Source organism: Leopardus geoffroyi, chromosome B3 (assembly GCF_018350155.1).
Source record: "Leopardus geoffroyi isolate Oge1 chromosome B3, O.geoffroyi_Oge1_pat1.0, whole genome shotgun sequence".
In the NCBI taxonomy this organism is placed as follows: Eukaryota; Metazoa; Chordata; class Mammalia; order Carnivora; family Felidae; genus Leopardus; species Leopardus geoffroyi.
The window spans coordinates 80,283,137-80,401,593 of record NC_059337.1 but is presented as its reverse complement, the minus strand read 5'-3'; the positions used below and the strand labels follow the sequence as shown (position 1 = coordinate 80,401,593).

The window sequence follows — 118,457 nt, the reverse complement described above, 5'->3', positions numbered from 1 at the left end:
GAGTGAGGTCAGAGTAGAGGGTCAACTGACAGCAAAGGAGAAACAGTGTTTTATCTGTGACTGGATAATGCTATTTAGTAGGAGAAATGCATAAAATATTCCCATTAAAAAAATAGAGAAACTGAGAAACTAAGAAGTAATGTGAAATAAAGAAGAAGATACAGTCAAATACCCAGATGACGCGCCAAAATTCTATCAGCCATTTGATGTTTTTGAATATCTTGGTATCTAGCATTGTGTAGGTAAAATATCCAGCTGCTTGTCTAAATTTCTCATTTTTCATCCAGATGTTTCCATTTCTTACTGTACGTGGATATATTTAATAATATTTATAGTTTAATTAGGCACTTATGAAAGCAATTATGAAGTTTGATTGGATATTCATAGTTTTGAAACTATAAAGAATGGCATAAAATGTTTGTACTGCTATAATAAAATTCTATTTTTATTTTGCAAAGATGTACTTGATTTTTCAATAGAAGAAAGAACTTAAAAAATTCAGTGTAATAACAAATTTGACACATCTGTTCCCTGTACAGAATCTTAGAACTGTGGGGCTGGAATGCACTTTCGGTCACAGACTGGCTATGACTGAGGACCACCTCTGTGAGATGAGAGTTTGGGCAGGGGAAATCTGAGATTTGTATGGAGCTGACAGCTAGCTTCCTGAAGCTTTTGTCAATTAATCTTCTTTCAGAATCCATCTTCATCCTTTTCCCTCAGGCCAATCCTATAATATTTAAAGTCAACTTTCCTGTTCTCTTACCTTCTCCTTTGCTTAGACAATATATCTTTTTTCCTGCTATCATTCTTCACATGATCTGATATTGAAATGATGTTCTACCCTAATCACAATCTTCTGTACATACATTTCTGTATTTCAATTTCCTCTGAAAACTGTAACACAGTAATACATATAATACTTTCCCTGGAGTGTGACCAAAACAGAATAAGGGAACTATTACTTTTCTTATTTTGAACTCGTTGGATATGCATGCAGTCCACCTATTCACCATTGTTTCTGAAGTTACATTTCAATGTTGATTTCTATTATTTGATGTTAATCAATACAGCTAGATTCTTTTCATGTGAGTGGGTTTTCCTTTCTATTCCCCATCTTATTTGGGGGCTTTGGTTGTACACCACCATTGAGAATGTGGTATGACTTTTCTTCCTACTACATTTTATCTTGTAAGCTTCTGTGCATCATTCAGCCTGTTCAGAAGTTTGAGTTACCATCACTGTGTCAGCTGAAATGTCAAAAAATAGGGTTTCTATGTCTTTTATTTTTTTAAAATAATTTTATTATTTTATTTTTTTAATGTAATTTATTGTCAAGTTGGCTAACATACAATGTATACAGTGTGCTCTTGGTTTTGGGCGTAGATTCCCATGATTCATCACTTACATACAACACCCAGTGCTCATCCCAACAAGTGCCCTCCTTAATGCCCATCACCTATTTTCCTCTTCTGCCCTGCACCACCCCCCGATCAATCCGCAGTTTGTTCTCCGTATTTAAGAGTCTCTCATGGTTTGCCTCTCTCTGTTTGAAACTATTTTTTCCCCTTCCCTTCCCTTCCCCCATGGTCTTCTGTTAAGTTTCTCAAGTTCCACATATGAGTGAAAACATATGATATCTATTTTTTTTACAAGGCATTTGTTTAAAATTTGAATAAAAAACAAGCTAGACCTATAGTATATCCTTGGAGATGTCTCTTTTGGCTGATATCAGTGAGGATAGTCTTGGAACCATTCTTTGGTTGTAATCTCTGGAGGAGATTGTATTTATTCAGAGTCTGAGAAAAACTTTGGAAATAAATAGATTTTGCTGTGGAGCTTACTTGCTGTTAAGCACCTTCAGGGTTTCATTTATTGCTAAGAATTAACATCTAATTAATTTGTTAAAATGTTTCAACAACAGCAAACAAAGTAGGTAAAGAAAAAAGCAAAAAAAAAAAAAAGCAAAAAAAAAAAAAAAAAGATTGGTTGTTGCCACGTGCAAGAAGTGAAGTTGAATTGTGCCCTGATTAATTGATTAAGGATGGTTCCTGTGGTGAATAATTAAGTTCAATAACTGTCAATATAATTTGCAATCAATTATCACTTATAAAGCCAGCCTATAGCAATCTCAGTTTTACATGCATCCTAATGCAATTGCCACATTAGGAAGCACTACTTTCCACTTCTTTCATAATGTCCTTTATTCAATGAATCATATTTGAAACCTTTCACTTTATTTTTTTTAATTTTTTAAAATGTTTTTATTTATTTTTGAGACAGAGAGAGACAGAGCATGAACAGGGGAGGGGCAGAGACAGAGGGAGACACAGAATCTGAAGCAGGCTCCAGGGTCTGAGCTGTCAGCACAGAGCCCAATGCACCGCTTGAACTCACGGACTGTGAGATCATGACCTGAGCTGAAGTCAGACGCTTAACTGACTGAGCCACCCAGGTGCCCCAAAACCTCTCACTTTCTATTACACAAGGTACCTTTCTTTCACCTTCAGAAATTGCCTTAAAGTTTTTTCTTTTTTCTAGAAAGTGCACTGTGATTAGTGGCTGTAGTCAGAGGTCATCCAGCCTTTGGTAGATTGAATTTCTCACAATTTATTCACTCTCCTGTAGAGGTATTACGCATCCACATCTTTGCCATGACCTTATGGTAGGTTAAGGATATTTTCCTGCCCTCTGATGTTGGGACTTTGTCATGTGACTTTTTTTGACCAATGGAGTGTTAGCAGACATTCCATAAGCAGAGGCTTGAAATGTGCTCATGTTAGATGGTCTTGCCCTCTTGTGCATCATCATAAGAGCTTGCCCAGGTTGCTCCTGCCCTTTTAGTCTGGATCCTAGAATGAACACTATGGAACAGAATTTAGCCCAACCTGCATCAGGGCTCAGTCCAGTGAGACCCACATCTGGAAGTGAAGTCATCTGATGAGCCCATTTTAGATTATCTGAATCCTAGGTGACTTGAGAACTCATGAGCAGGAGAATAAATGTTTACTGTTACATGCATAAGCTTTGGGGCTGATATAAAAAAATGCAGCAATAGATAACAGCACAGCTTTTCCTATCAAGTACTATTTCTTAATTTAAGTGGGATACTCATTGTCTACCCTATCACCTAAGTTTTGTTAACAGTTTATCTAGTCAGAATTTAGCTACCAGAAATCTCACTTATCTGTAATGGCAGCCAAGAACTAGAAGAGATAAAAAGGTTCTCTGAGTGGCCAAAGTAGATAAAATGTCCACACACTAACATTCATACATTTATTCAGAGGAGAATTCTTCAGACACTCACTCAGGTATATTTATTCAAATTTTTACATTCAATATAAAATCTTTGTTAAAATCATGTCCTAATCATGACAGTGTGTAAGAAGCAGTGTACAAGTGAGACAAAGGCTGTTACATCAGGCATAGGACAGGAAATACAGAGACAGCTTATGGCTTGATAGTAAGTGGGGAAACATGACAAGTATAGTAGTTGGGGATTTTCAGTGTGGGGCCAGAAAACCCACCTACCTTTATAGGCCCTGAGAGTATCATGACTTTCCAGCCTGGCCTCCAAACTGAGGTTCATAAAGATGAATACTTTGGGGCATAAGGTAGCATGCGAAGGGTAGAAGAAACATTGGACTCATTTGAAACATCTTTCTGGAACTTTTTTTTTTAACTTTATGGTAAATTAAAGTAGTAGGACTACAATGATATAAAGCAAAATACATTATTCTAAAAGTGAAAGAAAATACAATCAAGATATCCAAATAATGACAAAATATACTCACAAAACCATTCAAGTGAGAGAAAAATGGACTCCAGAGGAAAAGCTGAAGTGCCAGCATAAATAACAGACCTGCTTCCAGATCCTTTGGGTAAATGGAAGATAAGCTTACTCTTTGGAAAGCAAATAGCACAAAGAAGTCCAAGTGTTACACACAGCAAGGACTCAGAAATCAGCTAGAAATATCATTCAGATCTTTATGGGAGAGTTTTAGGGGCAAACTAGGAAAAGTCTGAAGATTTAAAAAGTTCTTGATATATATTCTTGGATTGACTCTCCAGACTAGTTTTATTACTTTATACTACTCAAACTCATCAAAATATTATGAGAATGCTAGCTCCCCCAAAGTCACTAACTGGGAATTAGTTTAAAGATCTAATCAGTTTAAAGATCTAATAATCAGTTTAAGGATCTTTGCCAGCTTCAGGCCTTTAAACAAAAACTCAGTTGGAGGAGGTATAGTCTTCCTCATCAACCTATGCTCTGAATTGTTGCCCACCACCATGGGAACCTGGAGTTTTACAGAGCATGATCTAGAGAAATTGGCCTAATTTGTGCCATCTTGGGGAAGTCTACAGTCAGTCCATTGGAAAAGAGATTTCCAGAGAGGATAGGTTCATTTGAATGAACATTATAGTGATGTATGGTGGTGGAATAATCTGACATAATTTGAACTTTTGAATAACCAACCACAGTACAATGTTTGAAAAGCTGTAAAAAAGACTTCCTCACAATTCGCAATTGAAGATGGAGACTTTTATAATTCTGCCCCAAAGTGTTCCATTTTAAACATCTTATAGGTAAATAGAAGGAAATAGCATGTATTTAAATTGGATTTGTTCTCAAACCTGTTTCAACTTGAGCAATTGCTGCAATAAAATTTCATTTAATATCTTTATTTAACTGCCATTGGTAAAAACCCTACATCTGAAGCTATTTCTAAAATTGAAGATTGAACATAATTGATATTAAGTACCATTAAGCTCATTATTGGTCTTGTAAAGATATTTCTATATTCTCTGGAATGGATATCATCTCAGGGAAAAGAAAGTTCATCTCTTATGTGTTTCTTCAATTCTATTCATCAGTCTATGCCATGTAATATGCTACCTGCTGAGTACTAGAAAAATGATGAACAAATCCAGTACCTGTCCAGAGGTGAGTGGCATATGTACACATACACAAATAATAATGCATTGTGTAGTGTTATAATAGACACACATGTCATATAAAGTGCTTTGGGAACACAAATGTTAATAATTTTGCAGTTATAGTAGGGGGAATGGAGTAAGAAACACTAGGGAAACTAATAAGAGTGGCATCTCATCTGGCCCTTATCGATGAATAGAGGTTTGTCAGATAAATAAGGAGGTGAGGAGTTTCCAGGTAATGGGAAGTGTCTGTCCAAAGGGATGGAGGTCAGAAAATTCAGGGAACAGTACGAAATTTAGTGTGCTTACAGATAGGGTGACATGAATGGGAAAAGCCTGGACAGGAGTCTAGAAATACCAAAGCTGTGGTCAGGCTGTGAATTGCATGTTTGTCTACTGAATATTGAGTTAGAATGTACTCCTCATTCAGGGTGCTTGGGTGGCTCAGTCAGTTGAGCGTCTGACTTCGGCCCAGGTCATGATCTCATGGTTTGTGAGTTGGAGCCCCGTGTCAAGCTCTGTGCTGACAGCTTGGAGCCTGCTTCAGATTCTGTGTCTCCCTCTCTCTCTGCCCCTTCCCTGCTTGTGCTCTGTCTCTTTATAATAAAAAATAAATAAACATTAAAAAAATTAAAAAAAAGAATGTGCTCCTCATCAAAATCCTAGAGTTGTAGGATAAGCTCTTACTTCATTGCGCCTGTAAAGGGTTGCATTTCCTTTCTTCTAATATGTATATAAAAAATATATATGTATTTAATATACATATATATGTACTAATACTCAGTATGAAGGTAGCATTTCAATTTGCTAGATTTTTCTTCTTTTACTAAAGTTATGATTTTGAAAATAAATTTGAATACGTTTCTTTCCACCAATATTTATTTGTATCTGATTTCTAAAAGAAACATTCAGTGTATGGATCTATAGAAATGTGTGTGATTTTACTGAAATATATATTTCTACAGAACCATAATCATTTCTTTCAGATCTTTCCTATTCCACAATAAAAAATCCTTAAAATGAATGACAAGCCAATGGTGTAGTATTATCTCTACTAGGGATTCTTAGATATTGTTTGTCAGTGTTTGAATAGTGCATTTTTACATGGGAACAAGCAAACTGTGGGCTCTTAACAAAGAGCATCTCAGAGAATCCTTTGGATGATGATGAATTTTATCTTTGTATATAAGGTTATGCTGGGTGATTTCTAATGCATCTTTCTCTTTCTGCCTCTTTCTGTCCTCCTTCTCCTTACTCTCTTTACTTCTCTATTTATCTGCAGGGTGGCCATAATGTCTGATAGCATACTAACTATATTTTATTATGTATTACAATATCAATAAGACCTTTTATTAACCTATGTCTCCAGACCTGCTAGCTAGTCAGAGCTTGACTGCCCTGGCCACATTCTCTCAAAGTATTTCAGCTATATGTCTAAGGGTAGGTGCTATATATTTCTATTGGCTGTTCTTCTGGCAGTGAACTAGAATACTCTGCATAGTGTATGTGTAGCTTCTCTCAGTGTCCTAGGTATAGCTGTGACCCAAAAAGGAGTTGCCAAGGGTGCACTCCCCTCCTTATGAATATTCTCCAGGTGAGGCTACCACTAGCTCATATGGCACCTTTGTAATATTTGAAAAAAGTGCCCCTTCTTCTAGATGAACATAATTCAGGGGCATGGATTGGGATGGAATACAAATTAGGTTTGGAGTACCTTGTGCTGAAAACAGACTACATGATTTAACATGATGACCCTGCTTCCATTACCTAGTGCCAGGTATCCTCGGGGCCCTAATACTTAAGAGAAAAATCCCATTGCCCACTTTTGGATGAATACCTATTACTTATACAAGTATAAAAGTTATTAACACACGTACTAATATGTATATTTAATATACATATATATATGTACTAATAGTATGAAGGTAGCATTCAATTTGCTAGATTTTTCTTCTTTTACTAAAGTTATGACAAAACTTTGAAAAATTTCACCCCATCTGTTTCTAATATTGATTATTCTAAACCAGAAAAGAGAGTGTGAATTCATGAAATATCTTGGTCAGTAAAGCAGATGGTCTTAAGAATCTATAGAAATTCAGTTAGCATCCAAAAGTCCAGAGGATGAAGACTTATGCTGCCTGGCTAAAATGAGAGGGAGAAAATGTGCTCAGAAAGTCATATAACAATACTAATTTCAGGTTTACTTCTGTTTTACATTTTCCCCTCTCTTTGTGATAGGCAGAATAATGGGACCCCAAAGATCTCTAACCTCTGGAACCTGTGAATGTGTTAACTTTCATGGCAAAAGGAATTTTGCAGATGTGATTAAGGTTAAGGACTTTGATTTGGGGAGATTATCCTGGATTATCTAAGTGGGCCCAACCTAATTAAATGGATCCTTAAAAGAACCTTTCCTGACTGAGTTGAGAGTCAGAAGGAAACATGGCTTTGAAAGAATGGTTAGAGGGCAATACAGTGTTGCTAGCTTTGAAAATGGAAGAAGGGAAAATGAGCCAAGGAATGTGGCTGAACTCTAGGAGCCAGAAAAAGCAAGGAAATGTATTCTTCTCTAGACCCTCTAGAAGGGATGCAGCCTTTCTGACATCTTAATTTAATTTAATTTAATTTAATTTTTAAAGTGTATTTTTTTTTTAAATTTTTTTAACGTTTATTTATTTTTGAGACAGAGAGAGACAGAGCATGAACGGGGGAGGGTCAGAGAGAGGGAGACACAGAATCCGAAACAGGCTCCAGGCTCTGAGCTGTCAGCACAGAGCCCGATGCGGGGCTCAAACTCACGGACCGTGAGATCATGACCTGAGCCGAAGTCGGCCGCTTAACCGACTGAGCCACCCAGGTGCCCCAAAGTGTATTTATTTTGAGAGAGAGAGAAAGGCGGGGGGAGGGGGGCAGTTCGAGAGAGAGAGAGAGAGAAAACCCAAAGCAGGCTCTGAGCAAACAGTGCAGAGCCCAATGTGGGGCTCAATTCCATGAACCATGAGATCATGACCTGAGCCCAAATCAAGAGTTAGTGGCTTAACTGACTGAGCTACTCAGGAGCCCTGTGGCATCTTGATTTTAGCTTTGTAAGATCCATTTCAGAACTCTGACCTATAGAACTATAAGATAATAAAGTTATATTGTTTTAAGCAATTAAGTTAATAGTAATTTGTTACAACAGCAGTAGAAAACTAACATTTTATGTGCACGGTACTAAATTACATATTGCAGGTTTATATTTATTTTGAGATACATCTTTCAAAGATTTTATGGCACTAAAAATCGAGATTCTTTGAATTTCAGCACATCAAAGGACACTATCAACAGAGTGAAAAGGCACCCCACAGAATGAGACAAAAGTATCTGATAAGGGGTTGACATTCAGAATATATGAAGAATCCCTATAATTCAACAAAAATAACAAAAACAAACAAACCCCATTAAAAAATGGGCAAAGGACTTGAACAGACATTGCTCAAAAGAAGATATGCACATTACGAGTGAGCACAGAGAAGGATGTTCAACACCATTTATGATTAAGGAAATGCAAGACAAAAATCACGAGATAGCACTTCACACAGTCAAGATGTCTATTAACAAAAAACCCCCCAGAAAACAGCAAGTGTTGGTAAAGATGTGGAGAATTGGAATGCTTGTATATTGTTGGTAGAAATACAAAATGGTATAGCTGCTATGGAAAACTGTATGATGCTTCCTCAAAAAATTAAACACAGAATTACCATGTGATCCAGAAATTCAATTTCTGAGTATATACCCAAAATAACTCAAAGCAATGACTTGAACAGACATTTATACACCTGTTCGTAGAAGCATTATTCACAATAGCCAAACTGTCTATTGATAGATGAATGGATAAATAACATGTGACATATACTTACAATGGAATGTTATTTGGACTTGAAAAGGAAGGAAATTCTGCAACATGGTTGAACCTGAAGACATTATGCTAAGTGAAATAAGCCAGACATAAAAAGACAAAAATTCTATGATTCTTCTATGAGATAGAGTAAACTTCTATGAGATAGAAAAAACTTCTGTGAGATAGAAAAAACTTCTATGAGATAGAGTAGTCAAATTTAGAGTCAGAAAGTAGAATGGTTATTGCCAGGTGTTGGGGGGGGAGGAAAGAATGGAAAGTTATTGTTTAATGAATACAGAATTTCTGTCCGGGAAGATGAAAAAGTTATGGAGATGGCTGATGGTGAATTCACAGCAATGTGAATATTCATAAAGCCACTGGACTATATACTTAAAATCGTCAATTTAACATATATCTTACCATAATAAAAATTAATATACTTTGAGTAAAAGATACAAAATGAAATTAGTCCAGGCATGTTTGAGAAATGGTAAAAAAAAAACATAGCAAGAGAAGGGGTCTTTGTAGAGCATTGGTTCTCAACTAGGGGAGATTTTTATCCCCAGTGGACATTTGACAATATCTGGAGACATTTTTGGTCTTCAGAACAGAAGTGTTGCAACTAGCATCTAGTGGGGAGAGGACTGGGATGCTGATAAACATCCTACTATGTACAGGACAGCCTCCCACAACAAAGAATTACCCAGCTCAAAATGTCTGCAGTGCCAAGGGAATCTTTTCGCTAAATATTTAAGCAACTAAGTTTATGGTAATTTGTTACAGCAGCAATAGAAAACTAATACACATTTTATGTGCACAGTACTAAATTACATATTGTAGGTTTATGTTTATTTTGAGATATGTCTTTCAAAGATTTTATGGCACTAAAAATCAAGATTCTTTGAATTTGCATCAAAGGACACTATCAACAGAGTGAAAAGTGAAATATCACTAGTGAAATATCACTAAAGATATTGGGTAATGTGGTTGGACAGAGTTGGAGGGAACTGATGATAAATGTCTTAAATGCTAAGCCAAGAAGCTTAGACTTTGTGCAATAGGTAATATATTCTATAAGGTGGGAGAAAGGGGACTTAATGGTAATTGAGAAAGATTAATCATGGGAGAATGAGTTAGATGCAAGGAAGCATTAAAGGCAGGAGACTAGGCAGTTGTGGTAATGTAGTACAATGTGGCAAAATCTATAATGCTCCATGTTGTTGCATGTGCCAGGCACTGTTCTTAAGGGCTTTACATGGATTAACTCATGGAGCCCTCATAAAACCGCATTTCACAGAAGAGGAAATGAACAGAGTTAAGTGTGCGCAAGGCTGGTAAGGAATGGAGCTGGGCTTTGAGCCCAGGGAGTCTGTGCTACCTCCTTTTCTGTGTTGCACTTTTTTTTTTAATGCCTAGCTACATCTTTTTTTCTGTCAACTTGGTTGCAAAATTGGGTTTTCAGTTAAGTAGGGTGAGGGGATCATTTAGACTTCACTACCTCCTTTCTAAGTAGATTGAGCCTGAGGAAGACTGAGAAAGCTGATAAGACTGAGTTTTAGAAAATTGCTGGGAGGGAAGATTAGAATTAAGAGTGGGTGAATTAAAAATATAGGTTGGAGGAGGTGAATAATCAGTAAGAGATCGCAATTTCTCACCCACTAGCTCTCAAATTCTGACTCTCCAAAAGCTTCAGCAGGCTGTAGATGCCATTCCACTGACATGCATCAAACTTGAAAAACAGAATCTAGGCCAGGATTGTCACTCCACCTCCCACTCCCCAGTAACATTCAGTCATCCCGAACACTTCCCACTCAGTAATCTTTTCCCATGAAAAGAAGAAAAAGATAGCCATGCCCTGCTGTGATGGCCTTGTGTGAGCTTGTTTAGGGAGTGGAGGGGTCTGTGTTACTGAAGAAGGAGACAGGAGAGGGAAGGGCTCTTTGTTTCAATGAGAACAGGTCACATTCACTGTTTGCTGGCTCTTTGCAATCAGTATTGCAGTTTGCCATAGCTCTGAAGATCTGGAAAAGACTGAAAAGCTGCTGGCCCAATTAGTATTTATCCCTGAAGAGGTTTAAGACCAGGAATACAGCTGTTTTAGTCTTGATTCTATCTCTAATAAATTCTGTGATCTTGGGCAACATTACCATATTCATCATTATTTTCCTGGCTGCTTTTCCATGTAACATCTTCTTTCTTTTGATATTCGTAATAGGCTGCTGGAGTAGGTAAAGCAGATATTACCATTTTTTTCTGATAAGAAAAATTGAAGTTTCAAAAGGGTAAGTGATCTACTTAGGGTCATCCAGCTATCAGGTGACAAAACTGGGACATGAGTGTGGTTCAGTTCGACTCACTTCAAATCCATTTACTTCTCCAACTTTATGTGCATAAGTAGTATCTGGAGACTTTATTAGAACACAGATTCCTGGGACCTACTCCAAAGTATGATATGTGTAATACTATAGAATAGTACTGATGGTATCTATTGCTGTAATAGCTCTATTATCTATAGTAATTTAGTAGGCCTCGGGTGAGATCTGAGAATCTGCGGTTCTAACAACCATCCAGGTGATATTAATGGAGCTGCATTATGGACCATTTTAAAAGTAGAACTGCTTTATACTATACCGATGAACCTCTTCATACCTCAGTTTCCTGATCTGTAAAAAAGGGATGGCAATAACTGGCTTTCTTTATCTCTCAGAATTGTTACTGGGATTATGGTGAATTAAAAATGGCTAAAACCACTTTGCAGGTGTTACTATAAAGAGAAACTGTCTATCTCCTTACCTGCTGGATCGGGGCTGGCTTGATGACTTGCTCCAACAAATAAGATATGGTGAAAAGTGACATGTGACTTTCAAGCAAGACCATAAGTGGCTTGGCGGTTTCTACTCCTGTTTTCATGGAACCCTGAAGCCACCATGTGAAGAAGCCCAGGCTAAACCTGGTGGTGACAGAGCCCCAGCTGATGACCCATACATGAGTGAGGCTATCCAGTATCATCCTGTCAGCTAAATGAAGCCACGTAAGGGAGCCCAAGAGAGATTAGCAGAACTGCCTCATTCACCTACAGGATTATAAGAAATGATAAATTGTTGTGCTTGAGATGCTTTGTTATGCAGCAACAGAGAACTCAAATGGGGATAAAATGGATAATGATTATGAAAATATTTTGAAATTACAGTAATGCCTCTGCAAATTCTCTAAGAATAAAGCTTTTTCATAATAAATAATAAAACAAGCTGTACTAAAAATTAACAAAGCAGATAAAAGATTTAAAATCAAGCAACTAGAATAAACATTGAATAAAAATGAAGACATACTAATAAAATTAGATAAATGAGCAAATGAATAGGAGAGAAGAGGATTTTTCCATCCACCAGTTAGTGTAGAGGGAGTAGTAGAGTTGGAAAATAAGTATTTTGCAACTACATGGTGAAGACTGATTATAGCAAGAGTCATCAGTGGATGCTAAATCTAGGGAGACAGTTTGATAAAGATGATGTTATTCATGCAATAACATAATAATGATTGTTATTCATTGAAAAAGGAAAATCCTTAATCACACAGTAGGAATATCATACAATACCATGACTGGGGAACCAAAATTAAAATCGCCAATTGGTGTTGATGATATTATGTACTTCTGGATGTGATAACATGAGTAGGACACATCTCATGGGATGTATAACTTCCAACTCATGAGGAAGCATTAGAAAAACTCAAATTGGGGGATAGTCTATAAAATAACAAGCTTATGTTTTTGAAAAATTAAAATGTCATGAAAGACACAGAAAGATTGCAAAATTGCTTCAGGTTAAAGGAGACTAAAGATACATGACAGCTAAATGTGGTACATGATTCTTGATTCTATCCTGTGCTTGAGGAGGAAAATGCTTTAAGGGACATTATTGAAACATTTGAAAAGATTGGTATATAGATTGCAGATTAGATAAAAATCTTGTATTGATGTTAAATTCCCTGAACTCCATTATTGTACCGTGGCTGTAGGAATATTCCTGGCAGTAGGAAGTGAACATGATGTATACATTCTACTTTCAAATAATTTAGAAAAAATACATCACACACATGCACATACATGAGACAGCGAGTGAGTGAGCATGCAAGAGAGAGATGATAAAGCAAAATAGCAAATGTGGCAGAATGTTAAAAATGTATGAATTTTGATAAAGTGTCTATGAGAACTCTTTAAGTTATTCTTGCAACTTTCCTGTGTATTTGAAGTTATTTTGAAACAAAAAGTTATAAAAAAACATATAGGTGATATGCATATATATTTTTTAGGTGAATATATTTTTCATTTCCAAGTGAAGGGGAACTTTGTGAGCTCATACAGGGAAGAAAAAATAAATTATTGATGGATTTGACCACATTAAAAAAAAAGCTGTACAATCAGCAGTATTAAATGACAAGATACAGACTAGGGAAATATTTGCAATAGAAATGATATAAATCTATTTAAAGTTGTAAATATGAAGAGCTTATACAAATCGCAGTAGATAAATAAAGAATATAGATGCACGCATGGGAAGGGATATAATATGCCCTGAGACCCAGTAGCCTCAGATCATGGTGCTCTTTTTGTGATGATGGAGGAGCTGTGGTGGGAAGGGCACATTTCCTCAGATATCCCTTGCACTGGTGCTGAAACTACCTGCCTTCTGAGCCCACTTTCCACTCCTGAAGAGCTACAGGTTCTCTGCAGACATCTTGACTCTGCTAACACCTGGCAATCTATCTGGCCATCTACCTGTTGGACCATTCTTGGATTGCCACCTCCAAGCAGCATACACCATGGTGGTCTCCTGCCTCCTGTTTACAAAGGTTGCAACAAGGGATCCAGTACCCATGATGTTCACACCTGTCAGCACTGGAGGCCATAAGTGCTCACTCTGCTTTTCCTACAGCTGGTAGCCCCATCAGGCCTGGTTCAGGGCAATACCTGATGAGGAAGCACAGGCCTGAGAAGTAGAGATTTGTCCCAGAGCACATAGCTGGTAAGTGGCTGAGCCCCCGTAGAACCCAGGATGGTCGTCTTCAGAATGTGCACTCAGTCCCACTGTGCTGCATCATGAAATAAAACATCCTTTCAAAGGGTGCTGCACTCTTCCTAGTCATTTCCTGGCTTCTCCATCAGATTGTCATCAGATTGTCAAAATCCATCCACCTTGGTTCTCATCTGGTAGATGCCTTGGATCACACACTCCCCTTTGTCTCCCTCTCTGTGGGAGAAATCACCAGCGAAAGGGTCAGAATTCGAGGTCACAGTGTGGGGAAAGAAGGTAGAGCCACTCTAGTGGCCAGCTGCCTGTCCAGGGCAGTCAGGTGAGGGTGGAGGAGCCTTTTGTTGGATGTATTTCTACATCCTTTGCAGAACATGAAAGAAAACAGCTTGCAGCAGTGCTACCATTTATGGAGTTCTTCCTACATGCTAGATTCTATGCCAGTCACTTCACATGTGCTGTCTTATCTTCTTGAGCCCTCTCTACCATCCTGTGAGGTGTGGCTTTCCAAGTCCCAAGTTTTAACAGAGGGGTGAGGATGAGAAACTGGTACCTGAGCCAGAACTTGAGGGCATTCTTGCCTGTTTCCAGTTGGGATCTCCCCAGAATCCTGGCTCTTCTAGGTCATGGGATCTGAGGCCTTCATCAATTATCCTTATGACAAGCTGTAAATAAAATGGCAAATAAAGCTAGAGGACCCCGTCTCTCCTGGTGGCCACTCCTCTTCCCTCTGAAGGAAGAATCTGAGCTAAAAATAATTAGCATCAGAAAGGTCTCCATTGAGCCGGGTCCTGCCTGGAAACTAATGGGCCTGGTGCTTTCACTCCTAGGACACTGACCTTCCTCTCCTCTCCTGGGTACTGGGAAAAAGCACTTTCAACCAGAGCTTTTTCTTTCCTCTTGGGTCCTGCCATCTCTACTGCCTAGCATTTTCCACAATCAATTAGAAAGATGTCAGGTCCCACCTGGAAGGCAAGGCAAGGCCAGGAAGCTACTGGGGTGGCTTTTTATCTCTCTGACTTGCCTCTTTCCTCTTTGCTTTATCATCAGCACCATAAAAGGTAGGCAGGGGTGGCTAGAGGGGTATGGAGTAGCCATAGGGTCTCAAAATTTTTTCATTCTCAGATGAAAAGAGGGGGAAAAGACTAAAATAGGAGTGCCATTCTTGGGAAAGAGTAGCTTTGCTTGTTTTTAAAGGCATTGCATTTCTTTAGGGAAGAAGAGTAGCCAGCTATTGCTTTAAAACTGGTTCTTATAGGGGTGCCTGGGTGGCTCAGTCAGTTAAGTGTCCGACTTCAGTTCAAGTCATGATCTCACAGCTCGTGAGCTCAAGCCCTGCATGGGGATCTTTGCTGTCAGTGCAGAGCCTGCTTCAGATCTTCTGTGCCCCTCTCTGTCTGCCCCTCCCCCCCTGCCAGCTCCCTCTGAAAAATAAATAAACATTAAAACAACAACAACAATAACAACAAAAACTGGTTCTTATAGAGGAGGCTGGGTGGCTCAGTTGTTTGATTGTTCAACTCTTGATTTTGGCTCAGGTCACATTCCCAGAATCCTGGGATTGAGCCCCATGTCGGGCTCTTCACTGAGCTTAAGCCTACTTGAGATTCTCTCTCTCCCTCTGCCCCTTCTCCCCCACTCACTCTCTTCTCTCTCTCTCTCTCTCATAAAATAAAAACCAACCAACCAACCAACCAACCAAACCAAAACTGACTCTTATCAGCCAGGAAACTTCAGCCTCATCTCTGAGCTGAGGTTTAGCTCCTGAATGGGTAGCTAGTGACCCTGAGTAAGTTGTAAATGAACATCTTGCTGGGAATGAAGGACTAGGGGAGGATTAAGTGGGAGCAGTATGTAAAGTAGCCAGTCTAGTGGAGAGTGAGAAGCACTGGGGCCTGGGTGTCAGAAATGGGGCAACACTGGCTTTTTAGAGAACCCTGTTCTGTGCTGGTTTTGTTTAAGAATTTTTCCAAAGGCAGTGTAAGTGTTGATGATTGTCAGAGCTGGATAATGCATCCATTAGGGTTCATTAGAACATATTTTCTAATTAAAAAATATATTTAAAGTTTTTCAGAATATTGTTTTAAGCAATTAAAAAATAAATATACAAACAAGACTATTCAAAAAAAAATAAAGGAGTGGTGCCTGGGTGGCTCAGTCGGGTAAGCACTGGTCTCTTGACTTTGGCACTGGTCATGATCTCACAGTTCATGAGTTCAAGCCCTGCATTGGGCTCTGCACTGACTGTGTGGAGCCTGCTAGGGATTCTCTCTCTCCCTCTCTTTCTACCCCTCCTCTGCTTGTGTGCTCAGTTTCTCTCTCTCTCAAAATAAATAATTTCAAAAAAATAAAAGGAAAAATACTAACCAATGTTAAAAAATTTCCCCTTATAAGTAATACAAAAATGCAAATGGAAAAAAAGATGCCTTTTCACTTACGAGATTAGTAAAGATGTAAAATGATAATATTCAATGCTGTCAGGGATGTAGCATGTTGAGCACTATGCTGATAATTATGACAATCTGTACAATGTGGAAAGCACATATAAAAAATTTCAGGGGTGCCTGGGTGGCTCAGTTGGTTAAGCATCTGATTTTAGCTCAGGTCATGATCTCACGGTTCATGAATTTCAGCCCCACATCAGGATCTGCACTGATAGTGCGGAGGCTGCTTGGGATTCTCTTTCTCTCCCTGTCTCTCTCTGCCCCTCTCCCACTTGTATGTGCTCTCTCTCTCTCAAATAAACTTAAAAAAAAATTTTTTTTTAAATGTGTTCTTACTCTTGATGCAGTAATCATATCCTGTGAATTCATCCCATGGAAAGAATCAGAAATCCAATGATTTATATCCAAAGATGTTCTTTGTAACATTGTTTATGTTATTGAAAATCTGGATAGTCCAACAAAAAGTTAAGTAAATTAGGTCACACATGATTTTTGCAAAATGTTTTCAATAACATGGGAAAATTATTATAATACATTAAGCAAAATAAAAGCATACACTTAAAAGACTAAATGGAAATAAAACAAAATATTAACTGTGATCCACAAGTAACAGTCCCAGGAGGACACAGATGGCACACCCAATAGGGTTTAGCTGAAGAAAGTTTAAAGGGATGATTTATAGAGGTGTGGGAGGGTTAAGAAACCATCCAGGGACTTAGCAACAGAGGGTGGTGTGACCAGCCTTAGTCCCAGGCAGGCAAAAGCAGGGAACAGTAACCAGAGCTGAAGCTGGGGAAGATCCTAACCTCGCTCTTTTCCTATCCTGTGATCTGATATCCCACTAGGCACAGCATATGTGAAACCTGGTAATGCTGTCCTTAGAGATCAGCCTTCTGAAGAGAGCAGGGCAGAAAATTACGGAGAGTGGATCTAGAGGTCCAAACAGAAATTAACCAGCACAAATATTATCTCTAGTTGGAGGATTGTGGGTGTTTATTATTTTCTTTGTATCTGCTAGTTTATGAAACTCCTCACCCTGGGGTGAACACCCACTGCCCACAGAAGGAGTTTGGAAACAAAAGGCATGCAGTTTACATACTATGTTTTCTTACACAAGCTATCATGTTAAAACAATTTAAAATGTAAAATTTGTGTTAAGAGGCATATGCTTATATTTTTTTAAGTTACTTGTTATAACGTTCTTCAGTAATTAATCTCTCTCCCTCCCCATAACTCCTCTTTTCTAATTTTCTGTATTGTTCTGCTTTTTCATACATGATTTGTGTATTTATTAAGTAAACTTTTTACAACAAAAAAATCTCAAGGACTGTCTGCTTTATGAATAGCTATGACGGCATAAAGCACGGTACTGTCATAGCAGCACGGAACTAACAGCTTTGATTTGGTCAAGGTCAAGTAGGAGAAAGGCAGGTCACTTCCTTGTCAACTTCATAGTTGGGGAAATACAGTTCTCAGAATGTCCATGGTTATTTTAGAGGTAGAGAAAGATTCAATGTTGGTGGGCCACTGCTTTCCTTTATCTATCTATCTATCTATCTATCTATCTATCTATTATTTATTTAAAATGTTTCTTTATTTGTTTTGAGAAAGAGAGCATGTGTGAGCAAGAGCAGGGCAGAGAAAGAGGGAGAGAGAGAATCCCAAGCAGGCTCTGCACTGTCAGCACAGAGGAGGGCTCAATCTCACAAACCGAGAGATCATGACCTGAGCTGAAATCAAGAGTTGGTTGTGCTTCACTGACTGAGCCACCCAGCTGCTCCTGCTTTCCTATTTTTAGAACCACTGTGACTATAATGCTTGTTTTGTCTAGAGCCGCCCTTCAAACTGGTCAAATGTTCATGCCCTATAATTTGGGAGAACAACTATAAGATAAAACATTCAAATTCATTTCAGCTGAGTTTAAGAACATATTATTGGAATACTTTTATTTGAAATGTGTTGATTTTATATAAAGTAACTGGTATGAAGCAGTGAGTATATTTCAAAATATGTCTTTTATTGAAAAAATGTTCTTCACAAGCCCTAGTATTAATTTAATCAGGTAAATCTGATTTTTATTGTAGACATTTTGTGTTTGAAAAGCAGTCATATTTGAGGTGTGTAACGATATATCATTTTGGCCTTGACAAGCTAATATGAAAAAAAGATTTTAAAAGAAAAAAGGTATTTTATTCACTTAGAATTTTGAATAACTTTTTAAAATATAATTTGAAATGATTAAAATAACTCATTACTTGCTAAAAGGCTTGGGTCATGTGTATTTTGACTTAAATTATTTTGCACATTGACGTTAATTTTGATCATTTGCTCACTATCGAGGCTTCTCTGTGAATATTATGCAGCAAAGCCATTAACAACACAGATTCCAATTCAGAATGTTAAAATTCATTGAAACATTGTATGTGCATTTGGTGCATTGAGAAGTTCAGTCACGATCAACCTGTCATGGCTTATCTCTTTGGAGAAACACTAATTTTCTCAAATGGTTTGGCCTGTTTGTGTCAGGAACCTGGATTCCAAACTCCCTTTGAATGCATCTTTCTAAGTTTTAGTTCTACTTAATCAGGCATCGTTTTGAAAATATTGTTTTGGAATAAATTAGATAAAAGAGATGCTGATTTCCTCCCTTTTCATTTTTTCATGTTATCACATGTATTAGTTCTGACCTTATCATTCATTCATCTAGCTCTAATCAATAACTTAAATAAATGTGCTGACATAGTGTTTATCAATTAGCTCAACCGATAAAATACTTTTTTAAAGACACAGCATGTGGGGGCGCCTGGGTGGCGCAGTCGGTTAAGCGTCCGACTTCAGCCAGGTCACGATCTCGCGGTCCGTGAGTTCGAGCCCCGCGTCGGGCTCTGGGCTGTTGGCTCAGAGCCTGGAGCCTGTTTCCGATTCTGTGTCTCCCTCTCTCTCTGCCCCTCCCCCGTTCATGCTCTGTCTCTCTCTGTCCCAAAAATAAATAAACGTTGAAAAAAAAAAAAAAAGACACAGCATGTAATTAATAGCCATAACTTATGTATTATCTGATAAACATGCACACAAAATCAGAATAAATCAAACATCTCATCTGACTTCCACAAAAACCATGTAAAATTGCTTAGTTATCAACATATTAAAAAGGTAAAAATTTAGCATTTAATTTTATAAATAGATCAAAATAGAGACCTCTAATAAAAATTAATATACTGAATTTGGACACTGGCTAATTGAGTTAAGGATAAACCCAATGAAGAATGAGCCCAGTTATATATGTATATGTGTGTGTGTGTACAATATATGTGTATATATGATATAATATGATACGATATAATATAACATAAATATATGATGTGATATGATATAAGATAACATAAATCACTGCCATTTTGCCTTTACTGAATACTTACTTAAGAACACTAGACTTCAACACTTGCAAAAAAGACCAATGTTGGAGCCTATACTTGAGAGTGCCCATATATCACAAACATGTACAAAATACATTTAGTAAGGAATACATCATGGAAAACTGCCACTAGGGTCCAGTGCTTAATAATAGCATAGCAAATTACATTAAGTTTTAAGTCCTGAAAATAGTCATCTATAGCTTCATGTTCCACGTCTGGGTTCAAGCATGCCTCCTGAATCCATGGCTTTACCCTTGGATCAATTCTTCCTTAATTTCCTTCCAGTGATGTCTGTTTAATCCAAGTTGGTAGTGTTTCTGCTGATATAACATTCTCAAAAACCTTGTTGGTCTTTTGTGTACTTCATAGGGATCCAAGATATCACACAAGAGGGTCTTCTACAAATCTTTCTTGGATAACCCATCTTCATTCTGGACTTCTGTTGAGATGGTTGCTTAGATCCATGAGTTAGTTGTATGTCTAATCTCTTTACCAAAAGTTTGTTTAGCCACACCATTGGTGTTCTCTCCAGAAGACCCTTTCTCATCTTTTGCTCTATGGGTAGTTTGAAAATATTCCAAATCATCAAGTGCTGGTAATTTATGTTTAAAATTTCCTTCTTCAATATATCTTTTCCCTCTTGCATTTCACAACAAGCAGTAAGGAGAAATTAGCCTGAAGTTTTCACACTTTGCTTGGAAATCTTAGGTAAGTATCCAAATTCGTTGCTTTTAAGTACTACTTTCTACCCAACACTAGAACAAAAATCAGCCAAGTTTTCGACACTTTATAACATGGGTCGTCAGTTCTCAAGTGTCCAAAAACATATTCCTCATTTCCTCTTATGACTTCATCAAATCACCTTCAATGTCGATCTTTCTACTAACCATTTCTCCCCACAGCGATCTAAGCTTTTTCTATCATGCATCTCAAAATTCTTCTAGCCTCTATCCATTACCCAGTTCCAAAGCCACTTCTACATTTTTAGGTATTTATTATACCTGAGCGCCCACTTCCTCAGTACCATGTGTGCATTAGCTTCTGAGGGTTCTGTAACAAAGTACTATAAACTGGCTAGCTTAAAACAACAGAAATTTATTCTGTCACAGTAATGGAGGCTAGACGTCCAAAATCGAGGTATTAGCAGGGCTGTGCTCCCTCTGAAGGAAATCCTTCCTTGCCTCTTCCTTAGCTTTTGGTGTTCCCTGGCAACCTCTGGCATTCCTTCCTTATAGCTACATCACTCAATCTCTGCTTTTGTCATTATATGGCTTTCTTCCTTATGTGTCTTCACATGGCCTTCTTATAAGGACACTAGTCTTTGGATTTAGGACCCACCCTAATCTAGTATGATCATTTTAACTAATTACATCTGTAAAGACTATTTCCAAATAAGATCATGTTCTGAGATTCTGGATGGACACGAATTTTGAGGGGGCACTCTTCAACCAGAGACTCTCAAACATGTTAAACAGCCTAACAACGCACAAAATCAAAACTGTTCATTGTAGTGTAATTAGTAGTAAAGTGAATTAACAGTTGTTGAGTGTCATAGATGCTTATGAGAGAAATTAATTCAATGTTCCTGGAAAAATAAATTTTACATGTGTCGTTCAGTTTACTTCACCTTTAGCATTGTATTTTTAACCTCCTAGTTGGGCTCATTTTCTTAATCTATTGTAGAAAGACTCAAGCTGGAAAAAAAAGTTGGAGGGGAAAGGTATTTTTAAACATTTTTTAAATGTTTGTTTATTTATTTATTAAATTTTTTTTAACATTTATTCATTTTTGAGAGAGCATGAGTGGGGAAGGGGCAGAGAGAGAGGGAAACACAGAATCCGAAGTAGGCTCCAGGCTCTGAGTTGGCAGCACAGCACGTGATGTGGGACTTGAACTCAGGGACCATGAGATCATGACCTGAGCTGAAGTCGGAAGCCTGATTGCGCCACCCAGGTGTCCCTATGTTTATTTATTTTTGAGAGAGAAAGAGAGGTAGAGAGCACGTGCACAAGTGGGGGGGGGGGGGGTGGAGAGAGAAGGAGACAGAATCCCTGAAGCAGGCTTCAGGCTCTGAGCTGTCAGCACAGAGCCCAACACTGGGCTCAAACCCATGAACCATGAGATCATGACCTAAGCAGAAGTGAAACGCTCAACTGACTGAGCCACCCAGGTGCCCTGGCAAAGGTATTTTTTTATTTTTGTTTGTTTTGATTTATTTCTTTGACTCTCCCTTTATTGTTCGCTGCCCATCTCTCCTCTCTTGAAGTGATTGTCATATTTATGATTCTCCATCTCCTTTTAGGTAGTTTTATTTCGTATTTGGGAAAATTCTTAACTTATAAGTTCTGCCCACCTAAATTAGAATTCCTAGGTCCCTTGCCAATTTCCTTTAACCCTGAACCAGAAATTCTAGTCAGGCAAGGAAAAAAAAAAAGGTATGTAAACTGGAAAAGGAAGAGTAAAACTATCTGTATTCACAGATGACATGACAATCTATGTTGAAAATACTATGGAATTGACAAAAAAGTTACTAGAACTAATAAGTAAGTTTAGAATAGTTGCAGAATACAAGGTCAATATACAAAAACCAATTGTATTTCTATATACTAGTAGTAAACAATTAAATTAAAATAATTTAAATTAAATTAAATTAAAATTAAAATTAAAATTAAAATTAAAATAGTACCATTAGGGTGCCTGGATGCCTCAGTCAGTTAAGTGTCCAACTTTGGCTCAAGTCGTGATCTTGCAGCTCGTGAGTTCGAGCCCCCAGTTGGGCTCTGTACTGACAGCTTGGAGCCTGGAGCCTGCTTCAGCTTCCGTGTCTCCCTCTCTCTCTGCCCCTCTCCTGCTCTCACTCTGTCCTACTCTCACTCTCAAAAAATAAAACATTAAAAAAACCCCAAAACATTCATCATAGCATCAAAGATATGAAATGCTTAGGGATAAATTTGCCAAAATTTGTATAAGACATGTACAGTGAAAACTACAAAACACTGTTGAGAGAAACTAAAGAAAGCCTAAATCAATAGATAGGTTTACTGTATTCATGGATCATAAGACTCAACATTATTAAGATGTCATCTATTCCCAAGTTGATCCATATATTCAATGGAATCAGAATTAAAATCTCAGCATTCTTTTGACAAGCTGATTCTAAAATTTTATAGAAATGCAAAGAACCTAAATTAATCACAAATACACACACATGCACACACACCATGAAAAAGAAAGTTTGACTACTAACATCATCTGATTTCAAGATTTGTTATTATAAAGCTACAATAATCAAGACAGGATGGTATAGGTACAAAGATATACATATAATTCAATGGAATAGAATAGAGATTCCATAGATAGACCTAAATAGGTTTGGTCAAATAATTTTTGACAAATATACTAAGAAAATTCACTGGAGAAAGGATGATATTCTCAACAAATGGTGCTAGAACAGGATAGCTTATGCAAAACAGTGAACCTCTACCATGATCTCATTCTATATACACAAGTTAACTCAAAATGGGTCATAGATCTAAGATATAAGAGCTAAAATTATAAAATTCCTAGATGAAAACATTGGAAAAAATGTTAGTTAACTTGGATTTGGCAAAGATTTCATAAACACTACACAAAAACCACAAACTACAAAAGAAAAACAAACTACAACTTTTACTCTTTGAATGACTATGCTAGGAAAATGAAAATCCAAGCCACAGAATGGGAGAAAATATTTGCAAAACATTTATCTGCCAAAGAACTTATATTAAGAATATACAAAGAAAAGTTACAACTTAATTATATTAAGACAAATAGCTCAATTAAAAATGGCAAAATATTTGAACAGACACTTCATCAAAGAAGATATAGAAATGGCAGTTAAACACACAAATATATGCTCAACATCACTAATCAATTTGGAAATGTAAATTTAAACTATAATAAGCACCCAGTTAAATGGCTTAAATTAATAATACTGACCATGTCAGCTGTTAATGAGAATCTGGAGTTACTGGAACTCTTATAGACTGCTTATGCTAACGTAAACTTGTGTAGTGATTATGGAAAACAATTTGGCAACTTATTAAAAAGTAGGATATACATATATTACTTACCCAGACATTCTACTTCTATGTATTTACCCACAAGAAATGAAAGCGTACATCTGCACAATGACTTGCACATGAATATCCATAGGAGCTTTATTTGTAAAGGCCCAAATTGGAAACAACCCAAATATACATCAACAATGACTGGATAAATGTAATATGCTATATCCATACAATGGAATACTATTGAGAAATAAAAAGGAATGAACTATTGATACATAAAATCCCATGGATTAATCTCAAAATTACTATGTTGAGTGAAAGAATCCAGATAAAAAAGAATAACTATAATTCCATTTGTATAAAATTCTGGAAAATGAAAACTAAAGCAAAAGAAAATAGATTCATGATTGCCTGGCACAGGGAAATATGAGGGAGGCGGAATGAATTACACAGGGTATAGAGAAAGTTTTAGGGGCTAGAGATATGTTCATGATCTTTTTATGGTAATGGTTTTATAGGTGTATACATATGTCAAAATGTATCAAATTATATACCTCTACTATATGCAGTTTACTGCACTATCGATTTACAACTTACTAAAGCTGAAAAAATTACAAAAACCAAGGAAAAAATAAAGAAATTTTAAAAGAAGAATAATTCAACTTTTTATTAAAGATGAGAGCTGAGATGATGTTTGCATTCATGATTTCATACTTGTAAAGCACTGGGAACAGCCTAACTTAAAAAGCATTTAATACACATGCTTACCATTCTTACTATTAAAAAAAATCCTCAGGCACTTTAATTTAGAAACGAACAACAAAATAGAATAGCTTCCATTTTGTTCGCTTGTGTCAAAGTTGTCCTGCTTTAGGGGACATCAGTGGTTGTCAGGGTAAACTCCTGACAAAGAAGTGGCAGGGTGATGGTGCAATGGCAATCTTTTTAACTTTAGACCATTTAGCCTCAAGTCTGTTTTTCTAGTCTTCCCTGGTAAGTAACCTAATGTCTTTTAATATATTAATTACTGGCTTAACATAGCGAGAGTGGATTCTAATAACTGCAGCCAAACACCCCCATTAAAACCCCTCAGAAAAAAAATTGCAAAAATGAGACATCTTTTTTTTTTTTTTTTTTTTAGAAACATTGGAATTTGCTTTTACTCTTTTGTTTTAGGGAGAGAGGGAATCTTTTTTGGGGGGAGGGGGAGGGGGAAGAGAGGGAGTCTTTACTTAGCTAAACATTTAATCAACAGGCTTAAAGACATTTATATAGTCTATACCTCCCCCTACTTAATTTTTTTTTCATTGTTACTTTACATAGAAATCTATATTTGGATTAAAATAGAGGCATGTGGGTCGGGTATTCACTGGATTTTTCATGAAAAAATTTTGGGTTCTCAAAGTGTAGTGATTTTGGGAGTAGTGGAGAGGTGGTAGGGATGGATGAAGTTAAATGTAAATGATATTAATGAGAACATAAATAACATAAATTATGACACATCTTGATTTTATTGTTTGTTTAAGATAATGTCAGATGTGACTGGTCTATTGAACATCACATACCAATTTTAGGCAAATGAGTTTTCACTTGATTGGGACGTTTTGCTTAAAGAGGTAACCTGATTTTCATACTCAATTTTCATTTTAAGGATGATGCCTTTGGGCAACAGAGATACCCTTAGTGGAGGCTAGAGCTATGTGTACTGACACAGAATAGTATTTGTGACAAGTCTTTAAAGCAAAGGAGTAAGACAGAGTAATGTGGATAGTATAACGCCACCTGTATGTTATTTGTATATATATATATGATATTACATTATTTATTTATTAGAGAAATTGAATCAGAGAGCGTTTGGACTTTGGCACACTAAGCACAGTGGAATGCTGGGGTGAGATACTCACTGAAAGCACAGAGTCTGAATAAAAGTTTTTATAATAGAAAGGGAGAAGACCTACTCAGCCTCTTCTGTTGCTAAGCTCCAGTAATATTGGCTGCCAGGTGTATATATGCCTGGCAGAAGATAAGAGACCAGTTCCTAAGAAAAGATCTATGAATATTGATATTTGGGAGTCTCCTCAAGAAAAGTCTGGATTTCTGAATAATCACTCTGAGTTAGCTTTTTATTGTTTCACTCTAAAATATCTCTAGACATGTTGCTGTCCAGTTTTCTCAACACTTGAAGAGACTGTCCTTTTCTCATTGGATATTATTTCATGCTTTGTCAAAGATTAACTCATCATATAGTTGTGGGTTTATTTCTGTATTTTCTATTCTGTTCCATAGGCCTCTGTGCCTATTTTTGTGCCAGTCCCATCATTACAGCTTTGTGGTATAACTTGAAGTCCAGAATTGTGATGCCGCCAGCTTTGCTTTTCTTTTTCAAGGTTGCTTTGGCTATTCAGGGTCTTTTGTGGTTTCATACAAATTTTAGGATTGTTTCTTCTAGCTCTGTAAAAAATGCTATTCGTAGTTTAATAGGGATTGCATTAAATGTGTAGATTGCTTTGAGTAGTATAGACATTTTAACAATATTTGTTGTTCTAATCCATGAGCATGGAATGTCTTTCCATTTCTTTGTGTCCTCTTCATTTTCTTTCATCAGTGTTTTATAGTTTCAAAGTACAGGTCTTTCACTTCTTTGGTTAGGTTTATTCCTAGGTATTTTTATGGTTTTGGTGCAAATATAAATGGGATTAATTCCTTGGTTTCTCTTTCTGCTGCTTCATTATTGGTGTATAGAAATGCAACAGATTTCTGTACATAAACAGACATTTCTCCAAAGAAGACGTACAGATGGCCAACAGACACATGAAAAGATGCTCATCATCCCTTACCATCAGGGAAATGCAAATCAAAACTACAATGAGATATCATCTCACATCTGCCAGAATTGCTAAAATCAACAACACAGGTATTGGTGAGGATGTGGAAAAGAAGGAACACTCATGCACTACTGCTGGAATGCAAATTGGCACAGCCACTCTGGAAAACAGCATGGAGGTTCCTCAAAAAGTTAAAAATAGAACCATCCTATGATCCAGTAATTGCAGTAGTAGGTATTGACCTAAAGAATACAAAAACGCTAATTCAAAGGGATGCATGTACCCCTATGTTTATAGCAGCATTATTTATAATAGCCAAGATATGAAAGCAGACCAAGTGTCCATCAACTGATGAATGGATAAAGAATATGTGGTATCTACATCATCTATATCTATATATCTATCTATATATCTATCTACATCTGTATCATCTATATCTATTTATACATACAATGGAATATTATTCAGCCATAAAAAGAATGAAATCTTGCCATTTGCAATAACATGGGTGGATCTGGAGTGTATAATGATATGTGAAATAAGCCAGCCAGAGAAAGACAAATGCCATATGATTCCACTCATATGTGGAATTTAAGAAACAAAACAAATGAAGAACAACAAAGAGAGAGAGAGAGAAATAAAAAAACCCAGACTGTTAACTATAGAGAACAAGCAGATGGTTAGCAGAGGAGACCTGGGTAGCGGAATGGTAAAATGGGTGAATGGGATTAAAGTACACTTATCTTGATGAGCACTGAGTAATATATGGAGCTGTTGAATCACTATATTGTACACCTGAAGCTAACATATAACACTGTATGTTAACTACACTGGAATTAAAATTAAATTAAAAAAAATTAAATAAAAAAAGTATGATAAATATTCCTCCTTAATGATAAGAAAGACAATCATCTTGAGACCATGAGGTCTCAAACAAGTTTGAGAAAAAAGCCAACATACAGAGGATGGAGTAACAGAGAGAAGGAAAAAACCTGAAAAATCATTGACAATGCTGGTCTGTGAACCAAACCAAGAATTGCCCCCTACCCCCGAATCTCCTCTTATATGAGATCATTAAAGCTTTTCATTATGGAGGCTATGTTTTGGGTTTTCTTTCTTTCTTTCTTTCTTTCTTTCTTTCTTTCTTTCTTTCTTTCTTTCTTTCTTTCTTTCCTTCTTTCCTTCTTTCCTTCTTTCTTTTTCTTTTCCAGTAGAAAGCATCAGGACTAATACACTAGGATTTGGAGTTTCAAAGACCTAACCCCTGAAATACTCAGGGCATAAAGTTTATGCTAACAGATTTAGAAGCAAAGGTCAAAGCCAGCTTGATAACAGCTGTTTCTGGGAGGCAGATTGAGAGAGAGAGAGAGAGGGAGAGAGTGAGAGAGAAAGTAAGAAAAAGCTAAGAAATTGGTATTTCCTGGGATGAGGTCCTACTCAGTGCTCAACCCCTGTCCTAATCTCAGGATGGAAAAGGAACAAGAGAAATTCCTGTTACATGTCTCCTGAGAGAAGAAAGTAGTTGAGAGAAATCAGGTCGGTTTGTTGTCTGGATCAGGAAGGTGCAGACATTTGAATGTACATTAAATGGAGACCAGGCAGGAATGGGGGATCACAGAGATGCAGCCTGGGCAACTTGGGACCAGACATGTCATGCCCTACCTCCACCAGCATCAGTACTTTATAACCTGCCTGGAATCTATACGCAACTCTTTAGGGAGTAGGGGAATGGGTAAAAAACCTGATTGATTAACTTTAGTTTCTGACAAAATGAGAGCTAAAAATAGAAACTTTATAAAAATAATAGTGTCCAGACCTGAGATTATGTTTTGACATATATACTCATTACTTAATTAACTTCTGATAATAATGATATAATACCTATTTTCACACTTAAGAAGCTCACAGTCTAATAAGCAAGACAAGCAAATAAATAGTTAACTCTGATATATGAAGTGTTTGATAGGTAAATATTGAAGATGATATAATAGCACAGAGCTGGAGTGGGGAGTACAGCTTGAGCTCTGTTTTGAAGGACAAAAAACAGTTAACTACAGGTGCTATGGGGAAATGGTGAGTTCTGTTTTGGCCTTGTTTCATCTGAGGGATGACTTTCGTTTGTTTCAGATCAAGGAAACTTGGACGTGTCTGTATGTTAAGAGGAATGAGGCAGCAGAGAAGTAGAGAATGAGGAGAATGGCTACAAATGATGGTCTGAGAGCCCTGGGGAGGGAGAAAAGAGACATAGATCACAGGCCCAGAACTTTGCTTTTGCCAGAAATAAGGAAGGTGAGAAGGAGGCAAAGATAGGAATAGTGAAAATACATATGCACACAGGAAGAGGTGAATAAAGTTAAGAGTGTTCATGCTTGGGGCACCTGGTTGGCTCAGTCAGTTAAGCATCTGACTTTGGCTAAGGTCATGATCTCGCATTGGAGCCCAGTGTCGGGCTCCCTGCTGTCAGCATGGGGTCTGCTTCAGATCCTCTGCCTCCCTCTCTCTCTGCCTCTCCCCTACTGACACTGTCTTTCAAAAAACTAAATAAACATAAAAAAAAGAGTGTTCATGGTTGATGCCTTTTATTTTATGTGAGAAGTAGAAGTTAAGGGTCATTTTTTTGAGGGCAAGAGAGACAGATCAAGGATTTAAGGAGGGGAGTTACATGACCAGATTTGTATTTTAAAACACTCTGGTAGAGATTCAAAGAATGAATTAAAGAGAGAAGGTCAGAAAACACTGAAGCTGAGAGATCCATTAAGAGATTATTAGAATCATTTAGGGGAAAAAAATCATGAAGATCTGAATTAAGACTGACAAAAGGGAATAAAAGGAATGGTCTCCATAGATATTTATAGGCCAAGTTATTCTTTTTTTTATTTAAAAATTTTTTTTAATGTTTTATTTATTTTTGAGACAGGGAGAGACAGAGCATGAACAGGGGAGGGTCAGAGAGAGGGAGACACAGAATCTGAAACAGGCTCCAGGCTCTGAGCTGTCAGCCCAGAGCCCGACATGGGGCTCAAGCTCATGGACCGTGAGATCATGACCTGAGCCGAAGTTGGCCGCTTAACCAACTGAGCCACCCAGGCGCCCCTAGGCCAAGTTATTCTAAGAAGTGCCTGTTTATACACAAGCAGTGAAGGAGAGAGAGGAAAGGAGGGTGATACCCAGGTCTAAACATTTGGGTTATTTGAAACCTCAGCAGGAAGGAGAGGTTTATGGGAGAAGATAATGAGCTTAACTTTGAACACTGGAATAAAAAGATATTGATAAAGTTGTGGATTTAGACAGAAATTGATGTAGATATAGAAGGCAGTTGGATCTGTGGATCTGTACTTTAAGAGGGATGGTCTGACCCAGAAAGAGAAAGTGAGGAGAAATGTGTTCCATTAGAGTGGTGGTTAAAACAATAGGTGAAAATGAGATCAACTTGTATGAGTATGTGAAGAAGAGATTTTATGTCTTTTGTTTTTAGTCCATTCCTGTAGTTCACCAATTTGATAATCCTACACTGTCTTCAGTGATTCCTAAATGTGTATCCTACATTTGCACTTTGAGTTAACATTATTTTCTCTCATTTAGTGTTCACAGTAGTCAGGGAAGCCCTGAAAAGCCCACACAGGCCATGGAACTAAGATCTACTATAAACATGACATGGTTTATTATTATGAATTCATTAGTGATAGTTGTACAGTGAAGGCTTTAAGACTACCAAATAAGTACCTATCTCTTTAGTAGCAGAAGCCTACTATGTTAAGAATGAACATCCCCTTTTGTCAATTCTGACACTAGTTATAGCATAGTGGACAAACTTATGCAATTCCTTGTTACCAATTTTAATACTCTCATTATGAATAGAGTACAACGTTTTAGTTTGTGCTTTAAAATCATCTTACATACGGAGATACATATACATGTGAAATTACCAAAAATGCCTTTAACCCATTTTAATGCATATATTACAGTGCACAAAATGAATGTATTTCCATTTTTCTCTACAGAAAGGCAAACAGTCTTTTTCTTGTAGTATCTCATAAATGACCTTAGTACTGACCCAAATATAACCTACTAATTACCCTCTGTGTACCTTCCAGGCCCTGATTAGTTGTATTTAGCATTTGTGTGAGACTGTGATTCTACTCTGGAAATCTTCCTTATAGCTTGTAATTCCCGGTGGAAAAAAAAATTGCTGTGACCTATACAGTTGGAGAAAAGAAAACACAGCTACACTCTTCCAAAAGCAGAACAAAGCAATGAAATAACATACCTTTCACAAGGGACTTGGTGTTATCTGAAACCCTATAATCCACATCCCATTCTGCTTCTTCAATAGGTTGGATGATTTCAGTGGGCGGGTTGGAGAACTAATCAATTTTGAAACAGCATCTGCAAAAATAGATAATGTTCATCTAAAGGGCAACCTAGTCATAAAGCCCCACTGGGATGAGTAAATAAACACACGTCTTTGTAGAAGGGGGATCCCCCAGATGGAACTGCAATGCAGTATTGGCAATGTGGTATTCCATCAACACCATCAAAGGAATTTTTCAAGTACCAACATTAGGATGAACTATGTGATTAAACTGACATGGTTCCTGAACTCCTAGACTTTATAATGTATTCTAACTTCTGCACCCATAATGGAACACTTAAAAACCTAGATCTCACTGGGTCCTAATCTTTTCTCCCCAATTTCTTTTCTCCTATGTGTCCTATGCTAGTGAAGGAATCCAAGGCATCCAAGATTCCTCTCTGTCACTTCCTGTAGCCAATTCATCTTTAAGGCTTATTGGTTCAACCTCCTAATTATGTTTTGAACCATTCATTTCCCCTTTCCTTTATCTCTATAGCCATTGGCCTCTTTACTATAACTACTGCAATATCAGTTGTCCTGAATCCTCTTCTCCCATCTATTCCCACACTGCCACTGGAGTGATCCAACTTTCAAATCTTGGTATATCACTCATCTGTTCAAAACTCCACAAATGTCTCTAATAATTTACCATCTACTTTCTTGATATTCCTACTATTTTAAGTCTCAATTCAAATATGACTTTTAAAGGATTCTCAGAGTTAGTCACTATTCATTTAGTCAATATTTATTAAGCACAAACTTCATGTCATACATGGGGCTAGCATTGGAAATAGAGCAGGGACATAATCCTGGCCTCATAAAGTTTACAGTGTTAGGAAAGACAATGAAATAACATGAAGTATGATGAGTATGGTGAGGAACTAATTTGGGTACACATAATAAGAAGAGAAGGGTGCCTGGGTGGCTCCGTAGGTTAAGCATCTGACTTTTGATTTCTGCTTAGGTCATGATCTTGTGGTTTGTGGGTTTGAGCCCCACATTGGGCTCTGCAATGACAGAGCCTGCTTGGGATTCTCTCTCTGTCTCTCTGCCCCTCCCCGCCTCTCTAAAAAATAAATAACTAAACTAAAAAAAAAAGAAGATAGAGCTCTAGGGATCCCCGATATTTGTGGTGTAGAGGAAGTTCTTCAAAGAACTGGCCAATAAGGTGAGAGAGAATGTGTTGCCTTGCAAAGCCAAAGAAAGAAAATATTTTAAAAAGAAAGAATGATTAAGGATATCAAATTCTGACAAAAGGTCAAGCATATAAGGACTGAAGATTACCTTGGAATTTAGCAGGGACACTTGAAAGCAACTTTGGGGGAGTGGTGGCTGCAAGAGCTACCCTAGAGTGAGTTGAGGAATAAGAAGTAAAGAAATGGAAACAGCAAATGTCAAAATTTGGCTGTGATGGAGAGAGGAAATTTGGTTAACTGGGAGGGAATTGAGGGTTGAAGAAGACATCCCTGAAAAGTTCCATGTAATTTGTGAGTATCTCATAATAGAAACAATTATCATCTTATATAATATTGCTTAGTTTTCTATTCCAACACTAAAAAGCAAGACATGCATCCTTCTATCTTTATATCTCCAGCTCCTGGCACAGGTGCAGGTACAAATAAGCACTCTAAATATTGGTTTAATAGCTGATTATCTAAATGAGTGATTTGCTTTAATCCAAATATGAGATTCATTCTTCAATTATCATCTTCTCTGACTTGTCTCCACATTTCTGTCAACTTCCCTTCCTGACTTGTAGTCACAAGAGTCCCACAAGCTTCAGGCCTTGGACCCCTGTTCTCTCCTGTGTATGCTCCTTCTCTAGGAGCTCAACTCATATGGTTTCAGCAGTTGAATCCCAAATCTATCCCTCAACCCTATAATTTTACCTTTCTAGCTACTTCAGGGTCCTTGATGCTTGACTGCTTCACCAGTGCCTGGAACTTACCACATATGCAACTGTACTCATTACTATTCCCCCCTTTAAGTCAGCCAATATATTTTTCCAATTTTATGAATACTTTTTACCTATAGAGATATTTGAATGTCGTTATGTTATGAATGCTGTGTTCCAATCCTTACTTGTTCAGATGTGCTTATACATGGCTAGATCCTAGTATAGACATTCCATACTCAAAAAGGGCAGTCTTCTACTACCCCAAAATAATATGGGCATTATTAATACTTTATTATATGTTCCATCAACACTGTATACTAGATGTTTGCTTGACAAATTACAACTCTAAATTCCTGGCCCAGTGTTTCACCTGTGGAGTAGACAAGCTGTTGACATGGTTATCTATTATGAAATAATCCACCAACAGCAACATTAGATAATTTATAGCTTTTATTTACTTTTCCTAGTCTTTAAACTGAACTGATTAAAGTCTTAGAGTCATGAGCTAAAACTAAACAGTATTAACATATAGATACCTTGCCTGCATCATAATATTTCTGCAAAAATTTAGATAGAGAAAATTTCTCTGAACAAAGCAGTTAAAATATTCATTGGGAATATTTTTTTCTTATTCATGTGATGCCACTTTTATTATTATTGTTTTTTAAAATTTACATCCAGGGGCGCCTGGGTGGCGCAGTCGGTTAAGTGTCCGACTTCAGCCAGGTCACGATCTCGCGGTCCGTGAGTTCGAGCCCCGCGTCGGGCTCTGGGCTGATGGCTCAGAGCCTGGAGCCTATTTCCGATTCTGTGTCTCCCTCTCTCTCTGCCCCTCCCCCGTTCATGCTCTGTCTCTCTCTGTCCCAAAAATAAATAAACGTTGGAAAAAAAACATTAAAAAAAAAATTTACATCCAAGTTAGTTAACATATAGTGTAATAATGATTTCAGCAATAGATTTTAATGATTCATCAGTTACATATAACACCCAGTGCTCATCCCAACAAGTTCCTCTTTAATGCCCCTTGCCCATTTATCCCATCCCCTTACCCAAAACCCCTCCAGCAACCCTCAGTTTATTCTCTTTAAGAGTCTCTTATGTCTTTTCTCCCTCCCTGTTTTTATATTATTTTTGCTTCCCTTCCCTTATGTTCATCTGTGTTGTATGTTAAATTCCACATGAGTGAAGCCATATGATACTTGTCTTTCTCTTACTAATTTCACTTAGCATAATATCCTCTAGTTCCATCCACATTGTTGCAAATGGCAAGATTTCATTCTTTTTGATTTCTGAGTAATATTCCATTGTATATCTGTATATACCACATCTTTATCCATTCATCTGCCTATGGACCTTTGGGCTCTTTCCATACTTTGGCTATTGTTGATAGTGCTACTATAAACATTGGGGTGCATGTGTCTCTTCGAATCAGCATTTTTGTATCCTTTGGATAAATATCTAATAGTACAATTGCTGGGTTGTAGGTAGTTCTATTTTTAAGTTTTTGAGGAACCTCCATACTGTTTTCCAGAGTGGCTGCACCAGTTTGCATTCCCACCAGCAGTGCAAAAGTGTTCCTCTTTCTTTGTATCCTTGCCACAATCTGTTGTTGCCTGAGTTGTTAATGTTAGCCATTTTGACAGGTGTGAGGTGATATCTCATTGTGGTTTTGATTTATATTTCCCTGACGATGAGTGATGCTGAGCATTTTTTCATGTGTCTGTTAGCCATCTGGATGTCTTCTTTGGAGGAGTGTCTATTCATGTCTTTTGCCCATTTCTTCACTGGATTATTTGTTTTTTGGGTGTGGAGTTTGGTGAGTTCTTTTCAGATTTTGGATACTAACCCTTTATATGATATGCCATTTGCAAATATCTTCTCCCATTTTGCCAGTTGCCTTTTAGTTTTGCCGATTGTTTCCTTCACTGTGCAGAAGATTTTTATCTTGATGAGGTCTTTTTATCTTGGTAAGTTTATTTTTGCTTTTGTTTCTCTTGCCTCTGGAGACATGTTGAGTAAGAAGTTCTGTGGCTGAGGTTAAAGAGGTTGTTGCCTGTTTTCTCCTCTAGGATTTTGATGGTTTCCTGTCTTATGTTTAGGTCTTTCATCCAATTTGAGTTTATTTTTGTGTATGGTGTAAGAAAGTGGTCCAGGTTCATTCTTCAGCATGTCACTTGTCCAGTTTTCCCAACACCATTTGATGAAGAGATTGTCTTTATTCCATTGCATATTCTTTCCTGCTTTGTTAAAGGTGAGTTGGCCATATGTTTGTGGTTCCATTTCTGGGTTCTCTATTCTGTTTCATTGATCTGAGTGTCTGTTTTTGTGCCAGTACCATACTGTCTTGATGATTACAGCTTTGTAATATAGCTTGAAGTCCAGAATTGTGATGCCTCCAGGTTTGGTTTTCTTTTTCAGGATTGCTTTGGCTATTCAGGGTTTTTTTGGTACCATACAATTTTTAGAATTATTTGTTCTAGTTCTGTGAAGAATGCTCGTGTTACTTTGATAGGGATTGCATTGAATATGTAGATTGCTTTGGGTAGTATAGACATTTTAACACTGTGCTTTGAATCTATGAGCATGGAATGTTTTTCCATTTTTTGGTGTCTTCTTCAATTTCTTTCATAAGCCTTCTATAGTTTTCAGTGTATAGATTTTTCACCTCTTTGGTTAGGTTTATTCCTAGGTATTTTATGGGTTTTGGTGCAGTTGTAAATGGGATCAATTCCTTGATTTCTCTTTCTGCTGCTTTATTATTGGTGTATAGAAATGCAACAGATTTCTGTGCATTGATTTTATATCCTGAAACTTTGCTGAATTCATGGATCAGTTCTAGCAGGTTTTTGGTGGAGTCTTTTGGATTTTCCACATAGAGTATCATGTCGTCTGCGCATAGAGTATCATGTCATCTGTGAAAGTGAAAGTTTGACTTCTTCTTTGTTGATTTGGATGCCTTTTATTTCTTTATGTTGTCTGATTTCTGAGGCTAGGATTTCCAATACTACATTGAATAACAGTGAATGTGAAAGCACTTTTTAATGAGCCAGGCATATTGCCTCTATATTAGATACTATATTAGATAACAAAGACAAGCAATGTTTCATATATAGATCATATAATTTTTATCAGGATTATCTAAGGTTATCTAGAATCCATCATTTTATTTTATTTTAGCTAAATGTTATCTGAAAGAGGAATTTAATAATTATCCTAAAACTTAAGATATTCTTTTTTTTTTTTTTTGAGAGAGAGAGAGAGAGAGAGAGAGAGAGAGAGAGCACACACACAGGCATGAGCAGGGCAGAGTGGTAGAGGAGAGAGAGAATCCCACGGGGCTTGACCCCAAGACCCTGGGTCATGAACTGAGCTGAAAACAAGAGTCCGATGCTCAACCAACTGAATCATCTAGGCAACCCTCATAAAACTTAAGATATTCTTTCAAAAGTTTCCTCATTTACTCTGGTTATATATAGTTTGCAGATATTTCATATTTAGACAGAAAATAATCATTGTTCAATGGGGGGTTTATTGACATACAGTTTAAGTTTACATGTATTAAAATTTTTCAGCCTACTCTGACCAATTTAGAAATAAATTCTTCTGTGCTGGTTAAGTCTTCTGGGACCAAGATAGAGTTTGAAACACAAGAAATATGCCAGTGTAAGATAAAAGGGACCTGGGCATAGGCCAAGTTTAAATGTACTATATAAAAGACAGAGGACATGCCAGTTATCCAGATCAAAGAATTTGGAGAGAAGGAGCCAGTAAAGATTACGCAGAGGCTAAAGCCACCCCTTGGCAGCCATTGACTTAGGCACAGAGTGGTTGTTCAATTAATACTAGCTCATTTGAAACTTAGTTGACCAACAGCAGAGTTAAACATATGCAAGGTTGCATGTAGTCTCTTCTGCATCATAAAGCACTTTTGAGCACTCTCAATTTAAAGAAGGCAATCTGAGGCACAGTTCTTGGATGGAGCCAGGAACAGAGCCCAGAGCGCTTGCCCTCCAGTTGGTGATCCTAACCCAGTGCATTTATTCTCCTCCCTATTCCCCTGCTCTAAGCTTGATATGTGTTGAATACACTCAGTAGTTCTCAACATGTTTTTTCCTTACAGTTCTTTATTAGCAACATTCATTTAGGTTTTGGACTCTTGTCAAATGTAATGTGAATGGAGTCCAGATGCCTTTTCTGAACTCAACAGAACAAGAGGAGAGTCACAGAGCCCATCTTGCCACAATCAAAACTAGTGCTTACAACAACACCCACTGTTGGTGACAGGCTGTGTGGAGCAGGGCCAGTGCTGATCTAGCAGTATATGCCAGCTCAATGAGTCAGAAAAATGTTTTAGATGTGCCAGGTTGTTCAGAAATCCCCATCAGTTCCTGGGCAGAATAATTGCTGTGTTCCCCAAGAGCAAGGAATTGAGATAAGACGAAGCAACATCCCTAGGATGGCGTATGTCATTTACATCTCTTGCTGGCAACAGAGGACTACTGTTTTTAAAAGGGTACCACAGACTTTCATGAAGGGTTGCAAAGGCTGGGGTCGCTAGCAGCAATTCAAATGCACAAGGATAGAGGAAGAAACAATTGTGGGTAAGATTTCAAGGCAGACAAAAGGATTAACAGCAAAAGGATTCAGGGTGTAGGGGGACGGATGATTATCATTTGCTGTGGGTTTAGCAACACTGACATGTTTTTATGAATATTTACAGGAACATTTGGAAGCTGTGTCTTTTGCCCACACAGCCTCCACCCCCAGCCCTCTTGGTAGGAACTGCACCATATTTAATGAGGCCGGGGGTGGGAGGGGGAACCAGGTCCTCCTTGCCTTCAGGTTGCCATCACTGTGCTTAGTTGCCAAGACTGCTGTGGGCAAATGGAAGCGAAGAAAAGTTCAAAGAAGAGAAGCCAGGCTTGTATTTCTCTGCTTGTAATGGGAAGCCTGGTGATTAAAGTGAATGAGAAGTGAAAGAAATGGTAGTAAAAACACACGGAAGGGATGAAGGGAGAGTCTCAGAAGATCCATTTTGATGCCAATGTTCTTGCCTTCTTCAGTAAAGAAGCTTATCAGCATCTCTCCATAAGTTAAATGAATCATTAACAAAATCACACCAGTTCTCAATTTTGACAAATCTGCCTCCTATCCCTCCTGACTCCTGCAGTCTGGCATTAGTTCACTTCATTCTACTACAACCTCCACCAGAGGAGATTTCTTTCCACCCTGATTTCCCAAATTTCTATCCCTTTCAGTATTTCTCTAAGTATGTATTTAGGTAGAAGAGAACAGCAGTCAAGAGCACAGACTTTGAAACTACACTGCCTGCATTCTAATCCGAGGCCTAGCAACCTGGGAAAGTTGCCTGGTCTCTTTAAAGTTCAATTTCTTTATCTGTAAAGTGGAGTTGATGATAGATAAGGTTCACTTTCAGTGATAAAGCAAGGAAAACACTTGGAACATAGTAAGAATTCAATAAATGTTAGTGTTATTATTACAGACCATCTTCAGCTTCCATACAACAGTCATCTAGCATATGACTCATGCTTTCATACATCATACATTGATACTCCTAAAATGCTGAATATCAAACATCAGCTGACTCACTATGTTGTCTAGTTAATCAGGACAGTTGACTACCAGCTAGTAAGAGAGGACAGGAAGTTGCAATGTATAGACACCTGTGGCAGTATTAACCCCTGAGCTGATGCAAAGCAAACTTTCTGGCAGATCTATGTTGTCTCTTCCAGTCAGATGCCATAATTAGTCAACTAGAAAATCATGATTGTGTTTCTTTTCTAATAAAGTTATTGTTTTCTGTAGCACTAATATTCACATTGTTCTGAAATTTCAGGATAATGTGCTTTCATGTGAGTTTTTTTGCTGTTATTGATTTTGCTGTTTTCCACCTTTAGACTTACTTCAATTTGGAAAAAATTTCTTGTTTTTTGCAATTCTACTCTACTATTTTCTCTGTTATTTTTTTTAATTTTTAAAATGTTTTATGTATTTTTGAGAGACAGAGACAGTGTGTAAGCGGGAGAGGGGCAGAGAGAGAGAGACACACAGAATCCAAAGCAGGCAGGCTCTGAGGTGTCAGCAAGAGCCCTACACGGGGCTCAAACCCACGAGCTGTGAGATCATGACCCAAGCCGAAGTCAGAAGCTTACCCAACTGAGCCACCCAGGCATCCCTGTTCTTTCTTTTTGAACTTAGATACAGACCTCTTGGATCAAGCCTCTAATTTTTTTTTCATTTATTTCCTATTACACATTTCTTTGTCATTTTATTTTCTGGGAGATTTACTTTCTGGGGTATTTTATTATTTTTGGTACAACTGTAAATGGGACTGTTTTCTTCATTTCTCTTTCTGCTGCTTCATTATTAATGTATAGAAATTCAATGGATTTCTGTACATTGATTTTGTATTCTGTGACTTTACTGAATTCATTTATCAGTTCTAGTAGTTTTTTGGTGGAGTTTTTCAAATTTTCTGTTTATAGTATCATGACATCTGGAAATAGTGAAAGCTTTACTTCTTTCTTACCAATATGGATGCCTTTTAAATCTTTTTTGTTGTCTAATTATTGTGGCTAGGACTTCCAGTACTATGTTGAATAACAGTGATGAGAGTGGACATCCTTGTCTTGTTCCTGGCTTTAGGGGAAAAGTTCTTAGTTTTTCCTCATTTATTATGATATTAGCTGTAGGTTTTCATATAAGGCCTTTATTATGTTGAGGTATATTCCTTCTAAGTCTACTTTGCTGAGGTGTTTTGTTTTTTTTTTAATCATGAATGGATGTTGTGCTTTGTCAAATGCTTTGGCAAATGATCACATGGTTTTTATTCTTTCTCTGAATGATGTGTTGTATTATGTTGATTAATTTGCAAGTACTGAACCACCCTTGCAACCCAGAAATAAATACCACTTGATAGTGAATGATTTTTTCAATGTATTGTTGGATTTGGTTTGCCAATATTTTTTTGAGGATTTTTGCATCTATGTTCATCAGAGATATTGGCCTGTAGTTCTTTTTTTGTGGTGTCTTTATCTGGTTTTGGTATCAGGGTAATGCTGGCCTCATAGAATGAATTTGGAAGTTTTCTTTCCTCTTCTATTTTTTGGAAAAGTTTGAGAAGAATAAGTATTAATCCTTCTTTAAATGTTTGGTAGAATTTCCCTGTGATGCTGTCTGGTCCTGGATCTTGGTTTATTGGGAGTTTTTTGATTACTGATTCAATTTCATTACTGGTAATTTGTTCAAATTTTCTATTTCTACCAGTTTCAGTTTTTGTAGGGTATATGTTTGTAGGACTTTGTCCAATTTGTTGGCATATAATTTTTCATAATATTCTCTTACTATCATTTGTATTTCTGTTGTGTCAGCTGCTATTTCTTCTCTTTCATTTCTGATTTTGAGTCCTCTCTCTCTTTTTTTGATGAGCCTGGATAGAGCTTTATCAATTTTGTTTATCTTTTGAAAGAACCAGCTTCTGGTTTTATTGATCTGTTCTATTGTTTTTCAGTTTCTGTATCATTTATTTATGCTCTAATGTTTATTATTATTTCCTTCCTTCTGCTGGTTTTAGGTTTTGTTCATTCCTATTTTCTAGCCTTCTTAGATTAAAAAGGTTAGTTTTTTTGAGATTTTTCTTGTTTCTTGAGGTAAGCCTGTATTGCTGTAAACTTCTCTCTTAGAACTGCTTTTGCTGCATCCCAAAGATTTTTGGACCATTGTGTTTTTATTTTCATTTGTTTCCATGCAATTTTTGATTTCTTCTCTGATTTCTTGTTGATGCATTCATTGTTTAGTAGCATATTATTTAGCCTCCATGTATTTGTGCTCTTCCAGATTTTTTCTTGTCATTGGTTTGTAGTTTCATAGTGTTGTGGTCAGAAAGGATGCATGATATGATTTTGATCCTTTTGAATTTGTTGAGACTTCTTTCGTGGTCTAATAATGTGATACTTTCTGAAGCATGTTCTGTGTGTACTTGAAAAGAATGTGTATTTCACTGTCTTAGAATGGAATGTTCTGAATATATCTGTTGAATCCATCTTGTCCAGTGTGTCATTCAAAAACCACTGTTTTCTTATTGATTTTCTGTTTGGATGATCTGTCCATTGATGTAAGTAGGATGTTAAAGCCCCTACTATTATTGCATTACCATCAATTGGTTTCTTTATGTTTGTTATTAACTGGTTTATGTATTTGGGTACTTTTAGCTTGGGTGCATAAATATTTACAATTGTTAGATCTTCTTGTTGGATTGTCCCCTTTATATAGTGTCCTTCTTTGTCTCTTGTTATGGTCTTTGTTTTAAAGTCTATTTTGTCAATATAAGTATTGCTACCCAGCTTTCTTTAAACATCGTTTGCATTATAAATGTTTCTCCATCCCCTTACTTTCAATCTACCTGCGTTCCTAGGTCTGAAATTAGTCTTTTGTAGGCAGTATACAGATGGGTCTTGTTTTCTAATCTATTCTGTTGCCCTATGTCTTTTGATTGAAATGTCTAATCTATTTACATTCAAAGTAATTGCTGATAGGTATGTATTTATTGACATTTTGTTACTCATATTGTGGTTATTTTTGTAGTTCTTCTCTGAGCCTTTATGCTTTTACTCTCTCATAGTTTGCTGGCTTTATTTAGTGATATATTGGGTTCCTTTTTCTTTATTTTTTGCATATCTATTACTGGTTTTTGATTTGTGGTTACCATTAGGTTTGGATATAACATCTTATGCACATAGCAGTCTATAGTAAATTGATAGTCATTTAAGTTTGAACCCATTCTTTATTCCTCTCACCTCAACCCCATATTTAGGGTGTATTGTGTCATATTTTGTATCCTTTTACTTTGTGAATCCCTTGACTGATTTTTATAGATATATTTATTTTTATTGCTTTGCTTACTTGTATTTATGGTCTTTTATTTCCACTCAGAGTTCCCTTTAACATTTCTTGGAAGGCTGGTTTAGTGGTCATAAACTCTTTTAGCTTTTATTTGTCTGAGAAACTTATCTCTCCTTCTATTCTGAATGATAGCCTTGCTAAATAGAATATTATTACCTGTAGATATTTTCCTTTATACTTTGAATAGATCATTCCAGTCCCTTTTGGCCTACAAAGTTTCTGCTGAAAATCTGTTAATAGACTTATGGGGTTTTCCTTGTATGTAACTGTCTTCTTTTCTCATGCTGCTTTAAAATTCTTTATTACTACTTTTTGCCATTTCAATTAATATGTGTATTGGTGTGGATCTTGTTGGCTTGATTTTGTTTAGGGATCTATATTCTTCCTAGATCTGGATATGTTTCCTTCTGCAGATTAGGGAAATTTTCAGCTATTATTTCTTCATATAGAATTTCTGCCCCCCTTTTACTTGTCTTCTTCTTCTAGGATCCCTATAATGTTGATGGTCACTGACTTCCCTAAGTCTATTCATATCTTGTATAATTTTTTTTTCACCTGCCCAGCTTGATTACTTTCCATTACTGGTCTTGGGGTCACTGTATTCCATATAGTATATTTTTAAAATTTCATTTATTGTGTTCTTCATCTGTGATTGGTTCTTTTTTATCTTTTTGTTAAGGATTTCACTGATGTCCTCCACTCTTTTCTCAAGTCCAGGGAGTAGTTTTATAATCATTACTTTAAATTGTCCATTAGGCATATTACTATATCCTTTTTGCTGAGTCTCTTGCTGTGGTTTTGTCCTGTTCTTTCATTTGGGACATATTCCTTTGTCTTTTCATTTTGTCTCTCTGTGTCTGTTTCTCTGTGTTAAGAAAGTCAGCTATGTCTCCGACTCTTAAAAGCAATGGCCTTATGAAGAAGAGGTCCTGTAGTGCCCTGCAGTGTGTTATACCATGTTCCTCAGAAGCTGGTACTTCAAGGGGTGTCTCCTATGTGTGTTGCATGCATAGGTCATCGTCCTGATCAAATTTTCGTTCAGTCCAGCTGCATGCAGAGGCTCTCTTTGCCTGTTGTGGCAAAGTGTTTGGTCTCCAGATGGGGTGGAGCATGCGATTTTAACAAGGTGTGACTCAAGCTTCAGCAGTGTCAGCTGCTCCCCCACCACCATGAGGACTGAGGCTTCACAAAGCATGCAGGTCAGGAGACAAGGTGTTGGCAAGGTTTGCACAGGTCTTCTGGGGGAGGAGGCCCACAGCACTGGGACTGAGGCAAAAGTGACTGGGAAGAGTGGATCCACCAAAGCGTGAGGGGGTGAGGCTTGATGTAGAAAGTTAGATAGTGAATGCTGGTGTAGAGGTGGCTCCTGCAGTTGGCCATGTGTTTATGCTAGGAGATGGGGAAGGGAGATGGTGTCAGCCAGTTCCTTTGTTCCTGGAGAAGTTCCTCAGCAGTTCCTGCCACTCCATGATGTGCTCCAAAATGAGTCAACTCCTCTCCCTTCCGTATGTCTCAGGTATTTTTCAAACTGCTGCTTCTAGGCTTTATCTCCTCAGACTGTTGTGCTGTCTCTTTAAGGGTGGGGACTCTGCTTCCTCTCACCCTCTGGGCTCTTCCAGATCTGAGTCCACTGACTTCTAAAATCTCAGGCTTTAAGTCCTGTTGGTTGTAAGAACTCACGAAATTCAGCCCCTCTCACTTTCAAAGCAAAATGTTATAGGGGGTTCATCTTCCCCATGTGGATTCTCCAGTTTTATAATCTATTTCTCTCCCTTCTCCATGCCCCTGGATCTCCCACTCCCCGCCCCAAGTCTCTGCCCTTCTTACCCACTCTATTTTTAGTTGTGGAGTTTGTTCTGCCAGTCTTTGGGTCATTTCCTGGATTACTTATGCTGATGTGTTATCTAGTTGGATCCATGGGACAAGGTGAGCTTAGGGTCCTCTTACTGTCATCTTCCCAACTTTGCCCTCAATCTCATATTACACTTTTAGAATAAGAAAATAAGATACTGGAAGACCAAGTCATTTATGGTGTGGTATGTAAACTGTTTCCAGCTCTAGCAAACAGGGAAATTAAATGATCAGGGCAATTTCAATATAATAAATGACATTAGCATAAAAAATATTTCTATATTTGTCCTAAATTTGGAAGTTATGTATGAATGACATTATTTAGTTGGCTTAAATAAAACATCTCTGCAAAATACACATATTAATCACATGCTATATATATATTGGTAATACATAATAGTCAACAAAATCATCAAAGAAAAATTAAAAATAAGGGTAAGAACTTGTCCAATATATAATCCCAAAGCTTAATGCACTAGAAACTCATGCTTCTGTGTAAAAGTTCAAATGTCGTATTTTAGCTAAGATGATACTACACTGGTTTTCTGGTGAAACCTTTTTCTGCACCTTCTGCATCACCCTACTTTGATTATGATAAACTCAACCCCACTTTAGCTCACTACAAAGCATTTTATTTACATTTTTTATATCTCTTAGACTCATCTTTACTTCTCTGATTATAAACTTATAGGTTGCCAGGCCAGGTCCTATAGCATCCAAGAATCAAAGCGTCTGTCTTCATAATCATGTCGAATCCCTGGATAGCTGTATATTTTACTCCAGAAGGAGGAGATTGTTTATATCTGGCTCTCATCCTTCCTTAGTTTGCATTATAACCAGAAAATTATGTATTCTTGAGTTGAACCAGCTCACAAAATAACAAATGAGTAATGATACTTGGCTCTTGTTTTCCTTTTTTAATTTTAAAGGACATAATGTGTGTTATCTCAGAGAATGTCAGTTTGCTGATTCAAATTTGGCCATGTGGTTGAATCCAGCTGCCCTTTATAACTCTACTTTTTATATATTTCAAATTTCTTTCACATTCCAAATAGCATAAGTGAATGCATTTTCAAGGCCAAAATTGGCATTCCTCTTGGATTTTTGTTGAGAACTATTCCACTCAGAATGAACTTCTTTAGGCCATGACCTTTTTCTTCCCATACTCCACAGCCTTAAAATCTGAGGCATATGGGATCTCTACATATTACCTGCCAAGGAGATTGTCTAGCTAAAAATGAATTCAAATGCGTGTATTTTTATAAAGTTTCAAAAATGAGCTTTCATTTATTAGATTTCTACAGCACCTTTCTCCAAAGACTCAATGTGTCTTAAATACGCTACAATATACTTTAAACAGGTGTTTCCAAATTTGGCATTATATGTGAGAAATACTGCTAAAATTATGAATTCTAACTGTAAATTATTGAAGGAATGAAAGGAAGTTTTAGCAGCATTTAAAAATTATATATATATATATATATATATATATATATATATATATATATATGTTTTTTTTTTCCCCAGGCTTGTTAGCTCTGTCAGAACCTCTTTCCATGAGAATTTCAGGGTTAGCTTTGAAACAGTGAATGTTACCTATAAATACAGGCACTTGACTGTTTTGCAGTTTTCTTGTTTGCAAAGGATCTGATGTTTCCCTTGATTTCTAGAAATACAACAACAGCTATTTTTGTCCAAAAGTCAAGCGACAGACCCAACAGTTCTTGGATGTTTATTAGGTTGGACTTATAGGGGTTCCCAATTCTTTTGCAGTTAATATGCTATTTCTTTTATTTTTTCTGTCAGTGGTGAAGCAAGATTGAGCACAAGGGAGTTGTCATCAATAAGCTCTTATTCCCTTGACAGCGGAGGGAAAAGAGCATGAGGGTGAGGGAGGCAATTACTATCCTTCTCTTCTTAGATGAGGAAATAAACACATTATAATCTTTAAGTTAGAGGTAATTCAAAAAGTCAGAGTCAGGCAATGCCTTCCAATTTAGAGACATTTTCTCTTTCTTTGCCACTCCTTCTTCAAACTACAACAATAATAAAAGAAACCCCATAATCAAAGAACCAACTCCGACCTCCCCATCCTAGAAATCCCAAATTGTGGGCTTCAGTTGCATTCTGCCCTGTTCTTTTCTTTCTTCTCTTTTTTACTCAGGTGGATTGCTTTCAGCCGGGGCAGTCTTCATTCCACATGAGCTTTGAAATCATATCCCTGGATCTGTATAGAACGGCAGTGGTTCAAAGTATTAGTAGCAGCCTTCCATAGTAATGCTGCCATTAGATCATTATGACTATTCTAAGGTTCTGCCTGTGAGCATGGCATGAATTTTATATTTGGAAATAAAATCCTCCCGGGATACCACAAAGCTGCACGCCAGCTTTGCCCCTTCTTGAAGGCCATTAGGATTGGCTGCCCTGCCTTGGTCTTGTGTTTCGCAGGAATAAGTCCTGCCGTGTTTGTTTCACATAAGAACCCCTTCAATTTGTTTATAATGATCTGAATGATATTATTAGGTGAACAAAGCCACTCAATGGTGACATTTATTAACCAGTCATATCATCTGTGTTTAAATCTCATATTACATTTCAGGGAAATAGTGTGAACCTAACTCCAGCATAACTTTTCTTTGGGGACCATTGCTTTGTATTGAGTTTGAAATAAAATAGAAGAACATAGAGAGCAGGTTTTATTTCCAGGAGAGCATTTCACTTAAGAGGTTTACACTGAGCCAGATTATGTATAGAGGCTCACAGAAATGTAGATGTTGGAAATTTTCAACCTAGTGCTGGCTATAGGTCTTTCTGGATGAGTTAGGGAGTATGGTTCAGTTTTAAAGGGGGGTATGGGAATTGGAATGAACAGTGCCATTAAAGTAGAATAGAGGTATAAGGAAATTAATGGAAGAAAATCATGTCTATAAAAATGAAGTCTTTGTGCATGAGCTTGGAGAGTGATGGGTTTCTTATAATTCCTCCATGGGGATGAGTGTGCATGTATGGGATAATGCCCACTGTCTGGGAAGAAGGTATGCAGATATCACAGACTATGGTAGGTATGTGGGTAAATTACGATGTAGAGAAATTAAAACATGATTGAAGAATGACAGTCTGTTTATGTGAAAGCAAGAAAGGATGGCATGTGTATATGATTTTGAATGATAATGGAACAATATACTTTAAAAGTTTATTGTGGAAAATCTTAAATATTACCCAAGATTAGAAGGAATAGTATAATGAACCCTCATATACCTATTGCTCAACTTCAACAATGAACTCATGGTCAATCTTGTTTTACCTTTACTTCCCCTCTCCTCTATTACTGTTGTATTAAAGATACCATGTCTTTGCATCCATAACTATTTCTCTATGAATAAAAGATAAGAAATTTAAAAAAATCACAAAAATGATAACATTATCATCCCAATAAAAATAATAATTCCTTACTATCATCAAATATCCAGTCTGCATCCCAATGTCTCTGTCTCCTATTTTTTTTAATATGAAATTTATTGTCAAATTGATTTCCATACAACACCCAGTGCTCATCCCAACAGGTGCCCTCCTCAACGCCCATCACCCACTTTCCCCTCCCTCCCATGCCCCATCAACCCTCAGTTTATTCTCAGTTTTTAAGAGTCTCTTACGGTTTGCCTCCTTCCCTCTCTGTAACCTTTCCCCCCCCCCCCCCCCTTCCCCTCCACCATGGTCTTCTGTTAAGTTTCTCAGGATCCACATAAGAGTGAAAACATATGGTATCTGTCTTTCTCTGTATGACTTATTTCACTTAGCATAATACCTTCCAGTTCCACCCACGTTGCTACAAATGGCCATATTTCATTCTTTCTCCTTGCCAAGTAGTATTCCATTGTGTATATAAACCACAACTTCTTTATCCATTCATCAGTTGATGGACATTTAGGCTCTTTCCATAATTTGGCTCTTGTTGAAAGTGCTGCTATAAACATTGGGGTATAAGGGCCCCTATGCATCAGCACTCCTGTATCCCTTGGGTAAATTCCTAGCAGTGCTATTGCTGGGTCATAGGGTAGATCTATTTTTAATTTTTTGAAGAACCTCCACACTGTTTTCCAGAGTGGCTGCACCAGTTTGCATTCCCACCAATAGTGCAAGAGGGTTCCCGTTTCTCCACATCCTCTCCAGCATCTATAGTCTCCTGATTTGTTCATTTTAGACACTCTGACTGGTGTGAGGTGATATCTCAGTGTGGTTTTGATTTGTATTTCCCTGATGAGGAGTGACATTGAGCATCTTTTCATGTGCCTGTTGGCCATCTGGATGTCTTCTTTAGAGAAGTGTTCATTCATTTCATGTGCCCATTTCTTCACTGGATTATTTGACAGGAAACCATAAAAATGCTAGAGGAGAAGGCAGGAAAAAACCTCTCTGACCTCAGCTGCAGCAATTTCTTATTTGACACATCTCCAAAGGCAAGGGAATTAAAAGCAAAAATGAACTATTGGGGCCTCATGAAGATAAAAAGCTTCTGCACTGCAAAGGAAACAATCAACAAAACTAAAAGGCAACCGACTGAATGGGAAAAGATATTTGCAAATGACATATCAGACAAAGGGCTAATATCCAAAATCTATAAAGAACTCACCAAACTCCACACCTGAAAAACAAATAATCTGTCTCCTATTTTTTATGATTGGTTTGTTCAAACCAGAATGTCAGCAAGATCTGCACATTATCAAATGATTGTTATGTCTCTTAAGAATCTTTTATTTTTTTATTTAAACAATTTTTTATTTATTTTTGAGAGAGAGAGTGTGTGTGCAAGTTAGGGAGAGACGGAGATAGAGGGAGAGAGAATCCCAAGCAGGCTCCACACTGTCAGTGCAGAGTCTGATGCAGGGCTCGAACCCACAGACTGAGATCATGACCTGAGCTGAAATCAAGAATCAGATATCAACTGACTGAGCCACCCAGGTACGCCAAGAATCTTTTAATCTGTAAGTTATACCTCTATTTTTCCTTGCAATTTATTTATAAAAATTGGGTCATTTTTTCTGTAGAGCTTCCCACATTTTGGATTTTGTTGATTGCATCTCTTTTTTATTTCCTGTGGAATAGTAGTTAGACTAAGAGGCTTGATATGATTCAGGTTTGATTATTTGACAAGAATACTTCATAAGTGGTATAGTGTATTTCCATCAAGAAACACATAATGTGTGGTTTTTATTTTTTGGGATGTAAGTATCAACTGATGCTTATTGCCTAGATCTATTATTGCATTAAGGGTTTGCAACATGGAGTTTTCTTCATTTCTTTGCTAGAAAATATCTATAGTGAGAAACTTTTCTTTAACAACTATTATTTTTCCCTGAGGCATAGTTCTTACAAGAAAGTCAAATTAAATATTTGTTTCTCTTTATTTAGGTGGTCTCCTAATACTCTCTCTGATCATTGAGGTTTATTTCCTTTAGTACCACTATGAATGCATTGATTTTAACATATGTGATCAGTTTAAATCTATAACAATAATTAATAATAATTAGCTATAATATAATAGCTATAAATTATTGTACTGTTAATATATTATTATATTTCATTTTATATATGATAATAATGGTAATACTGATTATTATTATTTGATGCTCAAGCTGTCCCACTTTTGGCTAATAGGAACCTTTTCAAATTGGCTTAGCATAGTAGCTTCTGAGAACTTTCTTGCCTTTTGACATAACTAGATATCCCAGTCTCAACTTGTACCTTTCCTACACAAGACCTGGAATTAACCATTTCTTCAGGAAGTCTTGATTTCTTTCAGTGGAAAATGGAAATTAGGAATGTTCATCACTTTTGGTTTGTGGTTTGTTTGTGGAATGGTTTGCATTAGGGCTTGCCAATATTTCTGAAGTACATAGTGCTTGTTCAGCTCACATCTGTTCAATGGCATTATTTACAATTGAATCAGGATGCTTTGTGTTGTAAGAAACAGAAAATCTGACCTAAGCTAACATGAAAAATAAGGGAATTTTCTTTCCTCTTTGTTTCTTTTTTTGTAGCTGAAAAGTCCAGAGATAAGATTAGGTTCAAATGAGGCTTCCAGTTTCTTTCTGTCTCTTCCATATACCTTTCTTAATGTTGGTTCTATTCTAAGACTTGCCCTCATGCTCATGAGGTGGCTGCCATCAGCTCCAGGGCTGCATGCCTCCACATTTGCATCCAGCAAAAGGCATCTTTGTCTCTTCCTTCCCAGAAATAATTCTGAGATTCACTCTGAATGAAAATCTTTAGTTAGGTCATGTGCTCAAGGCAGAGCCAAAAACTTGTTAGATGGATGGAATGTGCTAATTGGTTTAACCTAGATTACATATTCTACTCCTGGAGTTGGAGATAATAAGACCCTCTCTGAAATGACTTGAATCTTCAAACAGAAATTGGGACTGTTGGAAAGGAAGGGAGGGAGTAGATACTGGAGATGGTCCAACAAATATCCATTATTGCAATATAGTATTTTTTTCTTTTTTCTATCCATCTATCAATTCAGCTATTCGTGCTACCCTAGGCCCTATTTTAAGCATTAGGGAGACAAAGAGGAGTAAAGAATAATTTCTGGTCTTAAGGAATCTGTAGACCAATATAAGTAGGCATATTATCCTTTCAATAACCATAAGAGAAAGCTACACGGGGTACATTAAAGTCCAAGGAATGAAGTAATAATTTCTATTTAGGTAGAGGTCTTTCCAATGCAAATATTTCATGATTCTGTGGTTATATTATGATAGATTTGCTATTGTCCTTGGAACCTACAAGGGAAGACACAAACAATGAAACATCATAAAAATACTATTTCTTCTCAATGGTGAATTCATCCAGAAAGTTCACATCTCTAGCATAAAGGTATCAGCTGTATAAGAACTACTCTCTGGATTAGTTGGAAGAGATATGGTTGGAAGAGACAGAATATTAGTGTTCTTTCAGAGATAAGAGAAAGTTGTGTTGTTAATGAAAAGCTGTTTGATCTTTCTGAGCTGGTTCAGATATAATCAGAACATTATATATTTTTAATTTAAAAGAAAACAAGGTGCCAAATCGAGATTGTTACTTTGGGCTGACCATTTATTCAGGTGTAGTGTTTTGGATTATAATATAAAATTTCTTTACCACACGAATTATAACAGAGCAGAATTTGCTAAGTGAATACCTCTTAAATCCCTTCCAGGCAAGTCTCATTTTAAAGAGCAAAAGGTATACCTTGTCGAGAGAGAAGTCCCACAGCAGAATCTCTGGTTTGAAAGTCACAGACACAGTGATGAGATCATCAACTGGAAAATAAATTAAAAATACCCTGATCCCACTTGTTATGATAAGCATTGGCTGTTATATGTAAGTGATGAATCACTAAATTCTACTGAAATCAAAATTACACTATATAACCAATTAAAATTTAAATAAAAATTTGGAAGAAAAAAAATAGCCTGATCCAACCTGCATACATGGTATGGCAAGGAAACAATTAATTTAAAGCCTAACATACCTCCAATTTCTTCTTCTTTTTTTAATGTTTATTTACTTTTCACAGAGAGAGAGAGAGAGAGAGAGAGAGAGAGAGAGAGAGAGTTCAAGGGGCAGAGAGAGGGAGACACAGAATCTGAAGCAGGCTCCAGGCTCCAAGCTGTCAGCACAGAGCCCATTGTGGAGCTGGAACTCACCAACTTGTGAGACCATGACCTGAGCCAAAGTCAGATGCTCAACCGACTGAGCCACCCAGGCGCCCCCTTCCAATTTCTTTAATACTATTATTAAAGACACTTTTCTATTTTGTCAGCTGGTGTGAGAGTCTAGTAATAAATTACAATAACAATTTATTCTATAAAATATCAACTTAATCTTTTAAACCCATGGAGTGTCACCTATGTTTTTTAATCATTAAAGTGACCCTTGCATTCCTTTAACAACCTACTTTTTATCATTAAAATGTTTGGTACTTGTTAATTGACCATATCCTGCCTTGGTCTCCAATTCCTGCTCACTTTTATTACCAATTTCTTGGAGACCTATCACATTGTACTGCAGAAGGCTTACTGTGGTCAAGTTTGCCTTGGAAAAGTGTTTGGGGGAAAAAACAAACAAACATCCAGCCCAAACTCAACCATCTGTGCTGTTTGATGGGGCGTTCCTGATGCGAGCATCAGTCCTGGCTGAGAGTTACCATAGAGTACAATTGTTTATGCTGTGCCACAGTGTAGAGCAGACAATACCACACCATCAAAGCCTTCACACTCAAACAGACATCACACTCTGTAATTATATTTGTCTGACAGATTATTATAATTGTACATGGCAGGTAGTGTAAAGCAGCTCCTTTTTACAGCTTAAATAATGTGGCATATTCTGCATACTCTAAATCAACCTTGCAGAAGGTAAATTATGAAAGCTAAATGCATGTTGAATGTTTTTATTTACTCTTTTAGTTAGCATCTTGTGTGGTGCTAGACAGCAAAAGAGTATTACCTTTTTTTGTCTGGTAGTATTTCATTTAACACTTTGTTGTACAAAATTCCTTTCTGGGTGGCAACTTCTTTTATTTTGGTATACTCAGGGAAACTCCAGCAATGATTATTTGTAAGGTTTTCCCCCACACCCAAAATGACCAAATAGCATGCTAAGTCACCATGAAGATAAAATGCATTTCTTAAAAAACAAAACCTTATTATAAACTCAATTATATGGTTCCTTTTTGATAGTCTTCTGAACTAAGGAAATGCTTTTGGTAGGGTCTTCTAGTGTTCACCATGTCTGATTCTCCTTGAATCATATGAAAGGATTACATTGCTCTAAGACCTTGCAATTAGATGGGGCCATGTTGACTACCTTTTGCAATTGGTTGTGGGTAAAACTAATACATATCATTTCTAATACTGATATATGCTTAGCAGTTGATACCCTCTAGTGTCTTCCTACCCTGCTAGTGACTGAGGAGTCTGCATGTTGCAGAAGGGGTAGCTGTTAGAAGGTAGTATCTTTGTCAGCCCTAGTCCCGGAGTAAATGAAGCTGAGACACTGCCAGGTTTTTCATTCATTAATTTAGCCTACCCTGATCGATACAGAATTCCTCAATATTTTATTTGTCTATGTTGGGCACATTTGCATTTAGATATATCAGTCTGTTGTAGTTTCTATACTGTGATTCTCCTCCATAAATATACATGATGAAATACTAAAAGTTACTTTACACGTATTAACAAGTGCTGGCATTGTACGTTCTTTACATAGTCTATGGTTAATCCTCATAAAAATTTATAAGATGAGATCATTCAGGTTAAAGCACTTTTCACAATCAGTCCTGTCTAGGGGCATCTGGGTGGCTCAGTTGGTTGAGCATCCAACCTCGGCTCAGGTCATGATCTCACAGTTAGTGAGTTTGAGTCCCACATCGGGCTTGCTGCTGTTAGTGCAGAGCCCAATTTGGATCCTCTGTCCCCCTTTCTCTGTCCCCCCCCCACCAAACTGCCCATGTGCTCTTTCTCTCTCTCTCTCAAAAATACATTAAAAAAACCCCAGTCCTGTCTAGCTCCAAAATCTATAGCAGTTCCATTTCTTTTTTTAAGTTTACTTATTTTGAGACAGAGAGAATGAGTGCATACAAGCAGGGCAGAGAGAGGGAGAGAGAGAATCTCAGGCATTTTCAGTGTGGACCTGATGTGGGGCTCAAACTCACAAACCAGGAGATCATGACCTCAGCCAAAGTTGGATGCTTAATCAACTGAGCCACCCAGGCACCCGGTTCCATTTTACTATGCAGGCTTATATTATTTTTTCCCTGAAATGGAGAAATGAATTTAAAAATAAATATGAAAAATAAAAATATTTCTATTTCCCAACATTTTATAGTGTTCTATTTATTTATTGCCTGGATTGATGTGTGGGGTTAGATACTGCATAAGGCAAATCTTAAATAGCAAAGCAGTGTCTTCAGAAACTTTTATTCTAAAAGGACATGAAACCGACATAAATGCATTCAAATAAAATGGTTGACATTCCAACTGTGAAATATTATCAAGTGTGTCCATGAACTTCTTGGATGTACTTTTAGGGACTGAAGTCAGTCTTATATGTTCATATCTAGGTGTTAATAGTGACTGGCAGGTCACATGTTTAACTCATTCATGACAGTTGCTGCTACTGAAGTCTTCTTCAACATTTTCCTGATTTTTCCAAGTTTTCCCACTGTTCTAGTTCTTTATTTGGAGGATAACACTCACTGAGTAGTTTTTAAAAACCAATTTATTTCTAATTAATTCACAGAGACTACCCTATTCCAAATTGTTTCTGAAATACATATCAAAGTATAAAAAAAATTCCTTGTTCTGCTTATTTATTTCACTTTCCAATCTGTTCCATTTATATGAAGCTTCCCTAAACTGCCAATATCTCTTCTATGGGTCTCTGCCCCTACTATGGATCCTTACCTCTGTAGCCTGATTAGATTATAGACGGATCTTTAATTTAAGGGGAATTAGTCCATAGGCAGCTAGACATAGGTGATTTGGGCCTGCCTAGAAAGATTATCTGGGCCAATCAGATTCATTTCTAAGAGTTGAAGATTAAGAAATTAAAAAACTAAGCTAATATCAATGGTAACCAAAATGGTAGTATTTACCTGACTCACTGATTTTTGTTGAGAAGCAAGTATTATAAACTTCATCATCAGGGAACTTCCTGCAATGTGAGAATTACCAAGGTAACATAAAATCAAGGAAGGGATGGTCTTACTAAGAGAAGAAAGCTTTAAGACAGAGAAAAAATATTCTATGGAAGATAAAGCAACAACTTAACATTCTGTGAAGTATTAGACCTTTTTATGAAGATAATCTCCATTGTTCTGGGTTATGGAATCCACTAAAGTATTACCAGAACCAGAGAAACAACCTAGAAAGTGGTCCAGGAAAGGATCTGAAAAGATACTCAGATCTACAATTTTTGGCAGAAAAGGAGCAGTCTGGTAGCATATAGTTATAGTTCATAATTTTTCTAATAGTTTGGAAATTTGACTTTGACCCACCTATGGAGATTAAATAATTTGGAGAAAAAAATGTCTATTAATGTTAGAAATTATAGACAGGTACCTTTTACATGTGCTTGATTCAAATATCTTTATCACCTGCTTGAAAAAAATTGTTCAATTGGAGAAAAATCAACAATTGCTCACATTTAATTTGATAAGCCATCAAAGAAAGTTTAATATTTAGAGGTATGGGGGAACTGTACTAGATTGAGAGTCAGAAAATCAGGATTCTGGGTTCAGTTCTGCCTAAAACTTTCAGTGTGGCCTTAATAGTCATCCATTCCTGGGGTGCCTGGGTGGCTCAGTCGGCTGAATGTCCGACTTTGGCTCACGTATGATCTCATGGTTGATGAGTTTGAGTCCAGTGTGGGGGTCTGTGCTGACAGCCTGCTTCAGATTCTGTCTCCCTCTCTCTCTGCCCCTCCCCCGCTCATGCACGCGTGCTCTCTCTGTCTCAAAAATAAATATAAACATTAAAAAAAAATTTAAAAATATTCATCCATTCCTTCTTTCAAGTATTCATTTAATTATCTATCTCCAACCAGGATGCTTAGATTTGAATTCCATCCCTATTACTTACTAGCCGTGAGACCTTAGGCATATTATTACTTCATCTCCATTTCCTCATTTGTAAATGAGGATAATACTACTTATCTCATAAGACTGTTACATTAACTACATAAATATGCTTAGAGTAGTACCTGACATACAATAAGGTTTGGCTAGGGCTGGGACTAGGGTGAGGCAAGAGAGGTATCTAGAGGTTCAAATTTAAGGAGGTGCTTTACAACTCTGAAAGAGCAAGGCTCCTTAAATTTTGCTTCCCTGGTGCCTCTCCTATCTTATTCTAGTTCTCAGCCTATGTTAAGCTATTACTATTCCTTCATTTATGTATACTTTATTGTGAAAAGGTGTAAGGAGGGTTTTGGTATGCACACAAAAACGGAGATATTTAGAGTTTCTACCATATCAGTTTTTGTGAAGACTGAGATAATTCACATAAAGAGATTAGCATAGTATCTGGCATGTAATAGATCCTAAATAAATGTGAGCTTTAAAAAGAAAAGGAAGGTGGTGGAGTTGGTAACCTCTAACATTGTCTCCTACTTCAAAAAATCTGTATTCTAAGATCTAGCTAGTTAAAATGTTTTGATTATTGATAAATGCTTTGAAGAAAGGTGGCACCAACATTTAGCAGTATAACTCTGTGGGGGTGGGATCATTACAGAATAGAGAGAAAACATGTTCTTAGTCTTCAGGGGCTTGCAATCAGGCTGAAAAAAGGCAGGTGAATAAGTAAAACATATTCTCATACATATGTAACAACGCTATCTATATCCAAATACACATTCCATGGGGAATGGCATGCTGTTGAGATGGAACTCTTTGGAAAGCTGCTTTATCTTCCAATCAGTCAGGAAAGATTTTGAGAAAGAGGCCAGCTTTGAGTGTTCTTTGAAGTATTCACTAGAAAAGGGCCATTGTTTAGTTTGATGGGAGTTTGGGAGGGTGTTCGAAGGCTGGGAGATAGAATCGGTGAAGTCTTAGGTTTAGAGCTGAATCACTGAAGAAATGATAAGGTAAAGGTAGACATTTTAAAAAGTGAAATGATGGGATAAAGGAACATAGTTTAGCTTGAGGATAGCCAAGAGAGATATTGGATGATCTTGATGGGTAGGTTCTAAAACTTAATGTGGAGGTGATGGGACCCTTAAAATTTGTTACTATAACTGCCCATCACACTTACCAAGATGAGTCTCTTGCATAACATATCTATTGGCCGTTATCTAAGGGCCACTGAAGTATAGAACTGCTGAAAATCCTGGTGATTTGGCTAAAATTGGTATAGATTACATTTCTGTCAAGAGAGATGTGTTAGAATTTATGATTAATTAACTGGTCAACAAGCTGAAAAAGGTCTACATGCTACTCAAAAGTAGGGTGACATCTTTTTATAACATAAATTAAGTATTGCTTCTGATATCTGAGGAAAATATAGGAAAAACAAACATTTCCTAGTGGCTTTGACTTTGAAGTAAAGACATACCCAGTGTAGATGCTTAAATATTTCTTCCATGGCTCATGGCATAGAAGTTATACAGTAGGTGCTCAATAAGTACTTGGTGAATGAATCAATAAATAGATGAGAGTTGTCTTTGGATTAGGTGGAAGTAATTGGTGCAGTGCTTCTTAAGTGTGCATATTATTTCATACACTTATTCTAAGGATGATGTTGCAGAAACAAATATATACAAAGTACACAATACTGAATTGTAGAAGTAAAATGTTAATTGAAGCAGATACAATTATTTTGACAAGTCTGGAGACAAAAGCGATGTTTTGTGTAATATATCTTTAAAACTAAATGGAAGTCAATAGAAAAGTTCAAGTCACTAAACTCACAAAAGCCAGAGGCTTTAAGAGCTACAAAACGTCACACGAGGAGTGCAGATGGACAGGCTTTGGTATTCAAAAAGAACTTGCTATAAGTTCAGTACCATCTTAATTGGGTTCTCCAGGCAACCTAAATATCCAACAATAGGCAACACAGTGTTCCTTAATGGAATACTATATGGCTATTAATGTGTTACTGTAGTTGGAGAGTATTTAATCACGTGGAAAAATGTTAAAACATTAAGTGGAAAGAGAAACACCAACTTAAAAATCAGTTTGTTTCAGATTCAAACATGTACAGAAGAAGCCTGGAATAATAAGATCTAACATCAGTAACAAGGATCATTTCTGAGAGATAGAATCATTGATTTTTTTTTCCTCCATGCTTGTGTGTATTTTTGAATTTTTTAAAAAACAGATCTGTATTTTAACAAATATTATGAAATTATTTCTTCAACTAAAGAAGAGACCAAAAGCACCTGCTCATAATGGGGACAGGACTCTGTTTCAATACTGAACTCAATGTCAATATCCAGCTGTCTCTGATATTGAATTTACTTATGCCAATGATTTTCCCTTCTGCTTGCTGCATGGATTTAATGTTTCCTGCTATTTTAATACATCCATATCCTACCGTGTCCTAAATTTCATTTCATAAACTAGATTTATGAACGAGATGACACACTTGCTTTTTGGTACCTGAGCTTATTTTTGTTACTATGAATATTCAGGAATATGGCTCATAGTGGCCCCACTCTGCCCCATAAACTTCAATAGGACAAAGACAATTTCTGGAGTGATAAGGTCATATGGTCTATGAGGACAGTACCTTTGCTGATGGATGGGATAAAAGACAGAAAAGTCAGAAAGAAGACTATTATCTGAACTATTTCTGATACGACCAGGGCCTGTAGAAAGGTCAAATTACGCTGTTTAGCATTTTAAAGGAAATGATTTGATTTGTTTCCTTAATACAGTGTAAGTACCACTGTCAACACATATAGTGTTTTAACATTATGAGCTTATTAAAATAGTAAATCTGTGGAGAACATTCAAATCTTCACACAATTATGCTTGAACCTAATGTACAAGTGAAAATAGGCAATGGTAATAACATCATACAACACTGGAGACAATTTCTCAGCCTGCAGGTACAAAAAATGTTACTGATTGCGTGAGCTCTGTGCCAGCTCCTTTTTATCTGTCTGCTTGCTGTTTTTCATTCAAATTATAACACCTTTTCCTGCAAGATAAATTAACAGGTTTTTCTCCCCCTAGTTTTAAGTTTAGATCCTTCGAAAAGCTTAACATAAAGTAGAGTCATTAGGCTTTGGTAAGAGGCCAAATTTAGGCAAAGCAGATACAAAAATACTTCATGTAAAATAAAAATTCAAATATGGGATGCATGCATGGAGCTGCCTGATTGCTGTATTTATGAGGGCCTGCAGGTTTGTTTTAATTTCTTCCTGCATTCATGAATCCTTGTTTTTATTTTTTTGCCGTCCTTTCTCTTACTGTAGGGGGTTTGTATTTGGCTTTCATTTCCCCTTCCTGGCCCTTTTTTTTAATGAGGAAATTAATTTTTTTCTTACCATTCACTAGAAGATTTTTTTTTGAAAGGTAAAACATGTCCTCTATTCTTGAGTAATCATTAATTTATTAAGGCAGAGTTCCATCTTGCCTGAGATATAGGTGAACATCTTGCTTTGGAGGCACCGAATGAGGACTGAGAAAAAAGAAAGATGATAGATAAGGACAATCTGGAGCCTGTTCAGAGACATCCGTGACTTTTAAACAGGCATTGTCTTTAAAATGTATCCAGGTGGGAGAGGCGGTTGGGAGGTAAATGGTATTCCAGGTGGAGGACATTTCAGTACTTTTCCTGACATTTTAGTTGAATATGCTTTATTTCTGTAAGGTTCTAAGACATACATGTGCAAATCAATAACCACTATTAAATATCCACTATGTGCAATCACTTAGTGTGTGTGTGTGTGTGTGTGTGTGTGTGTATATATATATATATATATATATATATAGTCAAGATGCATGGTCCTGCTTTCAAGGTGTTTCTGATCCAGACACATTTAATACCATATCATTACATAATACTTTACAGACTTAGTCATTTGATTCTTACATTAATTCTAAAATGTAGGTAAAGCAGATACATAGATTTTCAACTTATAGATGATAAGAGTGGGTCTCAAAGGATCACACAACTACTAAGTGGCAGAGTTGAGACCTGATTTTTTTTTTTTTGAGAGAGAAAGAGAACGAGACAGCAAGAATTGAGGACAGGGGTAGAGAGAGAGAGAATCTTAAGCAGATTCCATGCTCAGCACAGAGCCCGATGCAGGGCTTGGTTCCACAACCCTGGGATCGTAACCTGGGCTGAAATCAAGAGTTGGATGCTTAACTGACTAAGCCATCCTGATGCCTTGAGCATCCGAGTCTTGATTTTGGCTCGGGTCATGATCTCACAGTTCCTGAGTTCAAGGACAGAGCCTGGTTGGGATTCTCTCTCTCCCTTCTCCTGTTCTCTCTCTCTCAAAAAAATAAACACACACACACACACACACACACACACACACACACACACACACACACACAAAGAGTTGCTCAATTGACTGAGCCACCCAGATGCCTGGAGTCAAATCACCTGATTTTCAGTCCAGCTAGCTTAATTAATTATTCTTAACTGGGATGGGGTGGGAATTAGGACCACTAAGGGAATGTTAAAAGACGCTTATGGCTGGTGCCTTCACAAGTACTGGCATGCATTCTTAGGGTCTGGATAACTACCCTCTCCTCTAGAACAACTACTGAGGAAGGCAAAGTGACGTGGGTGGGAGGGCAGTCTCAAAAATATAAATATTTAAATATATATGTGCATATTTTCTCAGATGTTTTTGGTATTCCTGCTCAACTGACCCAACCAATTAAGAAGCACTGAGGTCAACATTTGCATGAGGAAAGAAAAAAAAATATAGAAGCCAGGGTAGAGTAAATGCCACTTGGGTAACAGACAATAAGAGTGCTGTGAATTCAGGGACTGGAAATCTCATTTCTAACTCATGTGGTCAGGAAAGTCTTTTACAACAAATTGGGCCTTAATAATGGCTAAGAGGAAGTTGTGATGCAGGGAGTTCCTGAGACTAAATACTGAGAAAAGCTCAAACATATTTTTCTCCTGAGTGCTACTACATGCTAGCTATTTAACCTTAGGCAAGTTTAACCTTAGACAATCTCTCTGAGGCTCATTTTTCTCATCTATAAAATAGGGATAATAATAACCATCTCCTTGGAATGTCGTGGGGGCGGGGTAAATGAGAAAATAGATGTAGATGACTCGTATAGTGTCTGCTCAACACTTTGCTCAACAAAGAGGCATCCCCCTTCCCTTCAAGTTGTCAACAGACTTTTTCTATTTTTTGGAAAACTTTCTACCTTTTCCAATCTTAGCAGTGTCTCCCCATCTATGGAATCTGTCTCTCCTTGAAAGCCTCTTTTAGAAGTTACATCCTCTAAGAAGTGTCAGTGTTTCTCTCCCTGGAATGTGATTTTTGTCCTTTCTGAATTCTCTTAGGGGCTTCTCACTTCTGCTCTTGCCCTCATTCCACTTTGTCTAGCGTTGCTTTATGTCTCATCTGCTTCCTACTTGAAAACTTGTCTTTATATTGCTGCAATACCTAGCACAGGACCTTATTTTATTAGCTTATGAACAAAATTTGGACAAACTGAATGCAAGAGTCTTGAGGTTCCTTTTAATTCTGGCGTGATCAGGCTTGGACCCTAAATTAGTTCCCTTGAGCTGGGGACTTGCTCCAATCACTTGGGATTTTTCTCTAATCTGTAACAGTTACACTAATCGGATTTAAAACTGACTAAACACTTTTAATATAGCCTGCCAGAGGTATGCATTAAAATTTAACACTGTTTCCTCTTTGAACAGAAAGAAAGTGCTTATGGTGTGATTATATAGGATTAGAATTTTTCATTAAAATGGGTTTTAAACACTTTGGCAAAGTAAAAGGCAGAATCATATTTAATGAGTTTTAAAGGTAGTGAAAGCAAGAAAAGTTTAACAGAACCGTTTCCCTGCCTCACATAAAGCTCCCTTTTCACCTCCACGTATCAGGCCATGCACAAATCATGGCCTGATGACTTGTAAAGCACTGGTATTTGCACAGAGCAACAGAAGACAAAGAATGTTATAAAATGAAGGAGAGATTATACAGAAATCTAAGAGCAGATCGGAATGCTTCGCAGCCTCAAGTCTGGAGAATATCTGAATTATAACTAAAGTGATTTTATAGACTCCACACTGAAATGAGGCGGTACTTTGCGGTCTGTAGTCATCCTAAGAGGCTTACAGCCTGGATTCCTGAAGAAAGCCAAAGGTCTGAGAATTTAAAGGTGGTTATTGAGATTTGGCGTTGTCTTGTCCTTGTGGCTCGCAGTGGTAATGGGTGCCTGGGGCTTTCCCTGTGGGGCATAGTACTTATGGAGGTTGGCAGATGTGGTGCCATTTAATACCGCCCACATCACCACATGGCAATGCAGAAGCCACAGAATACAAAGCCCGGGTCTCTGGAAACAGGAAATCTAGCCAAAATATTTAACCAAGTAATTTTATCACTGCCTTTGAAATGGCTATGGTATGCATTTTAGTTGGGTTCAGGAGCACACATATCTCAAATAAAGGACTTGGGTTGAAATAAATCTACCTCAGATCTGTTTACCCAGCGAGATCTAAAGATTCAATTTTCTAAGCATTTTTGAAATAAGAGTTGTTGGAATTGGGGCAAGGCAGCTCAGTGGCAACAGTTTAAATTTTCTCTGATGTGAACTTTGATAGGAGCAGAGTAGCTATTGGAAATGTTGTGTGTACATTCTCATTTATGGCTATTTAGAAGTATTTTTGTGACTGAATAAGGGGAAATGTGTCATGGGTGTCAGCCCATTGCATTGCACAGTTAATAAGAATTGGCACTAAAGCCACATGTATCATAGTTGCAAGCAAACTTTGATGAAGACACAGTTTTAGAATTATGGTATGTACATTCTCATTTATAACTGATTAAAACTTTTTTATCTAATATCTAGGAATATGACAAGAATGTCAGCAATATGGACAATACTAACAGTTACATCTCAATTAAGAAAATAGGCCACCAACATGAATTTGCACACTTCTTGAAGAACTGGGATTATCAGGAACCTGGGAAGAGAATCCTTCAGAGCCAGTCCAGAAACCTGGGAGGAGGGGGACGTTTGCCTTGTCCCACCAGCATCCAAGTGGAACATTTGGAACTATTCTGTTTCTTTCCTTTTCTTCTGTTCCTTGTCCCTGTCCTCCTTCTTTTTCTTTCTCCTTCTTTTCTCTCCTCCCTTTCTGTCTCTCTCTCCTTTCTTTCTTCCTCTCCCTTTTGTTTTCCCTTCTTTCTGGAAGCAGAAGCTGCTGACCTACAGGAGCAGAGTGGCTGTGTGTAAATGGCTACCCAGGCCATGATGACAGTGAAGGCTATCTTTTCTCACTGCGTAACCAGAGGTGCATCTAAGTCCATCAGCTATTTTTCTTTTCAATGAATATAAAGAAATAATACTAGCTAACCTGTATGTAGCATTTACTATGTTCCAGGCACCATTCTGAAAGCTTTACCTCTATTTCCCTTTTAATTTTTTTAACAGCCTAATGAAGTAGGTACTATATTATCTTCATTTTACAGTTGGGGAAACGGAAGCCCAAAGAAATTAAATAACCTGTCCAAGATCACACAACCCTAAATGACAGAACTAATATTTGAATGTAGTTATCAGGCTCCAGATGCTGTACTCTTCACCACTATGCCACACCGCCTCTTTATATTTTGTTTTAAATCTATAATTATTGAAAAACTTAAAACAAGAAAAGTGTGAGGAAGAAAGTAAAAGCCTACCTGAAATCCCACATTCCAGAGATGATGATCATTAGCATACTGGTGACTATCCCTCTTTCATCTGTCATAAGCACATACTCATATTTGTATGATTTTACCTGAATGGAATAATATGTCACATATACGGTTTTTAAATAAAGACCTTTTTGTTTAACTAGCCTCCTCTCCTCTACTCCCAACCCTCAAACACATTTAACAAACTAGTACATATCCTTTTAGAAGTTTATATATATATTCATAATATATTAATATAATACAATAAAAATAAATGTTTACATTTTTATACATTTATAAATAAGTATATTTACATACAGATATAGAAATTTCTGAGGTTTGTTTTTTTTTACAAAATAAGATATTACATAAACTGATCTGCATCTTCCTTTTCTTAACAGCATGTTTTAGAAGTTTCTAACATTAACTGGATTGGTTTACCTCGCTCTTTTCAATGGCCATGTATTATTTCATTGTATAGTCATTTTTTTAATGGTTATTTTTGAAAGAAAGAGAGAGAGAGAGCGTGAGCAGGGGAGTGTCAGAGAAAGAGGGAGACACAGAATCCAAAGCAGCCTCCAGGCTCTGAGTCATCAGCACGGAGCCCTCCGAACGCCCCCAAACCTTCCCTACTGAGGGAGGGGGCTAAGAGGGGGTTGGAGGGGCTCAAACTCACAAACCTTGAGATCATAACCTGAGCGAAAGTCGGCTGCTTCACCGACTGAGCCACCCAGGCTCCCCTTGTCTTTCTTTTTTTTTTTTTTATTTATTTTAAGAGAGACAGCACTGAAGCAGGGGAAGGGCAGAGAGAAGGAGAGAGAATCCCAAGTTGGCTGGGTGCCATTTCCCCACAGCCGGAGGCCGGCTGCAACTCGCGCGAACAGTGAAATCAGGACCTGTGCTAACATCAAGAGTCCGACGCTTAACCGAATGAGCCACTGAGGCACCCCACTGTATAGTAATTTTCACACATTCCTCCAATAACAAAATTCTGTTAATATTTTCCTTCTATAGATAGTATTTTACCCTGGTTTTCCCTCTAAGGCAAAGCCTGAGACAAGGGGTTGCATGCCTGTCATTCATTAGGGAAGTGATGGCGGATGTCAGGACTGAGACCGGAGACAGTCAAACAGAGAAGGCGGGAAAGTCCATACAAATGTGCTTTGCTGAGTCTGCGCCCACCGTGGGCCTGTGGGTTCTCTCCGTCTGAGGGGTCTTACCGACAGAGCCGTAAAACTCCGGGCGTTTAAGCTCTAACCCATCTCCCTGGGACTCAGGGATCGCCCCTCAGGGCCAACAGCCGGACCTTCACAGGCTGCGCATGCGCAAGTGTAGCGCCCAGAGGGCAGATGGGAAACCGGCGGCCGCCGGTGTGGTCCCGCTCCTTCAGCGCTGGCTGCTCACCACAGCGATGGCTCTAGTGAAAAGTGGTCTGAGAGGAGGTGAGGATCCCGGGACAGAAGGCCACACCTGCTTTCCTCTGGCTTTCCCCATCGTGGGGGTCGATGGTCTTTACGCAGGGTACGACCTCTTACCCTTTGCCCTTAGAGTCACAATGATAGTAATATAGCTTGTTATACAACTTTGTGTCAGAACCCTATACAGTACACTCCTGTCCTTGTAACAGTCATATCAGGTAAGTATTTTACATAGGGGAGGCCCAAAGAAATTATGAGGGAGAACCATTTGTACCCTGTTCTCTTTGTATTCTCAGTGGTTAGCAAAATGCCTGCTGCTTAAAGAAAATTCAGTCTGTGCTTGAAGAGAATGCTGTTGAAGTAACTTGCACGCTAAGTTACACACCCATGGTGTGACAAATCCGGCATTGAGACCCAGGACTTTAACCTCCAAAACCTGTTGGATGTCTTCTGTTAAGCCAGTATAGCCTAAAGAATTTTGTAAAACTTCTTGCACTTTTTATTTATTTTTTATTTTTTCACCAATACCCTCTTTATTAGCTTCTTCATGTTTTTAGCCTATTATTTTTTTATTCTTTAAAAGTTTATTTATTTATTTATTTATTTATTTATTTATTTATTTTTTTGAGAGAGAGAGACAGCCCGAGAGAGGGAGAGAATCCCAAACAGGCTCCACGCTATCAGTGCAGAGCCTGAGGTGGAGCTCCATTTGAGGAACTATGAGGTCATGAGCTGGAATCAAGAGGGGATGCTTAACTGACTGAACCACACAGGCACCCCAGAACTTCTTGCACATTTTAAAGCAGGCCATGCAAAATTGTTCATCCTAAATTTTTGGAAAGCTTATTATTTAATAGGAAAATACTAAACATTTCATAAAATTGAAATAAGATGAAGATAGGCTGCATTTAATACACTTACGTCATGTTTGTGTTCTGTTATAATAAAAAGAGCTTTAACTAGTTATGGAATAGCATTCACAGACCATAAAGTTTTTATTTGTAGATTTTATCCACTTTGTCTTGAAAATCTTGAAAACTTTACAGCTACCTGTAAAGGAATCAGCATCATATCCTAAACTACTTTGGTTGTTTTGAATCCAGAATATTACAACAATGGCCAAGCTTCCCCCATACAGAGATATGGGACATAAAATGGGAGAAATTGGGAAGCCCCATGGGTATAAGGTACAGCAATTAATCATTAAACAGGGACTTTTACAAACCAGTATTTCCAGTCATTCTTTGATTTGGCTCCTGGTAGGATTCCCCTCCACCTAGCAAGGTACCATCAAAAAGTTTAGGATGGATGAGGGGGTACTTGTATTTTGAAAAGCCATTGTCTTCTTGGATCTCTGAGCCTCTTTAAAACCTCTTGACTACACTTCCTTGAAATATTTTCTTTTCCTGATTTTCTAGTTGGCTTGTTATTTTTTAAAACATATGACACATGTTAATGACAAAAAAAAATTAAGCCATATAAAATTACAAAGAATACGAAAAGCAACCCAAATCCCACCACCCAGATAAAAGATTGTTATCCTCTCCCTTAACTTCTATATGACATTGCCTTTTGGTTATTCTTCCCCACCCTTCCTTGTGTTTTGACTAATTCCTCTTCTTCCAAAATATAATTCCCAAAACAAAACCTATGGGTTGGATATTATCAATCTCAATTTACAGATTAAGAGACTGATCTCTCCATGCCAGCAAAGAGTTCTGTGTTCTGTGATTGTCAGGGTAAGTCTGAAATAAAAGGTTCATAAATGTCTCTTCTTTAAGCTTCTAGAGATATTAACCTGCATGTGGAAGGTCAAGGATTAGCACATCTTTGTGTAGAATTCTGGGATGGGATTCTCTTGAAGGAAGTTTTCTCTTCAGCTTTTGTTTTTGTGTCATTTGAACAATAAACCAAACAAACCAACAACAAAAACTTTAGTATAGAAAATAAGCACATCCATAGTAAATTACTTCACTTCAAAAAATACTTTGACCAAGTGTAGTTTGTGCATAAAACCAAACTGACTACTTGTCAAGTCTCCCTTATTTCTCTCTCTTGGGTTGTTTTTCTTATTGATTTCATTTCCACGAAAGTATATTATGGTTTGACAAACTGTGGATACTCAAAAAAGTGCATTATGTTTCCAGAATATGCTGTCTTCTTTCTCACAGTCATTTAGAGTATACTTTGAGATACATATAATTAAATAGAAGAATGAAATTATATTTGGAAGCCATTAACTAAAAGTGCCTACCTTTGTGTCTTTCACCATAATTCTTAGGCCTTACAACAAAGAATGTGTTTCCTTATCTACCTGGGAGCAGGGTTTTCTTCTGAAGTGAAGAGATTTACCTTCTGACTGTTGAAAATAATGTGGCAGCTCAGGAAATTAAAGGGAAAAACAAAGCGTAGGCTCAGTGTGTTTGGCTTACACCTGGGTTCCAAGTGGCCCATGAATTATGAGATGCTAATATACTAAAAGATTAATACTTTGTTAACAGTGTGTAATCAGTTGAGAAGACTTGCTCCACAGGACAGCACACCAGTGTTTGTCTTGCAGAAATGGTATCAAGTCACAAATTAAGAGCTATTTGGGGAAAGCAGCATGTTTTTCCCTATGCTTGAATGCGTTGAATTGGGCTAGATAGAACAGCTTTCCATCTGTGAGTGCATGCCAAAAGTCCAGGAGCCTTAAAAACTGAAGTGGTCCATCTCAGGCACCTACATGCCTATACATGTTCTCTTCTGCTGTGTAAACCACCACTGCAAAACAGCTACTATATTATTATATCTCATAATTTTGTGGATCAGGAATTCAGGTACTTCTTTTCCCTGTGCTTTGATTGGCATCATTGGTGACATTCAGCTGGTCTCTGGGATGACCTGGAGGGTTCAAGACAGATTTACTAACACGTTTGGGTCCCTTGGCTGACTCAGCTGGGTCCCTCTCCCTGTGGTCTCAGGGTATCACCATATGATTTCTCCATGAGAGTAGTTGGGACTTCTTCTATGAGCTGGATGCTATCAGTTGCTTAAGGACTTGGCCCACAAATGGGCTCAGCATTATTTCCACTGTATTCTGTTGGTCAGAGCAGTCACAGAGCCCACCTAGAATCAAGGGGATGGGATAGACATCTCACCTCTTAATGGAAGGCGTGTCAAAGAATTTGGCCTGATCTTTATTTTGCCTTAATACATCTCCCCCTCTTCCCCCCTTGTCAAGATCTAGGAAGAGGGAAGAAGGAAATTATCAGGGAAAGGAGTTCCAGAGAGATTCCTCACCTGGTCTGTCTCAGCCTGGAGAGAGAGGAATGGAGGCCTTTAGCACACAGGTGAGCTCCAGATGCATATTTAACTTGGGAGATAAAGTACCCAAGTGTCCTCTGTCAGCCTCCTGGTAAATTAGTCTCAGCAATGCTAGATACAGTGAATTGAGATTCCTCAAGGTACAAAGGCTGTGATCTGTTTCCTCAACTTAGAAGGCCATGTGGCCCCTTTGTGGCACCTAGTGACTAGGAACATGGACATACAGCTTCAGGAAGAGCTTTCCACCATAAAGCAATGAACATCCTGGGCTTCATCTTCCAAAGAGGAATTGTTCCAAGGTGAGAGAGAGAGAGGATCAGTAGAGCAGGACACACACACCAGTTGCTTACCTCTTCCTCTTCTTCTTATTTTTTTGAATATATTTTTTTAATGTTCATTTTTGAAAGAGAGAGAGAGAGAGAGAGAGAGGACAAGTGGAAGAAGGGCAGAGAGGGAGGGACAGGGGATCCAAAGTGGGCTCTTTGCTGACAGCAGACAGCCTGATTCGGGGCTCGAACTCTTGGACTGTGACATCATGACCTGAGCCGACAGAGCCATGCAGGAACCTGCCTACCTCTTCTTTTTTTTTTTTTTTAATTTTTTTTTTTAATGTTTATTTATTTTTGAGACAGAGAGAGACAGAGCATGAATGGGGGAGGGTCAGAGAGAGGGAGACACAGAATCTGAAACAGGCTCCAGGCTCTGAGCTGGCAGCACAGAGCCTGACGCGGGGCTCGAACTCATGGACCATGAGATCATGACCTGAGCCGAAGTCGGACGCTTAACCGACTGAGCCACCCAGTCGCCCCCGCCTACCTCTTCTTAAGAAAGAAAATGGAGGGGGCGCCTGGGTGGCGCAGTCGGTTAAGCGTCCGACTTCAGCCAGGTCACGATCTCGCGGTCCGTGAGTTCGAGCCCCGCGTGGGGCTCTGGGCTGATGGCTCAGAGCCTGGAGCCTGTTTCCGATTCTGTGTCTCCCTCTCTCTCTGTCCCTCCCCCATTCATGCTCTGTCTCTCTCTGTCCCAAAAATAAATAAACGTTGAAAAAAAAAATAATAAAAAAAAAAAAAGAAAGAAAATGGAGTTTGGGGATGAATTCTACTATTTTGCTTCAAGATCAGTTTGTATCAAAATATGAGAACAGAGAATGTTAAGCGAAATGTGTTAGTATGGTTGGTACAAAAATGTCACTTCCCTATTTTCTGATAAAGTGCTTTTTATAGCATTGGAGTTGAACGTGTGGGCTCTAGTGGGGCTGGAAGAGTGGAGTCAGACTGCCTGGGATTGAGTTCCAGCCTCAAGAGTTGTAGCAGTGGATAACCTTGGGTGTTCCTTGATATTTTCATCTATAAAATGGAGGTAATAATAGTATTAAATAATAATAATGGTAATAATAAATACTTCATAGGCCTGATGTGAAGATTAAATGAGATGATGCATGGAAAACCCTTAGTACAGTGCCTGATGCTTATTAGGTGATTACCACATAAAAATATTCAATAAATGTCAGCTTTTATCACTATTATTATAGCACTAGCCCCCACTCTGGTGGTGGAACATGAGGGCACTGGGGGACTGAAGAAAGGGAGGGATGAAAATCCAAGTAAGACTTCTCATTCCCTTCTCTCTGGTTATAGTCACTGGGGTATAATGTGATCTATAAACGCTTCTGTCTGTTGACATGCCAGCAAATGATATGTCTCTCTGATCTCCTTAGATTTTCAAGCTTAATGACAGGGCCCAGGTGCTTGAGGCTCAGAGCACAGAGAGAGCTAGGGGCTGCAGGCTGTCCTGGCCTTTACAAACGATTGCCCCTCTAATAAATAAAGCATTCACTCAGAGAGTCTGAAAGCCAGGGAGCCACATTGCGTGCAAATCCAGATCAGTGGCTAGAGCTTCTTCCAGGTTGAAGCTAATCGTAACTGACATGTTAGAGTAAAACTACTTTATAAAATCAATATTAAATTTACAACCTTTGACATCCTGGGACATCAAAGATAAGGGGGAAATAAGCCATAGAGTAAACAGTCCTCCAGCTATGCCATCTGCTCATGGAGATGGGGAGATGTGATGTGGGAAATCAGGAGCCTGAATCGTACACTGTTAGTCTTGTTTTTGTACCAACTTCTTGACATCAATAAAAACATTAAAAAAAAATCACACAGACATTTACACACAGAGAAGAAAGAGAAATAACCAGGAGAGTTCCACCAATCTAACAGACTCCCAGAATCATTCCAGAGTGAAGTGATTGGATTCCTTATCTGACAGTGAGACTTGATTTTCCTGGACAGTGGGATGCTGCAATTATGGGGCAAACATCACTTTGTGAGGCTGGCAAATCCCCTGCTGAAAACGCTAACCTATCTAACCAGGGACCATGCTCTAATAAAAGTCTGCACCTCTCTAGTAGGTCTCCCTGTATTCACTGGGACTCAAATATAGCAGAAAGGGATACTTGGAAGCAGAGTAAAGCTATAAAGGTCATCACAAAGTGAGAATGTGTTTCTCTGAGTGCTCTTCAGGGGGTACTAGCTCTCAGCTGTTCATGTATGGGGTGGAATTCTTACCTCTGGAAAGAGAATTTTAAGTTTGACTTCTAGAAGCAGAATCGCCTTAGTCTTACCAGGAGGAGTCATTCTGGGACAGAAGCTACAGCATCCAGCATGGGCAAGATAATGAAGTACTTCTTAGTCCCTTGCATTCAAAAGCATTTTGTCCCAAGAACTGGTCAGAGAGTTGTGTCACCTCCACTGTGGTTCTGGGCACTGGATTTATTGTATAAATTTGGAAGTAGTCTAGGAAGGGTGGAGTGGGGAAGGCCAGGCCAGGCAGTTCTGCTGGTCTAAACAGACTCTTCTGTAGTGCTTCCTCTTTTGGGTCTTGGTGAAATGTATGAGTGTGAATGTGGGAGCCTGTGGCATAATAGTTGAGAAAAACAAATGTCTAATTAAGGCTGGTGTGTGTAGAAAGTGAAAAATTACCCCAGCATATGAAACGATTTTGTTTTTTTGATTAGGGTGTAAATTCCATGAGTTTCTGGAATGGTGTCTGGCACATAGAATGTGGTCTTGGGTATGCGCGCGCGCGTGTGTGTGTGTGCGTATAAAAGAATTAGGATTCCCAGGGGGCTCCTGGGTGGCTCAGTCGGTTTAGTGTCCAACTTCGGCTCAGTTCATGATCTCACTGGCCGTGAGTTTGAGCCCTGCATTGGGCTATGTGCTGACAGCTCAGAGCCTGGAGCCTGTTTCAGATTCTGTGTCTCCCTCTCTCTCTGCCCCTCCCCAACTCATGCTCTGTTTCTCTCTCTCTCTCTCTCTGCAAAAGTAAATAAACTTAAAAAAAGAAAAAAGAAAAAAAAAGAGTTAGAATTTCCTAGGTAAATTGTTGGAGGAAACTAATACTCGTTTAGGGCTTAATCTGTGCCAGGCACTAAGGTAAACCTTCTGCATATACTTTCTTACAACACTTCTGTATTGGTTTCTTATTGTCCCTGAAACAAATTACCACAAACTTAGTAGCTTAAAACAGTACACATTTTTAATCTTACAGTTTTAAAGGTCAGAAGTCTGACACAGTTCTCAGTGAGCTAAAATCAAGGTGTCAGCAGGGTTGTGTCTCTGAAGTCTCTTTTGCCTGTACAGTAACATTCACAGATTCTGGGGTTTAGCATGTGGACTTCTTTGGTGCCCTTATTTGGTCTACCATAACCTCTATACAGTACATATTATTTAATTTTTTTTTTAATTTTTATTCATTTGAAAGAGAGAGAGAGAGAGAAAGAGCGAGCATGTGTGAGAATGCAGGGGAGGGGCAGAGAGAGAGAGGGAGACAGAATTCCAAGCAGGCTCCAGGCTCTAGGCTCCAAGCTGTCAGCACAGAGCCCGATATGGGGCTCAAACTCATGAACTGTGAGATCATGACCTCAGCCAAAGTCGGATGGTCAACCGACTGAGCCACCCAGGAGACCTAGTATACAGTAGGTATTATTAACTCTAATACAGAGATGAGGAAACTGAGTCTCAGAGAAGTGAAATAACTTGCTGTAGATCATACAGTATCTGACAGAGTTAAGACTCCAGCTTAAGTCTGTCTCCAAAGCCCATGCTATGTCATCTCAAGCTGTAAAATAGCATGCTGCTGGATGGGATTGGGTTTAGGATATGGTGAGGTGGGAGGTGGAATAGAAGCATGAAGAATTCTCACAAGAGGTTGGACAGAGAATTGGAATTGAATTCCATTGGAAATGCTCCCTTAGAAGAAGAAAGAGATTTGCATTTGAGAAAAAGAATAAATTCACCTCTCTGAGGGAGAAGTTAGTTTAGGGGCAGGAAATCAAGTCTGTGACTTAGATGGAGCACCACCTTCTTTCCTAGGGCCTCAGGAACCTTAGAAATCCCATATCCTATGTTGTCCTCTACCCACTTGGGAAGAGATTTACTAAACCACTTCCTTCTAAATTGTAGGAACTCAGTGTGCTACCCCTCCCAAGAATTTTGCATGTAAAAAGAGGGTGGTATTACCCAAAGGCATTCATAGAACCACTGAATTTCTTAGTTTTTTGAATTGAAAAGAAGCTGATGAGGGCAATATAGGTTGGCATTTGTCATCATGAGCTAAATTTGTTTTGGTAATAGTAGACTTTTTATTACTATACCACTTGAGTCAGAGATATTTAGCACATGAGAGTCTTCTAGGTGCCAGTTGGTTATCACCTATTAGTATGCTTGAGGAGAATAGTATGTGGATAATAGAAAAATGAAAAAAGATTGGTATAAAATTTTAAAAAATTGTACTGGATATTTGTTCATAACATGAAACCATCAGGGAACATACATGATTGTATGAAGAAAGGTGGTTTGGGGAATTGGGTTTGATGGGGGCCTTTGTCAGAGATTAGGCAGGGAGCTACTCTAATAGCTGATGTCCAATCCCTTTTCCATTTTTATAAGGAAAAAAAATGATAAAAAACAACCTTTCTGAATTTCATTCTCTGGTGCTAATAGGACAGAACAGCAATGACATACCACAAAAAATAAGGATAGGATTTACAAGTGAACCAGATGGTTCTCATCTCATCTCACCGAATTGTTATCCTTTGAAGATTTCCTTTTTGTAGATTACAAAGAGAATGTAATCACTTTAGGAATCCCCAGAGAGTTTCTTAATGAACCCTACTTACATTGTGTTGACACTAATAGTAAGTATAACCATGATCTTCGAATCCCTATGTGTGAGGCAGCATTATTGAAATTATAGCACAGGCCAGTAATTCATTTAAAAACATACTTTTAAAAGTGAGCTTTATGCTGACCAAAACCCACTTATACCAGTTTCACTTACAAATATGAGATAGTATATTAATAATGAAATGAATATAGTTTAACTCATGAAAAATAACATTTTACTGTCAAGTTTTGCCCAGTGTAGTCTCATATCAAATTAAGAAACTAAGTAAACCAAACATTTATATGACTGACTCATACTGTGAAAAAAATGTGATCACAGCTTCATATCACAAAACTATTAAGTTCTGTTCAAGTAATTTCCTCTCAGCATTTCCTTTCCTCACTTAAGGTTTCCTTCTTAACCAAAAAGCATCAAATTAGGAAGCTTAAATGACTGAAGTATTAACACTCTCAGGAAAAAAATGATTGCCTTTCAGAATGGGGGAAAAACCCCTCACTAACTTATCTTCCAAGGTAAACAGTTATGAAGTCCCAAGAACAGAGGGGTTGTTGTTGTTGTTGTTAACGTTCTTTTCTAATACGTTGATTTTCCATTTGAAGTTTCTTTAAAATTAATCCTTTAAAATCATTTCCAGCAGTGAGCAATTCAGCAAGTTGAGAGAACAAAATGGCCAGACCTTTGTGTCCTTGAAGATTGGATTTAGAGTAGAGGGATTGTATTGAGGTAACTTTTGCTGTTTCGAGTATAATAAATTGTAACTTGTGTATGGTACAATTAGAGTTCCTGTGAACAAATCCAACATTTCCCTCTATGTAATCTGTGTTTAATTTGGTATGCCTAGTTCATTTTCACTATATCTCTATTTGAATACAAATGAAATTTTGTAATATTACCTATCTTTTCAAATTTTATGTTTATTCATGTAGACACAACCTCCCTCCTACACTCCTCCCCCCACACCCACACACTCAGAAATTTGTTAAGTAAGTGTATATTAAGGTGGAAAAACCTGTAATGCTCCCATTCTAGGTATAAAACATATTTTTCATGGAGCTTGGGCCTCAGTCTCAAAATTCTTCTAAATACATTGCTCTAGGCAGCTGTTACCAACTAATTGAATTAGGCATCTGAGTCAAAACCTTCATCATCACTGGTTAGTTCATAAAACAGAGCCTGCTTTAGCTATTTTTAGCATAAAGGGATATGATAACAGGGAATTAGGTGCTTATAGAATTGCTGGAGGACTGGAGGACCAACTTCCAGCAATGACTCGCAGAACACTACAGAACTGAGCCTCCACTTATGCTGCTGCAACTGGGAATGGAAGGAATCAGGAAGCTGCAAATGAAATTCTGTAGTTCCAGAACACACTGCTGCAGTTGTAACCCAGGGATCAGAAAGCTGGGATCTAGAAGCCACCACCACCCCTCTCAACACACAGGAAGCTGCTAATTGGACAGGGAACACAGAATATTCAGAACATTACTGTTCCTACCATTGATGCTGCTGCTTCTTGATATCCAGGAAGCTGGGAACTGGTACTGGACATAAAGCTGAGAAACCCCATGCTTGCCACCTTTCAGATCTCATCTAGGTGATTTAATTGGAGAGACTTAATTTGTATCCGGAATCCTAGCTGCAAGGCAGCCTCAGAGATGTAGTTTTCAGTTCAGGAAGACATACAAAGTCACAATTTATGCTGAAGGTATATGCTTGGCAAAATCTTGCTCTGTCCTTATTGGAACCTCACTGTAGGGAGATGCAGAACTTGTATACAGAATAACAAGAAGATTTAAGGAATGGCTTTTCTCAACGTTTATTTATTTTTGGGACAGAGAGAGACAGAGCATGAACGGGGGAGGGGCAGAGAGAGAGGGAGACACAGAATCGGAAACAGGCTCCAGGCTCTGAGCCATCAGCCCAGAGCCCGACGCGGGGCTCGAACTCACGGACCGCGAGATCGTGACCTGGCTGAAGTCGGACGCCTAACCGACTGCGCCACCCAGGCGCCCCAAGGAATGGCTTTTCTTAAGGAGATGCCAAGATGCTATGGGATTTGATCCCTAACTTCTACTTAGAGGACACAAGTAATGATAATTATAGCTTCTTATATTTAATTTCTCCTTTCTCCTTAGCAATTCATTTTGCTTAGGAATTTAATTCTAGTTCTTGAGCAACTTGTTGCCACTGAATTACTTAAATCTTTGCACCTGCTGATCCTGCCTTTCCCTCTTGCAAGAAAAGAGAGTATTTCCTATCTTAATTTCTTACCTGGATTAATAGGGACCAGCTCTGTGTATTTCATGTGGCAGCTTACTATGCTAATATCCAATTAATTGTCACTTCATTTAGGGTGAAAAGAAAATGTATATAAATATATTATCCAAATATTATATATCTAGGTATGAAATGTGCTCTTTTTTTTTTTTTTTTTTTTTTTTTTTCAACGCTTATTTATTTTTGGGACAGAGAGAGACAGACCATGAACGGGGGAGGGGCAGAGAGAGAGGGAGACACAGAATCGGAAACAGGCTCCAGGCTCTGAGCCATCAGCCCAGAGCCTGACGCGGGGCTCGAACTCACGGACCGCGAGATCGTGACCTGGCTGAAGTCGGACGCTTAACCGACTGCGCCACCCAGGCGCCCCTGAAATGTGCTCTTAATGTTAAGTTGATAGCCACATCCAAACCCTCTTGAGAAAAAAAAATTGATTCCTTGGGAAACCAAAGAGTACAAGTACAGCACTCAAACTATTTTGACTCTGTAATCCATCCATCATGGCCGTGTGGGTAAGTTATCTAACTTTTCTTAAGTACCCAAAGCTTTATGTACTAACATCTTTCATTTGTATAATATCCCACAGAGTACTTGTTTCTCAAGGCATCCTTATACTTTGAAACCAAGTCTTTAATGTATCTAATGAATATGAAATGTCTGAAAACAAATACCCAGAGAATATAATTTGATATGCTAAATGTTAAGAATTTAGTGTCACCTTTGCAATTTTTAGAATTTTTAATTAATTATTTATTTTTTGAGAGAGAGAGAGAGAGTGCATGTGCATGTGAGTGGGGGAGGGTCAGAGGGAGGAGAGGGAATCCCAGGCATGCTCCATGCTCAGCACGAAGCCCAACATGGGTTTTGATCTCACGACGGTGAGATCATGACCTAAGCCGCAATCAAGAGTTGGATGTTTAACCGACTGAGCCACTCAGGTGCCCCTCACCTTTGTAATTTTATATAACTGGCAGAAGATAGTTGTGTGACTTCAGCAAATTTCATGTGTGGGGTTTTTATCTTAAAGTATAATGTTTGTTTAGATACTTCAGTTTAACAGCCACTTTAGATCAACTGTTCATTCCTATGAAATATATTTTTTTTCTAGGAAAAACTTATGTGTAGGAAGAGCATGACCCTGAAATTGTTATTTTCTATCATAGCTGTCATTGTAATAAGCTCAGTGCCATGTTTTCACAACCATTCCTTTCAAGGCTGTGTCAAGTGACCATTTCCAATCCTGCCTTCTCTCTTTGTTGTCACTGTGAGAAGCTTCCTCTGTGGTTTCTTTTCACCTGCCACATCTTGCAAGACTAAACTGCATTTCACTAGGTTCTAACATCCAATCTTGCTTATCACATACTTTGCTTGCAGGGTAAGCACAATGATACGTTGCATATCATACCTATATCCTTTCAAAGTGACTCCCTTTTGGAAGCAGATAAGGGCCAAGGGAGGCTATCCACTCTTTCTGACCCTAAACTAATTAATATGAGAATAAAATACATACTGCCTTGTTTAAGCTATCAGGCTTGTGTGAAAAAAGATACAATTTTTAAGCCTAGGGAAGTTGGAAAGCACAATGGAGGCAATCTGAAAATTTTTCACAAGGCAGGGCTAGGCCTTGAATATAAAAGGTAAATCATAGAACTGAAAAAAAAATCTTTCAGGAGTATTTATATATTAAAAAAAGTGTATGTTATTTAAGTTCTAAACTATTATGTCTGCTCTGTCACTACTTCTTTGTGGGGGAAACTCCACAAAGAAAGTGACTCAGGTAAGTTACTTAGAAAAGTTCCTTTGCTTTCTTTTTTTCATTATGTAGAAGCCAGCTTGTTCACGAGTACTTTCTAAAAAAAATACATGGTGCATATAAAGAAATAGGCAGGATATTTCTAAATATGGCTAAAGTTTAGGTCAGAAGTCATTTGCATCCAAAAACCCTGTAAGTGCCTGATTCATTTAGTTGATAGAAATGAGATTCTGGGAGATATAATGAATGGATCAAGGAGTGCTCTCAGGTGAAAGTTTCTGATGGGTTTTAAGATCACATCATGCCCTACTTTTTGGTCTCTGTTAATAATCTGTTGTGATGTACAGCAGGTTCTGGTATGCAGAGTAATTCAAGTGCTCTTCTGTTGGGCATATGGTGCTTTTAAGAACACCCCAAGGGTTGATTTGACTGCTCCGGTTGATAAAGGATGGCACAGTGGGAAGGAAGAGAACAAGCTATGGATGGTGCGTGGGTTTCAGGAGAGGAAGGGATTCATCTGAGAGCAGAGCTGCTGAGAAAAACAACATGCAGTGACTTAATTAGAAAACTAATTTTGCCGTCATTTAAGTTGAATTCCTGCAAGTGTCATTACTTCTTACGGTAAAATTTAATGATATATAAATATGTGCACATGTGTATATAAAATATGTATATTATGTATATGTATGTTTATATATGTAAGTATGTATGCATATATACATATATGTTAAACAATAAAGTCATATGAGGCAGCAAAAGGACGAGATTTAACCTCAGCTGCTGAACTAGGGACAGGTGAGATATTTGAAAAGAGCAAAAAGGAAATAACTCTAGAGGAAACTTTTTGAGTAACAGTGGAGAATCTTCCAGGAAACAGCTTGGTACTTGTTCTTTACCCCATTTAAAGACAGCGAAAATAAAATATTCTTCTCATAGTAATATCTAAAGATATCATTCATTGGTGAAAGGAGTGATTTTGCATATAAAATTTACAGGAAAAGCTTGCACTTGAAGAATGTTATGCCACCAGAATTTTCTGTTACATAAATTTAGGTAAGAGTAAATAGGATCAGGAATTGTCAGAACAATAGCAATATGGCTGACCATGTCTGTGCAGTTGTAGAAAGCCCTGATGGCAAATTTGAGTAATTATGGGCAGAGAGCCCAAGAACTCTGCAATCAGGAAGTCAGCTCTGATACAGAAACTGACCAAACACCAATAGTATGGAACAGAGATGGAGGTCTCAGAACCTTACAGAACTAAGAGGTCAAGGAAGAATCTGCTTAAAGCAGGTCCATGATAGACATTAACTAGCCACGTTCAGCAGAGAGTTTTTGAAAACCGTACCTGTCCATCATATGGCCTGTGAATCAAATTAATTGTATCTGAAACTGGGTTGTAGTTCACCTGAGATTTTGAAGAAAAAAAATTGTTTTCCCTAATTACCTAATTTCTCCATCCTAACCAACTGACACTCAGCTAAGAGCTGGCTGCTGCTGGGTTTTACACAGAAGGCTTAGATCAATAATTGTAATTGAAGCCAAAGCCATCAGTTATGTACTTGTGAGTTGTTCAGGTTTAAATCCATACTGTCTTATCTTGAAACTTGGATATTATAAATGATTATGAAATGAAGTAAAGTTAGCAGAAATAGATCTTTGATAGAGACTGCCCATGCTTGAGTTGAATTCAGTAATCACTGGACTTACTAGCTAAATAATTAAGTAAGTAAATGTCCTCTACTACTGAAGACATGAGTGTGCTCCTAGCCCAATAGCACAGAGAGGAGGAAGGGGGAATGCTAGGAATAGCTCTAAGGATTTTTCATGTATCCCTTCTTGTAAGGCCCCGAGACACCTACAGCATAGATTCTCACCTTACAGACAAGGAATTTGAAGCATAGAGAGCTTACTTAACCAAAGTTCTACAGTTTGGCAAAGACTATAGCCAGCTCTGTGAACCCATGATTCTAAAGTCCATATTCTTAGTTATGCCTGTATATTTTTCATATGTAGTTGCATATATATATTTGGTGCATTTGTATGGATTTATGAATATTTCCTACACCTTGCATGGTTAATTTATTACTGTGAGTTCAGATCTTCTCAACTATAGCATAACATTAAAATATGTTAATAAGATTATCAGTTAAAAATATGGTACTCTACGTAATATTTTGGTCACCTAGAAAAATATAAGTTAAAAGAACTCAAGTAAATTATTAAGAATGATTATTTTAGGGAGATAGGATAATGGGTGACTTTGGTTTATCAGTTGTACTTTTTTGTATTTCCTATTTTTCGGCAATGATCACAGGTCACTTTTTTTCTACTCTAAGCCAATATTATTAAAAAAATAAAACCATGAGGTATCATAATAGAAATCTACCTAAAACAGGCAGATCCAAATATAATATGTAATGCCTTTCTTGAATATCATTAGTAAACCAAGAAAGCACATCTTGCTTTAGCAGTGTTCCTTTTTCATTCCTTTTTGAGTATGTTACCTCTTAAATTTACTTGGTCAACTTTCTAATTTTCAAATTTATTTCAAAGACTTTTGTAATCAATTTAATTTAAAATACCTGCTTGGAACAATCTATGTAGAAAGCTCAAAATGGTAGGTGTATATTTGGGCCCAGTTGTGAATCTAAAGCTGAATGTCAAAGAAATAATAATTAGACCTGCTAAAAGACTTTTGAAAGTTATACATATGTGGTATTCCAAAGAGAGGCTGTATAGTACAGTCATTAATGCAAGAGCTCTAGGGCCCCATGGCTTAGGTTGAATCCTAGTTGCAACGTTGCTAGGTGTATAATCTATGGTAAATTTTAAAATCTCTCTGTGGCTTAGCTTACTTAGCCTTCTGTGAGACTGGAATAATAGTACCTATACCTTATAAGTTTGTTGGGAGAATTAAGTGAGTTTTACACACAAAACACTTTAAAATAGTGACAGATACTTTATAAACATTCAATAAATGTTAACTGTCAGCTCCGATGGGCATATATCACACTAAGGAAAAAACTAGCTCACAGATTTCTACAAAGACTTGTATTATATAAAAACTAACTAAATAAGAAGTAGATTTTCTCACAGAATACAAACCAATGCTCTTGGAACGAAATAACTTGAAAGCACAGTATATAACATGTTTGAACTCACCTGATATTTGTGTCTTATCTCCAGGCAGTGGTGTCTCTATAAGAAGTCTGTCCTGAGCTCCAAGAGGTTATCCTAAAATTGCACTCTGCTGTCCCCCTTTTCTGTCAGATAAGCTGCATTGGTTATCATGAAGTTAGTTTTACATCCTCCCTTCCTTTATTTTATCAGTAGGGGAATGTACAAAGTGTGTGGGAAGAGTGTAGGCAGCCCGAGGTTTGGCCTTTAAATGCCTAATAATAATAGCTGCCAATAATTGAGTGCTTTACCATGAGCCAGCACGGATTAAAGCACAGTCCAAGAATTAATTAGTTTAATTTTCTCAGTAAACCTATTATAGATATATATATGATAATGACATATATTATTGCTTCTATTTTACAGATGAAGAAACTGATCTCCAGAAATTAGTCATTCAACTAATTAAGAATTGGAGCTGGGATTAAAATCCAGGCTGTCAAAGGTAAGTCTGGCTTTTCTATCAGCTCCATCTGGTTCAATAATGAACACAAGTAATAGAAAAAATGAACATAGATGCTGACTTTAGGCACAGAGGGATGATACTCAAAATATCCACCAGCTGGTTAACTCAGACACTAGTTCTGACTAATCAGAATGGATGCCACTGGTGAACAACTGGTATGGCTATACTGGTGTGAACTGTTTGAATACCAGCTCTGATTTTTGGGGGGAAAAATGATTAATTGGCAAAATATATCACTCAACATCTTCAAAAAGAAAATTGATTAAATTACAAAGAATCAGTAAAGACTATATCAAGTGCAATATGTAGGTGAGTTCATGCTTGTGACACACACTTTACTCAACTTTCAGATACTCATCAGCAAAATGGCATATTTTAAAGAACTGTTTGCCTGTGTTATTGCCCCAAACAATGCTATTTGATTTTTGGTATCATAAGCCAGTGGTGCCAGGCTCAGGATGGAAAGAGTGGTCTTGAAGTGGCCCTACCTTTCTCTAAATCCATTTTACTACCTGTCTAGCGAGAGTTAGAATAGATTTTTAAAAATTCATGTCATTGATTTGGCATCTATTTGATATTATGTAGGAAATAGGATAATGAGTTTAATGTTACCATACTGAATGGCTAAAAATACTGCCCACCTAGAATCAGATGATAAATAAGTTAGGGGCTCCTATTGGTGGACTTTGACACATAGGCCCCCATTTAGTGCTCCCACTTTTACTGTCTTGCAACAACAGTACATACATCTCTTACTAAGGTTTTCTCCTATCTCTCCTAAAGTTAAGAAGCCAATTGCCCAGGCATTTATAGCCTTAAATGTAATATTAAGTCTTAAGAGAAAAAATAGCTGGGTCCTGGTTCTGGACTTGCTTCTGATAAACCTTAGGCACGATGGTTACTGTAACAGTCTCTACCCTGGAGTGCTGTGGGAGGATTTACTGAAATCAAGCACATAAAGCCACACTTCCTTTTTGCAACAACAAGAATAAAATATTAAAATATTTGGAATTCCTATATTCTCTTGATTCTAGAAAGTTTTTGAGGGGCGCCTGGGTGGCGCAGTCGGTTAAGCATCTGACTTCAGCCAGGTCACGATCTCACGGTCCGGTCCGTGAGTTCGAGCCCCGCGTCAGGCTCTGGGCTGATGGCTCAGAGCCTGGAGCCTGTTTCCGATTCTGTGTCTCCCTCTCTCTCTGCCCCTCCCCCGTTCATGCTCTATCTCTCTCTGTCCCAAAAATAAATAAACGTTGAAAAATTGGTTCTTTAAAAAAAAAAAAAAAAAAGAAAGTTTTTGAAAGTATCACAGCCAAAAAAATTACTTATTTAAGAAAAAAGTTTTAGTTATCATTATTTCCTTGGAGAGTGGGTCACTGTACTGAACATGTCATGAACATGACCGCTAAGTAATTAAGATAGCCATCATGATTTGCTTTGCTGCTGTGTGTCTCTTCTCTATTTTGTCTGCTCAGATTTGTATGTGAGGGCCAGTTGGGCAAGCCCCCCAAACCCTCATCCTGTCATCATAAGGAAATTATATTTACGGTCTGAGAAGCTTGTTCTAGGTACGTTTCTTTGTTTCATTAAAGATTTTCCCATTCAGACTTTTGGTTCCCAAATTTTTTCCCCCCAGAATGTTTATTTATTTATTTTGTGTGTGTGTGTGTGTGTGTGAGAGAGAGCTCAAGCAGGGGGAGGGGCAGAGAGAGAGGGAGACAGAGAAGGTCAAGTAGGTTTTGCACTGCCAGCTCAGAGCCTGATGCGGGGCTTGAACCCAGGAACCTTGAGATCATGACCTGAGCCAAAATCAAGAGCTGGAGGTTTAACTAACTGAGCCAGCCAGGCTGCCCCCATCCCCCAAATGAGTTTTTAGTAAAGTAACAAACCCCTGCTTTTAAACTTTCTTATTCTTCTGGCTAGTTTTCTCCCAACTTGTCATTTTACATGGAAACTTGTAGAGGTTTTGATTTCTGACATTTTCACCTTCCAGGTCACAAAGCACCAACAACCACAATAATCTACTTTACCTAGACTCTAGCAACAGAATAATTATACTTTTTTTTTTTTTGGTATTACTTCTCTATGTATTTTAAAGTCTTGAATTTCACATTTTGAATGGTCTTTTTTTTATTAATTAAAATTGCTCTGGGCTTATGTGGATGATGATCTGGGCTTACCTAGGGTATAACATGCAATGAAAGCAACAAACAACAGGGGAACCTGGAGGGACTGAACAAAGGCCAGAAAAGCTCATAGAAGATAAAACATAGGAAAGTGCACTGCAAGCACTATTTAATTTTGTTAGGTTCTTGGCACCTGGTTTTTCATTAATACTGTTTCTTGGATTTTGAAAGAAATCACACACATTTTTGCTCTAGGAGCACTTAGAGCAAGAACAGCATCACCTATTTCTAAAAATATTTCCCAGTGGATAAACTGTTAAGAAAACATGTTTATATTCACACTTTGAGTAGAAATATTTACTATTCAGACTCTGTGCTTGAATTTTTTTTTTTAAATCAAGTAACTAAATTAACTTTTTGTGAAATAATGACCAAAATCAGGGCCCTGGGTCACCACCTTTATAGCCAAAGCAAATATTCAAGGATTCCAGAGCCTTGAAAAAGCCTCCACCAAAGCAGCTTACATTATACTGTTTTGTTTGGTTTATTCAAAAGCACAATATTTCAAGAAAAGAACATATTAGAAATTAGTTCCTGAAAATCCAAAGGGAAATGAATATTTGATGGTATATTGAAGCTTTATTAAAAGACTCTTGTATTCATTAAAAAATGAGCTCAGACAGTTCTAGTTCTGTGGATGAATGTCTGAGCCGATGGGCTTAATGTCACTATTGTTTTTCCCTACTCAAACTTACTCATATTCTGTGTATATTTTATATAATGCTTGTTCTGAAAATAGTTTTTTGGGGGGGGCTTAGAACAACACAGTTTTATTATCTTATTTTGGGGGGCCATTTTTCTGGAGGTCAGAAGTCTGAGATGAATCTTGTTGGGTTAAAGTCAATGTTTAGCCTTCCATTTGTGTTCTTTCTGGAAGCTGTAAGAAAGATTCCATCTCCTTGCCTTTTCCTCCTTGTAGAGGCCATCAGCATTTGTGGGTTTGTGTGCTGCCCCCCTTCGACAACTGTAACACCTGTCCTATGTTTCTGTCCCCACACCTTTGTCTGCCTTGGACCCCTGTCAAACTCCGTTTCATAAGGACAGTTTTTTTTTTTTTTGAGTGTAGACCAGATATTTAGGAGTCTTTAAAATAAGGTAACTTAATGCCTCAGCTCAGTATGTCTTTACCAGATATTAATCAACCCCATATTTCATGTTCTATCAAACCTACCTTGAAACTTTTGACTTCTTTTGTAAATGATCCAACTTCAAAATAGGAGAATTTACCTATTCTTGTGTTAGAAATGAAGGAAAACATTGTAAATAATTTTGTTTATTCTTTCGTTGCAACTTTTAAGTAGGGTTATTTAGAATAGGGTCATTTAACAAACACACTCTTTTGCAGTTATTTTTGTTTTTATTGTATTTGCTGTTTATTTGTTCATTGTCTAGCTCATTCAGTGCTGCCTGATGATAAACCTTTATTTCATTTCTTTTCATTTGCTGTTATGAGATTATTTCCGAGGATGATAAAACCAAGGGATTTGAGAGGCAAATACAGGTTCATAATCTAGCCTACTTTGTGACACTCAGCACCTTCATGCGGTTCCTAGGTAACAAGCTTCTTGCAGAGAGTCATTCTTGTTTCCAACACCTGTGGTTGGGGTGGGGCAGGGCTCTAACACAGCACAGGCTGGTCAGAAAATTAGAAGCAAGTCACTGTAATTAGTCATCATTTACTTTTTGTGTTGTTTTGGGGGAAGAATTTTGTTTCAGTTTCACAGAGCTTTAGAAAAAGGATGATATATTTCTGCATTATGTAGCATAGAGAACCTGTTGTTGACATAGTTTATGTTATTGAATAAACTATTTATGCAATATTTATTATTTAAAGTTTCAGATAAACTTTAAACTTAATAACTTAAGTTATTTAAAACTTTATATGCTTCCTTGTATTATTTTTTTCCTAAGACCGGATTGCACCAGAATTTGTGCTAAGTTCTGGGAAACAGGTGGAATATTCCTTTACTGGTTTACATATCATTTGAAAATAAATTTCTGAAGGAATGAATACTAGACTTCAAGATATCATAATCAGAACCCTTTATGATGTTTTTAAATGGCAAAGGTCCACTCAATATGTTTTCCTTCATTCTTATACTTTCCAATCTCTTCTTACCCCTTCCTATTTTGAGGCCCAAATTGAGGCTGTGGAACAAGGAAAATAAGGATTGGATTAAGTGTTTAGCAATACGGCTTCAGCACTCTGTGTAAATACAATAATAGACAAGCAGAGAGCCAGAGGTCCCAATGGCTACTTACCAGGACCTCAGCCATTCTTATCAAGCAATGCCAGAAAATCCAGAAGCACAGTCAGTATTCTTAACTAGTCACAAGAGCCACCAGAAACAAGCTTTCAGGTCTTTTCTTCCACTTCTGCTTCTTTTCCTTTTTCTCTCCATGCCTCATTTTTTTGGCAGGTGCTCTTTATTTCCCTTATTCTGTTCTGGCTACTTTGCAGGTTGCTTGAGTTGGAAAGGGTTGAAAAAGGTCAAGGTGAAATTTGGAGAGAGAGGAAATGAAAGGGATATCAGAGACTAGGAAGAGGTAACTGGAAGAAACACAATTCATGAGTCCCTCTTAGGCTTTGGGAGAGTCCTCATCAGGGAGGAAAAAGTGGCTTCACTCTGTGGAGCAATTTTAGTTAAGACTTTGGGGGTAGCAATAATTGTAATGTTTGGAAATCATTGGAAATATTCTTCATAAAAATTAAAATACTATATTTGTGTATATTAATATGACAAAATGTGATAAAAACATCTATTATGGATAAGGCTAAATGGCATGAATTCTATCATAACATAAGCACCAGAGATTTTTTGAGTAATCAGAACAAAAAAAAAATTAAAGGGCCTTAATAGGACAACATAAGTCTCACAAAAAAGAAATAGCTTAGAAGGATCAATAATCCAAGCTATTTTTATGCTGTCAATTCAAATTAAGAGCAAAAATAAAATGAAGCATTTGTGTTAAAATACATCATCGCAAAGGGAAAATGATTTACCTCCTGATTCCTGGCCCTCCAGTAACATGGATAGCATTAGCTTAGAACTTTGCTTCTTCTTTTTCTCATGTCTTTATGATGATATCTGAAACTTAATAGGACCTTATAATGAGAGAATAATTTACTGATGGTGAAACACTTTTCATTTCACTAAATAGATTTGAAAATAGAAATTCACTAGAACTGATAATTTCAGGGATCCTGATGCCAGGAATGGGTGACATCAGCCAGGTTTTTGTGTGAATATCTTCAATGACTGTTCAAGCTTTTGGGGTTTAGCCAAAACCAAAACATGTTCTCCATGCTGTTGCATTTTACATTCTGGATGCTTTGGTTAGCATGACTACATGCTCTATAAAAGAAGTAGAGAAGGCAAGGGAAAATCCAATAAGGGAAAATAAAGTACTTGACCACTGTTCTCTGTGTGGTCACATCTTCAGAATGTCTGGAAATCATAGAAATGTCAACGCAAAATTAGGGTGAGGAAATCCAGGCAATGTGGGGCCTCCTGTGCATTGTGGGTGATGATGTTTAGTGTCAGTCAGTAATGTATTGAATGAAAGAAATGAATGGCCAAGCCAGGACACAAGCTTGTCTAACTCACTAAAGCAGCTGTATGTTGAACCAAATGTCTAGAACTATAGGGAAGTGAAGGAAATAAATGTAAGACATGGTATCTTCCTTTTAGATATTATCTACCTCTGAGGATTTCATCTTTTTGGGGTTTGCTTTCTTGGCTTGATTTGATTTCTCCCCACTTTGCACAATCCCAATGTATTTGAATTATGCTAGTAGTAGCAATACTAGTGCTAAAGGACCATTTTTCTACATGTAGTTTATTAAGATAAAATAATAAATGCATAATTATTTATAAATACTAAATGTATTTATCAAGATATTAAGGATGATTTCATAACACATCACAGCTTTGCAATAGCCTAAATCTTCACATTATATGGGTGTGAAACTGAACTCTCAATTTGAGGTTTGAAAATGGATTTGAGAAACATGGGATGTACTTTTTCCCAAGCACATTGTTATTTCATCTGCTCTTGCTGTGCATTATTTTCCTGATTTAAAAGGACAGCCTTCCGTTGGTTCTATGTATTTTATTTCGTAGGAAGACAAAGGAGGGAATCAAAGGGAATGTTCCTTGGTGAGGAAAGAGTTTGTACCCCTTAAATGACTTACCATTAGTGATTTTAGGAGTTCTGAAAGTATAATACATGTTTTGAAATGGGTGCCCTGCTCCAATAACTGCTTCCTCCTCTTAGTTCTTTCAATTGCTGCTAGAATCTCAAACACGTGGAATTGATCACCCTTTACGTGATCTCCAACTGCAAGTTGTGTGAATAAATAAGACAGTACTTACCTTACAGCTTTGAAGTAGCATTTTGGAATTTGGGAGGACTCAAAAGGGAATTATGTTAGATATGGCTACTATGAAAAATTCTGCACAGTCAGAATGACAAGGCTGTAATGCCAGTGAATCTGAGTTAAGAGTTCACATTTATAGAGAGTCAAACACCTATCAAAAGATACCCCTAGTTCTCTATGGTTAAAGGCATCCTATTAGAAAGTTATATTTAAGTCAAACTATGCCTTGGGTTTGAATAGCCACATTATTTGAGACTTTTTATTCCCTTACTTGGTCAATGTGCATTAGAATGCACTTTGGAGTAACTTCTCATATTGAATCATTTAGCAGTGTAAACCTTTTCTTTTGTTAGGATAACATTGAAACTTTATTTTTTTCTTTAGGATGCGTAGTGTCCATAGAAGAAGGTAAATAATGCACTCTGTATGAATTATAAGCCAATTCAAAGTCATGTGAGTTCAAGTCAAATCCCATTATTATTCTAAGCAGATAAAGTGATAGGGTGGGCAGATGGTAAGTCCAAAGACTATAAAACCTTCAGTGTGAGAAGCCTAGAGGGCTTATAAATAACTAGAGAAAGTAAACATTTTATTCATATAACAGAAAAAAAAAAAAAAGAAGGAATAAACAGAGCGGAATACAAAATGGCTCATCCGCATAACTTTGGCTACAGTATTGTGTACATTGGTTGCTACTTAAGTTTTGATCACAAGAACACAGCCAGGGATACATATGAGCTCTTTTGACCTGTGCAGGAATTTTGATAAATTACCTTCCAAACACCTGATCAGAAAACTTTGTTATTGTAGCCTTAGAGGTAAAAGCCAGACGAGGAACTAAAAAGACCAGAAAAGAGCCCTGAGTGGATGGGGGTCGGGCCCAGTTGTGGATGCAGAATGAGGTTAATAGCAGAATGCCCTGGAGATCTGTACCAGAAAAGATTGTGGTTGTTTAATATATTTATTAACCATTTATAAGATGAGGTGAATAAAGGAATGATATTATTCGACGACCCTAAATTTTCAGTCCAATAAGGACCACAAGGGACTCCAGCAAGACTTAACAAAACTAGGTAATTGGACAATATGATGAAGATGAGATTTGAAACAGGCAAGTGTGAGGTGATGCACATCTGAAAGAACAATTTAAGCTAATCATACACAGTGATGGATATTGAATTAGCCCTAACCTTCCAAGAAAAAGATCATGAGCTTTGCTCAATGTGCAGTGGTGCTAAAAATAAGTCACTGGAAAAGGAGTGAGAATAATGTGGAAAATATTAAGGTGCCATTATATAAATTGACAGCATATCCTTGTCTAGAATATTATGTTGAGTTTTTGTCACCTCATCATAAAAATGGAATGGAAGAAACAGATAAATGTGCTGAAGGCCAGCTAAACTGATTAGAAATATAGGATAAGCTTCATTATGAAAGGTATATTTTTATGTCGCATTTAAAGACCTCCTGTTGCAAAAATCCTATAGTGATATAAAAGGCATTTGTGACTCTTAGCATCTGAGGTATGCCTGTTAAAGAGAAAGTAAGCACTCACATTTTGCACTGTGGTTTCTAGAGTTGGGTAATCAAGACATTTTTATCTTTAAATAGTGTCTTGAGTTTGTTGAAGGTAGTATAAGTTGGTAGCATCTTCTAAGAAAAAAACTATAATGTCTTTTCAGAAAACACCTCTTATCTGGGCCAGATCTGATACTTGTCTGTGCTTCACTTTTTTAGTGATAATTGGTATTCGTAATGATAATTCCAAGTCATTGCCTGATTCTTAAAACAATTCCAAAATTAAAAAAAAAAATCCAAAACTAAACAAACAAAAAATACAAACAAGTTTAGTTCAGTATAGCTGAATAAATAAAATTTGACCTATTTTCCTAAAGCTTGGGCTTTTGTTTTTGGTCTACTAATTTATTAACCGTAATATTTTTTTTTTCTTTTTTCAACGTTTATTTATTTTTGGGACAGAGAGAGACAGAGCATGAACAGGGGAGGGGCAGAGACAGAGGGAGACACAGAATCGGAAACAGGCTCCAGGCTCTGAGCCATCAGCCCAGAGCCTGACGCGGGGCTCGAACTCCCGGACCGTGAGATCGTGACCTGGCTGAAGTCGGACGCTTAACCGACTGCACCGCCCAGGCACCCCAAACCGTAATATTTATTTACTCAGCACATTCCACCATTGGCCACCAAAGATAAGTTATTATAGTTGTTTTCTAGTCTCTGTTTAGCCTCCAAGTTCCATCCAAGTTAACAAAGAAGGAAAATGAGATAAAAATAAAACAGCAAATCATACTAAAAAAAGGAAAGGTCAGGCACTGCTTCTCTTTTCTCTGGTTGCCTGGTGACTTATGAGCAGGGAGTGGCAGTGGAGGAGTGAGGGTTTGAATTTACTTTGAAGGAGGACTGAGAAATAGTGTGCAAGATGAGCTCTAGAAGAGCAGAATCTAATACTTGGTAGCAAGATTAATAATCAAGTTGGGCTGAGTATTGACTGAAGAAATATTAGCTACTAAGAAATAAGTTTCATGATGTCTATACTAGCTTTGCTCATGCTTTTCTTTCCTGGGAAGTCTATATATATAACAAGTAACATCTGGGGAATGGTTTCTTCCAGAATGACGAAGACCCTTTAATGCTTCAAAGGATAATCTCTACCAGGATACAAACCCCAACAGTCCTTTCCATAATCTAGATGAAATGTATTTCAACATTTGTTTTTGTCTTTAAAACATCATCTGTGTTACTCTTATACAAATAATGAAGACCAACCAAATGAGAACTAGCAAAGTCCATTTATTCAGAGAGTATTATAGTAGGGAAATCAGCCACTTACGTCATTTGGATTTTGGCAGAGACTTAAAAGGCAGGCAGGGGAATGGGAAAGTTTTAGAGTGGGGAAAAAGCGAAGACTTCAAATGTGCTCTAATTGAAGGCTGTTAAAGTGGAGAAGCTGTAGGTGAGCTAACTAGAAGTCAGGCATTCTATGTTATTGGTTAGGGGCACATATTTGTCTTTTCCTGGTTGGTCTTAAGTTGGTAGCAGGAACAAAAATTAGAGAAGCTGTCAGTTATTCTTCAAGACCTGGATGTTTGGGGCTGACTGTTACAGGGTTCATTGTTTGGCTTCCTGGATTGTTAATAGAGATAGCAGTCTGACTACGACAAGTCTTGACTTGTAGGAGGCTGGCTATTGTAGATAACAAATTGGTTTCCTGGGCAAGTTGCTTCAGGTTGTGGGTCAGTGTTATATTTTTATATATGGTCTGGTCATTGTCCCTTTGTGTATTCAGTCTCTCACTGCATAAAACAAAAAATGAAGTTTACATTTTCAGAGAATTGAACTCTTAAAAGTATCATCAGACTTTGATTTTTTCATAGATTTTTAGTTTTCAAATGCCTGAAATAAAACATCACCGTGTAAGAAAACCTTTGGAAGTCTCAGAGTATGGCTTGCTTGTGCTTTGGGTAAGAAGCAATGAAACACAATTTTCATTCAAATAACATAACTCTAAAATTACAGAATATGTAATTGAAAATATCACCGTATTTAAAAAAGAAAAAAGACTATCATATGTTTACAACTTCTCTGTACTTTTATTTTATTAATTAAAGAGTATAACTTTTGAGTCAAGTCCCAGTGTACATTAGGCTGTCCTGAAAGTTGCCACCAAGGCACCATTCTGAAAACTGTTTCAGGGATCTTATTAAAATTCTAACCAGCTGAAGGAGCTTACACAGTTTCCAAGTGCCCTAGCTTCCTCTGAGGGATACACTGTGAACCAGGAAGATCTGCCTTAGCAATAAAGAACTTGAATGATGGGTTATATAATATTCAGTATCCTAGGTTGAATGGTATAAAGCAAGCAGGAAGAGGTAATTTTTTTCTCCTAGGTGCTAGCACTGACATTTAGCCATGTATAATGTACTAACACAATTAACTAAAATATACCGTTCCTGAAATGTGCTATAACCAAATGCACTATATTTTTCATATGATTTGCAATTTCCATGGAGAGCTCATTTGGATTACGTTTATAATATTCATTTAGCAAACTCCATTAGCAATGTTTACAAGTGCTTATGGATCTGGTAAATGAGTTTGCGGATATGCTGTGAACGAAGATAAATGCATCCATTTGTGTATGGGATCTAATTCATAAACTCATTCCAATCAGGCAGAGTGTATAGCACATTAAACTCTAACCTGGGAGTCTGGATTCCTATATGGTTTCTACATAGTTTCCTAATATGACTTAATTGATTAACTTTTTTGCTTCTTGATTTGCCCTAAAAGAGAAAACTTATTGACAAACTAGATTAATAAAAGCAGCTGAGCATAAGAATCCTTAAAGGCAAACAAACAAACAAACAAACAAATCAATACATAGAATGGAGAGTTGTTGATTCAGCCTCTTCTAGTTTTTTCATGGAAAACTGTTTCAGCACACTCAGGCTCTTAGAATGCTAATCATGTTAAAAGGAATATGATTTTTTTGAATTGTCGTGGTGACCTGAAAAGGATTCTGCATCTCACAAAAGGGCCTAACCTAAAAAATGTAAGTGTTCCTATTTGGAATGGTTGATTCTTTGATGGAGAATGTCTAGAGGCCCGTTAAAAAGGAAAACAAAGTTCCTTTGTTAGATTATTAATGATCTGCATAAATATGGATCTGATCTAGATTTCTAGGTCATTGTTCATGTTAGGTCTAGATGGGGATGAGGATGTGATACTTGGGGAGATAATAGGTCAGTGATATCTAGACCTTTATAGATTTTCCAGGTAGGAAGAAAACCTATAATAACAATAGCTAATATTTATTGATGTTTACCATCGGCTCCAAGCACTTTACATGTAACTGTAATCCTTACAACCATCCTATGAAGAAAAGTACTATTATTTTTATCTTCATTTTACAAATGGAGAAACTAAGGCTTAGAGAAGTGAAATAGTGTGTCCTAAGGTCACACACCTACCAAGCAGTAGTTGTAGAATTTGAATTCAGGCTTTCTGACTCCTGCTCTTTACCAACATATGGCAGATAACTGATATTTTCCTCAGAACTTGAGTTGAGGTACAAAAATGGTTGAAATAGAAGAATCTGCAATCTTTACCAAGGTTATGTAGTTTTCTTTCAAAGTAAAAGTTCTGATTTTGGCTTACCGAAGATGTAGGCTTAATTACCCATCTTGAATCTAATTAATATCCAGTACCCAGAAATGCAAATAGTCTTTGATATGATAAGAAACTTATCAAACAGTGCCATCCAACGAGAATATTTTCTTGTCTTCTCTCAAAATCAAGTTGGGATTTCAGTTATTATTTAAAATTTTTTTCACAAATATAGTTTTTTTTTCATAGAACACAGATGCTCTTAACTCCCTAGCAGTCACCATCTGTACCTCAATTTACATTTCCCAAAACACTGCTGACATCTGTTTAAATGCCAATCTCTCCCCAACTTAGTAGGATTTTAGCTCAAAAGTGATATCCTATGAGTGATTTGGAGTTTCAGAGTTACATTGATTTTAATCACAATGCTCAGTGGCTACCGATATAGAACCTTGATCTGTCCCTTTAAGATTTCCACAAAATGCAGGCTAACATTAAAAGTGATCTGTCACTTCCAGGGGAATGTGGGACCATTTTGCCAGGTTAGACTTTAAAATCTATAGGAAGAGGAATGGAAAATTCTGAGCTGTTATGGAGAGATTTCTGGGTGATTAGGAGTTCTCCCAAAGAATCACTTCCCCTGACTCCTTGCTGTTGGTTGGTGCTCCTTCCCTACAGAGATGTCTGACTTTGTTCAATGAATCATTATGTGAGGGGAGGCATATAAAATATGCCTGGGGATAGGCACTGTGTAGGAACACACTGTGTTGAACAATGGGACTGAGAGATAATCATGAACTCTGAAATGCTGATTTGTTTTTTAAAAAGAACATGTATAAATTATGTCCCTAAATGAGTATACTCTTTCATAGTATGCATCCAGGGAAATTATAAACTTAATCCAGTAGTGCTATAATTATTCAAAACATTCTTGGAATTACTTTGGAATTAGGGGCACATTTTTAAAAAAGATTTTCAGGGATGTCAAATCTTTATTTAAGAGAAAAACGGACAAATTCAATAGTCATCTGGAATATAGTCTTGCCATAAAGTGGGTTTAAGGGGCCACTTTCTCCCAATTGGTTCACAAACTGATTCTAAGAAGGCAATTTTAGAGGATGAGCTTTAGAAAAATTATAAACAGTGGAAGCATCAGGGGACTAAGTATGTAATCTCCTGAGAAGAATTCTTCATTTAGAAGTATAAATTTGGTCTTGTTTTTTTGTGTTTTGGAATCAGAGAGATCTGGGATTTAGATTTGACTTCATATGTTCCAAGATGTGTGACCTGGATTGCTTAACTGTTCTAAACCTCAGCTAATTTTTCATATGTAAAATGGAGATAATTATAATATCTACTATACTATAGTAGGCATTGTGAGGATTAAAGAGGGTAATGTTTGTAAAATGCTTTGCCCAATGCTTGGCGTAAGCATTCAATAAAAATGATGGCAACTCATATCCTCCTTCATACCCTCAAGGTAGATATATGGATTCTATATGGATTCTAATCTCATGGGATGACCTTTCTGCTTAGAAGGACTTGGAGCTACTATTTATTTGGCTATAATGGTTCTAGGCAAATCATTTAACTTTTAGAGTCCTGACTTCCTTTTTTTGTAAATTGGATGTAATAATACTTCTCTTACCAGATTACCATGAATATTAAAGATAATATACATAAAGAACCAAGAGCAGTAATTATGATTGTTGTGGAAAAGAATTATAAGATAATAGCCTTTTAATGGGGTCCAGATTGCTCTATAAAGGTGATAATAAGTTTAATGTGTTACTAATACTTGCATTTTAAAACTGACCAAATGCCAAATTGTAACTTGGGAATTATTCAAGATGTAAAATATCTCTGGGCATGGCTCCATCACACCTGGATTTATTGATTTCTAAGTTGCAGACCTAGTATGTCATGGGTTATTTTGTTCCACTTGTATCTCTCAATGGATTTTGTAGGATTCCTAGTGTTATCAACATAGGGCCTTGGTTAACCATAGAGCCCAGTGGAGCAGCACTTGCGTGGCTAGAACCTTTTTCTTGTCTGCAGATCAAGATGTTAGAGAATAGTTTCAGTTACGAAATAGCTCAATGAATCTTTTAAAATGCAAATGAAAATTTTAGTAGAGACAGGACACTGCTGTCTTCCCATTTTCATCATTAAACTTTCCCTAACAAGTCTTCAAGAAATTCTTATAACAAAAGAAAATCAGATCCTGTACCAACATTTCTCTTTCAAGAGGACAGAATATTCATATTTTCTTTCATTTTGTTTGGCAAAAATGTCTCTCAGTTAAAATGAGATGTCTGACTCATTTCTACAGCCAAATATTTCTGAAATAAAAGTTTGGAGTTACAAAAATAAAAAAAAATCAAAATCCAATTCAATTCTAAAATAGGCTTAAAACTTGCTGATTTAAATCAAACCAAAATGTTTAGGAACAAAATTGTACTTAAATAAGTATTTTTCAAAAAAAAATTGAAAGAGTAGAATCTTTTCCTCACATTGAATGTTACAGAGAAGTCTAAAATTAGAAATGGATAAAAGCAAGGCTACTATGATTAAAGAAGGAACAGAGACCTACCCTTCACCTGGCTAACTTTTCCTTCCTTCCCTCCTCCAATATCATGATCATATGAGATCTTCCCAGAAACCCCATGGCTCCCAGAAATGTAATTTGGGATTTCTTGGTCAAGATATTTTTTAGTTTTATCTATTGCTTTTGTTTAAAAAAAAAATTAATTAAAAAAAAATAAAAAGGCAGTCTTTTGTGCATAGAGCCTTAATCCTGTCAACTTGAGTAGGCAGGAGACAGACATGTTTATACCCTGACAGCTCAGTTCTTTCTGCTTTGCCCAGTGTTTGGGAGCAGAGGTTCTGAATATAGACAAATCTGTCTGCAAATTTGATTTCTATTGGTGGTTTACATTTATCCTGGTTTATTTGGGAAATTTTCTCTAAGGACTTTCAAATCAAAAGGACAGGTACCACAGTCTTAAAAAATAGTTCTACTGATGTTTGATAACATTGGCCATATTAGTAGTTTCTTTTGTCAAAGTACAATGTCAAGACAGGGGTGGGGTGGGGACTTGAATGCTCTTATAAAAGACAGAGATTCTTTGCAGCATATTCCACCCAGTTAGGAAAGGTTATTTTGCTATTGATAAATTGCCCTTGATGAGGCAGGGGATAGGGAAAAATGTTGATGTCGCTCATGCAGATTCCCTCTGGTGTCCTTTAATTGACAGCTGGGTTTTAGAATCCAACTGCCAGAAATAATCCCACTCAAGGAGTAAAACTCAAGGAGTAAACATAGTGCAACATAGAGTGATGACTCCAAACCCCACTGTAAATGAAAATTGTAGGAATGGTATTCCAAACTGGCCTGACTGTACAGGATCTGATGGACAGAAGGAGGAAACTGTGGAGGAGCTGCTGAATATAAATAATGAGCAGGGCTGCTGATTTCTTACAAACCAAAGTAGCCAAGTTAGAACCTGAAGATTTATCATAGCCCCCTAACAGGGCACCTGAAGAGAGAGAAAGAGATACTCTCACAGTTTGACAGAATCATTTTACATCTGTTGAATTTTAAGTATTTCTAGGAATTCATTTTTACTGTGTTGTACAAAAGTGTCAGTCTATACATGAACTGGTAATTTAAAGAAGAAAAAAATCAGGGACACCTGAGTGGCTCAGTTGGTGGAGTGTCCAACTTTGGCTTAGGTCCTGATCGTGAGTTCAAACCCCATATCAGGCATGCTGTTGTCAGCCTGTCAGCACAAAGCCCTGTTTGGATCCTCTGTTTCCCTCTCTTTGCCCCTACCCTGCATATGCTCCCCCAAAATATTTTTTAAAAAGAAAAAAAAGAAAACAATCTGATCCTTCAGCACAGACAGTTTGAAAAACTCTAGAATTTTCAGCTAAAGAAACCAATGTTTATTTGGAGAGGTTAAGTAATTGGCACAAACACACATAGTCCTGGGGCTGCTACTTTAAAAATATGAACTGGGGGCACCTAGGTGGTTCAGTTGGTTAAGCATCCGACTTGGGCTCAGGTCATGATCTCATGGTTTGCAAATTCAAGCCCTGCATGGGGAGCTCCACATTGGGACCCCGCTTGGGATCCTCTGTTTCCCTCTCTGTCTGCCCCTCCTCTGCTCACACTTTCTCTCTCTCAAAAATAAATAAACATTACAGAAATGTGAACTGAAGGCATCAAAACCAGGGCCCCCTTCTGAGGAAAATAGATTGCATAGTTAGTGTGATGTTCTGGTGTTTATTTAGCTGGGCCCTGGATTTCATTCTCCTTGTTACAGCTCCTTGGCAGCTGACCAGCACAGGATTTAGCACTTGGGCTTGGAGTCACAGAGACTTGGGTTTGAAGGTTTCCTCCTTATTGCTGGTGTGACCATAGATGAGGTTATTTATGTTCTTCAAACTCCCATTTTCTTTTGTATAAAGTGGGGGCTGGTAATAGCACCTGCTTTCTTAGTGATGCTGAAAGGATTAAATGAAATAATTAAATGAAATAATTTTTGAACAAAGAATGATAGTCATAATGCCAGAGTGGGCAGCTCAATTTTAGCCAAGTGATGCTAACACATGGCCAGATTTTGCTTGGCATGATGAATAGAAGGGGTCAGTGGCAGCAGCATAGCCCTCTTAAATATGGTAGAACAAAAGAACCCCAAACCTTAGCACACCAGTTATAAAAGGTTTCTGACCCTTAAATTATGACTTTCCCTATAGCTATCTAACACTCTCTCTCCTTCCCTTCACCCCAGCTGTGAAAGAGATGGTTATAATATGGAAAAATGAATCAAAATCTTGAATACATCATCCAAGGTGAGGAAAACTGCAGGGGTTGAACTGGAGTCTAGGGAAGCAGGAGCCCCTTTTTCTTCCCTATCTACACAGTGTGCAGAGACTATCTGTGATTAAAATTCTTAACACGATTTCAAAGCATCACCTTTGTAGGTAGATGACACGCAAAGGCAGCACAGAGATTGAGGTATGATCTGACTCAAGTGGCTTTTTTGTAAGAGCTCTAGTAACACTCCATAATGAATTTGATATTTACTGATACAGCAATGCATTCATTTGGCATTAATGGGCAGGGCCAGTGTGAAGTCATAGTTATTTTCTTTAAATTCAGGATTTGGTACTAGGCAACTAAACTGCTGCAGAAGGAAAGAGATATGCCAATTTCAAAGGTACTTGTTGCCATACTATCTCATAGCTGAAAATAGAAGGTACGAAAAATAGCATGAAACTATAAATATTAACTAATGACAATAAGGATGATGTTACTAATAATACATTTTATTTGGATGATACAACTAGCGAAGGGAGATTTCCTGAAAAGTTATTTGCCTGCAAGGGGTGAACTTAAGCTACAAGATTGGCCAATATGACTCCCAAATACTTCTCCTAACTTATAAAATTATGGGGAAAATTTCATTGGGTATAATTCTTAATTAAGCTTCAGTAGGCTTCAAACCTCACACTACTCTTATCCCCAAACTCCTCTTTAGTTATTTCTGGAGCCCTTTGGTCAGGTCGTGTCTCATATGTGCTCTAGAATGAGCCACCTCAGATGTCTTTGTCTCCTTGTCAAAGGACCTTGACATTGCCTTCTTCCTGGTGGCCTCTATACGAATGCTTCCCTGCTGGTACAACTGCCCTTTCCTTGGTGGTGGGGGGTGGGAAGGTGGGGTGGTAATGCTATCTTGACCATGCAGGCTGTTGTCTGTGGTAGAGCTGGCAAAGTAGTTCTCTCTCAGTCTACCATGAACATAGATCTTTCTGTTTCTTACATTAACCTGTCTCTTATAGGAGTTCAAAATCAGGCTATCAGGCTAGGTTTTTTTGTGTAGATAGTAGGAAGGCAGGTAAAGATAGAGACCATGCCATTCCCTACATTGACTTTATCTGCCTCCTCCCAGGGGCCTGCTACAAAGCCCTTGTGACTATTACTTATGCAAATAAACATTGGTAAAATAGAAAGGATCATCTAGCTCCTTTAACCAAGAGCATCTGGATCCTGACTCCAGTATAGAGAAGAGTACCCCTAGGATGAAAAACTGATCAAGTCATATCTAACTATCATTTATCCTTTCATATGAATGAATTTCTAAGACATTTTTCTAGGACCATGCTGGATAGGAGAGGAACTGGAAAATATGGGTCACCTGAGATGGAAGAGATTAGGGTGGCAGGGCCAAATGTTAAGGGTACTAAAACCAGTTTTGACGACTTCAGAGTTGGACTATAAGATGGCCTGGCTTATTTTGACTATTAGCACAATTTAATAAAGGCCAGGAATGAGGTGAATAACTGTGGCTAATGTAGGCCAAATAATGAAAGGAAAATTAAATTTAAGTATTTTTATGTGAGTGAGCCACTGGGGATGTTCTGTGTCAGTACTTGGCATTTCTAACATTGGGTCTGAATCAAGACCTCCTGTGAAAAATTGAGATGGCCATCCAGATCCTGATTACCACTCATTTGCTGATTATGAGCAGTATCTTCTCAAAAGTCATATATTTCCACCTTTTGTGCATGCATACATCTTGTCTGCAGGTATGTGTCAGAGGAGAGATACTAATTTTGATTCTTAAGGGAATACTGTGGTCATTCTCTGAACTCTTTTTCTCTGGTGTCCAGGTTGCCTCTGCTCTAGACTTGGTCTTTGTAAGGAGCAGTAGGGGAGAAGGCACATGGGGACCAGGAATAACTTATTTAAGCCTCATGTTTGCCTCACTCAGAGTCACTTGGCCTAACCAGCTCATTTCAAGTGAAGTGAATGCAGAGAGGTAATGCAAACAACTGGAGACATAAATACAATTAGGGCAAGGTTTCCTCCCTTTGTCATCCTCAAAATCTTTTTAAAAATTGGCTTTCTTCCCTTAGGGACCTTACACTTTAACAATTTTGTTGACCAAACAGCATTTATCAGGTAATAATGACTTTATTTTTCCTGTTTATTAAGATAAGCTAGGGATAACTGTGAATCAGAGTTTTTGATTGACATATGATAACCAGATAACCAGTGTTACTGATGATATAATGCCATAAAAATTAAAACAAAATAAAAGATGGGGCGGGTGGCTTAGTCAGTTGAACGTCCTACTTCAGCTCAGGTCATGATTTCATGGTTCGTGAGTTTGAGCCCCACATTGGGCTCTGGGATGACAACTCAGAGCCTGGAGCCCGCTTTGGACTCTGTGTCTCCCTCTTTCTCTGCCCCTCCCCTGCTCATACTATGTCTCTGTCTCTGTCTCTGTCTCTCTCAAATAAATAAATAAATAAACATTTAAAACACCCAGAAAACAAAATGAAAGAAAACCTGGTATGTATATTTATGTTTATTTTAGATATATATATATTTTTGCCATTAGGCTTTCATGATGCTAAATATAATTCACATGCCTGTTTCTGCTTTTACTCAATCTTTGAGGAATGCCAACACTGAGGAATGCAGGATGGAAAAACTTTCTGGGGTCTACCAGGGTTGAGGATATATGGAGAACCATATCATGCCTATGGAGACTTTTCTAGAGGGGATTTTGAACTTCAGCCAACATCTTGGGATGAATGACAACGGGTATACCTATTCCTTGGGTATATTCTAGTTCAAAACTCTGTCCAAAGATCCAAAAGCTGCTTTTAAGCAACCAAGACTGGTTCTTTAGCTGACTCTTTCCAACTATCCTCTTTCATTTAAGTTTCCAACCTTGATACCACAGAAAGAATATTGGATTAAAATGGTTTTATCCAACATTGGTGAGCTGGGTGGGCACATTCAGCCTGTCGTAATTTCCAAACAGTCCTTATTCATCAGACTTTTGAAATATGCCTTTTATCTACCTTAGGGACCTGAGGAAGCATGTGTTAGGACATAGGTGGCACTTGAGTCACTTCCATAAGCACCTGGTATAAGTCCTCATCTCCACTTGCCAAACAGGAGAAAATTAGATGAATGAATTCAGTACTTTGCCTTCATGAAGGAAATGTCTGTGAAGATGTTTATACCTTATGAGTAACTTTAAGGGCATTCAATCTACAGAATCCTGTATCGTCTTTACTTTTTTTTTTTTTTTTTTTTTTTTTTTATAATATATGAAATTTATTGTCAAATTGGTTTCCATAAAACACCCAGTGCTCATCCCAAAAGGTGCCCTCCTCAATACCCATCACCCACCCTCCCCTCCCTCCCACCCCCCATCAACCCTCAGTTTGTTCTCAGTTTTTAACAGTCTCTTATGCTTTGGCTCTCTCCCACTCTAACCTCTTTTTTTTTTTTTTTTTTTTTCTTTTTTCCTCCCCCTCCCCCATGGGTTCCTGTTAGGTTTCTCAGGATCCACATAAGAGTGAAACCATATGGTATCTGTCTTTCTCTGTATGGCTTATTTCACTTAGCATCACACTCTCCAGTTCCATCCACGTTGCTACAAAAGGCCATATTTCATTTTTTCTCATTGCCACGTAGTATTCCATTGTGTATATAAACCACAATTTCTTTATCCATTCATCAGTTGATGGACATTTAGGCTCTTTCCATAATTTGGCTATTGTTGAGAGTGCTGCTATGAACATTGGGGTACAAGTGCCCCTATGCATCAGTACTCCTGTATCCCTTGGATAAATTCCTAGCAGTGCTATTGCTGGGTCATAGGGTAGGTCTATTTTTAATTTTCTGAGGAACCTCCACACTGCTTTCCAGAGCGGCTGCACCAATTTGCATTCCCACCAACAGTGCAAGAGGGTTCCCGTTTCTCCACATCTTCTCCAGCATCTATAGTCTCCTGATTTGTTCATTTTGGCCACTCTGACTGGCGTGAGGTGATACCTGAGTGTGGTTTTGATTTGTATTTCCCTGATAAGGAGCGACGCTGAACATCTTTTCATGTGCCTGTTGGCCCTCCGGATGTCTTCTTTAGAGAAGTGTCTATTCATGTTTTCTGCCCATTTCTTCACTGGGTTATTTGTTTTTCGGGGGTGGAGTTTGGTGAGCTCTTTATAGATTCTGGATACTAGCCCTTTGTCCGATATGTCATTTGCAAATATCTTTTCCCATTCCGTTGGTTGCCTTTTAGTTTTGTTGGTTGTTTCCTTTGCTGTGCAGAAGCTTTTTATCTTCATAAGGTCCCAGTAATTCACTTTTGCTTTTAGTTCACTTGCCTTTGGGGATGTGTCGAGTAAGAGATTGCTACGGCTGAGGTCAGAGAGGTCTTTTCCTGCTTTCTCTTCTAAGGTTTTGATGGTTTCCTGTCTCACATTCAGGTCCTTTATCCATTTTGAGTTTATTTTTGTGAATGGTGTGAGAAAGTGGTCTAGTTTCAACCTTCTGCATGTTGCTGTCCAGTTGTCCCAGCACCATTTGTTAAAGAGGCTGTCTTTTTTCCATTGGATGTTCTTTCCTGCTTTGTCAAAGATGAGTTGGCCATACGTTTGTGGGTCTAGTTCTGGGGTTTCTATTCTATTCCATTGGTCTATGTGTCTGTTTTTGTGCCATCCTGTATCGTCTTTAAAGGGATATGGAACAGGATATAAATTGGGGAAATAATTTGGCTTACAATTTTTTTAAGTTTATTTATTTATTTGGAGAGAAAGAAAGTGCAAGCAGGAGAGGGGCAGAGAGAGAGGAGGAGAGAGAGAATCCCAAGTAGGCCCTGCACTGTTAGCACAGAGCCCAGTGCTGGGCTTGAACTCACAAACCATGAGATCATGACCTGAGCCGATATCAGGAGTCAGATGCCTAGATTACAATATTTTTAAGAGGACACATTAAATTATTGACCCTCTGTAGTTAATTGAAACAGTTAAGAGACTTCCCATATGAATGGTTAATTTAAAATATATGTAACAGGCAAATACACATAAAAGACTTTTTTGCAAGTGATTGTGGTTCAACTGCCTATTTAAACCAAACATACATTTGATTGTTTTTAAATATTGATGCCTTTGCTGTTATTACAAAACACTGAGTAGGAGTTCACACAATGAGGGTGACATGTGAATGTGTCAAGCTAATGTCAAAACAACAGCCTTGAGCAGCATCGCAGTCTGACAGGTTTCAGAACGGAGTGACTGCTGACTGGACTACTCTGAGGCTGAATTAGGTCTCTCCTTGTAAGGACTTTGCTATTTTCTTGGGTGTATGCAGCCTGGAGTTATGTCAGACTTCACTGATTATATCCCTGTGTAGAGAGGGAGGGCATGAACTTTGCCAACAGGAGAGATGAATATGTATGGTGTTTTTCTTTGGATCAGGCTGACTGCGACCTCTGCTGAGAGGGATTGTGTGACAGTATGCTTGACTTTCTTAGCATGAGGCCTGCCAAATAAAGTATCTGGATTGTACCTCTCATATAAGGGCAATCAACCAACCAATGCCGGACTTCTTAGAGCCTAGAAAGCACTTCTTTTACTGTAGGGCCACTGAAAATACAATTTCCTTTTCCTAGAGTAGTTCTGGCTCCCCTGAAACCAGTGTAAAACTGGTGCTATCTGACATCTACCTACAGTGTAAGTCTTGGCCTAAATGATGTATCCTTAAGGACACCCTTGCTGACTTCCATTTGGCACCCTTGTGTATACTTATCACCTAAATACCCCTATAACACCCTTCATTCCCCAAATGTGTGAGTCAGGTATCTCCAGGGGAATAGGACTAATAGGAAGGGTATGTGTGTGCTAGGAAGAGATAAGGAATTTGGCTCACAGGATTATGGAAGCATGGAGAGTCCAAAATCTGATGAAGTGGATTGACAGTCTGGAGACCAGGGATGAACCATTGTTGTGGTTCAATTGAAAGGCTGTCTGTTGACAGAATTTCTTCTTGCTTGAGGGAGTTCAGTCTTTATTCTATTAAGGCCTTCAACAGATTGGATGAGGCCCATCCAAGTTATAGAGGATAATTCACTTTGTTCAAAGTCCACCACTTAAAATGTTAATCCCATTCAAAATGTACCCCCACAGGAGCATCCTAAATAATCTGTGTACACAAATATCTGTGTGCTAGAGCCCAGCCAAATTGACACGTAAAATTAACCATCACACCCAAGTAACATTAACCTATCTGTTACTGTTTATGTTTGTGAATGTTTACATTCCTCACTAGGCATTGAGGACATGGGCCATGTTTGTTTGTTCTGTTTTTGATATGTACCCCAAACTCAGCACAAGACCAAACACCAAGCAGACACTCACTGAGTATTTAATTAAGTCATTATTCATTCAACAAATACTTATTAAGTACCTATCCTGTGCTAGGTATTGCTCTGGTTGCTAGGGAGAAACAGTGAACAAGACAGGCAAAATTTCTGCCCTCTTGGAGCTTCCATTAAAGTGGGAAAATCTAAGAACTGACATGTTGTAATAGGAGTGTGACCTGATTTGACTTTTGTTTTTACTACTTTGGCTGCTACATTAAGTGGACTGTTAGGGTGGCAGAGGAGGGAAGGTTGGGAGCAGAGACCAGTTAAGGAGTCACTGAATCAATGTGGGTGAGGTATGCTAGTGGCTTTGATGGGGTTGACAGAAGAGGAGGCAGTGAGGAGAGGTTAGATTTGGGACATATACTGAAGGTGGAGAAAACTTGCTGAAGTGATAAGAAGGTGGATTGTGTATGAGAGAGAAATCAACAATGGGGCCTAAATTTTGAGTCCAAGTAACTGTGGGAGTTCTGTTTCCATTTACTCATTGGGAAGTTTGGGGGAGAAGCATGTTTAAGTAGGAAATCAAAACTTTTGTTTTGGATGTGTTGAACTTGACATGTGTGTTTGATATTTGAATGGAGAGGGTGAGAGGGCAATTGAGTTTAGAAGTCTAGATCTCATGGGAGAGGCTTGTCCTGGAAGTGTAGAATGCCTTTGGAGCCATAGGATGGGAGGTGATGATGCAGGAAGTATGCAGGGATATGAAGAGGAGGGTGCTGAGGGAGAAGATGTGCTCTTGGGTTTGGATAGAGGAGGAATATCTGAAAAAGAGACTGAAAAGGAGTGGCTGGAGGTAGGAGTAATAGCAGGAGGGTTTGGTGGCTAGGAGGGTGGGCAAAAAAGTGTTCAAAAGAAATAGAGAAATAGGGAGAGATCATCTCTGTTTGCAGTTGAATGAATGAATTAGGCCCCAGATTCTATGAAGCACTCAAATAACTCAAAGGATTATAAGCTTCAATATTATGTCCCTTTGCCTATTTGGCGAGATAAACCAATCACACTTGACTGGAAAATATAGAAAAATATTTTTTGATATCTGTTTGATAGAAAAACATTTTTTTCCTCTTCTGGGATTAGCCACTTTGTGCTCCATGAGAAGGGGAGAGCAAATATATTTGTTTTAGCATTTATTGAGAGCCTGTTATGTAACAGGCCCTTTTTAACCCTGAGTTTGGTCTGAAAATCAAGCTTTCTGGGCAGTTTTTCTCTCTGTCTCATTTTCCATCATAAGAAGACTGTGCAAATTAAGCACCTTAAACTGAAAATAAAAAGAGAAGGTCCTTCTAGAAGTATATCACACAAAGGAAAGAAATCTGAAGTTCAGAACTCTAAGATTACTAAAATACTAAGCACAGAGTCCTATCAAGTGGAAAATGGGGATGATAGAAGATAGAACATCATTAGGTGAGAACATTTATTGAGCACTTACTGTGTGCCAGGCATTTTCTAAATACTCAGCATGTATTAATTTATTTAATATTCACAATAGCTACTATTACTGTCATCCCAATGAGGAAACTGTAGCATTGATGAATTAGGAAATTTGTCTAAAAAAATAGCTTGTAAGTGATTGAACCCAGATTTAGATTTAGCTGTCTGGCTCCAGAGTCTGCATGCATAACCTTTATGTTCCATTGCCTCTGATAATCCCATGGGATAACTTCCATAAAGGGCGCCTGGGTGGCGCAGTCGGTTAAGCGTCCGACTTCAGCCAGGTCACGATCTCGCGGTCTGTGGTTCGAGCCCCGCGTCAGGCTCTGGGCTGATGGCTCAGAGCCTGGAGCCTGTTTCCGATTCTGTGTCTCCCTCTCTCTCTGCCCCTCCCCCGTTCATGCTCTGTCTCTCTCTGTCCCAAAAATAAATAAACGTTGAAAAAAAAAATTAAAAAAAAAAAAAAAAAAAGAAGCATGAAGTGGTATCGGCTTGGGGGTTCCAGCTGAAGGTCTGGAGAATGGTGCCACCTACAATGGAGGTAGAAGCAAGATCTCTGAGATTTGATGACAGAACACTGGAAAATGTTTTCAATGAATAGAGATCTCTAAAGAGGTAAGTGGTGAGTGGTGTGCCTGCGCACGTGCACATGTGTGTGTGTGTGTGTGTGTTGTGTGTGTGTGTGTGTGTGTGTGTGTTGTGTGGGGAAAGCAGTAAAGTCTATCCACACCTGTCAGAGTATTTTAGCAATACTACTAGCTGCTCTGCCTAATTTGTGCTCCAGTGCTTTGAAGAATAGGATACAGATTTCTCTAAGGAGGCAGGGTGATGACAGCTGAATTTCCATGTTACATGTGTAAGGGTTTCTTTGAGACAGGGATAATATTGGCAGCTTTGTCCATCTTGCTTTCTTCTGAAAATCTCTAAGCATACTCCACAAAAATATCTGTATGGTTATTTTGTCTGTGTGTTATCAAACCAGAAGGTTGATAAGAGGAAGAGAATGGGAGGAATAACAGGGAGTTTCCTGTAAAGGAGAAACAAGGGATACTCACTTGTTCAGGAATTGGCATCACCCCTCCTGCAGTTGTCCACCCCATTGTTGTTTCTCACAGTATCTGGGCGAGGAGGGTGGATTCCACCTACCTGAGCTCTCAGAAGCAGGGCCTCATGCCAAGAGGTCTACCTGCCTTCTCTTCTCCTCTGCTCACTCAGTGGAAAGAGATCAGGCCTCAAAAGACTTGTTGCAGCTAAACAAGTCTCTGTTTTCATATTAAAGAAGGTCAAAATCATGGATGCCTCATATCAATGTATTAAAGAAAAAACCTCACTCGGCTATTTATTTTTTTTTAAACAGGGAAAAGAGCTAGATTGCTAACTAAATAAGTGTTACCAGAATTCAAATAGGTGATAATTGCAAAAGGAAGTCTAAATGGGCTTTTATTTTGCATTGAAGAATGAAAAAGTCATTGGTGTTTCAGAATCATGAAGAGCCTAACCCTTTGTTTTCCAGGGTTCAGAGGAATCTTTTGAATTCTAAAAAGCCTGACCCATTGAACTGGGCTAGCTGTCTAATTTTCCCTATGTTTCTTATGTTCATAGATGGTCTTCACTTGCACCTCTTGTACTAGTCATAACAGAAAGCAATAATTGCATTACCCAAAACTATCTGCTTTGTTATAATGAGAAAATATTGGTTGGCGGATGCCTTTTTCTGTAGTGTCCCAACACCAAACCTTGCATCAAATACCTTGTTAAACTAGTTATCTTCAACGCAGTTCAACCGACCTTTATTGGATTTTTAGATTGATGTACATCACTGTCCTAGTCCTTGAACTTATAGAGAGGGAGTCCGTTCTCTTATGCTTACTATATAGAGGAGGGTTAAGTAACTTTGGTATAAGGCAGACTATGGACTGTAATGCAGTCATGTGCTGAGAGCATTGGGAAAGATGTATGGTGATAAAATAAGAGAATGCTAGGAACAATCATATATTAAGTAGATTAAATCATATATTTAATAAAATTGTATGATGAGGGTTGCCCATCAGTTGGTTAAGTGTCTGACTTCAGTTCAGGTCATGATCTCATAGCTCGTGGGTTCCAGCCCTGCATTGGGCTCTGTGCTGATAGCTCAGAGCCTGGAGCCTGCTTTGGATTCGGTGTCTCCCTCCCTTTCTCTCTCTCTCTCTCTCTCTCTCTCTCTCTCTCTGTGCCTACCCGCTCATGCTCTCTTTCTGTCTTTCAAAAATAACAAATAAACACTAAAATTTTTTTTAAATAAAAATTAAAAAAAATAAAATTCTATGATGATGACCATGATTAAGATGGGAGCAAAGATGAGGCTTGAGATATATTTGGCCTATGATAACTAACATTGGATCTATTTCTTATCTGAAATCTGGACCACCACAGTAGTTTCTCCAACTTAATATTAGCTGGCACTTTTGAGTGCTTACTATGTGTCTATCTCTGTAGAGATAGAACTATTATTAGTCCCATCTACAGTGAAATAATAATATTATGCTTAGAGAGATTAGGCCACTTTCCAATGCCATTGTACTAGTAATGATAAAACTGGAATTAGAAACTGGGTTTGACTTACTCTAAAGGAATTCCATGTTCCTATGTTCCCTGTTTGCATGTTTGGAATGGATTCACCAAGGTACACTGATCCCTAGTGCATAGCACATTCTATCCTAGTAAGACTGGTGAGAGTTGTGATGCCAAACTATTTTTCCTCAGGTTTCCTCATATCACAAAAGAAATAATGAAATTGTCTTGGGCCAAAATTTAAAATTTATTTTTAGTCATTTGTGCCAGAGGTAATTTCATGCTAAAAATGGCAGTGTCAGAAGCATGAGCTGGGTATGGGATACTGGTTTTGTCATTGCTTTTTTATAGCTTGTCCTTGAAGAATGTTGGAATTCTGAAAGAAGTAGGAATATAGCAAACAATATGATAGCTAATTAGTAACTAAAGGAAAGTTCTATAACTTCAGTTAATAAAATGTAGATCTTTTAATATGTTTATTTTTTATTATTATTTTTTTTAATTTTTTTTAACGTTTATTTATTTTTGAGACAGAGAGAGACAGAGCATGAATGGGGGAGGGCCAGAGAGAGGGAGACACAGAAGCTGAAACAGGCTTCAGGCTCTGAGCTGTCACCACAGAGCCCGACGCGGGGCTCGAACTCACGGACCACAAGATCATGACCTGAGCTGAAGTCGGCCACTTAACCAACTGAGCCACCCAGGTGCCCCATGATCTTTTAATATGTTTAAAACAAAGGGTCATTTAAAAATGTTATTCTGAACATGAAGACATGTAAGGCTGTCCATTGGAAAAGTATTGCAATATGAGATTTGGCCTGACTGCACGCTATCATTTATAAAACAGTGATTCTGTTGCATTTATGAGATTGTGGTGAGAGGCTTCTCACTTGCTCATCCAGAAATTACAAAGTGAGGTAATTGTTCAGTTTTTTCAATGTAAATGTAGTCTCTAATCTGATTGAAAGACAGTAGAGTGGGATTTGGGTTTTAATTTTGCCACTAAGTTATTTGCCAGTTTGTCTCTGTTTCTTTCTCTGTCCAGTGGATGTGAGGGCACTCCGATTGTGATATTGGAAATCACGGTTTATTCTGTTTAGATGTTTCACTGCTTCATGTGTATCTTTCACTGAGAGGAAGTGCATTCTGTGACTAAAGCTCAGCTGTGAAATGGGAGTAATAGTACCTATCTACCCACAACATTACTGGGAGTTATCAGTGAGATAGTGGTTATGAAAGCTCTTTTGCTAAAAGTATACTTACTGTGAGGCTATGCATATTGCCAGTAGTAACTTCTATTTATAGCATATTCACAGATTTATATTTTTCATTCTCACACCATCCCCTGAAATAGGAAAATGCTTTACAGATGAGGAAACTGAAGCACCTAGTGATTTTGTGACTTACTGGTTATTCGAGAGTAAATTAGTAGAATTAGAACTGGACCACAGCTCTCCTAACTTGCTTCTGGGCACTGTCCCCTCCAAATGTGGTATATGATTATTTTATTTTGCATCACAGAATAATGGAGAACAAGAAAATTGAGAGTCTTTTAAAGTGGTTTTTCAAATGGCCTGAAAAACAAAAAATATGTTTTTTCCCCATTTAAAGCAGACTTTTGGAGACTCATATTTATTGGAGGAAACAGGGCCATTCAAGAGGTAATTCCTCATGGTGTTTGATTTTACTTTTTGGTGGGCAATTGCCTTTTTGTTTGTTTGTTTGTTTTTTACTCTGCAGTAGGAAAATATTACTATTGTAAGTGAGGGATGCAAATGTGAAAACAGGCTCTCAAATGAAAATTGTATGGGATACTTAGCATTTTGAAAAATATTTGAGTCATTATGTTGCAGTTCTAAAATTGAATCAATGCTATATTTAATAAGGCACAACAGGCTATGAATTATTGCACGTTAATTCATACCCAGTGTGTTGCTAGGCACATGGCTAAAATCTGAGTACAGTCAATGCAACTAAACATGAATACACCATAATTCACACACTGGAGGGGCCCACTGTAATTACAAAATGCTGTTATAAAGGGTTATTTAAAAATATTTAGATATGTTAAGTTTTATACCTACATTATTCATGATATATGGTATTCTTATAAACTTAGCAGCTCGATCCCCTTTTCTCAGTACCATAATTCCAAGATTTACATGTTAAATCCTAGATCTCCATTTTTCTCATCAGTAGGCTCTTTAAGGCTAGAAATATTATTCTGTGGTTTCCAGTTTTCAGTTGGGAAGAAACAGAACTTTCTCTAAGCAAGAAGTGTCATATGAAGCTGTGTGGAGCAACATTTTGATTAAGGTGGAATAGTGAGGGGCTAAAAATTCTACTGAAGTTTCACTGGAGATGAAATGATGGTCAGGCTGGAGGGTGTGGTTGGGCTCTCCCAAGAGGATGCCACTGGGCACTGAGGAATAGGAAAACAGAAGGAAGCCTGAATACTGGTTCCAGGTATATGAGGAGAGTGCATGAGAGTAGGTTAAAGGAGTGATTGCTCTGGCCTGCTTTTATTTTTAACTTCACAAACTATGGTTTACATTTAATATTGATAATTGTTGATGAGGAACTTTAGGAAAATCTAATTCCACAAATATTTATAGAATATTTATATTATTTATATAAGGCATCCTGAGGATCTATCTCGGCATCACTTCCAGTGACCCAGAAATGTAACAGAGGCTGCTGGGATTCTAAGTCAGAGAGCTCTGTGTCCTTACCCTCACACCTCAGCATGAGGCAAAATAAATGTTGGTGTAATATGTGCAATAAAACTTCATTTTTACATATCACTTAAAAATTATGTTGTTTAATAAAGAAGAAGTGTTTGATTTAGATTTTCATACTCATTGATACTTGTGTAGCTGAATTTGTTAAAATGAATAAGAGGAGAAAAGTTAACCTTTTATCTCCAATCATTAGTTACATAAGATTTTATTTTTAATTATTATATAGAAAAAATATACCAGCCTCTTATTTTTTCCTGAAAATCTGTTTTGTTCTTGCCTTACAATATTAAATTGTGATTTTATTATTTATATTATTGAATTATATTGTAAACTTTATAAGGCAAGATATTAACATAATAGCTAGGCTTAAATACTATTAAAAGTCAAACAAGGAAGAGTATTGCTAAAATTAATGAACCGACTTCAATTTACATTTCTATTACCAAGACTAATTGTAAGATCTTCTTCCTTGATTAAAGTCCTTAGTAAATAAAAATATGTTCAAATTTTTTGAGTGTTTGAATTGTTCATGTATTACAGGAAATTAGACTTGACCAAGACATATGTCTATTCAGACTAAGGATGGAAAAATGAACTTCCTTGAACAATGAGCCCTATAGACACAAACTAAAGATCTATGTGGTCTTGGTCATACACTTATTAGTTCTGATTTTTAATTGTACATGTTGTATTGAAACTTTAACCATATTAAAACATGTTAAAACTAGGTAGTTCCCCCCCAAAAATCTACAAATAAAAACACTGTGCTTATGATGCTAGTTCTGTTCTCAGCCTAATGTAATGGCTCTCAAACCCAAAAAAGCATCAGAATCACCTGGAGGGCTTGATAAAACACAGATTGCTGGGCCCATCCCCAGAGTTTCTGATTCAGTAGCTCTTGATGGGGCTCAGTAATTTGCTTTTCTACCAAGTTTCTAGGTGATGTTGCTCTTGCAGGTCTGGGACCACATTTTGAGAACCATTGATGAATTTCTTTGAATTATAGTTACTGTTTTAGTTGATGCTATTAGCACACAAGTTGGTATTTATGGAGCCTGGCAGAGATAAATTGAGTCTGTGATTTATTTACTTGATGACTAATAAGGCAAGTTAATAGGTCTAGATTGAAAGAAGAATGTTCACCATAGGATATTTTCCAAGTTTCTGCCCCTTATGAGTATTAATAGGTCGAAGGCTTTCAATCACAAATGCCATTCCTGGTTTATGAATGGCTTGTTTTCCAAAGTTTGTTGTTTCTTTTTGAATGTTCCACAGATGGCAGAACTAACTAGCAAAAGAGAAAAACCAGCCTATTAAATCCCATGTGTCTCAACCGCAGCACCAGTTGAACTCTTATTTTCCATTACTTCTAAGGAAATATGGGTTTTAAGTTAACAATTAAAATTTATAAAGCAAATTAAAATGTCTAAAGTGCTTTCATATTTATGTCCCATTTGATCCTCACAATAATCCTATGCAAAAGATCTTCATTATAATGACTTTAAAGATATGTTCTGCATAAGGTCGTGCATTCAGTATATAATGGAGTTTGGATTGGAATTCAGGTTCTTTGATTCTAGACCCCATGCCCTTTCCACTTGCTGTAATATGTCTAAGTGTCACCTAGGACATTGAGACCCTGGGAATATATGACTTTGCAGGAAGCCCCAACCTTTGAACCTGTCTGGTTTTTTATACTTCCCACCTGAATTTCCTGGATTAGTACCTATTGATCTTGGACTAGATCTCCTACTTATTCCTTTATACCTAATCTTTGACACTTTTCTATTTTAGCTGTCCTTATTGGATTTGATCTCTACTCACTGGGATAACTTTTATTTCCTTTTTATGTTTAGTAATTCAGGTTCTGTTGTAACCTCAGAAGTGTTTAAGAGAAGACTTAGATTTCAGGCCAAGAACTTCTTTGCCTGTTAATTCGGAGTCAGAAAGTCCCCTGAATAAGTCTATTTTTGAGGTTAAAATGCAACATAGAGGATAAGGAAGACTGAATAAAACGTATGTTCTTGAAAAGCAAATATTCTCTCACTTAGTATCAACAGAGAGTCCTCCAGCTTTGATTGAGAAGGTTGACCATTATGATGGTAGATGAGATAGATTTCTAGTGTTACTGATTAATTTATGGAAAAGCCAGATTATTACGACTATGACAATATTTGAGGTCCCCACTTAGTCCAGGGCACCAATGCATAAACATATGGTTTGCAGGTCCTTTGAGATATTAGTTATTGGTTAATCAATTATGTTACAATATCAGGTGCTTGTTGCCAGCTGAGGATGCCAGTCTTACAAGGAACATTCCTGGTATTAAGAAGACTCCAGATTAATAGTCCTCAAGGCTATGTTTTTTCCCCAATATACCTCTTGGATCATGTAATCTTCAGTTGTCCAAAGTGCCAATTTTACAAAAACTATGGTAGAAGACAAGTAAGGTCCCCAGCAGCCTCAATTAGCACAAATATAAGTACATACCATTAACATGAAGAAGAATATGTGGCATGTGTGTCTGATTAAAGAAACACCAGTGATGAAGGCAGAGTGGTGCCACCAGAAACAAGGGGGCCGAGATCGCCTTCAGGCCCATGGAGAGTTAATATTAGCCCTCTTCAGACATGAAAAATAATAATTAAACACTGCTTGTCAATTAATGCCAACTTAAAGAAAGGCCCTACACTTAGATTAAGTGAGGAGCACGGGTTGCTTGAGAAAAGCAAGAAAGGAGGAGGGAAAGGGTGTAAAATAATGGAAGAGATAAGGTGAAAAAGAATAATTAAACACACATGTACTTTCACAGAGTTAGGGCACTCATATTTCTAATTAGAATTTCAATGCAGGAGCCCAATTTAACCTTAGGGAGTCTTTATATTCATGTCACTGTTGTACACAGCAATCAATCCAACGCTGGCATCTTACTTGCAAGTTGAATTTTCATACTACATTAGTGGAGCCCCAGTCTCTTTGTATCTTTAATGGATATTTTCTTTTTTAGATCTTTAGTGTGTGTTTTGTCTTCTAGAAAATTCTGTTCTAGGAGGAACAATAGCCATTTAGATACTGAAATTCAAAAGGGTCAGTGGCTTCTTGACATTAACCCATTTCTTTCTTGACAAATGCAGTCATGGTTTCGAATTATCTTCTATCATTTCTGCTTGAGTGAAGTTAGAGGAATAATCCATGTGTGTTCAACAAAACAGCCTGGTGCACTAGGCAGTGAATGGTAAATAGAAGAATCCAGAATTCTGTCTCCTATTACTTACTGTATAGTCAGCAGTTAATAAGCTGCCTTGTAGTTCACTTCCTCCCAAACCTCTGAAATGGAATTTTGACTTTCCTGTCTTTCCCTTCTATGGTCCGCAGCAGATTCAGGTCTACCTAGCATTTTCTAATTCTGGAACATATCACAGAACCACCATCTATCACTCTATACAGCTAAAAGGTCAGTGGTTCTAGTCCTCCGTCTCACCAAATGGGAAACTGAAACCAGAGAGGTTAAATGTTTTGCCTCAAATCAAGTGGCTCAGGAGGAAGTGATTTTAACTCATATCATGTAATGTAGATCTCAGCACATCATTAATTCCTTTCAAGCAGGAATTTATGACCTCCATGATATATATTACTTTTTAGACAGCCCTAAACTAACACTTCTATACTAGATCAGATCTAAGTATTAGCCAGGCCTATAGTTTGTCTCCAACAATATCAGTAAGTGGATATTTTGTTCCTACTCCTTCCTCAGAGTCCTGATTTTCATCTGAGCTCTCAAAAACTACATGTTTATTGGCCTTCCCATCACAGTATGTGTATGGTTTTTTAAATTATTTTTAATTTTTTAAAATCTAATTTTTTGTCAAATTGGCTTACATACAACACCCAGTGTTCATCCCAACAAGTGCTCTCCTCAATACCCATCACCCATTTCCCCTCTTTTGTGGTTTGCCTCACTCCCTCTCTGTTTGTAACTATTTATTTTTTCTTTCTCTTTCCCCATGGTCTTCTGTTAAGTTTCTCAAGATCCATGTATGAGTAGAAACATATGATATCTGTCCTTTTCTGAATGACTTATTTCCCTGAGCATAATATCTTCCAGTTCCATCCACATTGCTGCAAATGGCATGATTTCATTCTTTCTCATTGCCAAGTAGTATTCCACTGTATATATAAACCACATCTTCTTTATCCATTCATCGGTTGATGGACATTTAGGCTCTTTCCATAATTTGACGATTGTTGAAAGTGCTGCTATAAACATTGGGGTACATGTACCCCTATACATCAGCACTCCTGTATCCCTTGGATAAATTCCTAGTAGAGTATGGTCATGGTTTTGTCAGGCTCACAGTGTGAAGTCAGAATCAGGAACCAATACAGAGCCTCAGTAAGTTTACTAACTCAGAGCAATGATAATCCACAGAGAAGTGCATCCTGTGTACTTATCTTAATCACAAAAGATTATGAATCAGGATAATAGGAACTGATGAGGATATTGGCATGGAACCCAAGACATCTTCTGTTTCTCAGTCTAAAGAGACTGAAGGAAACATTGGTCACTGCCTAGAAACATGGGCTGGGCAGCTAGGCATAGGCAGAGCTAGTGTTGGACCATACTCTGTGGTGGGTTTTGTGAACTAAGACAAACAAGTAATCCTTCCAACTGCTGGCCAACCCTGAGATGTGAAATTTTCAATGCTAATAATTCTTCCTAAAGTTCTTTTTGTACAGTTTAACTGGATTAAGGCATTATGATTTCTAATAAGAAAATTTGTTAGAATCTTATACATTATCTGGATTAAAAATATTTTTCTCATTCAGGTTAAGAGAGTTGAAATCTACTGATCGTCTTTGCACATTGCCGAGTGGAGAGGTGCAGCCCAAGAAACAAGCAGATAAATGTTTCGATGAGGTGGAGGGAAGAAAGCTTTGTGTGGTGTTCAGGTCCATGGGTGCTGAATGGAGGGAGTTGAAGAAGTGTCTGAACCTTAAGGATACTGAGACAGTATCTGAGGGTGATTCTGAAAGGGCAGTGATAGAGAGGAAAATTGGTCAAAGATAAATTTATCCTTGTTCATAATTTTTTTTTGGAGGGGGGAAATGGGAGCTGGGGGGAGGTTTGGAGTTGAGTTTACCAACTTACTCTTGGAAAAGGCCTTTATCTAATCTTCAGCCCCATGTTCACCATATACCTGTTATCTGTCTCTACCCCCCACCATTCTGTAGGGAAGTTCCAATAGAATTACTTACAATTAGGTGCGAACCAAATCAAGGACAGGTACACCAATAAGATGCCTTAGATTATTTTTCTTCTTACTTCTTCCCAGCCCTCTCTTCCTGAAGCCTAATTATTTACATTGACTTGAAATGTGTTGCTTACCTGATTTGCAATTTCCATATTGTCTTGAATGTTAATTTTCTCTGTGGAGCTACTTCCTCTGACCTGATGTGATCTCTGGACCTGGTATAAACATGTGCTTTCTAAAAGCGGATTAGGAAGCAAGGCAAAACAGGCAACACTTTCCAAAAGGTTTCTCCATTTAGATGGAGATATCTGTATATGATCTGATAGACACAATGCTGATACATACCAAATCATTTAATTGCAATATTGCAATATAGAACTTGGCATTTGAACCGCTGAGGACAGGATCTGTGTTTATTTCATCTTTTATCTCAAGCACTAGCTCACTGCCTGGCATATTGAAGAAGCCAAATAAATATTGATCTGAACAGTTGTATTCAATTCACTACTAGAGAAGTACTTGCTGAGTTCCAGGTAGTGGGTAGGAAGTAAAGTTAAGCCACACATTGTGTCAAAGAGTTTACAAGTTTGAGTAAGTGAAATGCACATTATAATTGAGGTTTGAAGAAAATGCTGCAGGAAATGAAAGTGGTAGGTAGTAAATAAAACAAAGGACAGGGAAAGGCTTCATGGAGGAGGCATCTGAGCTGAACCTTGGAGGATGATTGAAGTTGGAAAGGTGATGGAGTAGGATAGAGGAGAAAGGAACAAGATAAACTTAACCAGGATTTAGGAAAGTTCTAAACCATAATTTAAAAAGTGTCTTGAGAGGAGGAAAAGGAGATGTGTGTGCATTTGTGTGTGTGTGTGTGTGTGTGTGTGTGTGTGTATGTGCACATGTGTGATAAATTCAGAAAGATATATGGTAGAAAACTTTGGATGACTTGGTTTCAGTAGATAATGGGAATGACTCTGTCACAATTGTGCTTTATGTGCCAATAGTACATAGAATAAATTAGAGGGTGATAAATCAGTTATGAAGTTAATGCAGAAATTTAGGCTGGGGACAGTAAAGGCTTGAAAAATGGTATGGCAGCTGCAAATGTAAAGGAGGAAGTGGATTCAAGAGCTAGTATAGGGACACAATTAAGAAAAAACAACACACTTGCAGGCCAATTGAAAGAGGATGATATGCAAGAGCAGCTATCAAAAATGACTCATGTTTTACATCAGCACAATAGGAGGACCTGATGACAGTAACTGAAATAAGGAAAAGAGGAAAGAAAAGTTTTATAAGTTGGAAAATTGAGCACGTGGCCAGTTCTGGTAAGATGGAGCTGGAATGAATAGGTACTGGCCTCCTTGTCCAACTCTCCTGTCTTCAGTTCCAGTCATCTCTGCCACACTGAGGAGTTCCTTGGCTCTGTGCAGAATGTGGAAGGTGTGAGCAAGGCCTTCACTTAGGTGGGGGAGCAAGCACAAAACCTTTGCTCTCAGCCTGAGGAGAGCCTGCAGATTACAACAGAACACTCAGGAATTAGGACCAGAATGCTGGGCATCCTGAAGAAGGCTCAGCTTGTGGATGATCCTTGGGTCACCCTCACCTGCCTCCCAAGGAAGAATAGCCCCTCCCCCTAGCTCCCAGGAGCTGGTTGGTGGGGGGGGAAGCTTAGCACGTAAATGTAGACTCCCCACTCTAGAATCTGTAGAAACCCTAACTTTGACTGTCAGGGAGAGAGGGGAAATGAGGATCTTCCTTCCAGTGCCCAGGTAGCAAACTGACAAATTGACTTTTAGAGATGACCCATGGAAGCAGGATGCTTCTGTTTAGGGCACCCCAAACTCTGGATGTGAGATCTGAAAGTGAGTCAGAAGTTGGCAAAGAAAACTAGGGGATCTAGCAATGATAGAGGAAGAGGAGCATACAGAACATGTAACACCTAAAAAAAAAAAAAAAAAAAAGAACCGCTGGTGGTGACTGAAAACAACTTGAACAAAAATTGCTAAGAGAGCTTGAGGTTCAAATATAGTTTAAAATCTTTCACATCCTGGGAATTAAAAACTCATAATTTTTGAATTAATAAAATTAACACATAAATTTAAAGAGAAGATAGTCCCCCCTGAATTCTTAATCACTGTTTGGGAAAATTAAATGGAAAAAAAGACACCTGAGAATAAAAATAGGAAGCTAGAGAAAATAGGAGGGAAAAGATAAGTGATTTCTGAGGACAGGTACAGAGCACTCAAAATACAAGTAATAGAAGTTCCATAAGGAGAAATAAGAATCAATGGAGAAGAGGCAATACTTGGACAAATAAAATAAGACAATTTCCCTGTGTTGAAGGAAGATTTGAGCCAGAGATTCAAAGGACTCACTGAGTTCCAGGCATGATTGTCAAAACTGCCACCACCGTCACCACCTAGGCCTAGTCTGATAATTTTTCTGAGCTCAAAGGATATAAGGAAAATTGTATACACTTCCAGAGTGAAGGATCAAATTGTTTTCAAAAATAATAAGAATTAAGCTGTCAATCAGCCCTCACATATACAACACTGGAAGATAGGAGACAATAGAAGATATCTAAAGATTACCAAGAGAAAAGTAGGCAATCTAAGAGTACTAAATCCAGGCAAGATACTCCTCACTTGTTTGGGCAAAAGAACAGTATTTGAGGATGCATAAGAATTCAGAGAATGTATTATCTCCATGCTGAATTTGGGGAGAATATTCAAGAAAACCTCTAACAAACAATAATTGAATGAAAAAAGATGAATATATATGTGTAAGTGTGCATGTGTCTGTGTATGAATGGATAATTATAGCATATTGGGGACATGTAATGTAAATACTACATAAGGAAACTTGAAATACAAATAATATGACTAATGCAAGCTTTAAGATTTGGGTGTGACACAGTGAGATGGGGAAAGAGGGAAGTAACAGTATTCTAATGTATAATGACTTGATCTAATCATCAACATGGATCCT

At 37.7% G+C, this 118,457-nt stretch overlaps 1 long non-coding RNA gene across 3 annotated transcripts; it reads right to left on the bottom strand.

The window, feature by feature from the left end:
• Nucleotides 1-30,854: 30,854 nt before the first annotated feature.
• Nucleotides 30,855-80,230, bottom strand: LOC123583497. 3 transcript variants are annotated; one of them, XR_006704907.1, is made up of 6 exons: nt 64,201-64,321; nt 62,987-63,084; nt 58,637-58,770; nt 56,398-56,508; nt 50,837-50,907; nt 30,855-30,968 (listed from the first exon to the last, which is right to left on the bottom strand). It is a non-coding gene; the product is annotated as an uncharacterized LOC123583497 (long non-coding RNA). The 3 variants fall into 3 exon arrangements; XR_006704906.1 differs by lacking the exons at nt 56,398-56,508; nt 58,637-58,770; nt 64,201-64,321 and adding an exon at nt 80,090-80,230; XR_006704905.1 differs by lacking the exons at nt 56,398-56,508; nt 58,637-58,770.
• Between the last annotated feature and the right edge of the window lie 38,227 nt (nt 80,231-118,457).